This window comes from Vigna angularis, chromosome 4, assembly GCF_016808095.1.
Source record: "Vigna angularis cultivar LongXiaoDou No.4 chromosome 4, ASM1680809v1, whole genome shotgun sequence".
Taxonomy (NCBI): Eukaryota; Viridiplantae; Streptophyta; class Magnoliopsida; order Fabales; family Fabaceae; genus Vigna; species Vigna angularis.
This window is the reverse complement of record NC_068973.1, coordinates 38,018,816-38,123,743: the sequence shown is the minus strand read 5'-3', so window position 1 is coordinate 38,123,743 and position 104,928 is coordinate 38,018,816. Positions and strand designations below refer to the sequence as shown.

The 104,928-nt window shown below is 30.0% G+C and overlaps 12 protein-coding genes and 1 long non-coding RNA gene across 22 annotated transcripts in view; 5 read left to right on the top strand and 8 right to left on the bottom strand.

The window, feature by feature from the left end:
- Positions 1 to 4,025: 4,025 nt before the first annotated feature.
- LOC108330520 (glutaredoxin-C6) lies at positions 4,026 to 4,837 on the bottom strand. The gene has a single exon (XM_017565001.2). The coding sequence runs from the start codon at positions 4,661 to 4,663 to the stop codon at positions 4,274 to 4,276; it is 390 nt and encodes a 129-aa protein (XP_017420490.1). The 5' UTR covers positions 4,664 to 4,837; the 3' UTR covers positions 4,026 to 4,273.
- Positions 4,838 to 15,495: 10,658 nt separating this feature from the next.
- Positions 15,496 to 17,515, top strand: LOC108330791 (heat shock factor protein HSF30). 5 transcript variants are annotated; one of them, XR_001832320.2, is made up of 4 exons: positions 15,497 to 15,920; positions 16,136 to 17,020; positions 17,112 to 17,290; positions 17,382 to 17,515. XR_001832320.2 is itself a non-coding variant. In XM_017565342.2 (2 exons), the coding sequence occupies exons 1-2, from the start codon at positions 15,612 to 15,614 to the stop codon at positions 16,955 to 16,957; spliced, it is 1,131 nt and encodes a 376-aa protein (XP_017420831.1). In that variant the 5' UTR covers positions 15,497 to 15,611; the 3' UTR covers positions 16,958 to 17,515. The 5 variants fall into 5 exon arrangements, 1 of the variants encoding a protein (XP_017420831.1); XR_008248367.1 differs by having other exon boundaries at positions 15,496 to 15,920; positions 17,095 to 17,515; XR_001832319.2 differs by having other exon boundaries at positions 17,115 to 17,515.
- A 6,780-nt stretch (positions 17,516 to 24,295) lies between these two features.
- On the top strand, positions 24,296 to 31,188 carry LOC108332196 (cytochrome P450 711A1). The gene is made up of 5 exons (XM_017567380.2): positions 24,296 to 24,832; positions 27,706 to 27,858; positions 29,452 to 30,244; positions 30,383 to 30,478; positions 30,662 to 31,188. The coding sequence occupies exons 1-5, from the start codon at positions 24,603 to 24,605 to the stop codon at positions 30,998 to 31,000; spliced, it is 1,611 nt and encodes a 536-aa protein (XP_017422869.1). The 5' UTR covers positions 24,296 to 24,602; the 3' UTR covers positions 31,001 to 31,188.
- An 89-nt stretch (positions 31,189 to 31,277) lies between these two features.
- Positions 31,278 to 33,819, bottom strand: LOC108332197 (protein IQ-DOMAIN 6). Its single transcript, XM_017567381.2, has 5 exons — positions 33,438 to 33,819; positions 33,099 to 33,350; positions 32,672 to 32,899; positions 32,485 to 32,598; positions 31,278 to 32,158 (listed from the first exon to the last, which is right to left on the bottom strand). Exons 1-5 carry the CDS (start codon positions 33,501 to 33,503, stop codon positions 31,490 to 31,492), a joined length of 1,329 nt encoding a protein of 442 aa, XP_017422870.1. The 5' UTR covers positions 33,504 to 33,819; the 3' UTR covers positions 31,278 to 31,489.
- Positions 33,820 to 41,739: 7,920 nt separating this feature from the next.
- LOC108330013 (mitochondrial carrier protein CoAc1) lies at positions 41,740 to 45,873 on the bottom strand. Its single transcript, XM_017564451.2, has 7 exons — positions 45,148 to 45,873; positions 44,494 to 44,579; positions 44,205 to 44,412; positions 43,330 to 43,456; positions 42,950 to 43,134; positions 42,596 to 42,724; positions 41,740 to 42,101 (listed from the first exon to the last, which is right to left on the bottom strand). Exons 1-7 carry the CDS (start codon positions 45,325 to 45,327, stop codon positions 41,994 to 41,996), a joined length of 1,023 nt encoding a protein of 340 aa, XP_017419940.1. The 5' UTR covers positions 45,328 to 45,873; the 3' UTR covers positions 41,740 to 41,993.
- Positions 45,874 to 52,822: 6,949 nt separating this feature from the next.
- Positions 52,823 to 55,435, top strand: LOC108330617 (cytokinin riboside 5'-monophosphate phosphoribohydrolase LOG8). 5 transcript variants are annotated; one of them, XM_017565111.2, is made up of 8 exons: positions 52,823 to 52,982; positions 53,106 to 53,235; positions 53,619 to 53,716; positions 53,829 to 53,859; positions 54,129 to 54,228; positions 54,403 to 54,473; positions 54,554 to 54,697; positions 55,190 to 55,435. In XM_017565111.2, the coding sequence occupies exons 2-8, from the start codon at positions 53,122 to 53,124 to the stop codon at positions 55,271 to 55,273; spliced, it is 642 nt and encodes a 213-aa protein (XP_017420600.1). In that variant the 5' UTR covers positions 52,823 to 52,982; positions 53,106 to 53,121; the 3' UTR covers positions 55,274 to 55,435. The 5 variants fall into 5 exon arrangements, with proteins under 5 accessions (XP_017420600.1, XP_052733112.1, XP_017420599.1 ...); XM_052877152.1 differs by having other exon boundaries at positions 52,829 to 52,982; positions 53,110 to 53,235; XM_017565110.2 differs by having other exon boundaries at positions 52,840 to 53,235.
- A 6,550-nt stretch (positions 55,436 to 61,985) lies between these two features.
- On the bottom strand, positions 61,986 to 65,939 carry LOC108330019 (probable magnesium transporter NIPA9). The gene is made up of 9 exons (XM_017564464.2): positions 65,752 to 65,939; positions 65,293 to 65,391; positions 65,026 to 65,155; positions 64,449 to 64,537; positions 64,094 to 64,150; positions 63,912 to 63,970; positions 63,342 to 63,462; positions 63,018 to 63,166; positions 61,986 to 62,716 (listed from the first exon to the last, which is right to left on the bottom strand). The coding sequence occupies exons 1-9, from the start codon at positions 65,860 to 65,862 to the stop codon at positions 62,521 to 62,523; spliced, it is 1,011 nt and encodes a 336-aa protein (XP_017419953.1). The 5' UTR covers positions 65,863 to 65,939; the 3' UTR covers positions 61,986 to 62,520.
- Positions 65,940 to 69,200: 3,261 nt separating this feature from the next.
- Positions 69,201 to 70,070, bottom strand: LOC108331098 (uncharacterized). The gene has a single exon (XM_017565720.2). The coding sequence runs from the start codon at positions 69,991 to 69,993 to the stop codon at positions 69,532 to 69,534; it is 462 nt and encodes a 153-aa protein (XP_017421209.1). The 5' UTR covers positions 69,994 to 70,070; the 3' UTR covers positions 69,201 to 69,531.
- A 4,576-nt stretch (positions 70,071 to 74,646) lies between these two features.
- LOC108331837 (eukaryotic initiation factor 4A-10) lies at positions 74,647 to 77,747 on the bottom strand. 2 transcript variants are annotated; one of them, XM_017566803.2, is made up of 5 exons: positions 77,599 to 77,747; positions 77,112 to 77,188; positions 76,832 to 76,938; positions 76,173 to 76,603; positions 74,647 to 75,619 (listed from the first exon to the last, which is right to left on the bottom strand). In XM_017566803.2, exons 2-5 carry the CDS (start codon positions 77,177 to 77,179, stop codon positions 74,984 to 74,986), a joined length of 1,242 nt encoding a protein of 413 aa, XP_017422292.1. In that variant the 5' UTR covers positions 77,180 to 77,188; positions 77,599 to 77,747; the 3' UTR covers positions 74,647 to 74,983. The 2 variants fall into 2 exon arrangements, with proteins under 2 accessions (XP_017422292.1, XP_017422291.1); XM_017566802.2 differs by having other exon boundaries at positions 77,567 to 77,726.
- A 10,350-nt stretch (positions 77,748 to 88,097) lies between these two features.
- Positions 88,098 to 90,681, top strand: LOC128196176 (uncharacterized). Its single transcript, XR_008248389.1, has 2 exons — positions 88,098 to 88,547; positions 90,426 to 90,681. It is a non-coding gene; the product is annotated as an uncharacterized LOC128196176 (long non-coding RNA).
- Positions 90,682 to 94,276: 3,595 nt separating this feature from the next.
- Positions 94,277 to 95,804, bottom strand: LOC108331241 (leucine-rich repeat extensin-like protein 1). The gene has a single exon (XM_017565886.2). The coding sequence runs from the start codon at positions 95,685 to 95,687 to the stop codon at positions 95,112 to 95,114; it is 576 nt and encodes a 191-aa protein (XP_017421375.1). The 5' UTR covers positions 95,688 to 95,804; the 3' UTR covers positions 94,277 to 95,111.
- Positions 95,805 to 96,298: 494 nt separating this feature from the next.
- Positions 96,299 to 99,952, bottom strand: LOC108331240 (U-box domain-containing protein 35-like). The gene is made up of 7 exons (XM_052876333.1): positions 99,882 to 99,952; positions 99,675 to 99,796; positions 99,263 to 99,469; positions 98,881 to 99,124; positions 98,631 to 98,732; positions 97,948 to 98,376; positions 96,299 to 97,380 (listed from the first exon to the last, which is right to left on the bottom strand). The coding sequence occupies exons 2-7, from the start codon at positions 99,791 to 99,793 to the stop codon at positions 96,649 to 96,651; spliced, it is 1,833 nt and encodes a 610-aa protein (XP_052732293.1). The 5' UTR covers positions 99,794 to 99,796; positions 99,882 to 99,952; the 3' UTR covers positions 96,299 to 96,648.
- Positions 99,953 to 103,710: 3,758 nt separating this feature from the next.
- The window catches only part of LOC108331000 (protein ANTAGONIST OF LIKE HETEROCHROMATIN PROTEIN 1), a 1,786-nt gene continuing 568 nt past the window's right edge, over positions 103,711 to 104,928 (top strand). Inside the window, exon 1 of the mRNA XM_017565603.2 lies at positions 103,711 to 104,928. This exon is cut by the window's right edge and continues 568 nt beyond it. Within this exon, the coding sequence (XP_017421092.2) occupies positions 103,935 to 104,928 (994 nt within the window). The 5' untranslated portion in view covers positions 103,711 to 103,934.

The window sequence follows — 104,928 nt, the reverse complement described above, 5'->3', positions numbered from 1 at the left end:
ATAAATAAAGGTATCAGGTATGACTTCAGACCACGATGCAATATATACATGTATTACTTACCGTTCGGTTACATTACTAACTTGAGCGTCGGAGTGCCTTTAACAGGTGCCCGCCCGGCTTGGAGGAGGGAAAGGACGACCACCTGGAGCGCATGGAAAAAAGTCCGCTCAATCTTCAACCTAGAGCATGGAGTAGCGTCCGTCCGCCCTAAGGTTCGCCACCCCGATCTCCAACTTGAAGCCCTTTGAACAAGGGTACATCCATAGCATTCGTCCGCTCTATCTTTAGCGTTCACCCCATCTTCGATACTACCAGGAATGTTTTAAGGGACCCCCACACCCCCAACCAACCGAATCACTTAACCCTGTTAGAAACCTCTTTTATGACGCTATGATGAAGTGTATGAGCAAAAGAATACGGCATTGAAACTCTTAATCCAGCAAATGGCAAGACTCCAACAAACAACTCCAAGAAGCATCAAAGTTAAAATGACGCAACCAGAGCCTAGAATTATCAAAGTGACAAGAAGTCACTAAAATAATGAAAAATAACATAAAGCTATTAAAGGCGTTTGATATATGTAGCGTGCAAGGATTGCATTCCTTAGTGACGCATTAGGCAAAAAGACGAACAAACCAGCCAAAATCTGCTTTGCAAGCACTGAATATCATCAGAGTTAAGAAAATCCTCAACCTTTTCAGAATTGAGTATATTCCCAGTAGACACAAAATTTCCATGCAATATCTTGTGCTCTTTTGAAAGCTTTTTTTAAACAACTGTTACAACTTTATTTTGGTAACTCATCAAATGAAAATTAACATTAGCTACTAAAGTAAGGAAGAACAGAAAACCATGTTTATTTTAATCTTATTCTGAACTTGGAGAACTGTTTCTCACTTCTGTCTTCCATATATATATATATATATATATATATATATATATATATATATATATATATATATATATATATATATATTACTTTTTCAAAGTCCTAAAACTCATTTAAGGGAATAATATCTCTTCTTGCATCAGATCTCACATCCAAGCTAACACTACTTTCACTAACTTCTACTTTTCATGTGAGTTAAACTAAAGACACAAAATAAGAAACTGGAATGTACATTAGTATCAACAAGAAAGTGATCTTTCATATTATATCGAACTATTTACCTATATAGACAAAATGAAATGAAAAAGTAAGAGGAGAGGTGAGAATTCCATCAAAGAGTCTCTGTACATGAATAAAGTTAAAATAAATAACACCACCACTTTGCTAAAAAAAAGATGTGTTTATATGAGCTGGTATTTCTTCACAGCCATAAAATAATTAAAGAGACTTTTTGATGTTGAACTATGTTTTAAGAAGAGAGTGCAATACCTAAAGCCCAAGCATAATGGAGCATTTGATTATGACTTGTGCTGCCTAAAGCAATTGCGTTTTGCCATTTTGACGTCTACCCAATTGTGTTTGTATATATGCATTATAAGCATACTTGCATTTTAAAACCTTCAATGATATCTTCAATAATATTATTGTGGTTCCTCCAATTCCATACTTCTGTATCAGATGGAATCATTATGCTTACCTGATGTTCTAAGATTCTGCTAAGATCTGCCATTTTTTAAATAAAAAAACCACAGCATGCTTGCCACGTCCGGATTTGCATTATAGAAAGCAAAAAAATTAGAAAGTGAAAGACGCACTCAGACACTCTTGGATTGTTGCTGTAGTTTGTTGTAGTTGTAGTGGTTGATGTTGTTGATGTCATCATCTTCTGTCTTTTCCCAACTCAAAGGAGAAATAATTGGATCACATAATCACATGGTGGAAAGTGGGGTTAGGATTTAGGACAATTACCCTTAATTATCATCCATATACCTCTCTCGGTTTTCCTTAATTGGGAAAGGATCCTACCACCATTTGTTTGTTTTTCTATATTCTGTGATACCAGAAGTATTGATGATTTAATTGGTTTTCATAGTACTGTTTCTCTTAATTATATTAGTAATTACTTTGAATCAAGTAGTTATTATCAGAGATCTTACAATGGATTGTGTATGACTATAATAATATATATATAAATAAATTGATAAAAAAAAATAGTCTGATAATTTCACATCATAAACCAGCTTATGTTTTTTCTAGTTAAGTTGAAAAGAATATGTTAGTTAGGTACTGCTTATTGATCTTGGTTTTCTTTTGTAATCTGAACTTGTCTTGGCATATCTATTACCTATTGATGATTCTTACTAAATTCTGAAGACAGTTTGGAAGGATGTGACAAAACACATACAAGTCTTTTGGTATGATGTTAATAATTTGAATCCATATTTGTTTTTTTGCTGCTTTTCTAGAGGGGTCAATTAATGAACCAATAATTTTTATAATTTATAATATTTTTATCAATAAATATTAGTTGAGAAACTTTTGACAAAGTAAAAAATAAATAAAACTGAGATTCCACTAATTTTTGTTTTTTGAAAAAGAAAAGGACATTTCACACCAATGCAGTAAAAAAAGAGACTCAGTATAATGAGATAATATTTTTCAATAACAAGATTATAAGAGAATAACAAAAGTACATTTTTATATGTATCAAATATCTTTAATCTGTATTTAAAGTTCAATTTATTTTAATACATAAAATTAAATAATTTTTTTTCTTTTGATAAACTTTTTTTGATGCATATATCATTTAAGATTCAAAATATACCAATATCTCTAAGAGTTGTGATTATTTATTTACAAGTTATTGGGTTTCCATAATTTTTTTTTCTTTCCAATAATAATAATGTATATATATATATATATATATATATATATATATATATATAAAGAGAAAAAAACAAAAAAGAAATAAGCTATTTATTCACTTCAAATAACTATATACATCATTAATACTTAATATATAATGTAAATATTTTATTTCATTTTTTTCTCAAAAGCATGAGTTTTACTTAAACTATAAATTAAACACCAAAAATATATATATATTATTAAATAAAAGTTTAAAATGAAAGTTAACTTAAATATTAAATTTTGATTCATTAAAATAATATAGTATAATTAAAAAAATTGTAATGGCACACTGTATAGTCTGCTTCAGCTGGTTTTAGTAATAGTAATACTAATAGGGAAAAGGTAGGCAAGAAACCCTATAAATGCGGGATATTTATAGGGAAGCAAGCACAATCGCGTATGGTTTACAAGACTTCCAACTAATAATATATATATGAGAGTGTGAAAGTATAATACCTTATTCTTTATAAGGTCTTCACTTCTCGTAACAATGTAATATTTTATATTAGTTGCAAAGACTCAACACTTTATGCACAAATTTACACAAATATTAATTTAAGCTCAAATTCATCATTATATATTTTAAATTCATGATACTTTGAAAAACTAAATGATGAAGTATTAGTATATTTGTGTGTAATAAGCGGGTATGCATGGATTTGATAATTTCATTTCATGAATGCAACCTAACCTTCCTTCATGTGTTCCTCATCAAAGGTCTTAACTCGATATGGGACAACCAAGATGAAAAAGGCTATCATATCATGTCTCAGTAGGATAGTATGTGTGTTAGGTCCCACTTACCCAATCAAAAACCAAACCAGGTTGCCATTATTATTTCTGATCCCTAAAAACAAGAGGATAATGAACAAAGATAAAAGCATACTAGGTATATAAAAACAAACTGCCATGATTTTAACCTGGAAACTAATAAATTTACATATAAGGTAAAAGGAAGAAGAGATCGACAAACAGATAAGCTTAGGATTCCCGAAGCAAACTGACAAAGTCACCGCTCCATCTACGGTCCCGATTGTTTCATAATTGTCAATGGGACCAATTTACGGACCCGATCAATTTACTGGATAACGCATTGAAGACAAATTAATGTTATTGTTATTACCACCCGATGCCATGTCCATCAATGTCTTTCTGTACAATTTTTTTTTGCCTTAGAATCCACCACACCGCAAGTCAAAGCAAAAGTTTCATTAAGAACACTCAAACACAAATTGAGATTTCATTTCACAACCCTAAATTATACAATTAGCCATGTTTCTTGATTTTAAAACTAATACTAATAATAATAATACTAGGTACTAACTAGCAATTGCAGAGCATAACATATATAAAGATTAATTAAGGAGAGAAATATAAAGAGAGAGGAATGAGACAATGGAATGTAGTGTAGGAATATGGATAGGTGATATATAGTGGTTGATTGCGTGAGAGGTAGGTTGGGTTGGGTTGTGTCATACCCAGAGAGCGCCGACTTGGACGAGTTTAGGAATGAGGTGGCCGGTGACATGGAGGGCGACAAGGGATTCAAGGCCACCGATGCAGGTGCCGCCTATGAATGCTGCAGGGGCGATGGTGTCTGAGAGGGGAAGAGCGGCGATCTCATTATCATCTAATTCGATGACGGTGGGATGAACACCGATGGTGGCTAAAAGGTTCTTCATGACATGACACATGCAGCAGGAGGATCGGGTGAAGATGATGACCGGATGCTCCGATATGAGGCGTTGGATCCTGGTCTCGGTAGACTCGTCTAGCTCCATGGACAGTGAGGACGAGTTACTCATAGTGGGACTCAGCTCTACCTCGTTTGAACTCACAAATCCTCCTTCTATTCCTTGCATCCCTCACCTCACTGTGACTTTCTACAACAAGAGAAGATGAAAGACAGTGTTTGTTTGTGCTGTTATATCTCTGTGAGAAACTCAAAGCGTAACAAAGAAAAGAGAAGGCAATTGGAACCGAGTTTGAGGGTCTTTTTATTTTATAAAAATCACACACCCCAAATCGTGCTTCCTTACATCACAAACTACTGTTTTTCTCATTTTCTACAATCGCTCCAACCACTTTACTTTTCCCACGCGCTCTCTTTTATTTTTCTTTTATATTCTAATATTTTACTATAAACTGTAAATTTTATTGCTTATCTTATCAATTATATTCCTGATGAGAAATACATAATAAAGGTAATAAATAAAAATTATAAGAAATTGAAATCAGCATAATTCACATAAACTCAAATCACTACAATTACTATATATATATATATATATATATATATATATATATATATATATATATATATAATTGGAAAGTATACTACAACTAGTTTGTAAAGTGGTCGTGTTCGGTTTCATATGTATGTGTTACGCAATTTGATTTGTCAAACAAAGAGATTCGACTTCTTTTTTTTATTAAAATGTACTTATATACTTCTACAAAACCAAGTCACTCATCCTTTTTATTTTTTTAGTAGTTGGAACTATTAATGTTTGACAAGATGCACGGCATAGCAATATTCTTGTTAGACATGTGACATGTGTGTTTTTCTTTTAAGTGTGCATTGGAGACATTTAAGTAAGGACTCTTTTTAAAGAACACCATTAAATTATTACTAGTTACTAGATGATTATGTTTCCGAAGTAAATAAGTGGAGGAGCCACCGAGGCGCGCGTGGTAATGCTTTTATCCTTCTGTTTAGGTACACAGCGTATTTTCGGGAGAATCAAAAGTAAATAATCATTTCAATTTTTTTTCATCATTTTAATTTTAAAATTAGTTTCATCCTATCTGAATTTCTACTTCATCTCTCATTTTATTATTTTATTTTTTATTAAGGGATTAATGTTACTTTGTCATGTTAAACATCAAATTAGATATAAGAAAACAGCAGGGAGACAGAAATTTGGACTGAGAGAAGTAGTGAAAATAATAATATATTAATTAACGAAAAATAGAAGCATGTGAAAAAGAAAAAAACTGTTTTGATCATAGGTTAACTCTTCAACCCATGAAGTTCATTTAACATTTATAATTTCTCCTTTTTCTATGTTACTGTCTCACCATATTATATTACCAATTATATCTACATTATTTTTTATTGATTGTGTGACTATGAGGTTTCTTCTATATTTTTCATTAATTTATTTTATAATTACTTTAAAAGTTATTTTAGACAGAGTTGAGATCTTTTATTCAAAATATTTAAAATTGTTCAGTAATTTTGATAGATGATCTTACGTTATTAAAGTTATGTTGTTCGTTTTCTCTTTCTTTGTCCAAGTCATGAAAACGAGTACCTATCAAAAACATTCTGATATTTAAATTAGTGATTTTCTTTTGTAACAAAGATGAATAATTAGAGTTAAATTATCTGTATTTTATATCAAACATATATTTATAAATATTATAATAAGCTTATCGTCTGACTCATTAATCATCTATAAATGACTTTCAATATTCCTATTAATCTTTAACAATAATTATTATTTTCCTTACTTGTTCTAATTATTGTCTAAATTAATTATCAATTAATAAATGTGTTAGACCGATTGATCATTTTCTTATTAGATGATTGATCACGTGGTCTTTGAGTGATCAAACGACCATTTTAATCATTTAAGAACATTTAAAAGAAAACAGGGACCATACCTTTTGTCTTCTGCATGGCAATAGGTTTGAGTTCCTTGAATAAGCGGTGATGTTTATAACTTAACTCTTGTGAATAGAAAAATCCAATTCTAAGGAGACACTTCACCTTTAAGTGGCTTTAAATTCTATGAAAGAGGTTAATCTTAGGTGAACATCCAGAAATATTCCTTATTATCATGTGTGTAACAAATAAAATGACTGATTCTTTTAAATATTGTGTTGGTATGTGCTCATGAAAGTCATCTAAACGATTGGAACTAAAAAAATATTATTGTCTAACTCTTTTTGTTCTTATTTAATGTAGTATCTAGATTCATACTCTTATATCTAGTTATTAATAAATCATTCACATATTATTTTTAAAGAAAATTTACTAGAAATATTCGTCACGTATAATAGCAAGTCAAATTATAAGACAATAATATCAATTTAAACTCAAAATCTTAAAATAATATACTTTTTAACCTTTTTCACACGTGTTATTTAATTTTATTATGTTTACTAACTGTGAAACGAAAACTCTCACTTTATTCCCAAACAAATAGATTATAAAGCTAATTATTAAATTAGGCTAATTTAAACAAGTATAATCAAATTAAATATAAGTAATTTAAGTTTACTGTGCATATAGATAAATATTGATTACGCTTATATTATTAAATCTAGTATTGATATCAATAAAATTTTCTATTTGTATCAATCATATATATTTTATGTATGTAAAAATTTAAAAAAACATACTTAGCAATAAAAATATTATTATAATATTAATTATAAGGTTTAATTAAGTTTTAAGTTTTTCATAAATTAAGGTTCAAGCCTCTTATAACAAATTTTATATATTAAGTATTCAAAATATTTGTACTTTTTAATATGTGATTTGTTATTTTATCACGTCACATCATTTTGTTTGTTTGTCTTCAAATATTAAAAAAATATAAAATTTTATGATTAATATAAAACTAGTTAATATAATGTTATCTTTTACATGATTTATATTAATCATAATATTATTTTATATTAATTATGAAAGTATTTCCACCAAAATAAAATATAAGAAACTAGTTAATACATATTCTCATCACGACGTTGATGGTAAAATTCTAATTAGTAAAAAGTGTTATATTTTCTCTTTAAGATTATAATTTAATTAAAAATGAAAATTATTTCAAATTAGGATCAAGATTAATTGTCTAAGTATATTGTCCAACTTTCAATTCTTTAAATTATCTTTGGTTGTGTTAAAGAGGTTACCTACAACAAGTACTTCGATCATAAAATTAATAAAGATTTTGTTTTTCAAATATTAATTGTATAATAAATATAATCAGGTACCTCCTTCTCTTATATATTTTTATAAATTTTAATTAATAACAATCTAATTATAGTTTAATTGGTGTAATTATACTTTATTTTATATTACTGAAAATTAATAGCCGTGTGATTGTTGGATACAAACAATGTCTCATATCAGATAAAATAAGAGATGGACATGAGTTTATATACACATAAGATACCTCTATTGATAAGAGACCTTTTGGAGTGGTACCAAAAGCAAATCCGTGAGGGCTTGGCCCAAAGCGGACAATATCTTACCAGTGTGGAGATCTATGTGTATGTATGTGTGTGTCAAACCTCCCTACAAATGGTATTAGAGTTCATGGTTGGTGACCGGGCTATGTCCCTTCATGATCAAGTGAAGTATATCGAAAGTCTTTCTAGAAAAGGGTATCGATCCCTTATGTTATTGGTGTTTGTATATAAACCAGATGATTACAAAGATAACTCTTTTTTAAGGAATAGATTAAAAAAACTATATATATTATAAATAACTATGTAATAATAGATTTTGTAAGTTACTGAGAAGAATAATATTCAAAGAACATCATTGAGTAAATAAGTTGAAATGAGGTTGGAAATTGTGATCGAAATAGTAATGGAAGTAAATTTATGCACGCGTGTTTCACTTGGTCCATTGCCCATGGGATGTGAAGCTCAAATTCAAAGAGCACAAAACCTAATGACAGAAGAAAAAATGAGTCACAGAATGTGGATGGTGATTATATACTCACGCCAGTAAGCGTGATTATTTTGATTCCAAAAAATATAATGACGAGACTGCACATGCAAAATCAAACCACATTCTAAAGCTCATCATGCTGGATTCGTCAAATGCTTTCTATGTACCAAGGTGTTCGTGATTTGATTTTTGATTTTTTTTTAATAGATTTCACCGTAAAAGTATATTGTGATTCCATTCAAATCAATTTGAAAATAATTTGAAATGTTATTCCTTTCTTTTTAATTAGAACCAATACATTTTTATATTTTTCAATTTTGGTTCAGTCTATTATTACATTTTTTCCCGTTATTTTTAAGACAACACTTTATTGATAGAAAGAAAGAGATATTTAAAATGACTTTAAAATCGGAGTTGATGTTTTTTCTTCTTTTAAATGAAAAAAATATAATTAGTAATTAATTTTATTCGTTAAATCTATTTTATTTGAAAATATTTTTATGATTTTTAACATATCTGTAATTAAAAAAAAAATCTATATATCATAAGAGTTTAAAAGGAGTAACATCATGTATTATGTTTTAAATAGACAAACTCTTACATAAGTGAATGGGTTAATTAATGTTGTGCTTTTTCTTTTCCTAATACACAGAGGAGTTTCTTTCCTTTTGCTTTTTTTTTGTTTTTTATTTTCATCTTTTGTTAAGTGAACAATTGTTTATATATATATATATATATATATATATATATATATATATATATATATATATATTTATTTCATATTCTCAAGTATTCTATTAATTAGTAATCAAGTAATAAACTTTCACTTTCAAACTCATTCATTCAATAAACAACACTTTAATTAACTGTTGTTTGATGTATGGTTGACTTTTTTAGTCAGATTTACTTATTTTGAAGCTTTTTGATGTTAACAAGTTTGAAACTCATTATTGGATAAGCTCTACACATTGTTTATGCTATTTTTTTTTGGATAACAAATTATGTGACCTGTATAATCAATTATCGATTATGTAATTTATTCTATATAACTAATTATGCCAGCCACATAATTATGATAAACTCTCTTTGCTTCCATACCCTAAAATGGTGATATTGAAATACAATAATCTTTTAATGTGAGAAATACACTAAAATCATCTTCTTAGCTAATATATGGCCGAATTTATATGTACACATACAACAAACCTTCTATAGGTTAGGGATAAAATCATATATGTATCAAAAAGAGATTTTTATGTCAACTTTGTACTTATTTCATTAAACATACCATGTAAAGTGGTTGGAGTACCACAAATATTCCATTGTAGTTATAAAATATCATTTTGATGATAAAAAAACAAAAATCATCTTCTTTAAGATATATTGGAGTTTAAAATTAAAATACGATTAAAATCAATATAGTTTTTCTCAAAAAATTAAATTATCTTTCATTTATATTTTTTCTTTCAAAATCGATCTCATATACTTGTACACCTATTAACTATTTCTTTTTACTCTTTCTTTTATTAATTCAAATAATAATCTCACTTTCAATTTTAAATATTTTTCTATCTTTTCTTTTCCAATCATATCCAAACAAATGTTTGAATCTCTTTAGATGAGTTGATAGAAAGTAAGAGATGAAAGAATGTAAAAAAATACAATTTTAACTAGTTTGATTTCAAGAAATTTAAAAGAATGGTTAATTTTTATGCAATAAAAATAATGTTCCTATATAATATATTATTTTAATTTAGATGAAAAATGTTTGAATACATCTAATAGTCTCACATATATTAAGAAATAGAACAAAACTTCGACAGAATTCAAAACTCTAAAATCAGCACTATCTTAGATATAATAGTTGATCCTAATGGTATCACTTGACATAGAATTAGAATAAGAAGACTTTTTTTCTCGTATTCAAAGTAAACTTGTTTTCTACTAAAAATACATTCATGGTTAATGATACTTTAGAATTGGAACAAGATGACTTCTTTCTCGTATTTAAAGTAAACTTGATCATTATTTTAATCTATCATATTCTACGTATAAAAAAAGCTCCCATATAATAAGAGTTACAATAGTTTTAGCTAAGTATGTCAAAGTTTTAGGTAAAAACTTTAAAAACAAAAGGTAAAGATTAAAATATAACAATGTTTGAGTTTAAAATAAATTAGGCGTGTAATCAAACTTTTTCAAATATAAAAGTAATTAAACACATTTTGATATTTTGTTTTGTGTGACCATATCTTTTTTTCTAACTCATTATCTTTTATTTTCTAAATGTGAGAACAATACAATTCTTTTTCATTTTTTTTACACTTAAAACGGAAACAAACAAATCAAATAAACAAAATAATGAAACATGTTTTGAAAACTTTTTTTTTTAAATAATAATAATAGTAATAATTTGAAAATTATACAAGTACCATGGAATGAATGCATTGCTATGAACTTTAATAGATTTGACAATTGATAGGTTGAATGGAAGGAATTTTGATTAGTGGTTGATTTTATAAGTTCTAAATATCAACACACATAATGTTAAATACTCTTTCATTTTAATTATGTTGTGACTCCCTATATCTCAATCTCTAAATTTATGGAATAAAGAAATCTTATGGATCTAACTTCATTATTTAGCATATGTTCCATAAAGTGAAAGTCACGTGTGATGGTTGTGAGCATTAACCAAAGTTTGATTCCTTCCTATTATTGCATCCAATGACCCAATTTTACTAACTATATATAATACGCATTATTAATACATCACCACTTAAACTTCACCTACGTATGCTCCTAATAACATATATATAAACCCTAAAGACAATCGTATTAGGTTCAGTTTCTCATTGATTTTGTTTTTCAAATGTTACTTTGCCAACAAATCAAAACTAAACAAAATGAAAGATGGAAGCAACACAGACAGGAAGTGACTTTAGTGGAAATTTTTTAAACAAAATTCGAAAGTGGACGAAAAAAAAAGATACAAGTGTGAATTTTGTTGTTTCCTTCCGCAAGCAAAGAGTCACAAACACTCAAACTTGCTGTGTGTACATGAGAAATCACAGATCTTCAAACAAAATTTTTTTTTTTTGTAATATGTAAATGTTATAATTGTAAGAATTTTTAGAATATATTTAGTTTCTAATAAATTAAAATCAACTTCATTTATGTATAAGTTAAAATTTAATAAATTAGTTTGACCAGAAAACACGTGCACGGATGTATTATTTATTAATAACCATATAACTAACTTTGTAGTCAAACTTGATTAAATCATTATTTATTATTTTGTGAAAATGAACTAACTTTTCATCTTAATCAATTTACGACTGAATAATAGAATGAACCTCTAGATAATTTACTCAAATTAAAACGTTAATTGTTAAAATTATTATAATTTCTAAATTCGATTTGCTTATATTGGTAATTTAGCATAACTGAATGAAATTAGTCATAGTTATAATTGTTGCTTCTTCTTTCGTAAATTATTGGTTTTTAGGATTATTGTCCAATCTCTAATAAAGATAAATATTATGGTTTCATTTATTTTAAAGTCGTATAAAGATTTTTTATTTAACTGTCATTTTAAAGATTTAAATTAATATTAATTACATTATTGTTTTTTGTGCATTTTACTTAATATTTAATTATTTGATATCTGGGTATATATTATGTATAAAGATGGAAAATGTAAAATAAATATTTTATTAATAAATGGTATTGTATTACACTTTCTTAAAACATTATTATATGCATTTGCATTGATCCAATGCTTTGTCATTAAAAGCCTGTCGGCGCCGTTCAATAGATATTTAAGAAACGTGTTTGAGTTATTAATTTTCATAAAATACGAAATTTCGTTTACGTATTTTTTTACAGGTGATTTTTTTTTAAAAATGTCATAAAGAATTGAGGGTGCATGTGGGTGAGGTAATCAAATGCTTAGCTTGGCACATGGGTGACGCAATATGATGAGAGTGTACGGTGTCGTTTGATTGGTTTACCTAAGATGACTTCATTATCTCACTTTGTCCATTTCTCTACTATTGTTATACGATGAATTATTTCTCATAAAACATCAACTGCTTTGGTCCAGAACGCTGCCAATGTCACGTTAATTTTTAAATTTAAATATTAACTTTTAACATTTTATCTGACAAATATAAAAATATAAGTATTTTAAAAGGAAAGTTTTATTTAAAATATTTTGTTTTTTATTTTAATAAAAAAGTGTGAATTAAACATTTTCATAAAAAGTATTAGCAAAATTAGAATTTATTTTTGATTTGCTAAAGATGTATTAAAGTAAAGTATACAACTTAATATTTTTATCTTATCATGTTACTTATTATGTTAAATGAAATTTACTGTCCGTAAATAATAATGTTTACATTTTAAAATATTTTAAATTTGCAGTAATTTTGAACTAAAACCATGGTTTTAAAATCGGTATCAAATAATTTAAGAGAAATATATAAAACTAAATATTAAAGTTGAGGTGTCTATCTTAAGAATTAAAGTTGAAAAAAATTGAATTTGACGCAAACACACAGTTGGATAACACTTATCTGTTATTTATAGATTATATAAATATCTTAGATTAATTTTTTGAAAAATAATAAACTTAATTGACGACTTTTTGTATTGAACTGGACATTGATACCATTATGAGAATGTTATATTGAATAATTTATATTTTATTCATGTTCATACATGCATGCCATATAGAAAATTTTCAATATGTTTATCTTTCCTTACTTAAATATTATTCCACTTCTATAGTTGCACACCTTTCCAACCCTCCGATGTGGTCATGTTTGGAGTTGTTGCTTTTACTACCTATGCGTATGTCTGATTATTTGATTTCTTCCTCCATACAACCTTGGTTTTGACATTTTCTCTGGACTGGTTGTTTTCCTTCGTTCCTACCAAATCTAGGTGTGTTGACATACAGTTTAGAAGATCAAATGCGGATTGAGTCCAATTAATTTTGGAGACTCTGAATATTGCTGATATCCAATAACCTTACAAACCAAACCTATTTCCCCATATACCATGTCTTCTAGCAATGAAGAATTTTCTCTGGAAATTTTTTCACATATCCATTTCTCCAAAGTTGTTTGGAAAATGAGAGTAGTATGTTATTGTTCTGCCACCTATCGGATGATTCTATGTTGGAAGTTTTGACACTATCATTTTGTTTGAAAGTGAAAGGAAAATAATTGAAGAACAAGAGGGATACTCCCTCACCTCTCCACCTTTCTCTGTGCACCTCAATTCCAAAAGTATCATTCTTTAACAAATTCTGAAATTTAGTAAAATTTTCAAAAAGATTTTAAACAAATTTTGAAATTAATTTTTAAACTCTTTTTAACGAATTTTAAAATCTGTTGAATTTTTCAATAAATTTCGAAATTTTTTCTAAAATTTCAACGTATTTCAAATTTTATTAAAGATTTAAAAAATCTTTCAATGAATTCTAAAATTTGTTGAAATTTTTTTTTTAATAAATTTTAAAATTTTTTAAAGAAAAGAAATGACTTTTTGAAATATAAATAATAGTTTTAGAATTTTTTAAAAATGCTGTACGAAGAAATGTAGATAGTGTATGAAGTAACCTTCAAAGAACAAATATTAACATAGATAACGGGTCAAGCCCAGTGATGATATTAAAATCCCTAGCTCGTTCAAGTAAGGCCAGGCCTATTACTGTGCTGGTTTAGTTTGATATGGGCCTAATAGTAATTCTTCAAATGCAACTGTTTCTTCACCCACCCTCTGCTTTCAACTCCCGTATATTTGAGAGATAAAATATTTTTTTTATGATGATAGAAATATTAAAATATTATTATTATTATTATTATTATTATTATTGTTATTATTATAACTATAAAAATTTTGTTTTATTTGATTTTAACTGTACAAAAATTCTTTTTGATATAGTGACCAATGTTAAATCAGTCTAGTTCTCTAAAGACAGTTTATTTTTTCTTTTTTTATGAAAAGCTTAATATTATTATCAATTCATTTTAAACACCAGAAGTTGAATATGAATATTGAAATATGGGTGGTGTCATGAAATTTCTCTCTAAATTTGACTAACACTTTGTTAACTAATGAATTTACAAAAGAGACTGATGGAATGAATTTGAGAGAATTTAAAGATAAAACTTTTTGTTATTTATTTGAGTGGATTTGAAGGTAAGTGAGAGTAAATTTCAGAGTAAATTTTGGAGTAAATTTTTTTAATATATCACATTAATCAAATCTTACATTAATTTTTACAAAATTTACTTCTAAATTCACTCCTACTTACCTTCAAATTCATTCAAATGAGCAACAAAAAAATTTACCTTTAACTCCTTTTAAATCTATTCAATCATTTTTTCCAAATGTATTTAAATGAACAAAAATCTAAATGAGATAAAATAATCACTGTAATTATCCTTTTTCATCAATTTTTTCCTGTGAAAATAGTTTTCCCAAGGTTTTCAATGCGTTGGTTTTTTCCTGTGTAAATTGATAACTTTCTCCTGTACAAATTAATTATATGTTTGATTGAATGATGTGTTACTTGTAAGTTTGGGTTATTCTTGTTTTAGTTAATTATATTTTTCTAAAAAATATTATTTAAAAAATAAACGTAAGACGTAAGCTGTACTTTTATCTAAATTATACTAATAATAAATAAATAAATTTATTTTATCTTTTTTTTTCTCTCCGCCTCTAATCAATATTTTCTTTTCTTCGGTTTTTCCATGCAAAGCAAAACAGTGGTTTGTGATAGTGATTCTCTGCAGTTGTGATTAACACGCGTCGGTTCCATGTTGAAAATATATTTAGGGTGGAAGCAGCCGATAAGTCGAGAAGTTTCCAGAAGTTTTACAAAATATCTTTGGCACAGGAAATTGACAGATGGCAGAAGCTTCTCACACTCTTAAAAAATCTCTTTCAGTGTCCCTCTCTCTCTCTAGAACCTTCCTTCTCTCATCCCTTAAATTCCTTATTTCCTAAGCCCCAAGTAAACCCTTGCTTAATTCACACATAGTAATCTACCAAACTCTTTCTCACATATACTTATAGCAGAGAGATACAGTTTCCAATAAAAGAAAATGAAGGGAGGTACAGTGAAAGAGGAAGAAACATTCGCATTTGCAGCTGCTGCTCCTTCTTCACCTTCATCCTCGACTTCCAACCTCTTCCCGCAACCAAGGGAAGGGTTGCACGATGTGGGTCCACCTCCGTTTCTCACCAAAACCTTCGACGTGGTCGAAGACCCTTCCACCAACGACATCGTCTCCTGGAGCAGAGCACGCAACAGTTTCGTCGTTTGGGACTCTCACAAGTTCTCCACCACCATCTTGCCTCGTTACTTCAAACACAACAATTTCTCCAGCTTCGTCCGACAACTCAACACCTATGTAAGCATTTTTTTTCTTCTCATCTTCTACTCAACTGCTTAACCTAGTTAAGTGCATATATACTTCTAAAGTTTGCAATTTTAATCAACAATTTAGAGTGTTCTGGACGAGTGTGTTTGAGGGTATCTTTGAAGCATTTTTTTTTTCTCTGGCGGTTCTATTAATTGAATGTGAATCCTAACTTGGGAAATGGACGGGGCTGCTGGTGGGTGCAGGGTTTTAGAAAAGTTGATCCTGACAAATGGGAATTTGCGAACGAAGGTTTTCTGGCGGGACAGAGGCACTTGTTGAAGACGATCAAGAGAAGGAGGCACGTAACACAGATGCAGTCACACGAGGGAGGAAGTGGAGCTTGCGTTGAATTGGGGGAGTTTGGATTGGAAGGTGAGATTGAGAGGTTGAGGAGAGACAGGACAGTTTTGATGGCTGAAATTGTGAAGTTGAGGCAACAACAGCACAATTCAAGGGAGCAATTGTTGTCCATGGAGAGCAGATTGCAAGTCAGCGAGAAGAAACATCAGCAGATGATGACTTTTCTAGCTAAGGCACTCGACAATCAGACTTTTATTCAGCAGTTCCTTCACAGGAACGCTCAGAAGAAAGAGTTGCAAGGTGGTAGAAGAAAAAGGAGATTAACTGCTTCCCCAAGCGTGGAGAATTTGCAGCAAGATCCTGTGATTGATGCGGCATTGCCTGTTGAAGAAGAATCCACTAATATTGAGTCGCACATGGAGTCTCTTCTCTCAGCTGTTTGTGATGATGATCCATTAGAATCGAGCTCTGAATTAGAAGACCCGATTTTAGGTTCAGTTCCTACAACTGGTGGTGGTAGTGATTTGGGGGTGGTAAGTGATGCAATCTGGGAGGATTTACTGAACCAAGACTTGGTTGCTGCGAACCATGAGGAGGAAGTTGTGATTGGTGATTTTTCACAAGTTGATGTTCCTGTGGAGGATTTGGTTGCTGATCCTGATGAGTGGAGTGAGGATTTGCAGAACCTTGTGGATCATATGGGTTATCTTGCGTCCAAACCCTAGTTGACTATGACAATTTTTATCATCTAGGAGTTCAGATAAACTATCCCCCCTAGAACCATTGTGGTATAATTTCATGAGGCTTCATTGATTTGTTAATATTTGTGGCTTGATAATTTATGTGATTGTAATTGATGTAGCATATGAATGATTGCAGCAGGGAAGGTGGTTGCTGCAGAAGAGGTCCTGAGATATTGCTCTTTGTCTGCTGTATCCTTTGTAAACAGACATGTGTTTTGTGAATAGCTGAGTATTTCTTGTACCAGTAATGATGATACTGTTTTTACTATGTTGGTGCCCCCTTTGGATAACTACATTGGACGTTTTCTTTTGCAGGTAGGTTAAAACAGATGTCGAAGGGGCCTATTGATTGGGAAAAGATGTAGTCATAATCTAACGGTAATTTGTTGAATTGTCAAATTTTCAGTGTGGAGAGACTGTGAAGTAAGATCATTGACGGATTCCAAAGAAGAATATGATTAACAATTCCTTTACTCATCAGCTATAGCTCACCTTCTCCATCAGTACACGCTGAATAAAGGAAATAACCTTTCTTCCTGTTTCATCTTTTATTTTATTCTATATTTTTATGTTGCTTTTCAAATCATACCAAATACACTAAATCACTCATTTAGTCAGGATAGCAAATAAACTCGTTATTGTTCCTTGCTCATTTAAAACATTATATTAGTTTTTTTGTTATTAGATTTATTAAACAGTAAGAAGTTCGACTTCGATTTTATCAACTAATATAAAAAATACTATTTTCATTTCATAATAATAGAAATTATAATTGAAACAATCGTGATTATAACAATATTTTTTGTATTAAGAATAATGCATTATTAATGTTAAAAATGACTGTTATAAGATAATATCAATAATATTATTATATGATTCTTCTTAGTATTATAACACAAAATTAAATCAGCTTTTGAGTGTAATAGTTTCACAATGTACAACTTTTGCAAAGTTGGCTAAGGCTAACTATTTATATTCATGTAAACTATAAATACATGCATATATTACACACACACACACACATATATATATATATTAGGTACATTAAAATTATGGGACATTATATTTGGATATTTCTTAGTATTTATTTGACATACATGGTTAATCAGTAGTACACAAATGGCTACATAGACGTTAAAACTAAAGCAATAAATTGTTGGTTTCTTATTGAATGATTTTGTAATTTGTGCTAACAGTACACAAACTCAATATTGATATTTTGTAAGAGATTATTTGTAAGGCGAAATTCGGAACTCTTTGGTCTGAAGTCCATGTGCATTGGTTATAGAGTCATATTCAAAGCAAACTAACAGCGTTAGAAAGTGAGGTTTAAGGCATGATAAATTTCATAAAACTAGTTTAATTAGATACGGTTTATATTTATTTGTGTTATAATTTAGTTATATGCATATAAGTGAGATATTTAATAATATATCTAACAAATTTAGCAAAGATAGATTTAGCCAAGATAGATATAATTCAATTCTATAAAATTTGTTCGATAAGGTGAATCACTTAAAAATAACTTGGAGGTCCAAATCGAGTTTGTGGGCTTCTCCTCAACTAAATTATAAACTTAAAAAGAAATTGTATTAATTCCACATGACTAAGAAGATAGTTGAATTAATTACATATAGCTTCAAAAATTGAAAACCTTTCTCCCAAGTGTGGAGGAAGAATGGAATTGAAAGTGATATATAGAAGAAAAAAAAACATGCTTGGGTTTAATTTCAGGATTTATTAGGATTTGACTTATTTGGTAATCTATTAGTAGTTATTATTATAATTGTGATAAAAGAATAGTGTAAATTATAAATCACACTAAGAATGTGATAATATTATAACTCATCATCCTCTTCTACTTTCCTTTTTCTGGTATTTCTTTTATTTGAAGCCAAACCTTTATTTAACATCTGCCATATAATATATCAATTATGAAAAAACTAATGAAAGTGTGTGAATAATTTTAAACACTAAAATACATTAAATATGAAGTTTTTCTTTCTTAGTTAACAAAAGTGAGTGTGAATAAATTTCTCAGTATACAATAAAACATAGATAAATCAAACATTTTATATATATTTCTTCTTCATATCTATTAGAAGATATGAAAATTATTAACTTGTTAACTATGTAACAAGATTATATAGTAAGAATATGTCTTTAAAGTATTACATTGACTATAAATAAGACTAATTTATAGTATATAAATGTATATAAATTTTATTTTATTAACTAGTTTTTATACCTTTGAGAGATATTGTATACTGAATATAATATCAATTTAGAATATATAAGAAACAATATTTCTTACTTTACAAATTATTTTGTAATAATAAATTAGATTTAACCCACTTTCAATAATATATATTTTTTTAAAATAATACTTATCTATTAACTCTCGTGGAGCATGTTAGACTTTTTATTCTTTAATTTGGTGTTTTCCCACCAAATTGCAATCGCATCATGGCGGTGGTGGGTTGGTACCAAAAACTAGTATTGAGTGTATAAAGATGTGGTGAAACAAAAGAGAAGCAAATTTGGCCCCCATCCCACAAAGCTCAAAGCAAGATTATTCATTATTCCACCCTTTCCCCCACCTCAAAAAATTCACCGTATAAGATAATTGAATATAATTTCTATTTCAAAACTTTAAAATAATAAATTTATAGTTTTCAATAAACATAATATCTGACTAGAGTCGGAATAAGTTTTTTTTTATCTTATACTTATTCCAAAGAAAAACAGAGATTAAACATATATATAAATATCTATTTCATTTTAATATTAATTAAAAAAAATCAAATACTACCCATATTTATATTCATGTTCAATAAACATATTTATTTGCCTTTTGAGAAAAAAATGTTGGTTATGATATAAAGAGATGCGCATGTTTTGCAAAATAATTATATTATATTATTGGTTTAATAGTTATATGTTATCAATGTAATTTTCAAGATATCCTTTACATGATAAGTTATTATTTGGTATCAGTATTCATGAATATAATATTTACTATTTTTGCATTCATCATATCTTTGAATATTTGCAGCTATATGAACATGGTATTGACTAGTACTATAAATCTGACAACGATATCCAATTTAAATTAATTATGCGATCTTACACAAGTATGAATATTTCGAACTTATCCTTTATGAGTAGTTTATGCTAGGGATATAGGGTATATTTGAATTTTTAAGTAATAATAAATTAGGAATAAAAAAGTTAAATGTAAACTTATTAATTAGTAGAAGATTTCACATATTTAGCGTATTTTGTAAAATAAATTTTTAAGTTACAATTGTGTGATATTATAATACAAAATTTAAACACATTTCTGATGTATATTGTAATCCAAATTCCAATGTGGTTTCTATCATGTTCATGTTATAAGCAGAAGAAATAAAGTTAAATAGTATTCACTCTATTGATGCACATTTCAAATACCGTCTCTATCATGTTTTCTACCAACAAATATAAAGTTAAATAGCATTTATGGAGCACCAAAGCTATTTATTGATGAAAAACAGCAAAGAAATTTGGTATTTACGTACTATATATTATGCCAGAAATGTTTTTACAACATAATTTCCCATTTATCAGATTTGCTTCATTAATTGAAGTAATTTCAAAAAATTAGAATCTCGTACTTTTTTTCGACGTATAAACTTTTGCTTAAGATTTTCAAAACAAAAATTATATATATAACTACTCACTTTAATAATATACTAATATACTAGTGTTCTGAATCAAAATAAAAATATATATTGATGATTAACGGGACGGATCTCAAAAAATTATTTTAGAAATACCAAGGAAGCTGTGCCACTCATAGTGTTGAAGTGAATATTTTTTCTTCTCAAATACTACTGCTCTCTTCAAAATGATTAGAAAAGGGTTGGTTTTAATGTAAATTAATAAGAAAATTATTGTATAAGAAGGATCAATATTTAATTAATTATCTCCTCTCAAATATTTACATTTAAATTAAAACATAATATATATATATATATATATATATATATATATATATATATATATATATATATATATATATATATAAACATATATTGTTATTCATATATATTCAAACTCAAATCACATTGCATCCCTTATCATACAATGTTTGCATCATGCATTTCAAATTCGAAATCTCATCTGTACACAATCAATCACATAATGAATCCCTCACATATCAAGTTTATCATTCAAAAATCAATATTCTAACATAAAAATAAATACTAAAAAATTCTATTTTCCTATTTATCACATTATAACAATATTTAAATATAATAGGTTCACAAAATATAAAAAAATTATACTCTTATACTATATGTCGTTTGGTTTGAACTGTTTATAACACTTAAACTAAATTATTCTATCCTTACAAATTTCACCAAAAAAAGAAAACATTATCCTATATTTATGTTTTCCTCTTTTAAGCTAAATGAACCTTCCTTTTATGGTATTGACTTCTTCACCTCTCCCTTCCTCTTAATGAAGATAACTTTATCTTATATTCTCTTTTTATCGACCAAATAGATAATGTAAAGAAGTATTGAGTTAGAAATGCAAAGAAAATAACATACTATATGTATAAATGGTGCAAATTTATGAGTTACGGTAGCCATTGTTAACAGAATATATCTTGATTTTCATTGGCATTCTACCAAGAATCTTGAATCCGATACCCACTTCAAAAGTTGAATTTCAGACTCCAAGGAATAGAAGCCCCGTGAAACAACATATTCTCTCAATAATAGATCCTTTTCGTCCAAAATATTTGCAGAATCTCATGAAATTATTGAATAAATTAGAAAAAACAATAGATTAGAACAGAGATAACTAGTAATTATTTATTATGTCCTTATAAATTTTGTTTTTATTAATGAAGATATTTTATGAATATATAAATTCATGTTGATATATTATTTTATCTGAAGTGAAATTTTTGTCTGTATCCTAATAAAATATCTGTTTATATTTTTATAGCGTGTGCGTGAAGGATATTTTTTTTTTGAGAATATTATTTTTTAATAAATAAAATTATATGAAATTATTTTTAAAGTATAAGCTCAAATAAATTATCTTTAAAAATATAAATGTAAATAATAAAATTACGTTCTAAAATATAAACTTAAATAAATTTTACTTAAAAAATTTTATTTGAACAAGAATTATTGTAAGAAAACTACTCAAATCCATGTCGAATAAAATAAGATAAATCGCATATAATAGTACTTAGTTATGTTCCTTAGCAAATGACAGCATTATACACACGTACACGTGCAATCTATTCACACTACAATTGTCTTGTAAAACTTTATATAACTGATTAACTATATCAATTCAGCTATAAAATTGCAAAAGATTTCATAAAATATAGTATACCCTTACTTTTTTTATATGAATTCAATTAAAAAGCTCTTTAAGTACAACAAATTAAGTTCCACAATAATTTAACTAACGAGGAAGTTAATAGTTTTAAACTGTAAGAGAATTCGTAATTAAATGTCAGCACAAATTTTCATATTGACAATTGTATATATAATTTGGAAATTAATTATTGTTATTGTATTTTTTACAGTCATATTATCGGTACATAATATTCACCGATTTTGCTAACTTTTTTACTTTATTTAATGATATGAATTGTATGGTATTTAAAATATAATTAAATTTTTTCATTAGATTGTGATTTAAATTCATTTAATAAAATTATTAAAGGTATAAATTTGTAAGACTTACACTTAATATCATACAATTATGTTCATCGTCCTTGCAATAATATACTACATTGTACTTACTGTGACATTCGGACACTGACGAGGGCGGGGAGTGACGCCGATGCAAGAGGTATGGTGCAGGGGGCACAGAGAAGGAGCGGCTCCTGGCAGCTTCGAGTGGAAGGGGTACATGGACGAATCGAACATACACCGGAATGAGAGGGATCTGGAGACTGTGTAGGTATGAGACTATACAGTTGAAGATAACTTAAAGGAATTGATTTGACTACTCATATCACCAAATGCATTTACACTCTCTTAATTAGGAAAATAATATCTTAGACTAAACTATTTATTAAATATATTTATTATTATACAACTATCTTTCTTAATAAAATGTTATATTTTAATATATAAAATATTAATTTATACGGTTGTAGAAAGAGCAAATGTTAAAAAATAGTAGTCTCAACAAATCATCACCCATACAACGAAATAATAATTCACTTTTACACAGTAAAGAGATTAATTTTGCTTACTTTTATTTTATGAAAGTTCCAAAACTTAACTGTGAAGTGTGTTTTCGCATTAGCCAATATATAACAGCAACATTCTTTTTGTTTTAAGAATGTGTGAATTATAATTCTTGGTAATTCATTTGTCCAATTTCCAAAGTTTAAAAGTATTTGAAATTATTTTATTATTTAAGAATATTCTATAATTAGTTTGGGTGCAGAAATTTCCAAAAAAAAAATCGTGATTTAACAAAACTTTTAATAAAACAAGCAATTATTTTTATAGAGTAATAATATATTGAGATCCATAAAACGAAAAATACCTATTAACAACTTAAAACAAAAACATTTTAATTAAATTTATTTTATTTTTTAATTTAAAATTATAATTTATATTATTAAATTATTAAATTTGGATTGTAAGATGAGTGTATTTTTTTTAGAGAGACTCAAAATATATATTTTTTTATAAATTGGAAAAAGATTATTTGACAAAAAAAGTCATTTGACATTAATGATAGGCATAAAAGATGAATTTGTATATTTGTAAAGAAAGAAAAAAAGAGACTTAAGTGTAGTGAAGAATAATATTAAATGAATGTATAAAATTATTCTGTGTGAAAGTATTGAAAAAAAACAGGTTTGAACATGGTGTTAACACAGTGGCTTAGAGAAAATATAATTTTTGAATATGTTATTATTATTATTTTAAGGATATTAATACTTTTAATAACATTTTTTTTATAATATTTTAATATCATTTATATGTTTATTAGTTTATTGATGTTTATAATTATTATTATTGATTATAAAATAATTTTAAACCAAAATCACGTAATGAGATGTAAATGATATTAAAATGTGATCAAATATCATTATCTTATTATTAATAGGATGGATGACGAGAGATAATGGTAAGTGTTACAGATAAAGTATTGAAAGAGCATAAACATAAAGATAGATGATAATGATCTAAGGATAAAATATATGTTATCGAGCAATCTGGTGACAAAAGACTAGGTCTCACCTGGGTTCGATCATTTTCATGACGGGTACAGGATGCATAGTGGATAAAGGAGTGTGTGTCCAGATTCAGGTGAACTTGCACTTTTACCCCCACACTCTCAACCCATGCACCACCCTTCTAAGTACCTATCTTTTTCCAAAACTATTGTTTTTTCCTTTCCTACCAAAACCAGCCTTTCATTATATTACCAAAACAATCAACAAGGAAACTGATTGGGTACAAGGGTATCTAATTCCCACATCTCATCATTCACATTAGGACAAAACCCCATCTTTATAGTACCTCCATTTCCTTAATATAAACCCTCAATCTTTCAGCCACCTCCAACCAACCAGACTAAATCAAACACAAAGATGGACTTGGCATGGTGGTTTCCACTTCCATGTCTCCTTTCTGCTTCAACAATGTTTACCTTGCTGGCTTTAACAGGAGGCTTGTTCGTATATCTGTATGCACCTTATTGGGGTGTAAGGAAGGTTCCAGCTCCACCTTCTTTGCCTCTTGTAGGACACCTTCCCTTGCTGGCTAAATATGGTCCTGATGTCTTCTCAGTCCTTGCCAAACAATACGGTCCCATTTACAGGTTAGTTTATTTACATGTATATTATGATCAGTGCAACATTTATATGTATTGATGAGGGTCAAAATTTCATATCAGCAAATTTGTTTGTGTTTTTCTCTGGTTGTAATGTCTGAACCGAAACTCCTCTGGGAGGAAGATGGTAAACAGAACGATGATGGCAGATAGATTTTGACCTGAGATGTGTGTGTGCCCCAGAAGTAGATATAAATTTTAAAAAAAGTGATTATTGTATGATCCAATTGTCCTACGTGGTCTGGTTTATTCAGATGGTCGCTTGCTTCCATACACAAAACTGAGAAAGGGCCCAGTGCAAGCGTGGTATGCTTTGGTGGCTTTCTCAACTCCAGCCACCAATAATACCAAATATTAATTCTTTATTATACTTTTTTTTTATTATTATTATTATCATTTACTTTTCAGAAATCATATATTAATACTCATTTTTTTAATCAACACCTATCCTATTCTGACGCATAAAAGCCTTTTTTTTTCTCACTCTTTCTAGATGTTATTTCATATAGTCAGTGTTTTGGATTAAATAAACAGTGTCCAATGGGGAATTAAATCTGGTATTCATTATACGCATCAAGTTTTTATTTTTTATTTCTCGTTTCATATTATAACTTTGTCTTTTTTTTCATTAGTGTCTCCTTTTCCCACTCCAATTCATCACAAAATGAAATGAATGAATTATTATTCGTTTGAAAGATGCTCTTCCACAATTTCTGTGTGACACCATTGATAGTTTTTACTATTATTTTTAATGGAAAACTTTTATGATGTAGGAAAATTTGTTGACGCTATTATGATAATGAACAATATCTATAGAAATTGAAAGATTTGTTTAGATTTTAACTTTTATATAAAAACTATTCTTAGTACTTAAGAACCTCTTTTTACGTTTTCCTTATATTTTCAGTTTATGAAAAAATTATCCAGTAATATTTTTTTTTACTAACTTGGCTTTTAAAAGTTTAAAAAAAAATTCGATCGTGGGATGTAAAAATTAACTGAAACTATTCAATGTTCTCAATTGTTCAAGATCGAGTATCTAGTAGTTATGTAATAATTTATTTAATTTTAGGTAACGAGGCAGAAATATGAGAGAAAAAAAAGTATAAAATAAAATAGAAAATAAAGATATAATCAATAGGAAAATGGAGGTAAATCTTGGATGAAAGATAAAATGAAAGCGATTAAAACTTCTTTGGAAATGTGAGTATGTTTGTATTGTTCTTTTTAAGGTAAAAAAAAAAAGCTATTAATTTGATAGAAAGGAAAAGAGTTTAGGACACTTGTTTTGTGGAATCAATTGAAAAAAGAAAGTATGTCACACATATATAAAACAATTTTAGAGTGATACATGTAATTATAAATCACATGTATTTTAAATTAATTAATTTTTTAATAATTAATAATATTATATTAAAGATCATTTTGACATATTAAATAGTGTCAAAGGTAACTATTAAACTCTAGTCTATTTCATAACAGATTGGATTTCCACATAATTTTTTATGATTTAATAGGTCATGCCACAATTATTAAACACCTATTATGTGTTTATTTAGTCATATATCCTAAAAAATTACTACTGCTATTGGGCTAGAAAAAGTTTTAGTCTTCTTTTTGTATGATTCTTTTGTAGTGACTACCGTTAAGCAAATATCATTTCGGAATAGAATTATTTACTAAGTCAACCTACCATCTTCTAAAAAAAAAAGTTTTTTTTCCTAAATTTATGTGTCCTGTTGTTAATATAAAATGTTATTGATATTTTTTTTTCTCTTTTACAACAACGAATAGAGGTCAAATTTTAATGAGTATATCAGTTGATGTTAACGGGAATAAAATTGTTTATATTAACATTACATTAAAATGAAATTTGCTTGAATTGTTGTCTTGTTTATTTGTATTTTATGTCTTTAAGCACTTTCTCTTTCACATAAATTACTTTCTGCCATGCCAATTTTTTTTATGTTAGTTGAAATTACTCTTCTTTTTTTAATTAAAGTTAACCTCTTTGTATTTTAAAGTCTATAAAATATCAACAAGAATTCATGACTTACAATCAATTAATACAAACTTATTGTGGGTATAAATTTTAAAATAACTATTACAAAAAATTAGATTACATATAAAATTTGTTCACACCATCGCTGGATTCATTTTTATTAGTTATAGTTATAAAATGAGATGGGTTTTGTGTACGCTTATCGAAGAAATATGGTTTAGAAATATAAAATAATTTAAAATAAAAATTATAATAATTAAATTAAAAAAAATGAAACACACCTTTTCTAAAATTACTCTTAAATAATTTAATTCCTTTTATGAAAAAAAAAAAACAAAGCAATGTAAATATTCATATTTAAGGCATTCAACATTAATAGTAGCGAATATCATCAGGTGATTATAAGTTATTTAGTAATTATTGTCATATAACATTCACCATCTTCTTTGACACACTCAAAAGAGCTAAACTATTATCTGGATAATAGGAATGAAAATGACAGTTTTTTTATAAAAGAAATGATTTATTAAGAAAAAGAATTACATGTATTTTTGTATCCAAAATTTTAAGAGAATAAATTTACAAGTTTTCTAATTTATATACTGATCAATATTTTTGTCTTTAGACTTATTTAGATTTAATGATTCAGTAAGAAAAATAAAATGAGAAACAATTACTATATTGTGTAGTATGGTATATTATTGTGAGTAATATTTTCCAAGTTTTATTTATTTTTGTCATTCTTATTAAATAGCACTTAATTCTAATTAAGTTTGAAAGTGATATTTAAAATTGTGTATTGTATGATTTGTGAGTGGGTTACTGTTGTAAATGGTTTTCCTGTTATTAATTGGTGCAGATTCCATATGGGGAGACAACCACTAATAATTATAGCAAATGCAGAGCTGTGCAAAGAAGCTGGAATTAAGAAATTCAAAGATATTTCAAACAGAAGTATTCCATCACCAATATCTGCTTCTCCTCTTCACCAGAAGGGTCTCTTCTTCAGCAGGTATGCAAATTTTCTTCCACTCACATTTTCAACAATACTAATCTTATTCCTGCACTTTGTGTTTATACATATTACTCTCTTTTTTTTCACTTACTTTCTCTTATTTTGATCAAGAAATGCAAATTAATTTTACATGATTTGATTATCATTTGACAAGTTTTATACAAGTAAAATGGTGTATATATATTTTTTTAAAAAGAGAGTAAATATAATGGAAAATAATATCAAATAGGTGAAAGAAAAAAATATCATTGTTCTATTTTTTTTTTCCAATATAATGAACCCTTAGAATTTCTAGGTTTTTTTTACTCGGAATTTCTGTAAAAATAGCTTATATAACATTAGAAAAGTTTATTTATTAAAAAACCATTAAAAAAAATGCACTTTTGTGGATCTACACAAACTCCAACAATTATGTCAAATGCTTTGTGGGCATGTGATATAAAGAAGTCAAAATATTTTTATAACCTTTTTGTAATATTATTAGTGGAAACACATGGGTAGGATATGTGTGTCTATTTCTTTTAAGTGAAAAATTATTAAACTACAAAAGAATTTGTATTAAAAATAATTATAACAAATAATTTTTATTATTGAATAGTTCTTTCATAAATATTGATTTAAATTTCAAAAATTAGTTATTAAAAGAATAAAACTATAAAAGAATCCTTAATTTATAAAATAATTAAATTTAAAAATAATCATTTAAAGAATAAAAATTGAAATGTCATTATTTTAATTCAAAATAACGGTTATTTAAGTAGTAAAATTACAAAAAAAATTATATACTAAAAAATAAATCATCTCTATATATAAATATAGAAGTGTAGATTATTTAAGTTTCTTTTTTTGTATTATGGTGCTTATTTTATCTTATATTAATTTGCCTTTTCTATTTTATCTGTTAAAAACAAATATAATTTGTCACACAAACTAAAATTATATCAATGAAAATCTTAATTTTGTAAGAATTGCGGAACTGAATAAATTGATAAAATGAGACAATGAACAAATAATAACTCACCTGATCCCTTAAATCAATAGTTGAACCCTGCATAAGATTTTTTGACTGAATACCAAATCGTCCTACAAAAGTTGAACCATTTCATGAATTGACAATTAAAATTTGAAGGAACAAATGACTGTAACATGCATTAACAACGGCTGTTAATTTGTTTTGGAGATTGCTTACCAAGAGAAATAATTAAGGACAAGAGTGTTTGATTCCATATAAACAATTTTATTTATTTGACTTTACTTTTGTTATACGATAATAGCTAGATTAAGGTTGTCATGGTTAATTATTTATTTTAATCAGAAGTTTATATGTTGATGTTGTGAAGTGAGATTTAGATTGTGCATGTTACACACAAGTGAGTGACGTGAAATTTGAATGGTTGTGCGTAAAACTGTAGAAGTCATTTGTTTAGAGTATGGTTCTGTAGTAGTGCACTGAGTTGAATATAATTTTCTTTCTCTTGTGTAATGATTAAGGTGAAATGATCATAGGTTAAAAGCTTAGTGCTTCTGAGAAACTGTTGTAATTATAGTGAAGCATCTAAAATCTAAAGTGTGTTGGAACTTGGTGGGCAGGGACTCACAATGGTCTACCATGCGAAACACTATACTATCGATCTACCAACCATCACACTTATCCGGATTAGTGCCACTGATGCAGTCTTTCATAGAATCTGCCACTGAAAACCTTGACTCTGAAAAAGAAGACATTGTTTTTTCCAACTTGTCCCTCAGACTTGCAACTGATGTGATTGGGCAGGCAGCATTTGGTGTGAACTTTGGTCTTTCTAGACCCAATTCAGTTTGTGATTCTATCAAGAGTGTTGACACTGACCCTGCAACTCCTGCTAATGACAATGAAGTATCCGATTTCATCAACCAGCACATATACTCCACTACACAACTCAAGATGGACTTGTCTGGTTCCTTCTCCATTATATTGGGTCTGCTTTTGCCAATACTTCAAGAGCCGTTTAGGCAGATTCTGAAGAGAATTCCAGGAACCATGGACTGGAAGATTGAGCGTACAAACCAAAAACTAAGTGGCCGTCTTGATGACATTGTAGAAAAAAGAATGAAAGATAAGACCCCAAGTTCAAAGGATTTCTTGTCACTCATACTTAATGCCAGAGAAACAAAAGCAGTTTCAGAGAATGTCTTCACACCAGACTACATCAACGCAGTTACTTACGAGCATCTGCTTGCTGGTTCGGCAACCACCTCCTTTACCTTGTCTTCTGTTATCTATTTGGTTGCTGGACATCCTCAAGTTGAGAAAAAATTGCTTCATGAGATAGATGCCTTTGGTCCTGTCGATAAGATTCCGACTTCTCAAGATCTTCGTGACAACTTCCCTTATCTTGATCAGGTTTGTTAAACCAGACAAAATCTCATACAAGTTTGAATTTGATAACTTTTGTTACCATTTTTTTATTGCACTCTTCTGCTAATTCAAATTCAACAAATATTTAATATATTATACCTTTGTGTGCTTTACCTCAAATAGGTGATCAAAGAGGCAATGAGATTTTACACTGTATCTCCATTAGTTGCTAGAGAAACATCAAATGAAGTGGAGATTGGAGGCTATCTTCTCCCAAAGGTTCATAAAATATTCATTTTATTTTTCAAATTTTTTCTTTTCCGAAAAGTGTTTGATGAAAAGTTAGTCTTGTTATGCACACAAATAAACTGTTTGTTTTGGTATACATTCTCTTCACAAATCTCAGTCATAAAATTAACTGTTTTATCTGTGCCGCTGCTGAATCTGGTTTGGTACAAGCAGGGGACTTGGGTGTGGTTAGCACTTGGAGTTGTGGCAAAAGATCCCAAGGACTTTCCAGAGCCAGAAAAGTTCAAACCAGAGAGGTTTGACCCCAACTGTGAAGAAATGAAACGAAGGCATCCTTATGCTTTTATACCATTTGGAATTGGTCCTCGAGCATGCATTGGCAAACAATTTTCCCTACAAGAGATCAAGCTTTCTCTCATTCATTTATATCGGAAATACTTGTTTCGGCATTCACCAAATATGGAAAACCCCTTGGAACTCCAGTATGGGATAGTCCTCAACTTCAAGCATGGGGTCAAGCTCAGAGCCATAAAAAGAACACAAAGTTACTAAGAAAACCGATAAGATCTTTCATATACTCTACACTGCAGAGTTCAGATGATTTTATTATCTTATAAATGTTAAAGTCTGCCAAAATCCAAATATTAGCAAATGTTACCTTACGTAGAATTTCAGCCTATAGCTTGTGTAATAGAATACCTGAAACATGTTATGAAGTTTATCAAAATTCCGTGTTTTTTAATAAATATCAGCTGGGCACACTTCCTACAAGATTCTGGATGGCATTATCTTTTGTGGGAAATATTCTTTAACAAAAATCAGAGGACAGTGAGTAATATCAATACCCATAAATGAACAATTGTACAGATGGAGACCCCTCATAAGTATTATCAAACATAAGCTACTTCTACCTAGCTAACTCAATTTAAATTGCATGGAACAACAAGATGTTGAACTTCTTGGAAAAAATAATGATAAAATACACAAAGATGTTGAGCTTCCACCACATTCTCATACCATGTAAACTGGGCCATTTCCCTTTCACCGTAGCCTCACCGAGCTCTTGTCCAAGTGAAGTGGCCTAGAAAGGTTGATTGAAGGGTCAGAAGCTGTAGTGCTTTTGGAATCTCCATTGGAGAAAACCGCTGCCCTCTTGAGAAATTGAAACTCATCCATGGACTGTTGCCTTTGAGCTCTATTATACACATGATTACTACTTGTCTTTAGCTTTGCCTTTGTGGACTGAGTCAGGTTCATGTAATTAGGCCTAGCAACAGCATTACCATTACTGTCATCAGTCCTGTCACAAGTGTTCCCAGACATTGGTGTTGTAGATGTACAAATGGAAGATGATGCAGAACTCTCATCATATCGAAACTCAGAACTTGGACTTGAGGATGAACGAGTAGCTTGGCCAAAATGGGGAGGCCTAGCAGAAACCCTTGTTGTCATGTTGTTCTTCTTGACTTTGACCAAACATGATTTGGAATTAGAGTTCACAAAGGATTCTTCAAACTTCTTTGCATGTGGGGTTTTATCTAACAAGCCTTCAGCCTGAGATTGCTCCATCAATCTACTCTCCCAAGGCTTGGCTGCCATCCAACGCTCCAACCAAGTCCACCCCCAGTTAGCTTTGTTAATCTCATGGCTCTTCAGAGAGGAAACAGAGCCAGTAGTTCGATAATTATAACTTGAGGTTGATCTGCATTGCTGGAATACATATACACAATTTTAAACAACTTTTTAAGAAAGGACATTAAAAAGCAGCATAGTTTCAACTTTGTTATTGCTTGTTAAGGGAATCAAGTTGAAATACTGGTTATCATGATTTTAAGAAAATATTTATACATATGGCGTCAAAACAACTCAGTAACTTTTAATTTAGATAAATAGATTATGTAAATTTTACCACAAGCTCACTGCAACAATAGAAACATCCAAAAATACATCATAATTATTTCAAAATCAATTATAACCGGAACAAAAATGTTCATTTTTTTTTTCAAACTCACTCGATGAAACTCAGTTGCACTTACCTTTTGAGCAAGAGAGTAAGCAATTGCTCTTTCCCTTTTGAAAGCTCCTTCTTGCCTCATCTGAATCTTTGCTTTAACATCTTCCACAGTTCCTCTGCTGTCACACCATCCTTCCTGCACATTCCGTTAGACACTACACCACATCAACGAAACAGAAACACGAGCTTGCATGAGTGAGTTATGATACCTCAGCTTGCTTCAAAAGTTCAAGCTTACTGCGCCTTTCATTAAGCATGTTCTGCACAGCTTGCCCCTCTATGGACATTCTCACACGACGAGCTCTTACACGGGCCTGAACCCGAACCAAGGCCTGCATACACCTAAGTGTCACCGCAGCTTGTTTCCTCACCTGTCTCCCCCGAACAAGAGCTTGAATCCTCACCACTCCTTTCAATGCCCTCAAAGCCCTTCTTGCCTACAATCATAACCACGCAACTATCAACAACAAATAATCTCTCCCATTCCATTAAAGATCCACATATTCCAATGTCATGGTCAAAACAGTTTATATAAACATAGCAGGTTTTGAACTTGAGTTAGACAGAAATCTACTAATTAGTCAATGCAGTATCTTATTGAAAAGTGGTAAAGATGATTAGAATGAAGATCCATACCAAGAAGGCACGGAAGGCAGTTTGGATTCTTATGGCGGCCCATTCTTGCTTGACGAGTCTGAAATCCTTAGGTGGTGCTCGAACCACAGTGGCTACTGCGGCCGTGTAAGCATCTGCTGCTACAACAGGTGGAGAATCAGACCCTTCAGAAGCTGCTTTGTGGTGGTTTCCTTTGATAGCCTTCCAAGAACCCACATCCCCAGAAGAACTCCTCCATAGCCTCCACTTCTTGCTCTTACCACCCTCTTTCACCTACACATAAGCCAAACCAGTCATGAAAAAAGAGTAGAGTTTAGATGGACTCATGCACTTTGAAGTGTATGGAAGTAACTGACTAACATGTTCGTCCTTGTCTGGTTTCTTGAGTCCGATTAAAGCCTTCACCCATTTTCCTGATGCACCCATGATGAAGCAGGTGTTGAGTTTAGCTTTGCTTCTTTGAAGGAAGCTGGTAAGCTGGTGTCTGTCAAATGAGCTCAAACAAAAGCCAAAGTTTTGTTTTGTTTTGTTAAACGTAACTGAGTTACAGCGTAGAATGTCGGAGAGAGAGAGAGAGGGTCGTGAAGGGATGTAACGTTGGGAGATTTGAAATTCAAAACGTGGAACGGACAAAGTGGGGGTTGACAATGTTGGTCCCGCATGATGAAGGAATCGTTTGATGTTGCATTGGAACAGGGCGCCACGTCACGTTGAGGTTCAGGGTTTGAGGTGGGTGGGGCCCACTGACTTTGTTGGGAGACATTTGTTGTGACCTATATATATATATATATATATATATATATATATATATATATATATATATATATATATATATATATATATATATATATATATATATATATATATATATATATTAATTTTATATTTTTAATTATTATTTTTAATTTTAGTAATGATTTTTAAAAAATTAAATAATTTCTTATAATAAAATATTATTTACACAGCATTATTTATAATATTTTTATTTTAATAAATAAAAATTATTTTATTTATAATTATATATCTTTTATTTTTCAACTTTATCATTTTTAATTATTACTTTTAAAATTTAAATAATTTATAAATATTTAAAAATACACTTACAGGCGCGATTGTTAATAAAGGCATAAAAAGGTACGAAGCCTTTGGTGTGTAGTGTAGTACCTGAAAAGGGTTACGAAGTGAGAAGTAAGTAAAGTGTTACCAAAAGCCTTTTAGCATATTTCTCTTATTACTTTTTCTTTATTTTCTTATTTTCTTATTTTGAATTTTTTAATATAAAATATAAAAATTACACTGAATAAAACTTTCTAAAGACACCAAATAGAACAGTATTTTAAATTGGTAAATAAAAATAATAATTATAAAAAAATAAAAGTTAAACTTGATTAATACTAATGAATTAATCTAGATAAAAATATTAAAGTTTTTAATGAGAATTTAATGATTAAAGTGAATAGATAAATAAATAAAAGGGTGGGACATCCCGCGAAATGTTAGACGAGAGGGATCTTTCTTGCAAAGAAACAAAGAGTTAGTGCAAAAGAGATCTGACACTTTGTTATGTCAAGGGCCCTTCATCTCCGTCTTCTTTTCTCGTAACTTTTTTCCTGTTAAGTGCAGCAGAAAACAACCTTACAGAGGAGATTAATTACCTTACGTTCCTGTCACGTTTATTAAACTCATCACTATGATATTAGAAGTGTACTAAGTTTAATTTCATTCACAAAAAAGGTGACGTTATATATATATCTATATATTTTTTAAATTGTTTTCAGTTTTTAGTTTAGGTGAGACTCTTAACACATTTTCTGTAAGATAGTATATATATCTTAAACATAAAATTATATATTAACAGATAGTTCTATAACAATTGGAACAATTGATTCAAGCATAGTCAAAATTTTATTAAGATAAATTTTAACTTATTAAAGAGATAAACTTTTAAACTTCACTTGACTAAAATAAAAATAAGGTTAAGTTTAAATTTATTCTAACGAAATTTATTATTTATTAAATTTATTATTTAACCTTGATATCAATTCATCAATAAATCATCTATTAGTGTCTTTTATATATATATATATATATATATATATATATATATATATATATATATATATTATATTATAGTGAAGAAGATAAGTTGAGAAAAAATAAAATTAATTTAAATATATATAAAAGTGCAAACTTTAAATTTAGATATTGTAATTTTTTTTTACTTATTTATTTTATGTTCCAATTATTTTCTAAGAATCTCATTTAATTTTGAGATAATCATATTGTTTTGCTTATAAATGTAGACACTTCATTGAACATTTCATTAATAAAAATTTAAAAAAAATTATTAATAATGTTTGAGAAAGAAGAGGATAATCAGAAAAATAAATATCAATAAAATCTGAGTTGAATCTTACATTAGAAAAGATTTCAATAGAAAAACTATAATCTACTTAAATAAGTTGGTCATAAACAGTAACTATCACCTTTGATACTATAAATGACTATTTAGAGAATAAATTTAATATAAGGACAAATAAGACCTATAAAACGTAAATTCAATTTAATAAAACTTTGATATAGGTGTGAACTTAAAACCTAAAGATAAAGAGATTTTTGAGTCATGTAGCAATTTTCTTATTACTTGGATTTTCATATATTAATATCGTTTTAAAGGGAGTTTGGATTTTTATGTTTTGTCTTTGTTGTTTAGTGATGAGGACCACTCGACTGGATTGTGCAGACGTTGGACAAATAAAGTAGTAGCAGTTGAAAATCAGAGAAAATGTAAAACCAGGCTTCTACTTTTTTTTTATGGCATTAGCAGGGATTTGGAAATCCGATAAGCAGTAATTTCCATCCTCTGTTTTTTGGAGAACAGTGAAGCATCGATTCACAGGAATCCAAAGACAAAACCAGAAACAACTCAAATAAACTATAATAAAATGCTGCCTTCACTCTCTTTCATTGCCTGCTTAAAGTTGAAAGCCAAATTTCAACCTTTGGGGGTGACTTCCAACACTGCATAATTTACTCCACAAATTAATTACTTTTTCTTCTTTTTACAAATTTTTAGGTTCAATTTGGTGGGAATCTTAAATTTTAAACTTCAACTTTTTTATAATTGAATAATATTATCTCTCATTGGTGTTCATCTGTTAGTAGGCTGTATTTTGATGATAAGGTTTTGTGGAGTTAACTTTAAATTAATCTGATTTTATAAAATTGATTTTAAGTGAATATGAATATGTAGTAACGTTATTTTTTTAAATAATAGTAATTATTTTTTAAAAAAAGTGGTTTTAACATATCTGAAAACTTCTGATTTTTAAATTGTTTTCGAAGATGTAATTGTAAAACAAATATTTGAATATAAGTTTATGCAACATATATTTTTATTAAGTTAAATGTAACTCAAATCTGAAATTTACGAGTGTTTTTAATGCATTGTGAAATATAACGAGTAATGAAAACACCATTGAACTTGTTTTACATGTAAAATGTAAATTTAAATATATTTATAACTTATAAAAATAGTTTGGTGCCGCAAGTTGCTCTTATAATTTGAAATAATATGTTTTGGTTTTTAATTTGAGTGAATTCATTTTAATATTTGGTTTAAATCAACTTGTTTCAATAACTATCTTCGTTTGACTCATTTTGATTTTTTATCTATTTTAAGTTTTAGCTTGAGTTAGTTTGTATCAACTTCTGATTTAATGATTTTCTTTACACTCACATGTCAAATGTGTATTCAAGTATATTTACAACTTATAACATAGTTTGGCTTGAGTCAGTCTCGTCTTGCAATTTGGGTTTCGGTTTTTAATTCGAGTAGAATTCATTTTGACATTTGGTCTAGACTACTCGTCTTGACCATCAACCTGCTTTAATTTATTTTGACCTTTAACTTGACCTTACCCCTTTTGAGTTTTGGCTTGAATTAATTCATTTTGACTTTTCGTTTAATGATTTCATCTCAACTTTTGGTCTAACCGACTTGGAGACCTTTGCCTTAGTCCCACTAAAAAAAAACTCTTGTCGAGTCAACTCGATTCAACCTTTGATTTAGATTGACTTAACTCAAATTTTAGTTCAAGTGAACTCAGTTCAACCTTTAAGGCAAAACAAATAAGTTTGACCTTTGACTCATGTAACATCCCAAAATTATACAGTCATAAACTATATAATAGAATAATCACATATATTAATAAATTAAATCAGTTTTACAGCAGATCAATAACGTACGCTCTTGGCCGAACGACCTTAAAAATATGCACAATAATAGGAGCGTTCGTTATAAAAAAACACGAACGAACGGTTTACAAAAATAAATACCGAACGTTCAAATACTAAACATAAAGCAAAAGGGCGCTCGTTCTAAAACAGCCCACTAACCTAACTAAACTAACATATAACCGAACGTTCTACTGTTCGGCCTTCACTTCGATCTCCACTAAGTTTTCTTCAGCCAGGATTCCTTCCTCAAGCGTTTCTTCCAGTGAAGCATCACCCTCTGCTCACATCCACACGGATGATCATTGCAAGGACAAGACGAACGTACAGATACAAGACAACACAATGAAAACGAAAGGGTAAGCTTATTGAATTTAATTCAAGTAAAACATACATTTCATAACATATCCAACAAATCAAATAAGTCACAACATATACTTAAATCAATTCATTCACTCAAACCAACTCCTGATACTAGACAGACCGTCCGGACTGTATGAATTCTGTGTAGCTAAGACGTTCGTGCACCCAGGTGGGATAGCTGGAATTCTCATCAGCTGCCACCTGAGGTTAGTCCGTTCTGTCCAAGTTACAGTTATGGACTAAGACCTCCTGCCATTCCCACACATGACATACTCCTCTCTACTTGAGAACGAGTACTCATGGAATATCAGGATGAACCGCCATCTAAGCTTGCCACATTCATACTTTAACATTCTCATAATCATCCAAGAGTCGTTCCTCCTTGGAACGCTCGTTCAATTTCCATACTCATAATTTCATTTCTTATACTGTTCACACATTATAATATATCATCTTAATATCGTTTTCATATTCCGTTCTAGTTCCATAAAAAGGACGAGCGTTCAGCCCTCTTAACAATGAGGACGAACGTTAAGACTGAGACCGCGAAACACTCGTTTCAAAACAGAGTAAAACCAGCACATTTTATTGACGAACATCATTACCAATTGAATCAGTTGAATGAACTGACTCTAGGAAGATCCGATAAATACTCTGAATAAGTTAAGTACCAAGGCTCGAGGCCGATTCCAGATGGATAGAATTGCCACTAGACAAGTGAACGACCATACAGAGAACAATGCAATTATAGAAACCGACTGCCAGTCAATGACCGAGCGCGGTAATATATATTTATTGACGTTTTTGGACGAACGCTATGAAAGTTTTGGACGAACACTATTTAATCTCGGACGAACGCTATTTCTACTCGTTTGGTAATTACGGAAAGAATGAGCGTTCGGTATAAGACCGAGCGCTACTTAACACGTACGCTTTTGGGACGAGACCATTCGCTGTTTTGAGTTCATAAATAAGAAAAGTAGTAAGGGTGCTATACGATGGTGAAATTAGATTTCAAAATGACTAAGAGTCCAAAGGTACATTTATAAGCTTCTCACTTCTCACACAACACTCAGGATATCTACGTTCGGCCGATCGCACAAACGTAGCTCTAATACAAGAGGGCGTTCGTCCTCAAATAGAATTCTTTCCAAATGAAAGAATTCCTTTTCAATTGAATTTGGCAACAACACCGAACGGTCAAAGACCGTTCGATGACGAACGTTCAATATCATAAGAAAATTCATAATCACATTTTCATTTACATTATACATTTCTCAGCATATACTTTCAAATACTCATCTTATCATATATCTCATATTTCAGTTTAATCATACCATAGTACATTTCATCATTTTCATACATCAACTCATGATCATATTCATATACCAAAAGTCAAATATCAAACATCATACTTCATGCAATTCACCGAACGTGCATACAATACAGTGCAGACATAGGAATTAAATTTAATAAGCTTCCCTTACCCGGATCAGTAGTGATCGTTCTAAGAGAGAGTGATATTGACTCGTCCAAAAGTGGCTTTCTATTCTCAACTTTTCTCTTAAGCTCTTCAACTAAAACTAACCAAAAGAAAACGTAGGGACTTAGTTGACACCCTTGCATGCAGCTGAATCTGGGTTCGCAGGTAATCCAGAAACGAGCATCTAGGTTGGGAAACTTACCGGTTACAGAGTCGGAAGTTGTTCGGTCCAAGATGGAGCTCTCGACGCAGGGAATGTTCCTACGGTTCTGAAACGTGATCGGAGAAAAGGGTGGTGAATTACAGTAGAGAGAAGGTGAAATGGTTCTAGAGAGAAGGAGGAGAAAATGGAAGTTTGATTTATGAGGAAGAAGAAGGTGCACGCAGAGAATGGGAAGGAGTGTTTCAGAAAAATCAATTCCCTTCCCAAAGTCAAACGGACGTTCTCTCATACACTGACACCTGGCTTCCACTATTGATTTCAGAACATTTCAATTTGACACATGGCAGACGTGCTCCAGAAAATGTAAGTGCGTTTTAATTGCACTGAACGTGTGGCGTGGGTGAATTTATGGAAGCTGACAGGTGACTCAGCAGTGTATTAATTGAGACGTGACAATTGAAAATATTATTTTTAAAAGTTAATTAAAGTTTTATAATCGCATCAAACTTACTTTAATTTTAACTTTAACCCACTTATAGGCCATAAATCAAATTGACATCTCTATCTATAAGTTTTCAACAATAATTTATTAAATAATTAGGGATAAAAGTTATTCCTTCTACTACGTTATAATAATTATTTAAGGAAAAAGAGTTTAACTTTTATTTTTAATATGATTTTACGTTGATTATTTATCATATTTCTTCTCGTATTATTAATTTAATGTATGTTTAGTTGTTGTTGCATTTTTTTCTCTTTATGGTCTTAAAACCTTTTTCATATTAGTTAAATGAAGGGTAGAATAGAGAAAAAAATAGTATTTTAAAATTAAAATATGAAAGTAAATCGAAGAAACTACAAGTAAAAAGAAACAAAGGAAATTAAAATCTTCTTAAAAAGTATTTATAAAGCTTTTCCTTATGACATAACCAGCATTCTAAAAAAGATAGTATTAAATATTGAAAACTATACACTCTTAACCTGCATTAAGATGATTTCAACTAATTCTCTCCCAATAAAAAATTCTTTATTTTTATTGCCATTAAATTTATCCATACTTTGCACATTATTCGCCATTGGCGGTATTTTTCAAATTAATTATCTCTTCTTCTCCTAAGTTATTTCCCACTTTATTATTGAGATAAAATTTAAATTTATCAGATAATAAATACTTAATAAACTAACTATAAAATTTATTCTAACTCTTGATTCAAACTGATATTTAGGATGATTTGTTTCTAAAAGGGATTTAAAGACATAACAGAATTTTAAAAAAATAGTGTTGTGCAGTGGTCAACATTCGTCGGATCCATAGTCAAACAAAAGTTTATAAAAACATTATTATATGATGAAAGAAAAACGAAAAGTAAGAGACAGATGGTCAAAGAACGAGGTGAGTCGCTTTTCTTGTTTTCCATTTTGAAACTGTTGTTTCCAAACCTTTCATTGAAACAAAACAAATAATAAAAGCAAGCTTACCTATTTAAAATATTGTATATTCCAAAACTATCGAAACACGTTCATCTTCATTTTATTCATTTTAAAAAAAGTAGTATCGTTGGATAAGGCAAAATAAATTTTAACCCAAAAAAGTACGCGTCTAAATATTTTGGATGATTTATAATTAGTTATATCAATTAATTTTATTCGACTTTAAATCAAATGAACCATTTATCATAAACACAATTCACGTTAAATGGAAAAAAAAAACTCAAAAGTAGAAAAATGGCTCAATCACGAGGACACATCTATAAGTAAAGAAAACGTTTTAATTAATAGTAGACATATTTTGAATTTTCCACACCTACGTTTTTTCAACATTGTCTCTTTAATTAAATAATTTTTTAATTTAGAAAATGTTATCTTCTCTGTAATTTTTCTCTCTCTCCCAAACAGAACATTATTGTTCAAAATATAGCACGTTGTCAGACTAGCTCCTGTGACCTTATCTCCCCCCAAACATAATATTACATTATCCCAAATATTCAGACTGTAAATAAGTGGTACCTCGTGATATGTTAAAGCCATAAGTATGTTGTAACATGTCTACTTAAATATATTCCTAACATTGCAGTTGCAGTGAGGAGGTACAACACACACATATATTTCTACCGTGATAAGATATTGTCTGCTTTGGACCAAAGCCTCACAGATTTACTTTTAGTACCACTCTAAAAGGTCTTTTATCAATGGAGATATATTATATGTATATAAACTCATGTTTATCTCTTATTTTATCCGATGTGAGACTTTGTTTGTACCCAACACTAATATCATACTCGGTGAAAATCCGTCAAATGATGATGATGATTCTTGTGATTAACAAGATTGTTAAAATAAAAACTCAAGTGATCCCTGGTTACTGATATGGATTTGACGAACAAGAGTTTGTTTTCATTCACAACATCTCTTAGAAATTTCAAGGGGAAATAACTACCTTTGTATTGCATCCATAGTTCGTATGAGTCTATACAAATTTTAAGGACAAAGGAAAAAATGAGTAGCATAATATGGAACTCTCCAGATATGACAAACAAAATTGGACATTAGTTAATTTAAACGGTATATCTGTGAATATGCAGTAATACTCAGTTAGAGATATTCCTGTAAAATTAGTTCAATAAGAAGGTAACATCGTAACTTGTTGCCGTTAAGGGTGAGCATTGAGCAATCATGCTGCCGAAACTGATCGAGACTTTTGCTGTTGAGGTGGTGGTATGCCAAGCCAAGACTTCATCATGTCGTATGTGGTGAAACTAATTGCAGCTGAAGGAACAATCTGTGAACAGAGCAAGTAATGTTTTACATATAGAAGCAAAAAGAAAGCACAGATGACATGCCAATGTTAAAGCTGATATTAACAATTTTAAGGAATCGGCCACAGTTATGGCTCGTGACTATTTTTAAGGGTGTTTTTAATATAGACATGTTTTTCACTGTTTATGAAATGAATGCATGTGTAGTTACTGAAGCAGGATAAAGAGCCTTCATAACTACCACGATTCACCAACTATTATTTTCAGTCCTTAGGTTGTTGGTCAACAGAAAAATTGGTGTACAACAGGATTAGTCACATGGTTTACTGTCCAATGTAATACAGTGGCATCAAATTCCATATCTAGTTTATTCAACTCCAAGAAAACCAATGCTAACAAAGATAAATCCCAGACAACAGAACGAATGCAAAAACAAATAGCATTTCTTTTACAGACAAGGCAAATAATATAAAAGATTAAACATGCATAAACTTGGCTATGATAAGGTGAGCATTACCCTTATATAGTTAATGCTTACGCCATGAAAGAGCTGCCTCCATCCTTGATTACGAACAATCGTCCTAAGTCCATCAATGGTATTTTTATATCTGACATTCTCATGAGTAGCGTTCTGCAGGCTGCCAACCTGTACAAACAAATAGAAGATTATGAGTAAAAGCTTAAACAAGGGAAATGTGCCAATACTATATGGTTGTAAAACTTGAATACGACCTAAAGAGGCTCAAACATCAAATTTTATACACAGCAAAAAGATTGCAGAGCTAATTAGCTAGACACCCATCTCATCATCACCAGAAAAGGGGAAAATGTTTATAAACCTGAGCTAGACAAAAAGTCATGCTTCAAATACCTGCATCTGTCTCTTGACAACATCTAAAGGGTATGTTAAAGTCTGCCCAAACAATCCAGCTAGAGCTCCACAAGAAAGACGCATCACAATGGACTTTTGATGTTCTTCTGGAAGGTAAGTCTTCAGTTTTTCATACATGTAGAACTTTAAACCAGCATATGGAAGAATTCCAGTAAGGGTTGGTCCTAAGGAAGAGAAAAAGGTGAGGTTTCTCATCAATGTAATGGAAAAAATTTAGGCAGTAAAATACAAGAATAATAGCTAATATATGTTGTCAGAAAACATTATCTCCACAATATGTATTCCAACAGTATTCTCCACCACAATAACCAATTACGGCTGTCTTGGTAGATCCTGTAAGCTGCAACATACATACATACCTGCACCCCTATAAAGTCCACGGGCTCCGCCTTCCTTATAGACACTTGTAAGCACACCTTTAATGCCATTATGTGTAGGTTGAGCTCCTCTCATACCATCTTTGATACCTCCTCTTGTGTCCACCACCTATAAAAATTTAAACCACAGAAATACTAAACATTATTAGATTGTACACTAGAAGCAATTATTTCCTCATAAACTATCCCCTAGTCACTAAAGCTAATCTTTATCAATTTTAATTGACTAGGGTCATTATGTCTATTTCAACATTAAGGCATTAGCCTTCATACTTTCCTAGGAATTACCATAACTCATTAGGGATGGCACCGTTTAAGTCTCTTTTAACCAATTATAATTTTAAAAAAACATATGAAGAAAAAGACTACAGAGTCATTTATACTTGTACATACAACTATATTAAATAAGGGACAATTTTATCATTTTCAACATACAAGGACCTTGCAGGCGGGAGAGAATGGTCTTGTCCCTGATCACAAATATGCTTTGAGGGGGAATCTCCAAACTTGCAGCCCAAATGAAGCAATCCCCACGAAAATCCCCAAATGATAGGAAAATTTGCCGTCCCGTGGACTATTGAAATTGGAATCAAGATACCACGATTCATCAAATCACCCTGAAGTATTCTATGAACACCACAAAAGTTTTTATGTCTCTCTATGAAACCGGTGGATGTAATTCTAATATAATATATTCTTCATCTATCTTTTTCCCTGGCGGTACAACCTTCCTTAAACTTTAATTCAAGTTTTCACTAAATATGAAAAAAGAGAAATAATGGAATGGATAATAATGGTCTCTCAATAATTCCATCAAGTCTATTTCAAAGCTTCAAATGTTCGAATCAGATAACTACCTGGTACGCAAGTTTGGTACGAGCAAGATCCAACGGGTAGGTACATAAAACTGAAGTTCCCCCTGCAGCAGAGCCTGCTAAAAGATCAATACAAGGACCCGAACCTAACATTGGATAATTATTCAAGATCCAACTTTTGTAGCGCTCATATGTCATAAAATGCAAGGCTGCATATGGAACAATGCGAATAACACCAGCCCCATTTCCCCTGAAATCACCACAAAAACAAGATTAACGATATATAATTTAAGCTGGAGAAAGCACCATGTTATGTAATCTTGAGTCTTACTTATATAATCCTTGAAAACCTTCCCTCTTGACTAATTTATTCAAAGATTGATACACCCCAAGAGAATGAAATCCAGGTGTCCTTGTCTGTAGATAAAATGAATAAAGGTTAAAAAGGAACATACACCCATTAAGAACTTTCTCACGAAGTAAAGATGGCAAAAGCAAAGTAACAACATCGTAAATGATGTACATCTAGCAAGTGACAACAAACATATAGCTTAAAACCAAAGTAAAACAAAAATCCTTGAAGCAAGGGGCAGTAACCTATGAAAGTTAGTTGATGAGAGTAGAAATCAATGACTTCAAGACTCCAGCAAGAGGCACAAATCAAAGAGGATAATTTAGTTGAACCCGAGGCAACCCAAAACATAATATTATCCTCTCTTTACACATTTAAAAATCTTTCCTCCTTCCCTTATCTTCCTATTCTAGATCCAATATACCTCAGTTCCTTAGCACAAACTTACATTACATATTACTGTTGACTAGTATCATCATTATACCATAAGATATTTACCTCCAATACATCACAAAAGAAGGATATTTAAATCCATTATCATCAAACTTACAACGCGATCTGATCGTACAAGCTTAGAATCGTGTTTTCAGTTAAATAAGTGAAGAAAAAGAGAGAAGAGAAAGAGTGGTGAACCTGCCAAAGTATCTTGACTCGTTCGAGAGGTGCAACAGCGGTTTTAGAAAGCGCACCAGCAAAGCCTCCGGCAATTAGCTCCTTGACATACACAGGAACGCCATCAAAACTAGACTGTTTCCTCTGAATGGATGCGTTGTCCACGAAACCAGCAATGGTAGACCCTTGTGAAGAATCCATCGATTCCAAAAATAAAAAGAAAATAATAAGAATTGAATTGTTATGAATCAGATTAAGGCTATCCACTCTGGAGCTCAGAAAACTCCTTATTCCATCTGCGTTTGGCGAAAGACAAGTGGGTGTGTTGCAATGGCAAGGAATTGGGTGTGTTTAGAATCACAAGCCAATCCCTTTCGGCAAAAATAAGAGACATCAACAGCAGACAAGAACGAGCAAAGGGACCCTTTTCGATTGCAACAATGAAGAGGAATTTACACCGAAAGACAAGGGGTTGTCTGCCCCAAAGAACATAATCCCGTGAATCTGAATGGCGTGAAAATAAAAGGGTGAACAGAAAACCCTTGCTTTGGTGAAAAGGAGAAAAGGAAAACGGGTCTGTGATATGAGAGCTGGGGTGGATGAAGGAACAAACACCCGTTTTCCTTAGAACTGAATTGAATTTTGGGTTTTCTTGTTTTGATTTGACTTTTGATTAAATGACCCCTTTTTCTATGTTCCTATTTTCCCTTTCTCGCAACTGCCAGTTTGCAATCACATAGGATCTTTGATGATGTTTCACGTGGAATGCCGCCGTCACCATTCATCACATCATTTCTGATTTGTCCACGTGAATTTATACAGGAAAATATCTATACTGTCACATTCCTTTTATTTTTTAAAATTAAAAAAACTGAACACCAAAACAATTATCCGTTGCCAATTATATTACTATGAAAATTTCCTCAATTATGTGTTATCTTATGAGATTACACCAGATTAATTCTTTTTTTCATTGAAACATTGTTGAATGTTGTTATTTCTTTAATTAAAAAATATGATTATATAATTAAGATTATCTCAATTTGATTTATATCATTCAATGATCAATTTATTAAATTTCGTGACATTCTTTTATATTTTTGGTAATTAATTAATTAAAGGTGATAAAAAATAAATTAAATAAATCTAGCTAGATAATCCATTATGGTTTAAATACTTTAATTGACAATACAAATTGAATATTTTTATTTAAATTAATTAATTAATTTGTTGATGACGTTAATATATATATATATATATAAATTAAAAAGGAGAAAAATAGTTAATACTAGTTATTATTTTGAAAATAAATAAATTTATTGTCATCAGTGAAATTAACTACTCTATTTAATTTTTACGAATAAAGTAATTAAGTTGTAATATAAATAAGAATAGTAAAAATAATATCTTTCTCCTTAAATTTAAGAGAATAAAAGGGAAATTTAATTAACCGTAATTTAATTAACCGTAATTTTCATGTATTTCATATTCGAAAGTGAGAAAAGAAAAAAATTCCAAAAGTAAAACTTTATTAAGCTTAAGTTCAGTTTGATTGAAAATGTTTCATTTCAATTTGAGCACCCACCAGCTGTTTGTAATTAATCCACAAATTTCTAAATGGAAGAAAATATAATGATTTGTTAGGCAGTGTTGAAAATTTCTTACAACCTACACGATCACGACGACGTTCTACATGCAACATGGTTGATTTCAGAAGTTAGTCCATAATTTTATTACCAAGAACACAAGCACCAGACATACAATAGCTAGAGAAAAATATCGGTATGCATTCATGTGCTAACTATCTGAACAAGAGAGAGGGGAGACGGCAAAACTATGGAAAAAAAAAATCAAGCCTTACTAATAATTGCTTCATCTTGGGTTAGGTTTTCAGGTAGAGGTGATGACGATGCGTCATCAAGGAGAGAGGGTTCCGTAAGAATGGCCGTCGCGGTATACCTTTTGGTATGGTATGCTGAGATTCTCTTTCCCCTTCCTTCGAATATTACAGGGTCATCCTCGGCATCAGGGACACATTTTTCTCCTAGAATAATGGTTTTCATCCAAACAGAGTCCTCTGCTTTCAACTTGGGCCCTTTTATTTTGTCTTCCTTGTGATCCCAGTTCCTTGCAACCGACGAACTCCGTGGCATTTTGATGCTTAAACTCAATGGTGCCCTTCGTTCAGAAGTCACTCTTTTCATCCTGTCTGAGATAAAGGGGTCCTTTGGGACTTGTTGCAATGCTGGTGGAAGAGGCAATCCCTTCTCCTTCTCCTTCTCGTTTTCGTTTTCGTTCTCGTTTTCGTTCTCGTTTTCGTTATTGTTGTTGTTATCCTTCTCTTCTGTATTCGATGTTGGGGAAGTGTCCGATTCTTTGGATAGTTCTGTAGGATCAAGTGTTGTTGTTGGTGGTGGTGGTGAAGGTGACGCTTTTCTTCCAAATCCGCTGCATAAGGCTGTGATAATGGCCATGCTAGCAGCCAAGCCTGCGGCAAAGAACGACAAATATATAATAGGATGGTGAATGAATGACAGAGTTTCAACTGGGAGTCTCCTTCCCATCACAAAGACGTAGAACGATTATTGCCTCCTGCGTTTTTTTTTTCCCTTTTTGTGTATCCCTCCCTTTCTTGTTTTGTGCTTACAGAAGAACAATTTGAACTATGTTACGAGGACTTTTTTCTGCATGCACAAGTCCTGAGAGAAGATACAATTTGAGATGTCAAATATCAAGTTTTTGGGTTTCTTGGGGAAGGAGAAAAAATAGAGATAAGAAGGCCCAACCGTAGATGTTTTTTTTGTCTAGTTTTTACTCTCTCCATTTTTGGAAAATATGACAGCATTCTTGTTGCCCTTCTAAACCTAAAAATATCACTATGTTGCTCTGGATCCTCGTCCTCTCCTCTCTCTCTCTCTCTCGGAAGGGAAAAGGTTAACAAATTTAAAATTAGAAGATATAGGTTTCATAATGTAAGGTTTTATATAAATTAATTAACCTTTATTAGTTAATTGTTAATTATATTGCTTTTTCAGAACAAAATATTAACTTTGAGTTTTAACTACAAACTGACAAAGAAATTATTTAATATTATTGAGTGCTCATGTATAGCAATGGAAACAAGTTTTTTAGTTAAGAAGGCTCAATTAAAGAACGTATCTTAAATTAAGAAGTTGTTAAAAAATTATATTTTGACGCACTTTATCAAATAAACACCGGCTTGACAATTTTAATGGTATAATAATAATCAACAATTTAATTTAAGAAACAGAAAAATATAATTACAATATTATATTATAACATATTCATGAACAAATAGTTATTTTCTTATTATAGGTTACCAATATTATCAATAGTTTTCCTTAACTATCACATTCGTAATCTGTATGCAGTCCACTGATATATTATAAGTGTTCTAAATGTTAATTTTGACATTTATTTGTATTGAAATTGTACAATTTGTCAAAAAATATAAATATTTATTATTTTTACAGTAAAATAGGAAAAAGAGAAGAAAAAAGGTAAATGGAAGGCAAAAAGAAAATAAAAACGTAAAAAGAAACATTAGGTGTACATCACACACATATTTTATTACAAATTACAAAAACAATAAAGTAGTATTAATTTGAGCTATATAAGGACACTCTTAATCTACTTCGAGTTACGAAGCTTTCAATGTTAATTTTAGCTTAAGTGTTGCAACATTACTAAGAAAGGAGGAAGAATTTTCAATATATTAATGCCAGAAGTACCTCGTCCTAAACTATAGAAGATTCAATAATTGTAATTTAAAATCCTATGGAAAGATAAAAAAAAGTAATTCACAAATCTTAATAAAATTACTTAATATAGGTGGATTGGAAAGATAAATTTTGATTTATCAATTGTTTATAACATGATTCTTGATGTCATAATATTTATTAAAATTAATATTCTATAACGTAGTTTTTAGTAATAAATAATTGCTATAAAGAATCATTAAAATTATATTTTAATTTGCAACACTAACAAAAACAATATTTAATGATGATTTATTAGGACAATTGTAATATGTTTACCCTAACAACGGAGACAATGACAAACTTTCTCAACTATGAATAACTTCTTGTTGTCATAAAAGCATGGGAGTACGTGTGTGAAAATAAGAGAATCCATGGTAACATTTTCGAGAGTGAGGATGATGAAAATTTTATTAAGTTATATAAACTTTTGAGGTAGTTATTGATAAGTTTTTTTTTTTTTAATTTCGTTATTAGATGTTAAAACCAAACTAGTTGACAAAAAAATGAAATTATAAATAAGAAAGATTGAGGTGAGGAGTGTGATGGTCAAAAAGATAAATAGCTATTAATTATGAAGTATGAAAGAATTATTCCCATAGTCTTCTTGTTAAGTTCATATCACTTTCTAGGTTAATTTTGTCTAACAAAACATAGTAAGTAAACTTTCTATATCATTTACTTAATTTACATCTAAAAAGCGAAAATATCATGTACTTATTCTACAACATAAAGTCCAAAAGAATGTCACAAAAATTCTATTTGTGCATATATTCAAAGTACTATAAATAAACTTCTAAAACATGTCTTTAAATTTCATGCTTAGTGCATTATTTTTTAGTTCTATTTATTTTATTATTACTTGTATACAATCACCCTAAAAATAAACACATCATTTTATTAGAATTTTATAATTGATATAAGTTTATCAATAAATTTCTATGATCATCTTATCGACACTTATCCTTTTGAAAACTACAATTAGACTTAGTGTACTTGTCATGTAAAAAATATGTTTACACAAAACACTTTATTAATAAATATACTATATAAAATAATATTCACATTCTTAAAAAGTAAAAAACAATGCATATTATATATTTAATATTTTATAACTCTAATTTTATAATTTTAAAATCATCATTTATATTATAATTTTCATCATCAATTTTGACTATACTACATACAACTCATCATCAATAAATCTTCAACCTTGTTTGCAATTTCTTTATAATTTTTTTACTAACTCTTTATTATTTTACATTTCTTATATCCTTTTAAACATCATCGTTTCTGATAATATTTAATGAACTTTTTATTTAAATAAGAACTCCAACTCATCAACTTATTTTGCAACAAGTGGATGAATGTTTGACTTTGTGGGAACCCTATAGAATCTGCATTATTTTTCACTGAACTCTAACTACATTCATAAAATCTTACTTTCGAATAGCATGAATTGTTGATCTTTGGTATACCTCACTGTAAAGGATAATATTCTCACCAAATTTCTTTCTCTCATTATAACATGTCAAAGCTTCATGTGCTTTTACTTTTGCATAACCATCTCTGGTTTAGTATGCACCTTTATATTCTACCACGCACACCTGCAAAGCATGAAACTTGGATTCAATTCCTTAACAGGTTTTTCATATTGTAAAGTGGAAATGCCACAATGTTTTGAAGGTTTTAGATATTAAAAAAAATCACATTATTCACAAAGTTCTCTCATAATTGAACAAGATCTTTGAAAACTCTTGACCTTTCTATAACTTTTATAAAAGTTCTAATAGTTAAAAAACATTTAATAATAGTGTTGCAGTTTGTAACATTGTTAACTAATAAAATTATAAAATAACATATAACAATTAAACAAGAGAATAAGGTAAAATAAAAATCGTGTCACCAACAAAAAAATTAAACAATACATATTTATTTAAATGATATATATACATTTTTTAAATTTTTAATAAATCAATATTTTAATAAAAATATATATCTAAATTTATCACAAACTTAAAACTCAATTAAACATTATATTTCTATTCATAAAAAAAGTATGGGTGGATAAAAAGTATGGTTAGAAAATGAGTAATTCTTCCTATACCTGATCTATCTCATCCGCACCTCCTTATTCTTTGATATTTCCAAACTGTGTTCCTGTAATCTTTTAAATGTTTTTTTATTTGACTCATTTAACAATTAGAAAAAGCACCAACCCCTTCCTCTTCTGTATCTCTTTCCCAAACCCTGCACCCCTTTCTTTTTCTTTCCCCTCTGTCACTATTTATTGCATTTCATATTTCCATCCCTACACCTCATTTCTTTCTCCTCTTTTCTTGGAGTGCCCTCTCTTCTCGGAGTGCTCCTGTGGTGAGCTCTTACCTTGCCGCACTCGAAAGTATGGTTAAGAAACTGTTGGAGTTGGAGATGCAGTTCATGATAGTCGCACTTGGAAGTGCGTTCACCACACTTAAAACTGTGGTTGATGTTTACCACTGGAATTGGGGTTTAGGAGTTTTTTCTTGCTTCTAGACGTGGCCGTCATGGGTTCCTCCGCTTACATCCACAACAGCGACAGCTCCAATTGCCAGAAGATCTTACCGGTGCCGCTTCTAGTCGACGACATTTTGTGGTGCTGGTCTCCGCCTTGGAAATCATGGAGTCTTCGTCATGTTCGCGCTCATGGTGGGCCTCACTATCAACGGTGCTGCAACAACGACTTCCTCATTTTTTTTAGTCTGGTTGTTGTAAGCCACTCGCCTGGGTTCATAACGAAGAATAATATGTTTTGGGAAGTGTCAAAAAGGGTCTAGCAATTCATTTTTGGATGTTTCCTCTTCTTCACCCTTTTGTAGTGCTACTGCTCCATCACATATTCTCATGTCACACCCACACGCTCCTCCACTCTCATCACCAACCAATTCAATAAACCTATTTATTGTTTTCAATGGTAGGGTCACACACACATTTTCAATTCCTTAACCAATTCTTCTAAATGCCTTAAGCCATCCAAATCACGTAACTAGCAAAATTCAGCATTCTTCTTGTTAGTAACAAAAATAAAACCAAGTCTTATTTGTGGTCCATAAATAACCTAAAAGTCATCTCTTTGGAGTTTGGAATAGCTAACATACGAGAAGATTAAATTTATTCGATACCTCACCAACGATAGTAAATGTTTTCTCACAAAAGAATCATAGATGTTTGTACACTTTTTTTTGCCCTTTCTGATATATATATTTTTTATCTTTACTAATTTGATTTGACCCTTGTGTTTTGGAAAATCTTACTTGGATGTTCTAAACTTCCAATGTCTCATCTTACCCTTTTCTTTGTCACAAACCTGTCCAGGTAAAACATAACCACATCCCAACAAAAATTCACCTTTTTACAGTAAAGCAAGAAAATTCAATTTTTGTAGAGAAACAGAATTCTCAAAAATTTATTTCACTGTGAGGAACGATTAATTAAAGACAACTTGTCACTGTTAAAACTTTTTAACTTACTAAAAGAATTCTTGAACAAACAGTATAGTTGACCACTATAGAAATGTTTGCACCTCATCAAGGATCATTTCACCCCCTTTTTCCCTATCATTTCAGTGAAAATTCGACTGCTTTTTTTAATATCATTATCCATGGAATCTTATTTGACAATAATATATTATTACGTGTGTGGAAGATGATTGCACGTAGGAGAGACGTTAATCTTAATTCTTTCAGACGAGTCAATTTTAGCTCCTTTTAGGAGAAGATACTTGCACCAATGAAACTAAAAGGATGGTGATGTAGGAGTATTAGTACATGATTGGAATTAAGTATGTGGGTTAATTAATGGAACCCTAAAATTGGGTATTATCCCAGTGTCAATTAATAGTAATACTGTGTATTAAAGTTTACAAAGCCGACAAAAAGACGTAGGATTGGAAAAGAAATAAGAGCATGTTGTGGGGTGGGCGTCTTTTCTCACCAAAAATGAGTCCCCGTCTCATCGATTTCTCTTACAGGCTCTATTTGTCTATTTAGGATCACCCCTTCAAAGAAAGTTTCTGGCTTTTCTTCATTACTCATAAAGGTATTAAAGTAGTAAAGCACAACACATAATCTTGATCCGCGTTAAGGCTTGCCCTTTTTCTTTTATTTTCTTTTCTTTGTTCTTCCAATGAATGGTTTTGCTTTGAATTGAAAACCTGCAAAGAAAGCATCGATTTTGAATGGAGGAAGGGTACCCCAGAAGCAAGTTCAAGACCGTGTGTGTCTTCTGTGGCAGCAACTCTGGCAACCGGCAAATCTTCAGCGACGCTGCGATTCAATTGGGCAATGAACTGGTTCGTGGTTTTCTTTTGCATCATTCTTCACTATCTTGCATATTATTTTCTTTGTCTATAAACATTTGTCGATAAAAAAGGATTTTATCTGGTCTCAGAGCACCTCCTCTGTGTTGCTTTGTTCATTTTTTATGTATTCTGTTCTGCATAACTGGTGCTGTACGTAAAGAAGCTCTTGTTTTCTATGATGATACTTGGTGATGAATTTGTTATGTCTGTGAAAGAACGCTCTTTATTTTTTTGTGGGCTGAGTCTTTCTTTTTTCTGGTAGGTTTAACAATTTTGTATGAATGCATTCTGTGGCCTGCACACGCAGAGTGAAGAATTCTTCATCATCATTTTCTTTATGTTTTTTCATTTTTATCTTACGGTGTGAATTACAGGTAAAGAGGAACTTAGACTTGGTGTATGGTGGTGGCAGTGTTGGGCTGATGGGCTTAATATCTCAGAGAGTCTATGATGGAGGCTGCCATGTCCTGGGGTATGTGCATAAAGAAAAAAGAAAATTACTTTTTAGTGTCACTGATAATTGATCACATTGTCTCATCATTTGTTTGTTTCTTCTTCACATTTTACCTTCACTCCACGTACAGGATCATTCCAAAAGCTCTCATGCCTCTCGAGGTATTTGTCCTTCCACATCAGCAACTTCTTTAACAATTTTTAATCATTTTGTTCATTTTTCTGTGCAGTTACTTTAATCAGTTGGTTTATTTATTTCTGGGAATTAGTGTTATGGTTCTTTCATTACCACCAATGCATTAGAATATAACTTAAATGGCAACAGGACTGATGTTTAGTGTTTTATTTATAATGATCCCTTGGCCATGGAAAAGTTTATAGATGGTTTTGAAGGAGAAAATATGATCAATGAATTATTGCAATTTTGACAGATATCTGGTGAAACAGTAGGTGAAGTAAGAATTGTTTCAGATATGCATGAGCGTAAAGCTGCAATGGCTCAAGAAGCTGATGCATTTGTTGCTCTCCCTGGTAGTTACTTCAACAGCTCTCAAATAATTTTGAAAAATAATTGTTGATTACGTGTCTTACACATGTGAATGCCACTAAAAGTGTTCTTAATTGTACGGAATTTGTTTGTACTCTTGGTGTTTTGGATTGTTGTATTGATTATGTAGTATGGACTCTCACTGTCCTTATAATTAGGAGGATACGGAACCATGGAAGAGCTGTTGGAGATGATAACTTGGGCCCAACTTGGAATTCATAAAAAACCGGTAACATAGTATTTTTACTGTGTAGTTCAAAATCCTTAATGTAACAATCAAATGCTAAGTCTCAAAATCATTATCCACAGGTTGGTCTACTGAATGTTGACGGTTACTATAACTGTTTGCTTGCATTATTTGACAATGGTGTTAAAGAAGGCTTCATTAAGCCTGGTGCACGGAATATTGTTGTCTCTGCTACTTCTGCTAAAGAACTTATGATGAAGATGGAGGTGTAATTTCAACTAGCAATTTCCTCTTTACCCTCGTAAAAGGAACAGATTAAAATTATGTGAACATAAGTTTGTGTTTTCAAATATGAGAATTAATCTATCATTAGTAAAAAAGTTGTAATATTGTGCTGTCTGCTGCTATCTGAGGTTTAAAATAAAACATGGACATAAACATAAGAATCTTTTGATGACTTATTATTACTTGGACTAGTGAGATAGATTGGAGGTCGTATTCTTTTCTTATGTTCTCCCCCCTTAGGTACTTTGTTTGTGTGACAGTTGTCAAGTAGGACTTTGGTGCCTTAAGGACTTTGTTGGGTGATTGTTATCATTTAGGACTTTTCTGCTTATGTGGCAATTGTTTTAAACTCTGAAAATGATCATAAAGTAAATGATTTCAAAGGGTCCTTGTTTCTTCTTTTGTCTTGTTTTCTTAGGTGCAATGAAAGAAGTGTTACAGTTGAATTGTAGCTGACTTTTTCGTTTTTGCAGCATTACAGTCCTTCGCACGAACATGTTGCCCCTCATGAGAGCTGGCAGATGAAGCAATTAGGTGATTATCCAGATGCTGAATGAGACTGTTATTGATGGAAGGTTTTTCTGAAGAAATTGATTTGTGATGTGATTCTTCATCATATGAGATGTGTACAAGTGCCTGCATAGATGGGGGCCATATGTTGTTTGTTACTGTGTACCACGTACGTTTTTTTATGACTGAGTGCTAGAGGCTTTATTATTCCTTTGGTTTTACTTTACGAGGAAAGTTTCTAAGTCAGTTTTCACTTAAAAACTTTTAATTTTTAAAAAAGTGTTTTAATTAGATTTTTTTTTAAAAATTATTAACGAATTTAATGTCAAATCATGTATTATTATTATTAATTTTCTATGATTTTTTTTAATTTATTAAAAAAATTAATAATTTTTTTGCAAATATTATTAATTCTTTTAATAATACATCAATAATAATATTATTAATAAGATTAAATCATGTCACTCATTTTTATATTTGTAAAATAAATTTAAACGTTTCACTTTTTTATTTATTTTAATTTAGTTTCTATTTTGAAATTTTGATTTAATCAGGTTTTTTTATTAGTATGGTAAAAGGTGCCATATTAATTTGTGATTTTTTTTAAAGTATTCTTTTTTAATTTAAAAATATACTGTGTCAAAATGTTATGTATAATTATTATATCATGTATAATTAATTGAGTCTCAATTTAATTTTGTATTTTTATTGCTTCAAATCAATCTTATACTTTTTAAAATTAAATAATTTTGTTCCGCTTCAATTTAAAATAAAATTTAATTTTTATATAAATTTAATATATGTATTTTTATTCAAATTGATATTTTTATTAAATGTTTTGGATAAGATTAATTTTATTTATATTTATATTTTACATTAAAATTTATTTAAAATTTTTAATAGAAAGTAATGTTAATAGAAAAATATTCAAAATTATTTTTAATTAACAAATATACTTGTTTATTAATTGCATTTTATAAAATAAATTAAATTTATTAACTTTTTTAAACTTTTAAATAATTATATATTTTTAAAATGGGTAAAATTAAATAATTTTTATATAAATATTTGAGTTGGTTTAAAAATAATAGTTTTACAAAATCGAATATAAAATTTTAAAATAAATTTACAACAATTTAAATCAAATATTTAAAATTTGAAAACAATTTTAAATGAAGTTAAATATAAATATAAATAAACTTAGTATTATTAAGAATATTTAATAAAAAATTAATTTTAATAAATTATATGTATATGATTTATATAAAAATTAAATCTCACTTTAATTTAGAAGAAAGTAAAATGGTATCATTTAGAAAAAATAAACAAACAAAATTAAGAGAAAATAAAAGTATAAAAACTAAAGTAAAATTAAGACCATTATACATGACACTTTTTACATGGCATAATATCAACTTGATTTTTTTAAATAAATAAATAAAATATAATTAAAAATATAAAAAATTTGACAATTTTTTATTTGTATTAGTACAGTATCATCGAAAAGAAAAGGATCATGTTTAATAAAAAAATTTAAAATAAAAACCAAATTGAAATATAAAAAAAAAATTGATTTAAGATTTTTTCACAAAAACAACAAATAATATGATTTAACATAATAATAATGATAATAAAATAATAAAAATAAGGGTTAAATATGTTTTTCGTCCCTTAAGTATCACACGATTTTAGGTTTAGTCCCTACTCCAAACTTTGATCGCTTTTAGTCCTCATAGTTTTAAAACTATTACTATTAGTCCTTAAAATTGGACGGCGTTAACTTTTAGTAGATGTGGCAAACGGCGAGACCACGTCTTATGCCAGCTTGTCTCTTCACTCTCTGCCACATTGCTTTTCTTTTTATCTAACCAATAAGAATTTGACACGTGTCAGCCCCCTTCCACCCAAAATTAGGGTTTGCCAAATTGGGGAAACTTGCCCCTGCACCTCCACCACGATTTTGCTCTTCTATCTTACGCCGTCATGAGCCAAGAACGTGAGAAGGGAATGGTTGCTCTCTTGCAGGTGGCGAATGGAGTTTTTGCTGTGTTTTTGGATTTGCAGGTCTGTTGCAGGTGATGGCGCCTCTGGATGACGGTGGTGACGCGAGGGAGGATGTCGCGGCTTGCAAGGATTTTGCGCGTTGAAGGTGGCGTTGATGGAGGATGGTGTTGCTACAGGGGAGCTTGCGAGATGAAGGCGCGATGGCGGAGAGGCTTAGGCGATTTAGGGTTCGTCGCAGCACTTGCGATTTGGGATTTCGCTTGGCTGTGGTTCTCGATTGGTCGGAGCGAACTCGGTGTGCGTCTTCCGGCACGGTTCGATTTGCGATTGGAGTTGCTCGCGTTTTTTGGTTTTGTCTGAGTTTCAGGTGATTCTGGGAATGCCATGGATGCTCGTGTTTTCTGGAATGCCATGGAGCAGATGTTGACAGCGCGGAACAGTGGACGTTGGCGGCCGTCTGCTTCGCCGAAATGGGGATGATAACCCATGCTTTTGGGTCGCGCCGAATCAAAGGAAGGGGAAAAGGTCCGGCACGACGACTAGTCCGATGGAGGCTAGGCTCTGCCGGAGAAGACGAACGAAGTTCTCAAGCACAAGCAACGTGGCAGAGAGTGAAGAGATAAGCTGACATAAGACGTGACATCGCCGTTTGCCACATCTACTAAAAGTTAACGTCGTCCAATTTTAAGGACTAATAGTAAGAGTTTTAAAACTATAAAGACTAAAAACCATTAAAGTTTCGAGTAGGGACTAAACCCAAAATCCTGTGATACTTAAAGGACAAAAAACATATTTAACCCTAAAAATAATAATAATATAGTATACTATAGTTACAATTCTCAAAGATTCCCAAAATCATGATATTTTAACAATTTTTTTAACAATAAATTATGTATCAATATTTTATTGATCAATTACTTTTTTGCCCCAAATATATACATTTTTTGTTTGATGAAGAGGGGGTCCCCAGTTTGACCATCAGTTGTTGGAGAGGTTTCACGTGTCAGTTGTGAAGACTGTTGTCAATCTCAAACTGTTACAAAGTGCTATCGACCCAAATACCTGCTTATTACTGCATCTTATTTTATCCCTCCGGTCAATAGTGAATATCCGGTTCCACAAATGAAATCACATTAAAGGGTGTAAAGGAAAGAAGGATTTTTCTTTCATGCTCCAACCCAGGCATTCAAGATTCTTCCTTTGAATTCAATGATGAATGCCAAAGCAAGTGGTGTCATCATTATCATCAAGAGGAAGATCAACCGAGGAAAGTTCATCTGAGTAATACCTCTCTCTGCAACCCTTTCAGAGTGGGCCTGAGGCAAACAGTTAGCAACTTTTCAAGAAGACAGCAAACAAATTATGAAGAGGAAAGAACAATAAAAGGGAAGAGGGACCCCTCAAGCGAAGTAATATATAGCACTCTCCACTGGGCTTTATCTTCTCATTTAACCATATTACTTGGTCCACTCAGACTGTGCAGTGAAAATACAAGCTCATACTTGTACTCATAATCCCTTTGGCATCATCACAATCGTGACCTGACCAATCTCATGGGGACTTAGCCGACACAAAAGGACACTGCAACACCCTATTACTTATGACTCATCAAAGGAACAGCCAAACAACCATACACTGCTGCTCCTGCTCAATACTTCCCTCTCAATTCAACTCTTGTGCAATAACCTTTCAAACATGGCCACATCTGTCCCACTCGGCACCACTTGTATTAGCACATTCACCATACCAGACTCAATTTCTATGGTTAATGCCAGTAAAAATACTATATTTTTTATACGGTTGAGAACAACTGAAAGGTATTACTACGGTTTCTAATGCATGGATAAACTAACATGGATTATTCGACTATTTGTTTACAGTGATCTTTTTCAGACTTTGGAAGATTTTGTTTGGAGAAAGATACTTTTGGTTTCTGTTAAAAGAACTTATACGTCTTTGGCCCGTTTCCACTTTATGTCACACTCTGCATATTTTACCACTGAGGGTGGTTGTACTTTGAGTATCGGATTAAAAACCATAATTTTCCTTATCTTTTTTCTTACTCCATTATTGTAGTCTGTTCTCTCAAATTGAATTTCTTTCGCTTCCTAAAAGATATTTTTATATCATTTTACAACTTTTATAAGGGTAAAACATCTGAATAAAAGTTATTTTATATATTTTTTAAATAAAAAGAGAAAATAGTGAGTGTGATGTAAAAAAAATTATAATAAAATTACACTTTTCTTTTCACTTAACCAACATGTGAAATAATGTCTATCTCACAATATCTTATGATAGTGTTTAGATTGGGAAGAAGATATGGAAAAGAGTAATTGAATGAATTTGAGAAAATGGAGATAAAATTGTGGTGATGTTTGAATTAAGAGATTTAAAGAGATGGATAAAGGAAAAATTTATAAAAAATTGTGTATAATATGATTGGTATAATAGATTAAAAATAATATTTTAATAAATCAAATTAGATAATTACTATTTTATCCTTAGTAATAAATATAATATAAAATTAAATATAAATAGTAAAAATTATGTTGAAATAAAACTAAAATTGTCATTCAAAATTACAAAAATATTATTATTATAATTATATTTATTATTATTATTATATGTAAAATCTCAGAAAATGATATTTTAGAAGTGATAGTAGGTTAAAAATAGTGAGAATCAATTATTTTAACATTAAATGGTTTATTTATAAATAGTTTTGTTATTAATGAGTTTGCGTTCTTTTAAAACTTATCATTTCTAGAAATCATTTTTCTAGAGTTATCTACCTTCTCTCTAAGAGTTCTAACTTCTGAGTCATCTATTTGACGATCAGAAGGTGTCTAATCGATTACGGCAACGAAGTCTACGTTTCTATCCGATCAGTTCTTTGTTTAGAGCAAATAAGTTTCTTTCCCTTTTACCTTTTTATTTTTGGTCTTTGATCATGCAAATAAATTTGTTTTGCATGTATCAAATGTGCTTCTTTCTTGATTTTTGGCCAATTTGAGGTTCTACGATTTGGTTCTGATCATCAATTGGTGAGTTGTAGACTTTTCTAAAGTTTTCTGCGGTGGAAGCAATAGTCGGACGTTCTTAGAGTTGTAGTAGTTCTTTTTAAGGAAAGGGAAACTAGTATTTTATCTTAGTTAAATTATTATGTATGAATTACTATTTAATGGTGTGTATAACTAATGTATGTTGATGGTGATTTGGACTAAGTTATAAGTCATTTTCTATAGTAAAATGGAGGTTTGATAGGTGAATTTTAAAATTTATGGTCTAAGATGAGAATTGGTGATCAGAACATATTATTTTGGTCATTTATAACTTGTTTGGGATGAGAATTAGTTTATGAGTGTTAGAACGGAGTGATAGTCATTTTGGAGTATTTGTAAAGTTGTTTAAGTGTATTCTAAGGTTTGAACTAGTGAGATTTTAAATTTTGAAAGGATGTTGATGAAAATGAGAAATCTAATATTGGTGAATCTGATGTGAAAAATGAGAAGAAGGTTAGGAAAGATAAAAATTTATTAAAGACATATCCTTTTAATACTATTTAAGTTGACATGAAAACATAATTTCTCTCGAGAGTCTCTAATATATTTTATAATTTTCTCACTAATAATGCTTATGGATCCTTAATTAAAACCTCCATATAAACTATACTGAAATTTCTAATCTCGACAATTAGTTGAATTTCCTAAATTGGATTTTAAAATTCAATACATGTAAAAAGAAAGACTAGAAAAGAAGAAAACGTGTGAAGATTTAAAAATGCATGATTCATTAAATATAGAAAACACAGTAAATACATTTTAATAAATAATAATTACTATTTATCTAAATTTTTACTGAAGAACAAAACTTTTAACTGAGTTGCAAGGAAAAGTCCCCTTCTGACAGGTTAGCATATTAGTGTAAAGGTGTTTCTGACATTAGGTTACCAAAGTAGTCTAAAGTTGTTTCTGCCATTAAGTTCACGAATAGAACAAATCTTAAACAATTTTAACTTTGTTACTTTAAAAAGTTCCCATTTTAAATTTATTTTTATCATATTAAAATATAAATTTGTATATATAGGACCCTTATTTATTATTTAAGAAATAAAATAAAAATTAGTCTTCGTATTTAAAAAACTGTATGTTTATATGTTAACATTTATATAATTGCATAGAAGTCCTTTATCTACTAATTTTTAATGAGTAGACAAAATGTCAGAAAGGAAACTGAATAAGAGACATCTCCCAGTTCCACTTCAAGGTTTGGATTCTTCTATTTAAAGAAGCTAAAGAATGGCTTGAAGAGAAATGATTGATAGGTATTGAATGGCTTGTAAATATGAAGACAAATGATTCATCTTTCCATAGCTTTGCATATGCATCTTTCTACAAAATAGTCAACCACATCTGGTTTTAACAAAAATTATTTTACAACCCTCATAATAACAAGGTTCCAAGAACATGGTCTTCCATTAGTTATGAACAAATACTATTAGAGAACAACATGAAACATCACTGAAAATTTACCTTATATTACTAGAAAAAAAAATCATGTAATATTCTGCCCAAAATATCTTACCACAGAACAACAGGTAAATAACTTCATACTTCCGTTTTACAATCTTTACTTAAATGATGACCGGAACACCTGCGTGGATTATCTCGGCTTAAAACTCCTAATACCACTGACTTTCATTTTGATTTATCTATAGAATGTGCAATCAAGAACAAAAAAAGAAGTGCGAAGTGAAAAGGCAAGAATATATTTACTCTAAAAGTGCCTCACAATCTTAACATTAAATCAAAAGGAAATGTATGGTCTCTAGCTGTGAGTGAGGATAAAAAAAAATTATGTTTCCCTTCAACAGAGGGTTTGTGGTCTTCTCATAGAAACGACCCTTTTTCCCAAAAATGAAAAATTCCTGTGGATAACAGTATCCATTCTCAAAGAACATTTGTTGCTACTACATTAGCATATGAAATTAAGAATGAAGTATTCTGTAGTGCAGCCTGCAAGCTGTTTTCATGCTATACTAGCATTCTGCATGTTACTATACCATCCTCATTTACAACATTCAGAAATATCAGAAGTCCATGACTAGCTTATACAAGTAGCATCAGAAAGTTAATGAATTATGTGAGCCAGAAGGAATGATTCCTAAAAATTCATGCCCTCTGATAAAAGCAGCCACTGTACACAAACAACCTATCCTTACAAAAGGGATCTTCAAGGGGTGATGGTGAATCCTGAGAATGAATCAAGTTTTTTCTTTGGAAGATTATTACAGTAAATGATTTACTGTCGCTGCTTGAATGACAGCAGTTGGGCTAGGTTCCCTAATACGGGAAGTTGCAGATCTTCTATGGCCGTAGTTTTTATCAACGTTGCTTCTTTTAAAGTGGTGTGAAGACAATCGAAAGAATTTTACTAGCTTTTCTGAACCAACAAGTAAAATCACCCCAACAATAATAAGTAGCCTGCACAAAACATTTACAATTAAAGTATTCCTGACATAAGACCTTGAAAGCGTCCATCTTATATTAGAACACTAACATTATATACATTAACTTAATAGATAAAGGCATTCAACTGAATCAGAAAAAGATTTGCATCAAATATCAGAAGCGGAACAAGAGATGCTCATCAATGCAATGCCACTATTAACAGAGGGAGTGAAGTATACAACTAGAGAGCTAGGAGTTCATTTTTGCATGGAGAACTTTCAAAGGCAGGGAATGTAAATACACAAAGAAATAATAGTATATCGTCATATATTACCATCCTAGAAGGAGTAACATGCGAGCTTTTGGTGCCGAAGGAAGTCGCTCACCCAAAGCAAGCATCCCAGCTAGTACACCAGTCAAAATTGATGCCACAGCTGCGCATGTAGAAACTATAATAGCCCGCCCGTGTTTTAGACCACGTGTCTGCATTTGGAGCAAAAAAACAAAAGAAGTTAGTATCTTTGAAATTGGCAGGGCAGATCTTGGACAAATATCTAGCATGTTTGACTGAAACTGCCATCCCACTTGTCACTTTGGCTTAAGGGATGTAATAGTTCACAATACAAAAGTAAATAGTATGAAAAGGTCTTCAATGTACCTGGTAGTAAAAGCCTGTACCACTTGAACAGACACTTACGATTATGCATATAGGAACCAACAGCTTGGGGAAGCCTTGCTCCAGGAACAGGAACCCCATCTTTGATATTACAGATGCCATCCTGCATTTTCATATTAATCGAATTAAGAGTAAGGACTTAGAATTATAATCAACTTTGATTATCTGTGTGTATGTGTTTTATGTGTAATGTTATATCTTATCATCTGCTGGTTTTCTTCGTACACAAAAAGTAGTGATGCTTAATAACAACTGACAAATCTAATTGAACTAAGGATTGGACTCCACAAATAAAAAGATTGTAAGCAATGAAAAATTGTATATTGTTAAATGCTCATAGTTATAAACAGCAGATCATGTTCGTTTTTAAATGCCTTGTTATTACTAACTGCGTTATTAACCCCAGATCATTCTTGATTAAAAAGAAAAAGAAAGATAAACACTTAATTGCCGTCATCTTCATCACAACATTAAGGAGATGAGGTAAATGAAGGAAAATAAATGAGTTCATCTAAGAGCACGATATATAAATGTCGTGGGAAGTAACAGTACCCAAACAAAATTCCAGATTCCAAGCCATAAATAATTTCCTCAACAACATCATATTCAACCTGCATCACTTAAAACGTCAGGCCACGGAAAAAGGATAAAGGACAAAATATCCCATTAGATTGCCACGAGAAGCATAACATGTAAGAATGAAGGACAACCATCATGATTAAAACATTAATTACCATCTCGTGTTCTCTTCGATTACGCCTACATATTCGAAGCCATCCATTAAGCATTATCTGTACAAGTGGTTCTAATAATTAGAAACAATAGCTGTTTTAAACTAAAAAATAGTAATGTTTCTTTGGTGCACAAATGACCCTACACTCTTTAAAGAAACGTTATGCCATTAATAAAACTAATACTACTGATAAAACAGTTTATCAAAATCGTACGGCTTGTAATCATGCACTCAGGTTTGTGAAAAAAAAATATATACTGCTGGATGATTAGTTCCATGAGACCACAGAATGCCTTCCTATTGGCTTTAAAGAAAGTTGGTAAATAATGGACCAGAGCATAAGACAGGGTACCTACAAACAAGATGAAAACAACAAATGCCAGCCACGGTATGTGAAATATAGATAGAGCAGCAGCCCCTTGCTCCTCACCTCCAGCACCAACTCCTAAATATAAAAGAGCATATTAACAAATTGAATACCTAAACCTAACTCTAGTATCAACAGAATGACACACATGATGCCAGCAACCGACTGCAAAGTTGATTTTATGAGCAGCCAGATAATAAATGAGTTATATTCCACAAAATCTCAATCCATTGCTCAGCTACACAAGACAAGTGCATACTGCACAAAATATAAAAATAAAATGGTCGCATCATCAGTCCATCACATTTATAGTTTTAATATTTTGTCTCAAATTCGGACTACATATAAAAACCTCAAAAAATTGTTTCTCCCGTCATAATAAACAAAATGAATTGTCAATAAATGCACAAGATTTTAATTTTTTTTTCTGTCAGTGAGAAACAAATGGAAACAGAATATAGATTTTTTATCATTACTTCAACAACCATGTTCCTTGGAGTGTGTCAAAGGAAATAAAGCAGTTAAAGTAAGTGCTCTTTACTTTAGCAATCTAAAACTTACATTACCTATTGTACCGAAACCTGCGAAGGTAATGCCCACCCAATCAACAACATTCATGACTTCCTTGAGATAAAAATGAGAAAAGACCGAAAGAATTGCCAGTCCACAGCCAGAAACTGGTTGGATGACAGAGACCTAAATCAGAAGAACAACCAAATTACACAAATACAAAATTTGGGTAAGGGACTAGAAGACTCTGCTGTTGATAACGTAATATCAATTAGCTTTCTTCTGAATTATGCTTCCATCACAGGCATGACTGAACCACTTACAGGAGCCAGAGCTAATGCCCTTAACATCAACAGTGCCCCAAATATATCCATCAGAAAACCTATGAGCCAGGTTTTATTCAAAGCATATGCCCTTATGACCTGCAAACACAACAAAATTGTCAACAAGTACCAAATGTCATACCTATGTCAATCCTTAATCAAACAGTGACTTCCTGATCACACATTATTCAATGAAAAATGGGATCTTTACTAAAATATCCTGCACCCAGAATCCCACGTTCATACACACCCACGTGCATGTACCCAATTTCATCATTCCAACAAATAAACCTCGCAAATTGTAAGTTTCAGGCTTCAGGTACATCCACATCAAAGAAAAACAAATGCGTATGCTTGAAATGGAATAGTTATGTTCAAAGGTGAGATTTTGAAGGGGAAGCAAATCATGGGCATATGAAAATGGGAAAAAAAATTGGAATAGAGAAAAGAGAAAGATGCCTTAAACTTGAAAGAGAGAGGAGGAAGAATGACGGTGCCCTTCTTCTGAAGGATTTTGCCGATGTTGTTGCCGGCGGTGGCAACCACCGTCAAAAGAATTGATTCCCACATCTTCTCCTAACCTTCTTCCTCACTCTGCTCTGCGTGCTCCTCCTTTTCTGTTTTGTGCCTAGGATTTGTTAATTGTCATAAACTAGCTATTAATTGTTTATTCATCGCCATTATTTAAAAGGTTTTAAAGCAGTTATTAAAAATTTAAATACTCTCTATCAACTTGAATACAGCGAAAATAAAATCCATATTTTTGGTCTAAAGTGTTAGAATGTTTTAACTAACTTTATTATATTAATAGGCATAATCCTATTTCTATTTATCTAATTGAAATATAATCATTTAAGAAAAGTATATGAAATTAGTAAAATTAAATGATAATAAGTCATTTTCTCAGACAGATAATTTTATTTCTTAATATTAAATTCGGAAAAGGTATATGTAAGGAAAGTTGAAAAAAGAAACTATTATCTGATCATAGTGTGTACTTATTTTTAATTATTATAATGAGTTATTGAATTTTATAAATAATTAATTTAAAATTCATATTAAAATAATTATTTGGTTTATGTAAAATTTAATATACATATATTATATTAAACTCTAAAAATTAAAAGTATAAATATATCCATTTTGGTAATATATTTAATACAATATCTTCAAAATTCTAGTACGTATGACAAGGAAAAAATACAGGTTTAACAAAAAAAAATTATTATAAAGGATAGATTTGTATTTAATTAATGTGAAGGGGTATTAAAATAATAGTATTGAGGTTTGTTGGATTGGGTATAAGTAAGAGCTGAGTTGTCAACGGTTCATATTACAGATATAATAACATATCATTTGAAAATATTTAATTAATTACGAAATTTTCAAACACACACAAGTTTGGTAAAAAAAATCAAATATATACCTTTCGGTCTTTTAAAATAATATCTTCTACCATAGTAGCTGTACATATATTATTATATATTTTGTTACTAAATATAATAATACATGATAATAAAACATTATAGGCGAAAGTAATACTAATTTAATTAAGTAAGAAAAATAATTGTATAATTTTTATCGGGGACATCACTTTTAATGAATTTATACAATTATTTTCCCACATTCATCATATCAACATCTAAAATGAATCATTAAAGGGGGATTAATCAACCTATTCATTTGTAAAAAAGTTCATATTAGTCCAATTTCATTATTATATTTGTAAATCAAACAAGTTTGCCATGAATTGGGTCAAATTCTAATTCAAGTTTTTAGCTTTTAAGAGATTTTAAGTCTTTCAAAAATTATATTTATCTCCTAAAATTTCAATAATAACATTACTTTTTTTCAATTTTAAAATAAATATTTATGTTCTTATGTTTTAATAAAATAACATTTACACTCTTTATAATTTTAAATAAATATTTAGTTTTTCATGTTTTTAATAAATGACATTTACAATGTGTTTTCAATAAATTTTCATTCATCTCCCTTATTTTACATAAAAAATATATTTTATTATTTATAAAAGCTCTTACATATTTTACATTTTCTATTTAATTTTTAGTCTTCATAATTATTATTTAAATTTTAGTCAACGCGATATTTCTAAAGAATACAAAAAAATATTACTTTATTAAAATATAAAAAGTGATATAAGAAATGTGAATATTTATTAAAGTATTAAAGAATGTATGAAAATAATTTTATTTTATATTAAAACCAAAACAAAATAGATGTTATATAGCTTTATAAACGTAATTTTCTCTATTTTATTTTATATAAAGTGTTTGTGATATGGTAAATATGTTTAGACTATGTTTTCTTGATACATTTGGTTTACGTGAAACAATAATAAACTAATACCACTTCCTTCTTATTCACAGCATATTTTATGTTATCTTAGTAATTAAGACAAATTTATGTTTTTTTTACATGCAAGACGAAACATCAATCTCCACAAGAAATCTTACTTTTTGACAATATTGAAAACAAATATTTTTAATTTGTTACATACCTATATTTTTATTAATTTTTATTGTATCGTTATCTTCATTTTCATCTTCATTCTATATTCATAAAATAAGCTCAATATAGACCTTTATCTACATGCTTAAAAGAATATTTATTGAATTTTGGGATTAATCGTCCATGCCTAGCGAAGATGATTCTATTACACATCACTTGTATTATCGAGTTATCTAGTTTAGCTACATTTCCTTTCATTCATGCAACAAGACACGCACATAAATAAAAAATAAAAAAAATATTCAATTTAACTATAAATGGATAGTAGTTGACCAACTCGATCTAAAAGAAATGAATTGATCATTGCTTAATTTGGTTCAAGCTATATAAAATTCAATTTATTGTGGGCAAGTGTATTAAGAAAAAACGGGCTAGGTGTAGGTTTAAGAAATTTGAGAAAATCGATCTTGAGTTAACATATAAATTCATTTATTTTTCGAAATGTTTACTATTGTTATTATAAACTTTATTTTAAAATATATTTTACCAAAAAAATAATTCAATGAAACTCAGAATTTATTTAAGGATTATGATATTTAATAATTTTTTAACAATAAATTATATATTATTATTTTATTGGTTTATATATTTAAAATAGACTAATCATAATTTATTTATTTATTTATTAGGTAAACTATTGTAAAAAGGTTATAAAAAAAAAAGTTGATGAAAAAACATTTTACTTTTGTTTAGACAGTACTAGCCGTGTTTCTGAATATTTTATACTAAAAATATGGAAGAAACAGAAGAAAAGTGATCAATAACAGTTCTAACTTTTTATGCAACAATATCAGCTTCGTGTGCTTGGATAATCAAAATCACTTCCACTTAGCTTCCTTTCTCCCAACCAACACACCAAACAATCAACAATGGCTAATGTATAGAATTCAAGGTCACGTTATTCGACCACATTCTAAGTTGTGTTCTTCACAGAAACAATTCTGCATCAGACTTGTTTAAGGTAAAACACACTAATAAACTATCTCAATAGAAAAAAAAAAATCATGTCATTATGCAAATTATTGAAGAATTCAGAAGTTACTGTCCCTGTATTGACAGAATCATTCATCTTCACCATACTGCAAACCTCATTTCAAACTACTCTCTGTCTTGTGACTTGAGAAGTTGAAGTGGAGGTCACATCACACTAAGCTATTCCTCCAAATTATTTTCTACCACTATGGCCATACATACCCCATGCAAGAGCAATGACAGCACAAAGGAAAGCAACTATTCAACACCATAAAACACAAAAACCTTTTAACACCTTCAAACGAAAGACCTTAAACGTTTGTTGGAAACATATATACGAGAAAATCCCATTACCCTCGAAGATATTTGCTGCAAAACTAATTCTGATTAAAAGTAGAAGATGGTTTATTGTATCCAAATAATGACGATAGCATAGATAGATTGAGAAAATACTCATAACAGAAGTCTCACTAGATACGAAACATCATTACTACAGATGATTCAGTCCATCGTGAAGCTAAAAAATCATGAACAACAGAACAAATATAAATCGATGTCAACTCTCAGAGAAGATCTTGCAGGACCCAATAAAAAGTAACAGATTATTTGACATATAGACAAAAGCTTTGAGGACTTAAAGTAAAGAGATGATAAGCCATGAATGATTAATCTACAGATTGTTCTGACAAACATAGGTGATAGATGTAAAAGGGAGGAATTTAAACAGAAGGGCTACTACCAGCCATAAACGACTTGAGAGTATTTGTTCTTGAGCCACCTGAAGCTCTTTCTGAAGGAGCCTTTGATCTTGCCTTCGACAGAATACATTTTGTAGCTGGCAACCCTCTTCTTCCGCTGAAGCTCGGGATCAGATAAGGTCCAAGACTTGGAGAAAGAAGAAGCTGCGGAAATGCTTTTCCCTTTTTTCAACTTTAAGTCCCTCGGAGGAATCTGAGTTTGAGCATAGGAAGCACTGTAACATCTGTTAGGGGCTCCATAGTAGCTCTCAATCTGCATCATTTGGCCATTTGCATAAGACCTTGATCTTTGAAAGTCCTCCATGGGAAATCGGGCAGGAGGAGCAAGAACAAGAATGGAAAAGCCAAAGGGGTGGTTCTCTCTCTTCAATTCTGAACCTTTTCTTGTTTTATTAGAATATTGAGGGACAGTGGTGGCGTGGGGTCCAACAACGACCATAAGAGGTTGAGTCTACGGTGGCTCGGTTTTACTTTCAACTTTCTTGTAGCTTTCTCCATTTTCTTTTTCTCTGTTCTCTTCTATTAAATTAAATTCCATCCACTGTTAATGACTTCTACGCACAATCCATTTTTCATTGTTAGGTGCCGTGTTTTCTGGGGATTCCTATTTCTCAGTGCCTTATTATTATATTCATATTTTTTAAACAACTAAAAGATAATAAACAAGACTTTCATTAAAAATTATACTTTTTAAGGGTCTCATATAATCTGGTGCTTGAGTTTTATTTATAGTTAAATATTTATATTTATTTTATATGTAGATTGTGTTATATTTTTTTATGCCTTAAATTAGTTTAAACACATTTATTATGTTAATTTACTTCAACTAATTTATATTTGAAAATTACGACTTTTAAAAAAGAGAATTATTTTTAATATTTTAATCCAATCCGATCTAAACTTACAATGAATTTAGTTGAATTGAGTTTAAAAAGTAAAAAAATACAACCACTCAATCCAATCTAATTTTTTTTTAATGAATTAAAAATTAATTTAGCTAAATCCTAATTCGTTCAACCAATATATAATTTTTAAAACATTCAGATATTTATGTAAATTTTTGCTATATTTATTTGTATGTCTTTCTTTTTTTTCTTCTTCCGTGACTTTTAGGATTTTCCATTGTCTAAGATTTACGCTTCTACAACTGTTGAGGATTTTTCTTTTGACCCGGACAAAGGATTCCCGTCGGACAATTCATCTGCCACCAATTTTGATCCTTTTTTAATGACCCACGACAGCAACACAAATAAGCCTATTCTTTTTTCATAGCCGCATTTAAAGTATATTTTTCTAACTTCCTACAACATAAGTGTTCAATATTAATAATAACATAACATTTGTAAGTCAAAAACAAGTGTTGAATGTTTTTTCATATATTTTCTTAACGTTTAATGTACGTTTTATTCAATATTTTTTAATTATTTTAATATATATATATATATATATATATGTAACAGAACTTATAAATATATTCATTCAGATACTTAGGTCTATAATAACTCTAAATAGGTTCTTATAAGAAAGTATTTTTTGTATACTTTTTATTTTTTTGCAATTTACAAAATTGATTTTCTTATTGTAATTAAATATTAGAAGAGATTAGATATACAGACTCTTCTGTCACAAGTTAATGACCCTCAATATTTATTACTCATTTATTATTATTTTTAAATCACGAATGGCAACAGTGGATGACACTCCATCTTCTTTCTATACAGACATTTGTTTCATAAATATTTGACGTTTTCATTTTTGGTTGTGCATGTATGAATGGGGTTAGGTATTCTGATGTTCAATATTCTTACTTTTCTAAAGTGAATAAATGTGTCTATTTAGCATTAATTTAAAAATAATCAAAATTATCTTTCAAATATTATTATTTTACGAATTTTATTATCTACGACTTTATTTATTGTAATGTTTTTTTTTCAATTGTTTACTTATTTGATCAGTTTGTTGAATTTATGTACAGTGCTTGTTGTTTTTAAAAATGATGTCATTTAATTACTTTTTTTTTCAAAATGATATTTTTTTTAGTAATATAATGATAAGATGTGTAAAATAAAAGCACCATGACAATTAGCCTTTGGAAAAAACCTTAAATATAAAATATGTGAAATTAAAAAAATAAATAAATAAACTGAACAATTATTTTTGAATGATAAATGAGGCAATGTAGGTTTTGTTCACTTAAATGGATTTGGGGAGAGTGATTGAGATGATTTGAAGGTAAATTTTTTTGTTGTTTACTTGAGTAGATTTGGAGATAAGTGAGAGTAAATTTGGAAGTAAAGTTTGTAAGAATTAGTGTAAGATTGGATTGATGTGACATATTAAAAGAATTTACTTTCAAATTCACTATCACTTACCTCCAAATCTACTCGAATAAATAACAACAAAATTTACATTTAAATCCAGTTAATCACTCTCTTCCAAATTCATTCAATCACTCTCTTCCAAATTTATTCAAATTCCTTAGTTTTAAATTTACGAAATACTCTAATTTGAGTTAACAGTGGGTGTTCACTCTATATATTTACTCTCTTCACAATAAATAAATTCAAACAATTAATTTTAATCAAGTCTATTATATTATAAGAAAAAGAAATACTAACAAATTTATCTCATTGTCTATTCATTAATAAATGTTTCAAAAAATAATTTTTAAGACAGTTGACATTTTTAATTTTTTATTTATATTTAAAGTATACTTTTTTTATAATTATTTTTCATTTTTAAATCTTTTTATGATTTATAATTACTTGGTAAGAATAACGTTAAATTTAGAAACATGTATTTTCATTTTTTTATTATTTATAATTATTTCATCATTAATAAAATTAAATTTAGAAACATATCCTTTATTTTTATTTCTTAAAATAACATTATTTTAAAAATAGTATATATATATAATTATATATATTAATAATACAAATTTTTTACACTATCATATAAAAAAATTTCCATCTAAACAGTTATTTTATTATTTTATCCATTTTATTTGGTTTTAAACTGATTTACTGTAAAAATAGCAATTTATTTCAACTCTATCATTTAATATCTAATAGATTATTATTTCAGGTCTTAAATAGAACTATTAATTTATTAAATTTAAAATTTTCATATAATTATTAATTAGGTATAAAGTTTACATTATATTATTAATCAATTTAAGTCATGAAATACATTTCAAGAAGTCTTGCAATACAATTATATGAGTTTGCAAACTATATTCATATACTAATTAAATAATTATAGCAACAAATATTAGATGAATAAATCTATATACTAATTAGACAAGTCTAATAATATATAATAGGCAAATTTTGTTAAATACAAACAAAGTCTCAGAAAAAATAAGAGATAAACATGAGTTTATACACACATAAAATACCTTTCTTTGGTAAGAATTTTTTAAGTGGTACTAAAAACAAATTTATGAGTGCTTAGTACAAAAATGAATAATATCTTACCAGTATAAAGATTTATGTGTATGTTAAATCTCCTTACAAATGGTATCCGAACTTGGAGACGAGTAAATCCCTTCATGATAAAGATGAAACTTAGGTAAATGATTAATGACAGACAACCAGATAAATAATATAGTCTAACAATATACGATAAACGAATCAATTCATACACATATTAGATAAATCAATTAATACACAACTCTAACCATTTTAAAATTAGGTGAATCTTGAAATATATATTACACAAATTATTAATTAAACGAATCTGATAATTCATATTATATTAATTTATTCATATATTAATTTATATTCTTATCGAGTCAACTCTACATATTTATGATATCTACATATTTATGATATTTTTTATATTCGTATAGAATCTGATTTATTTTGTACATGTTTTATTTTTTATATTTTTACAATATATATTATTTATATTTTTATAAATATATTGACTTTTTAAAATCTATAAATTATTTTTAAGATTAAATATATTCAAAACTTAATTACAAACTTTAAAATATTTTTTTTTCAATATCTAATTCTTTTTTGATAAATACATAAATCAACATCAAACACGAGTTAAAACTAATTTAAGTATGAAAAAAATATACACACAAAATAAATCACAATCTTGACTTTATCAATTCGAATAAACTAAACGTGTGAAAAATAGGTCCATTTCTTTTAAAAATTCTTTTTCGTGGACGTTGGCATCTTCTGCCCATTGATTTGAAAAGTCAAATATCCATCTCTTGGCACTCTTTAAGTTTAATTGTTTTTTATTTGACTTTAATTAAAAATTACTTATTATAAAAATGATATATATGTAATTTTATAGTTATAATAATAATAATTTTATTATTTTATTATCATAAATACATGAAAAAAAAACACGTATGTTTTCAATAATTCTAGTAATAAAATTTGTTCCTATAATACTGCTCCTTGTTTTTTCTAACGAAAATATTTTTTTGCATTTATTATTAAAAAATATATTAATACTATAAAGAATCTGAGTACACGAGGCAGTTAATCTCTTTAAACACTATTTATTTCATACTTAAAAGTATTTTGACCAAGAAAATGTTTTATTTATTTATTTATAATATGATTTTAAGCAATTGGCCTATTATATCAGTTTTCAATTTTTAATTTTATGTATGTATCATTGCATATTATAAACTAACAAGTCACTGCGCATAGTATGAGCAGTTTAGCAAATAGTTGACCAATGTAGTTGATAGCAATTGCTTCCATTTGCAAATATCATCAATTCACAAATACGTGACGAGCAATCTATTCTAAACTCAGAAGGGCGCCCTCATTAGAAATTAAACATGCCAGATTATCTCTAATCAAAAGTTATAATATATATATATATATATATATATATATATATATATATATATATATATATATATATATATATTTGTATAAAGATATCAATGATTGTAAGTCAATTTTGCAGACAAATAGAGAAGCCTGTGCACCTTGGTCCTAGATATGATTTTTTATTGGGCTGCAACTCAAAACAGCTTCCATTCCCATGTGTAGATCAAGGAGAAGCATCAAATGAGTGACAGCTAAATGAGAGTGGAGTCAAATGAAAAGGGTGATAATAGAATAAGTCCAGTATATTTCCAGCGTAACATAAAAAAGGTTTCAAATATACACAACCATCTCGCGGATATATTAAAAACAAAACACACAGAAAGCAGCAATCTACAATCTGTAGTAAAACAGACACACAAACAAGCAAGCAACAAAATTGCAGCAACGCATTCTGCTAAACCCAAAATTAGAGAAGAATGCCCATCATTTCAAAATCACCGGTTTGGAGTCAAGTTCAAGTCATGCCAGAGAAAGGCCCTGCCTGGACCATGAAAAATGAAATAGTGACAGAGGCCTCCATGATAAAAATCATACCACTCAACAAATGAAGGGGAGACCAAATCAAATGAGATCAGCTACATTGGCCGGCAGCTCCTCAACCATCACATTATAGAACTTTTGGATGTCAAGCAGCATCCTTTCATCATCACTGGTCACAAAATTGATAGCAACACCCTTTCTCCCAAACCGACCACTACGACCAATTCGATGGAGATAGTTCTCTGGCTGTGTTGGCAGATCATAATTTATAACAAGTGAGACTTGCTGGACATCGATACCACGGGCCAAAAGATCTGTGGTGATAAGAACACGGGAGGACCCAGAGCGGAATTCCCTCATGATGATATCCCTTGTGTTTTGGTCCATATCTCCGTGGGTGGCTGAAACTGTGTGATCACGATTCCGCATTTTGTCTGTCAGCCAATCTACCTTGCGTCTAGTGTTCACAAAGATAACACTCTGGGTGATTGCCAAAGTTTCATAAAGATCACACAGTGTCTCTAGCTTCCATTCCTCCTTGTCTATATTGACAAAAAACTGCTTGATCCCCTCCAGAGTAAGCTCATCACGTTTAACAAGAATCCTCACAGGTTTGTTCATAAACTTCCTAGTGATTTCCAGCGCTTCTGGAGGCATTGTGGCAGAGAATACCCCAACCTGAATCTTAGGAGGCAGTAGCTGAAAGATATCATAGATCTGAAAAGTTGAAAAAAAGACAAATTCAGAAGGATACACTTTATGAATCAACCAAAAGGCAGATAAAGTTGCAGCTATTTTCTATTTCCCATGCACATGCTACCGATGAAGACAGCAAACCATAACATACAGTTTTCAAAATGGCAGGTATTTATATCTTCCTGTCCTTAATAACATTAAACAAGTAAGCACTTAGTGAAAAAAATATCTTTTTCAAATAATAGCTCCACATGATTTTTTTTTTTCAAATTTTCATAGAGATGAAAAAAAGATATATAAAAGAAAAGGAAGCCAAGAGACTGAAAACATGATTTTTCATTTCCCCTATTCTTTCAGGTGCAAAATCTAGTCAATTGTAAGTTATGCCTTTAACAGGCTAATATATTGTTTGACTGACATACCACAACTAACAACTTTAAAGGTAGCAATTATAATCATCATCTATACATTTGGTTAAAATTCAAATAAAATACCAAGGCAGAATTTTGTTCCATAGCAATAAATCCACAGAATGAAGCAAATTAAAGAAAGCAACATCGGTAAATGAGATAACCTGATCCTTAAAACCTCGAGAGAGCATCTCATCTGCCTCATCCAATACAAACATCTTGATGTAATCAGGGCGCAAAGATTGTCTGCGCAGCATGTCAAATACACGACCAGGCGTACCAACAACTACATGAACCCCACTTGAAAGGATGCGTTGATCTTCACGAACACTGGTCCCACCAACACAAGCATGAACCTTTACACCTAGATAGTCCCCTAGGGCTCGCATGACCTTCTCAATTTGTTGTGCAAGTTCACGAGTAGGTGCAAGAACTAGTGCCTGGCACTCAACTAAGCTGTAATCAAGCTGCTGCAAAACTCCAGAGCAAAAGGTAGCAGTTTTTCCAGTTCCAGATTGTGCTTGCTGGATTACATCAAGCCCCTTGCAGAAAGGAACAATCCCCCTTTGCTGAATGGCAGAGGGTTTCTCAAAACCTTATCAGAAGTAATACAGCACCCATATAAATGCTCAGTTATCAATAACATAAAACAATGATAATAATCAAAACAGAAAGTGCAGCAAGCATTCAAGATTCTTAAAAAAATTACATTTTGACAATAAATTAATATCATTTTAAATATAAACAATCAAAGTGTAATCAAAACTCTTAAGCAATAATCAAGATTTAAAATTATATTACATTAAAAAGTTTATGTACATACCGTATGCATAAATACCCCTCAAAAGGTTCTCCTGCAATCCCATGGCATCAAAACTTTCACAAACTTCGTCATAAGAAGTAAAAAACTCTTGCCCATCAGGTCCAAGTCTGGCCATCAACACATGAAACCCAAAATGAGTATATAATTATAAGCATGAATGCATCACAGGTGGGCATTGCCAGTGAAACAATAAGATGGAATCACAAATACACGGAAGAAAAAAACATGTTAAAGCAATAACATATCTACTAAGCAAGCATCTAAAGAAAGGAAAACCTACAACTCATTCATCTTAGCATCATATTGACGACCATCGAATACTGATCCTTCAGGTGCCTGCCCAGCCATGATTTCAAACTGCAAATAAAAATAGACATAAACTCATTTCACAAATCACATATCAAAGTTTAGACACTGATATCCCACAAATTTTAATTTTTTTTCAACTTCAAATACAGAAAAAAACAATTAAATAATCTGATACAGTGGACTGAACAAACAACACCTACAAGAAAGTAGAGACCAATGATCCTTTTGTTTCACCCACACACAAAACAAAAGCTAAACAACCAAATTAGTTATATTACTCTCAGTTACTTATGGAAGATGTGAGTTCTGAAGTATTTTTTCCAAAAAAATTTCACACCAGAGAATAATCCGATCGGAGCAAAAGAGTGACAATAATATACACCATAAAAAATAAATCTGAATAACAGCTAAGTAAAAAGATCAAACCTTTGAGCACGATAAAAAGAAGTTGGAATTACCAAACAATGAAGAAGATTGAGTCTGTGAGAGAGAATTGTGGAATTAGGGTTTTCTAATATCAAAGGGGTATGGCGGTGGCTTGGAGACAAAGATGTATCAAGGATGACGCTGGGGAGAGTGTCAAATTGGATTTGCTTTCTTATTTCAATGGACTTCTATGACTTTGTTTTAGATTTTTTTTATCGATTTTACCCCTGATGTTTTCTATTAATTACAGCTTGATGCACAATGTTACAGCGTCCCCCATATACCCCGGAATAAAACATTCCTCTGCACTAATAGGAAAAAATTGAAAAAGGTCAAAGGTTGTATTGTGTGTCCATCTACTATCAGTAGAATGTTTAAATACATAGAAATTGAAACAAATGCATAAAAAAAGAAGATAAACATACCAAATAAGATTAACAAGAATAATATGAACTATCAAATAAATTCTTAGTTTAGAAGTAAACCAAACTATTTAAATTTGCATCTTTATTTTAAAAAAATATATTTAGATATTTATGATATACATTCATTTTGAAAGATTGGGAATACAAAATTATGTCAAATTTTGTTAAAATTTAAAAAATATACTAAGATGTGAGATTAAAATTTGAGAAAGATATATTTTGTATCCAGAGTGAAAATTGATATTTTGGGTAGTTATTTACTGGATCAAACAAAGCTTAAATAGATTAAATCAATTTAATTTGTAAATTGTATTGTTATGATTTTTGTGTTAAGTTGAAAAACAAAAGTTATTCATATGGATAATTTATTTCTATTTTGTAACTGATTTTATAATATATATATATATATATATATATATATATATATATATATATATATTCTGTTATTATCTGTTTTTATTAATATAAATTATTTTAAACTTATAATTATCTTTTAATTTAATTAATTATTTAGAATAAAATTATAAAAATATTTATTTTTAGTTACTTCTGATGAACATATTTTTAAAATCTAATAATGATTTTTATTTAACAATTTTGATAAAAAATAATTTTTATTCTTTTTTATTATAATAAAATGGTGATGGATGTATTTTTAATAATAAAATAATATTAAAAAGGCAGAATTATATATTGATTATAATAAAAATGTTAAAATATTATTATAATTTGTGATGTACAATTATGATTTGAAACTTTTTTTTCTCTCCCTTTCTTTTGCGTACATAATTGAAGTGCCAGATTTCAAAATTGCACATTATTGAATACACAGCTATAGTAGCTATCCGGTTAGACATACAAATAATTATTTTTAACTAAGTAATAATATATTTTTTAATGTGTTTCCATAATATATTCTTCTCTTTCATAATTATATTGAATTGGATTTTAATAATGAATGAAAAAAATATTAAAGATTAATGTAAGAAGTAAAATTTTCAAAAACATTGTTAAATTATTATAGGCTCTTGAAATCAAATAAATCATTTTAACTTTGGATAATGTCCAATTATGAGGTTCTAAAGCAGGGCCATATTTCACTATGTGAAATTTTGTTGACTGTGTTGGACTATGATTTGTAAAGTAAAAATAATAATGGCATTCAAATGAAATTCAATGTTATTATTGAATTTTTTTTATCTTTATAATAATTAAGGTTCTTATTAAATATATTAAGATATGTGAATGATAGAGTATAAATAATTAAAATAAACCAAAGAATTTAGGTTTCAATGGAAATATTTTGTTTTAGTAAACATCTTTATCTATATCTATATATAAATTTATATATATTCCTCTTTTTAGTTTTACTCCTTAATTTTTTTAAAAATTAAGTTAATTATTTTATCAATCTTTTAAGTTATGGTTTATATAAATCTAACCATTTATTTATTTGAATTTTTTTAAAATTTAACTATTTTTAAATTAAAAATATTATCTACAAAATGACAAAGGCACAAAGGTTAATTCTTTTTCCATTTTGTAATTGTCTTTGGTATTCAAAAAATGGTTGTGTTTTGCTGAACTATTATTATCTTGTTTCAATTCTCAGCTTTAGTGTTGAAATTAAATTCTTTGTCCTTTTTCTTCAATTCAAATTTTATTCAAAAAATATTATAAATTTAATTAGTTGAATCATTTTAAAGTTTTTGTTAGAAACATATAATTCAAAAATATTAATTTTAATATAAAAATTATTGCTTTGCTACAAACCCAACAAAAATTGTTCGACATTTGATGAACTATTATTATCTTTTTTAAATTCTTAGTTTTTAGGGTTGAAATTAAACTCTTCGTCCTTTTTTTTTTCAATTTAATATTTTAAAGTTTTTTTAAACATATAATACAAAATACTAATTTTAATATAAAAATTAAATTTTTAGTTTATAAATTTTTAAAACCTAATTTCTATTTGGTAAACTTTTAAATTTTAATATATTTTTCATTTAACTTTTTAGTTTTAAATTTTTCTTTTTGATAAAATAAAGATTTAGCTGAGCTCATGGGCCTTACATATTGGGCCTACCTGAACAAAAGGAAATTGGACCCTCCTACAAAATTAGAAAAATCTCTTTCATGTTTGTTCTCACGCATCACTTTTTATGTTTTGGTCTTTCCAGAGGGTCTCATGTTTTCATGATTAGCTATTTTCCTAGTTATTTCATTTTATTATAGTGAATGTTGTTGAAAGTATTATCTCTGTAAAAAATTATATAATAACCTAGTTAAGGGTGATAAATAACCTATCAAAACTAATAAAGATTGAAAACTTGTAACTGTTTATTTTTAAAAAATGCATTTTTTTATGTATAATTTGATTTTCTATTGTTAAAAACCAAATTGTAAGCATATTAAACTTGTATATTATTTCTCATCAAATAATATATATTTTTTAAATAAAAGTTAAGATTATTTTGATTTATTATGTACAATTTAAAAGTATTTGTTTTTTTTAAGAGATTTGATATTTTTATTGTTTTATTACTCCAACAAAGAAATTATTTTCATGAAAAAAATAATCAAGTATTGATTTAAGCAAGTTGAAAGAAAGAATAAAAGAATTATATTGAACCCATTATATCTGTAAAAAAGCATCTAGAAATAAACAAAGATAACTATCTTTCTAATGGAGATAAAATTAAAATAAATTAGTTACCTACAAATTATTCAATTATCAACTTAAGTAATATAATATTTATTTTGTACCATACTCACATGTTATATATATATATATATATATATATATATATATATATATATATATATATATATATATATATAATAGTTCAACTCAAATTATTACACATAACTATATGCCCTTTTAATTTTATTTTTATTATTAAAAAGTAAAAGTATTGATTTTTAAAGAATAATTATTGCACTGTTTTTTTTATCTTAATTAACACTGAGAATAATAGTAATAACAACAATAATTAAGAATGATTATATTTCTAATCATCTATGCTTAGTTATTTAAGGTTATGTAAGAAGTATTTAACATACATTATTGTAATAAAATGTTTTAGATATATAATTCATAGTATACTCACACAATTATGTATAAATAATATAAGCACACATGTTATTTGATCTTGTTTCCTGGCTTAATTTCTAGTTTATTACAAGAATTACACTGACCTTATAGCAAGACAATTAAATAAAGTAGAAATAATGTTATTTGTTGAAGGGGAAGGATGACCACTATATATGTACTGCTGCATTTGTTATTATGATTTATATGTTTCATATATATGGGGTAAGGATGACCATATAACTATTTGTTTATAAAGTTTGGGCTGAATGCTAACGAACTAGGTTTCTTTTCATTGTTATTGTGAAAACTTTATGTACCTTAATAAAATATTTTATTTTCAATTCAACTATATGTACACTTTTACTGCATTTTATGTATAAATCCACACATAATATTTTATCAAAAAAAATTTAGAGTATAAGAAATAAACAGACAATTAATTCTGTCAATACTACTTAACATTTTTCAATATAAAGACTTTGATCTAACTGCAGAATTCTGAAAGAATTTACTAAATTAATATAATCTAAGTTTGTTGTTTTTGTATCCTTAGCATATCCTAGGTTAAGGGTCCATTTCTTTACAATGATATTACTTTGCTTATTATAAGAATAATTAATGTTTAAGCTCTGAAAATCATTTTTAGTGCAAATAAATGAATCTATATATTAATTCAGATAAGGGTTGAATCTTATTTTAGTGTGAAAAATAGTAAAAGTTGAATCTAATAACAGCCATGGACTCTGTATTTGATATGATGATTATATTTGAACTTTGAATTTTTAAATTGAGGTGCATGAAGAAAACTAAAAACTGACTGATAACTGATAAAGGTTTTGAGCTATGAGACATAGCCATATAGCCATGGGATACAGTGACACGTGCTCACGCTTCACATTTGTTTTCAACGAACTATATCGTGCAATGAATGTGTTTTAATTATTTTAAACTTATATATGTATTTAAATAAATAATTTGTGACAGATTTTCAAGGATACTATAGCATCATTCTTTTTACAAGGACAAGAACAATATTCATTATTCACACCAAAATTGAGTTACCCAGGACTCATTGTTTTGCCTTTTCTTCTTGTTGAAACTAAAATTTTAAATTTATTTGGTAACTGCAGAAACAAGGAAATATATTTTGCCAATTTTAAAGAAATGATTTCATTCTGCACTTTTATTTTTTCTCCATTCAGGTTTTTAGACTGACAAAGTGTTGTGGTTGGAGTAAATGAGCAGTGTGCGGGGTCAGAAATATGACAAAGGTAGACCAAAAAGACCACTGCATGCCCGTTACTGTGCAACGATGCACAGTGTTTTTGTACAGACCTGAATTTTTCTTATTTCAAGACATACAATTTGATTTCTGCAACGTTATTTGATACTTCAATTAAGGAACAGAGAAAATAAATGGTGCAAGAGAGAGCTCTTACCAAAACAAATTAATTACTCCTCAGACACTAGATTAGCCCTTTTGTCTTTATTTAATGAAAAATAAAACTATATATTAATTAATATAAATATTTTTGAAACTTTACATATGAACTAACATATGTTAATTAACAAATAATCTCAGCAATGTTTATATTGATGTCTTATTTAATATCTAAAATATTATAATACTCTGGTATTATGTAAATCTTCAAAGTGTAATGTTAGTAATACACTTTTAGATACAGTCTATAGAGATCAAACTATAATTTACAGCAGAAAAAGTTAATTTTATCTTATTATAGTTAAGAAGTGCGTTGAAAACTGTGTTAAAGAATAATATATTAAGAATAAGACATTGCTTTGCAGAATCTATTGCTGATACAAATTAAATTGCATATGTATTGTTCCAGGTAGAAACTCTTTATAAATATGTATGTATGATGCTGTAAACTTTATTTCAGACACAGTGTACCTTATTCCAGTGGTAGAAGCTAGACTTGCAAAGAGGGCATTCTCTTACTATTGAGAAATGAGCAAAAGGAATAAAGTTGAATTTCTTTTGTAAAGACTAAAAATAAGGAAAAGAAAGAAAGTAAAGAAGGCATAAAATAGTTAAAGATAAAAAATATGCATGGATGGAGCAGGTTCAGAAGCAGCAACAAGGTTCTGCAACAGTACAGAGGTAGGGATATAGTTACATATACACCGCCAAATTCAGCCAATATTGGCGTGCACAGTTCACAGCAATAAAGATATTATGAATATGTGATATGAAGCACATGACTCCAAATTCTGGTCACATGCATGCATGCTTGCCACCATGTTAGAGAAATAAAAAATTGAAAAGGAATTGACCCCATTAATTTCTGATAAGGCATGCAGTAACCTTCATTGACTGGTTTTGTTGGCCAGTTCCCAACACACTGGAGTGTCGAATTCCAAAGGATGTGTGCACAGTGAAAATTGTATTGTTAGGATTATTAGGGTTTATCACTTAGATCAGTCAATATCGTCACCCCAACCCCACTTCATATCTTAAAGGAATCAAATCAATAGTCCACTTGACGCAGCCTACCCCAACCACACGATGTGGGATTTCAATTGGTTATTATTTCAATGACGCCGACACACAGACTAATCAAAACAAACCAAGTAAAGAGATAAATAAAATAAAAACAATTATGATATCTCTAAAATTCTTATTCAATATCTTTTTGAATATATTCAAATTCCAGTTTCACACTTATGACCTAATTAATATGTTATTGAAAATATCAAAATATATAACTGATAGCCATGTAAACTGATAGAGACAATTACATTCTTTTGAATATATAATTTTATTTATTTATTGAAGATCTCACAATCAATTATAAATAGAATAAATTTATATAAGTGTAAATTCTATTTTATAAATTAATTTTGTAAAATTATTACTATTGGCTTGTTGTTTAATTTATATATCATATTTTTATTTGTTTCAAATTATCTCTAATTTGAAAATAAAAATTAATTTAGAATCCATAATAATAAATAGTTAAAATTTTATAATTAATATTATAAATTAATTTACACTTTATTCTCGAATTAAATATAATTTTTTATTAACAATGGAGACTATAGATATCAGTGATTTTTAATAATTTTAATTTAGTAAGTAATTAATTATTTTTATATTTAAATTTGATTGGTATGATTATCTTAAAGTGATAACATGATTTTTCGAAAACACTTATATAATGTGATCTCTTAAATCAATTGTAATTTGATTATACATATCACACAAAACATAATATACATAAATGACCTAAAAAACTTTATGGTTGAATAAATTGATATTATTGTAGAAGAAGTTTACCCATAGAAAGAATTGATTTTATTTAAATTTACAATTTGGATCAAGTAATGCAAACTAATAAAGTTGAGGCTCTTAACAAAATGATGTTAGAGATCTTATTCCTTTCTTTGAAGGTAAGAAACCATTGAATACAAATGGATTTACATGATAAGACTTAAAGTTGATTATTTCTTTCAAAGATGAAGCTTGACTTGTGGCACATAGATTTACTTAAATAAAAGGTATAAACTATTTGACATTTTTCACCAATTATAAATTTATATATATATATATATATATATATATATATATATATATATATATATATATATATATATATATATATATATTAACATAGGCATTTGATCATGCCTTATTTTTTTTTAAATAATAACCATTCATTTATTGTATTACATGTTTACCTGAATGATTCAATTATTGTTGAAAATAACCTATAGAAAATCGAGAATACAAGCATTTTCTTAGTTAATAATTGAGAATTTGTGATGTTGAAACTTTAAAATACTTCTGTTTCTATTTTTCTCTAGCTCTTGCAGCAATCAACATGTTCAAGGCATATATACTTATCAATCATACATTTCATAAGTAAACATTTTGAAATTGATTATAGGAAGTTCCAATCTGAGCTTTCTCATAAGATTTAAAACCATATTCACATGCATTCTGAAACTGCCGAACATGGATCATTATAATCATTCTCTGTTTGTTTGGTTTTTCATTGTCCCATGTTGAAACACCTGGAATTAACCACGAACCATTTCACTAACCAAAAAGATTAAAACTTTACACTCATGCTCCTTCCTTATTGGGAAACCTAGCCATTTCTTTCCCATACCTCATCACTTCATAGTTCATATCATCATGGGAGTATAATATATAGTTATTTTTTAATGTATAGTTGTCACAAAACATAGTATTATATAAAGAGCCTTTTGGTTGGCGTGATCAATCTATATATGCAATCAATAATTACATTGATTCTTTGGGGATTTTCCCACTCTGCACTTAAATTTTGCATTCGTTACTGGAGACCTAGTTTATAATTTGAGTTATATTATATTATCTTGAAGGACTGAAATATAACAAAGACACATCTCCAAGAATATGGCTAGATGTTTTAGCAAGAAGAGCGCAAGAAATTTACACAAGAAAAGTGATTGGTTTTGGTCCCTGGAATCGCGAGGTTCAATCCATATTTAGCAGGGACAAAGCAGCTGAACCAATGAAAGTGCTTAATATAGAATTATACAAATTTAATATTAAATGCATATATAATGTTTGGAATTGTCAAAGGCATAACATGCCTAAAACTAAAATCACGCACTTGCTGCAATTGCTTGGAACATAGACGCTAATGACATCAATAATGTTTGAACTAAAATAAGGCGTAAAGCATATATACTTTAAACTGCTTTAGCGGCGCATTAGATCTTTGTGTGACCTTTTGTGTGTATGAGGCTGTCTTGAGCAATAAGTGGCCAATATATTACTTCTTTAACGCAATTCCTTCCTTTTTTTCCTCTTTTATTAAAGGAAGGGTACCTGCCATTATAGTTCCATGTGTTGCCCTTCAATTCGATCACTACCCTATTATGTGTAGAAATAAGGGCACCATGCATATTCCTTAAAAGATGGACAACAATAATACCACATTTAAATAGTTTATGATGCTGATATTTCAGAGCAAGAACCATTATACCTCAATCATCGACTTTCTCATTTACGAGAATCATACACATTATTATTGTTATCTGAAAAGCGAATATTTTTTAAAATATGCTTACTTAGTTTAAACAAATTCTAGTACTGTTAATTGATAGAAAAGTTTTGAACAGCTAATACCAAATTGCTGCAAATCAAACACTTAACTAACATTTGTATATAGCCGCCACTAATCGTGTTTATTGTTACTCAAAATTCTTTATCAGGAACTCCAACACCACCAACTTCTGCAACAAAGATCCTAGTTGAATAGTTAATTGTTTTGCTACTGTTTCTGTTGTGTCTTACATTAACCGAGCAAAGTTTAAGTACTAAGTTAAGCAAGGTACAAAGCAATCTTGAAGACCCCGAATTTCAGTTAAGATCAAATCCACAGTATATATGAGAGACTTATAAATTTTCGGAATAAGAAAAATATTCCATTCTGTATCAATGAATGTGGATCACAACAGTTATAAAATTAATATATATATATATATATATATATATATATATATATATATATATATATATATATATATATATATATATATATATATATATAAGACTAAACTTTAGTGTAATTTCTTAGGTACTTTTTCATACTATAGAATTTTATCTAGATGATTTGTATAGTAAAATTTTCATTAAAGTGTTAACGCGAATGATGAAAGTGAAACTTCATTTTGTTCGAGTACCACAAATATTATAATGAAATTCGATTCGAGTTTTGTCCATGTATATAGAGTACTTTGATGTTAGTCAACACCTACAGATACTAACCTTCTCTCTTTTAACCTAACTAATCTTCTATCCTTTCACCAGAAAAAGAATAAGTTTATTTTAATAATTTATAGCAATTATCGTTTACTAAATGCAAAATTATAAAAAGAATTATGGATTTTGATAAAAAGGATAATAATAGGAGAGATAATATAAAGAAATTTAAAAATGAACTTTTCTAAAGAAAAGGTGTTAATAACTAATATATAAAAGTAAGTGTTAATAACTTAGAGAAGATGTAAGAAATTTAAGAATAAAATCAATTATTACTTGTGAACCGCAAAAAGACATAGCTCTAGCTTTATAACTTAATAATTGCTATATAGTTAAAAAAAAATTGTTGATATAATAATTTGAGCTTAATTTTTTTGTACTACTAGTATATAAGTTTTATACTATCAATTAATCATATATCATATCATATATACTCTGTAAGTAATAAAATAATAATTAGTAATTGGATGATAATATAGACTTCTTCAAAATATTAGCGAAGTAAATTAAATTTATATAATTTTAACAATATATATGATTAAAAATAAGTAGTTCTTTTTTTATTTAAATTACAGTAATGTGGCAACGAGACACCACTCCACTTTTTACCCTTCTAATGTTATGAAGAGAGAAGAATGTATAAATAACAGCCGATTTTAATGTTTAAAGTACAAATAACAGAACTTTTATTCATAATTTTACCCATAAACACCATAGTAATTTTCTTTGTATTTCTGTCGTTTATTAATTACATTACTATCATATTACTTATCTTTATGTATCTTTCATGGTGTACACTGGCTTTTGATGTTTACAAAACTTTTACTATTTATTTTTTGTAAGCACTCACAAAAAAAGATTTATCTTTAACGGAAAACACAAGAAGTTTTCTTCTAGATGCAGAATTGAAGATAGGGCATCAATTAAGGGATGTTGAATTGCGAGGATTGGAGAGTTAATAGATTTAGAATTACAAGATGCGTTGGTAACAACAATGAATAAATGGGTTTTGTAGTTGAGCTAGTTACATTGCATATGGGTGGAGAGATCATAAAGATAAAGTCTCAACACTTGTTTTTTATGCTCTCTCTCTCTTTTTCTCTTCTGTAAAAAATGTTTAAAATATTGAAGAATGGTCAGTGGGAGATAAACTCACATTTATTCCTCACATATACATGATGCAAGCAAATTCTCTTTAAGCTTCTATATAAACCCCTATCTTCCTCAACCTCTTCACACAACATCTCAAACCTTGTTATCTCTTCCTTTTACACATATTAAATGTCGCAACCTTTTTGTTAAATCCATAGGAATTCTTTGTCTCCTTATAACCCTTCTTATTACCCTTTTCAGAAACTGGAGGAGCCACTCAAATTTTCATAGATTCTGCACAAGTCAAAGGGTAAGGGAGGTGACAGAAGAGAGTGAGCACACATGGTGTTTCTTGCAAGATAAAGATTCATGCTTGAAGCCATGCGTGCTTACTCTCTATCTGTCACCCCACCACCTTCTCTAACCTTTTCATTTTCTATTTATATATATATATATATTACTTGTTTGCGTCTTTGTTTATTTATTTTTTCTAGCTTTCCCTTTTTTGCTTGGACTAACCCTAAGTTGCAGCTATTAGGACCTCACTATCAGCCAAATAATATCAACACAACATCGATCTGATACATGTTTCAGGTATATGTGTTTCTCAGATTGTTCTTAATTAGTTCTTGCTTCTTAGCATGCTGACCTGCAGCACCTAGCTACTTCATCAAAACCTTATTTAACACCTGTCTACGAGGCAGGCATGTGCTTTGATACAGAATCTATTTTAACAATTATAATTATCTAACTCTAATTGCTTCATCAATGTTGTTGTTCTCGGTCAATATACTGTTATGATGAATAAGAGACCGAGTAATGATGATTAATTAATTAAAAGCATCTGGAAAACCTAGCTCGTCTTTTGATTCAATTCAGACAGTCAAGAAACGTGGTTTTTCTTTGATGACATTGCTTTGGGTGTATATATTCATTATCCATCTTTAAAAGAGATAACCGAAGATATATCTCAAGTTGGTATTCATGGAAAATATCTTTATATATCTTTTATCCTTAATTAGGGTTTTTTTAGATTTTCAAGGTTAAGAAAACTGATTTTCTGTAATTTCTTTCTCCTTCAGAATAGATTGCACTCTGATCACGAGTTTTAATTGATTTTTTGTAACTCAGGCAATCTGAGTAGGAACTTTTGGATCTTGAAAAGATGCTGGAATTGAGAAAATATCATGAACTTGGAAACAAGATAGATTTTGGGAGGAATTTCTTTCTGATATATCTACTGATTTTTCTATCGCATTAGCTTTAACATGATTCACCAAAGTAGAAGGAAAAAGTAATTTAATGTAAGAGAAGGGGTATTTTTTGTACTGCCATAAACGAAATTTTCCTTTTAATAAAAAACAAAACAGCCATGCTGGTTTTATGGGGATGAAAATCCCTTTTTTTTGCCTTGTGAAAGGAAACAGAAAGATAAAACTATATATTGTTTTGTCCTCTTTCTATGCACTCTAGGGTTTTCTTGTGACAATCTTGTTGGTAAACTATGGATACTTATTGAACGGTGCGACAAACAATGATGTATTCCCTTTGTAAAGGGAAGAAAGAGTCTGGTCCGTGCATTGCTTGATTTTCAAAGAAATGAGTTATGGCATGAATGTGTAAATGCTTTGGTCCATATTTGTTGCAGTTGTTCAAATTAAATTGGCTTCAATTTGAGATAAAACATTTTCAGTTGACTACACTCAAAGGTTCAAGTTCTTGAATTCCATGGAAATCCTCAGTTAAATTTTAGAATTATTCTCATCTATTGTCCATAATATTAGTGATCATTGATTGAAAGTGAAAGGATAGAACAAGCTCATGTTTTATCAATATTTAATGCTTAAGATGATGTTTACATTTACAAATTTTAACTCATGTGGCATTATTTCATCTCATCTGCTTCAACTTTCAATTTCATCAAGAATTTGATTAAACAATTACTAAGCATTATTTAACTTGCAGAAAAAAATAAAATAAGAATTATAAACATGTGCTATAAATTTTTATAGTATGAAATATGAATGGTCCCAATCCATACCCCACCGTTCCACCTTCACCAAAAGAAAAAGAATCATTTGATTAGATAGTATAAGGAATCATCAAAATTTCACATACATATTTTTAAATTCAGTTTGATGTTCTCTTGGGAAGCCATTGCACCAAAATTGTGATATTCTTATCATATGTAAATATACTTTTATAATCTATATTATCTGTATATATGATGGAGGTTACTTAGTATATATATATATATATATATATATATATATATATATATATATATATATATATATATATATATATATATAGAGAGAGAGAGAGAGAGAGAGAGAGAGAGAGAGAGAGAGAGAGAGAGAGAGAGAGAGAAAGAAAGAAAATATATAAAAGGTGATAATTTGATTAGAGAATTAATTACAGTAATGAGAAGTTTTATCCATCTCTGAAAAGAATTTGATGGTTCACATGCAGGGTACTGTAAAGATAAATACTAAATGCAGTATAAGGTGTAGCTGTGGCAGATATAGAATGCTGAGAAGATATGGAGTTATAGACCATGTTCATATTTCTTGAGGGTTTCTTTATAGGTTTTCTATGAGAATAAAAAATTCAAGGGATGGATTCAGGAGAGTCTGTCATAGAGTGGTCCTTCTTGTTTCAGAGGCTTTAGATGTATGAAGCAGGTGGGTTACTGCTTTAATTAATGGATTAATTTATTAAAATTTCACCATTAATCTTAATTAACATAACATCCCACCTGCACTCCATCAACTCATGACATGCTAAAAGCAAAAACAAATGGGAGAGGCCAGACAGATACCAAATATTCCTATCACTAATTTCAAATATATTAGTTTTATTACATTTTTATATTCATTCTTTCTTTTATCTTTCTTTATTAATATCTCATATTTTTTCTCTATTCATTTTCCTTCAACCTTTGTAAAAAAAAAATTATTTGTAAAGGATAATTTTTAGTCCAACTTTAAATATCATGTATATTGTTATGGTGTTCTTAGACAATCAAAGGTTCAACATATTTGAGGTGTGGTCACAAATTATTATATTCCCTTATTTGAATGTTACAACAGAGTACCAAAATTAGAAAACATAATTTAGTTTACGTTAAATTTATCTTATATTCAATGCTATCTATATAAAAAGTATTCCTAGTTATGTAATTCCACAAAATAATTATAGTTTTTTTTTTCAGCAATTGCAATACTTACAATTTAACTATGTACATAATACAGAAAATGAACTAGATCTTCTAAAGATAACAGGTTATGGATCACCAAAGTCTTAGCTGATAGAAACAATTTTAAAAGATAAAAACATTAGAGATAGTATATATAGTGTGGATGCAATTTTCTTTTACTTATTTGTATCACATTGCATGTTTTTATCAACTACTTATGTGTGTTTATTTTTGCTTTCCAACTCGGAAGTTGTGTGAAATATTAGATTGTTAGTATATGTAGAGCATAAAATGCCTTTGCTATTTTTGGTAATAATATTTATTATTATTATTATTGAAAAAGTCTGATTAACTTTAAAATAAAAATTATCATTGAATATTATTTTTATGGATTTAATTATAATTTCCTGAACTAATTATAAGTTGCTTTATATTTCTTATAGTAATAATTTTTAAAATTATACTTTAATTTTTTTTTATAGATTGTTAAATGTAAAAATCTATGCACAAAATTAACATTGAGTTTAAAGATCGCATAGTTAAATTTTCAATATTTTTTTTAATGAGTACATATAGTCGGTGATCATAGATCTTTGCAGAAACTAAATTTTCCATTTTTTTTTCCAATTTTAATGGTTTACAGAATTGAAAAATGATATGTTATAAAAGTATATAAAGTATTCAATACTGTTATTTACTAAATAAGACAGTTCGTATATAATTTTTAATATATATATATATATATATATATATATATATATATATATATATATATATATATATATAAATTCTTTTAACACTAGAGTTTTTATGTACTAACAAGAAATCCAATCCTATAATTTTTTTGCATTCCATATATTAGGAATTTTTTAAATGTAAAAAATGATGAAAATGGTTTGATTTTATTCGGGTGTGTAGAGATCATTCTCATATTATTATTAAGTGTCTTGCACAAATCTCAAATATATGAAACGCACAAAAATTACACCAATTTTTTTTAATGTATAATGTTTCACTATACCTTGATAAAAAAAAAATAAAAAATAAACGTGTGTTTTTCTATACAATTTTAAAAATAAATTGTGGTTGTTGAATATAAAATTATGTAAAGGTAAATTTAGAAAAGATAACGATAACAAATTATAACACATAAGAAAAATACAAATTAATGACCAAAAATAACGATTGAATGAATATATAGTAATGTTTACTTGTATCACGACTGAAAAGATTTTATGGTTGTTTTAATCACCAAAATGATATTGTATTAGGCACAAAAATTTGTGAATTATCTATTTAATAATTAGTGACTCAAAAGTAACTAAAAATAATGTTTTAACTACCGAATTAAATATTATACCAGTACTGAAAATTTGTTACCCTAAAATATATTTACTGTAGTAATTAGTTACCAATGTTTTTTATCATTAAATATAATGTTTTAGTCACATAATTAACAACAAAAAATGTTTGTTCTCTAAATCCACAAACTTTTCTTTTCATAAACTTGTATGAGATTTTTTTTAGAATAATTAAAAGAAAAACTAAAATTGTAAATAGTTTGAGAGAGAGGCAATACATATATGTATAAACACACTTTTTTAAAATGCACATTATATCATTGATAAAAAATTATTAGAAACAAATAATTCACAAATAAGAAGTGCCATTCATCAAATTTATAATTTTTAATAAACTTCAATTAAAAAGTGTTAGAAAATATAAGGATTTTCTCACAAATAAATATGCAAAAGGGTAACACACCAATAATTCACGGATAAAGTTATTATGGGTGTAGAAATATATTATTTCTAACATATAATGAACTTTTTCAAACACTAAAGAATGTGAGGCAATGTACATCTTTTATATCTTTGATTCGCTTGCCTAAACCACCAAATATGTTGTATGTAAAATAAAAAACTTTCTCAACTTCTTTTGAAAGATATTTGAAGAACATAGTTTTCACTAAAGGAAAATTACAAAGTAAATTTTTAATTCTGTTCCTGAACTTTCAAAATACACTGTTGTAGTTATATTAAAAAAACTAATACATTTTAAATTATTAAAATTAATGTTTATTAATATATTTTGAAGACTTTGGAGAGGATAACATAGAAAAAAAAACTTCACGAATGGTCCAAATTCAATGTGAAGTGAGTGTTTTGTGTTTTTTTTTATTTGAAGTAGCTTTTATCATGATGTGTTTTTTAACTTAAAATTTAGTAATTGCGATTGTTTTACATGAATTATAGTTTATTTTTATCAAAATCTTAAATGTGATATTTACGGACAAATGATAAAATATTAATAATTACTCGATTGTCTAAATTATTAGAATTGAATTTTTTATTATTTATAGAAAAAAAAATTAACTTGCAAAGTTAGTAAAAAAATTATGAATTATGAGTATAAAATATTGAATAAATATTTTTTTTAAAAGTACCAATCATATTTATATGATTCACATAAATAGTAAATCTATATTATTATTAAATTATAAAATTAATTATGATATATGAATATTGTTTCATGTAAGTTTGAATCATTCCAAAATAAATATTACTATAATAAATTTGATTGAATCATGTTTTTTTAGTATATCTATTGGGTAAAGATTTTATGATAGAATCAAGGTGACCTTAAAAACGTATATTCGAACACAATGAAAGGGGTGAAATAGTTTAGAAGGAAGCTGCTAGCATTTGGGAGCATTTGGGATTCTTTTTGAATTGTGAAGAGTTTGAATACAAAAATAGAAGAAAGCAGAAGGGAAAGGCATTAGCCCCCAGGTATCGGTGTCCCCACACTAAGAAGATTGATGCCACTTGTTTTCTTTTCCTTGGACTTATCCATTTTCTAACCCTTCTTTTCTTTTTCTTCTCTTTTTTATTTTGTTTTCTTCTCAAGTTTTAGTAGCTCTACAACGGAGTGGTCCTTTTAATCTAACTTTAGGACTTCCTAGGGGTTTTCTTTATTCATAACACGACACATAATAAGATAGCATACAAACTTATAATAAAACATTATATTTTAAGATACGAATAAGATAAACATTATTTTTTTATTTAGCATTTAGCTTTGTAATTTGTCTTTTTAACTTGTAATTCATTATTGACAGTTGCGAACAAATTGTGAGGTGCAGAAAGTAAAAGCTCATTATATGTGGTGGAATTTGGCCCAACCAGTTCCAATCCACCCGCCCCGCCCAACCAGAAACATTTGGGGAAAGCCAAGCCCATTCCTTACAGTTATTTTGTATTTTTGAACTCAAACCCTACGGAATCTTACCATGGTCAGGCTTAACGAGGAGGATAATCATATTATATAACCACTGTACAATTATATATATTTTATTTATGTTTATTATTATCATTATCTAAATATAATATTTTATTATTAGAAAAATGTGGTCAAAAAAGTTGTTTAAAAATGTGATTGTAGAATTGACATTTTCCTATATGTTGGCCCTCAACTTTAACTTCAATCAAAATGTAAGATGTATATGGAAAAGGGAAATTATACTTTAACTTACTATTAAACACAAAAAAAATCTACTTAACAACTTCATCATAATAGTATAATAATATATAGTAATACTTTAAATTAAAAAATAGAAAAATGTGATTAAAATATTAAAACAGTTGATTTTTCGGTAATTATTTTCTTTTATGGATGGGTTAAGATATCAAAACGTAATGTATATTGTAGTGAGAATCGCTTACTTTCATTTAGAACAGGGTTTAAACTTCTCCGGCAGACACAGGAAACACGGGACAAACGAGAAAAAGGGTGGCAGGAACAGACCAAAATCATTTGTAACACAGATTATTTATTTGCCACAAAATTACAAATACGATTTAAAAGAAAACAAAAACAATGCATTTGAGACTTTCATCAGTACATGTAGGAGAGACCAAACAACACATTAATTTCACGTTATAGAACAAAACATCTGGTTACCAACAACAGAATACTAGGAAGAACAACAAGAGAAAAAAGGGTGCATGAACGGAAGGAGAAGAAGCAGCGGAAGCGTAGAAATAGTAATAGGGATAGGAAAAGTCATGCGGCGCTGAGACCACCGTAGGTAGGGGCTGTCCCAAACCTGAAGGTGGTGGGGGTGGTGGAGGAGCCCCTGAAGAATGTGACTGCGGTGGAGGTGGTGCTAGTTTGGGCTTGGAAGGAGGTGGTGGTGGTGAGAAATAGGAATTATAAGGTAGTGATGGTGACGGAGAGTGCGGAGGTGAAGGTGATGGTGTTAGGAGTGATGGAGGAGGGGGTGAACATATCACAGGACATGTGGAGCAGTCGCTGATGCAGAAAAGGGCACTTGAGGGATCTTCTACTTTCTCCTCCCATGTCACCCTGGTAAACAAAGCCAGCACAATGAAGGAAACCTTTATCCATGAAAACAGCTTTTTTGTAATGAACCCTGAATCGCTGATGTGACTCATTTGGACTGAAGCCGGGGAAGCTCCGAGAAACTGAGAAGGTATGGTGATAGAGTAGGTAGTGGTGGTGGTGGTGCTCATTTTTTTGTGATTTGCAAGGTTTGAAGAATCGGGTGACTTGCAGAACTAACAAAGGTGGCTGCTTCCTGTAATGAGAATGATTCTTTGGGGGAACTTGATGTCAGAATCTTTGTTGATGCTTCCTCTCTATGTCATCTAAATACTTGTTCAGTTTAAATACTACAAATATCAATTATATCATTATTTATTACTATTATTATTATTATGAATCACTCTTCTTTAAATAATTACATGATAATTACTTCATAAAAGATGATAGTTTATCGAGGGATTACTATGTTAATTGACAATAATACAAATTCGGACAATGTAATTCTGCACCTTTTCATTTTCCTGGTAAGGGCCAAAGCAATGCTTCTTTAGCAATAATCTCTCCCTTTTTCTTATACCAATTTCCAAACATAGTCCATCTCACTTTATGTCGATCTTATTATATATACTTTGCTTTGCAAATGGAAATTCGGAGCCTCCTTTTTACTTGAAAAGTTCTTGCAAATTCTTATAAAAGCGTGGCATTATGACAACGCATGAACGAACTTCCTGCATATAATTCTTTGTTAAAAGAAATTGAAAAAGAATTTACACGGCAGACCCACTTCATTTTCCAACTCACAGAATTTATATATAATTTGACCGTTTTCTGTTACAGTCAACTTTAACAGCAGCAATGTTCCTTTCTTGGGGTAGCATTACATTCCCCAACACCATCCCTAGTTGGTGGAAAACATATCGATATAATTACAACACTGTTAAGAAATACAAAAAAATTACAACTGGAAAATATTGATGGCTTGTGTTTTGCTCCCTTCAGTTGCAATACATCAATAATTTGAGTTGCATGGATTAAATTTTGGTTGTTTTTGTACATGACATATAAGTCAATGCACGAACCTAGACCCTATAGGACGTCTCTGAATCTGAGTATTGACTTCGCGGAGGTGTGGGGGAACGTGAGATACAGCTATAGATTATCATCACTGCTTGAAGAAAATTGATCATTCTGAGGAGGCAATTCAAGTCTGCTTAACCTGTTAAGCTCAGGCAAAATCTCCGTTGCAAGAATTGGTCTGTCCTTCTTGCTGAGTTGGGCACACTGCAATGCTAATTTGGCATATGACAGAGCCTCTTCCACCGGCCAATCTGTGATCACAGGGTCCAGCACTTCTTCAAACCTGCCCTTTTCAACTGCCTTCCTAACTAGGTGAGCAAGACCCATGGGAGGCTTGCCTGTGATTATCTGAAGTAGCATTATCCCCAGAGAATATATATCTGACTTTGTTGTTAGAATCCCCGATTGTTGATACTCGGGATCAATGTAACAAAAGGTTCCAGCAGCCGAAGTCATGTAAGATTGTGTCACAGAATTAGCTACTGAAGGAGGGACTAAACGTGCAAGACCAACATCACTGATTTTACTCACGTAATTCCTGTCCACGAGAATGTTAGATGGTTTGAGGTCTCGGTGCACGATGGGTTCTGGCTTGTTTTGGTGGAGGAAAAGGAGTGCAGTTGCTATCTCAGCAGATATTTCGAACCGTTTATTCCATGGAATTGGTTTGCTGTTGTTTTTCCGGAACAGTCTGTCTTCTAAGCTACCGTTATCCAGGTACTCATACACTAAGCATCCATGCTCCGGACATGCACCAAGGAGGAGGACCATATGCGGATGTCTAATGCAGCTTAGTACCTCAATCTGTGAATGGAATTAAGAAGGAAAAAAAGTATATATTGTTATAGTTGCATAAACATGATCTTGCATTGCATTACTAGTGTCTTGATAACTGAGTCATGGAAGGCAATGAAAAGTCTGTGCGTCCATCCTGAAATACACTATTAAATGCTTCTATTTAATTGAAAATAAGTATAAACTAACTTTCATACTACTTTATCAGGGGAATCCAATATCCTTAGTGGGGCCAAAGATGAGATATCGAGGGATTGACCACTTCTGATATGTTTCTTTAGAAGAATCTTAATCTAATCACATACTTCTGAGAGAAAGGATGCTATCAATCATGTCCGATAACTTCTATTTTCTATTAAAACTTTCCTTTCTTACTCTACTGTTGAAACTTCACAGAGTTTAAGGACAACACTTGCCAAAATTGAATAGAGAATTGGTATTAGAATTATGCAAAAGGTTCTTACTAGCCATATTATTGTGCATGGTAGATTCAACAGCATTATTATGCCAGGAACTTTTGCAAAAACATTTAAGAGTCATAGTTTTAAATATAGGAGTGAAAAATAATGTAATTACCTCTTGGTTGAACTGCTTCATGCCCTGAGCGGCATCAGGCCTTAAAATTTTGATTGCAACGGGGGTGTGATCAAGGTGGCCTTTATACACAGGTCCGTATCCTCCTTCACCAATTTTGTTTGACGGGGAGAACTTTTCTGTGGCCATTTCAATCTCCTCTATGGTGTATCTTCTATACCGGGTATCATTTTGAGCCAACGTAGATAATGCTCGTTCTTTCTCTTCTGCCTCTGCCCTGGCCTTCTCCTCTGCATCCTTTCTTCTCTGTGCTTCCTGTTCAGCCCTCCTCCTAGCCTCCTCAGCTGCTTCCATTGCAGCTTTGGCTATAGCCTTTTCCTTTTCTGCAATTGCAAGAGCGGCCTCTTGAGACATCCTAACTACCTCAACCTTGCGATCCTCTTCCAGTTTCCATTGACGAATCTGTTCCGCCTGTTAGTTAACCAATCATACATTCAAGAGTCATTTCATAATTTTTCATTTGATATATAACCATAAAGAGTTAAAACCAGAACAACCTCCTCCACTGGCTTTCTCGGACTATATATGAAGCACCATGGTTAAGGATGAAACTTATTCTTATTAGTGAATGTGTTTGTCAGAAAGTAGAAAATCCCTCACGTAGCATTTTTTAAAAACTTTAAAGGGTGTACTTCCTCCCATCACATTTTCCTGTATATACAAACCTGGTTTTTGGCTGAGATTGCTTGCTTGCAAGCTGAGCTGTACATGTCCATAGTTTGCTTCAGTTCAAGCCTCAATCTTTTCATCTCGGCTTCTAGTTCTTTCTGTGATGAAGTAAATTAAATATTGGAATGTTAGGTTCATCTAACCATCTTTGTTCGGACAAAGATTGGTTCTTGTTCCACAGCAAAGCCAGTTAAATTCACAATCCGACTTTTTCAGATGCAATAACATTTTCTTTTACACACTTACTGCGGATTGAGGAGAATATGTCACGGGGATGGATTCTGATATACCAGAGTCAATTCTATTGAAATCCACCCCAAGCCATGAAATTTCTTTTTCATCCATTGACCAATTTCGTGGACGAGGGGGTATTTCAATGTGGTCTATTGATATAACATTTCCCGTACTCTTTGGTCTTTCTCTAGCCTGTATTATTCTCATTGGTTCTGCTGCTACTTCGTAAGTGCCCCTACTTCTAGGTAGTTGTCCCCTATTTGCATGTAACCAAACCAAAAATTATTAATTAAAAACATCTAATTGCACCAACTTTAAACGAAGATGATCTCAACAAAACACATATGTAACATAGATATCAAGTTGCTAGCTAAGTAACTTCCATTCTTGGCACCTTAATGGTCCTTCTCCTGGACTGGGCGGACTTGGCGGCACAGGAACTGGTTTCGGTGTAGTTAAACTTTTTGACAATGACCGTACCGCTGATCGAGCAGACATAATCTTCAATTTCGAAATTATGTAAACAGAGCAGAAATCCGGAGCTGATTTGATCATGGCTGTTGGTATATCCTGATACTGATAGGCTTTAAGTTTTTTGAGACTGCACGCCACAACATTGTCAAACAAAGTAATTCGTTACACAATATATATATATATATATATATATATATATATATATATATATATATATATATATATATATATATATATATATATATATATATATATATATATATATATATATATATATAGATATATGAAAAGGGGATAAACATATATAGGAACAAGTAGAAAATTAACGAAACCTTGACAAAGTGTTTTTGGCAGATGCACCGACCACGATACTATGTATGAGATTCCTGTTAGCAAACTCTAGAAGTCCTCTCACAACATCCGCATCATCAATTACGGCTTCTTTCATCATGACCTGAACGCACCAATCAGTACTACAGTGAGTGCAAGTTTCAAGTGCGATATATATAACCGAAAATCTCATTGACAATAATGCATACAGCTTTGCGAGTACAGATTCCGCGTAAGGAATTGAAAATATTGACTACATCGTCTTCGTCGGGTGGAAACACATTGGTGACATCTGCATGCATGCATGCACACGCAACATCAATAAAAAAGGGAAATCACAAGCTATCTTTGAACAATCAATTCCAATCATTATCATAAATGTTATATGACCACAAATATGTATATATGATATGATATGCGTGAATAAGAGGGTAGCTACGATGAGAAAAGTTTTTGTGCTTGACATGGACGGCAATGATGACGGGGTTGTCAAGATGATTAACGGCCCAACGGAAAGCGTGGGCACTGTTCTTGTCCTTGTCGACGGCTACCATTGTGACGTTCTGCGGCAGGGCGGCACCTGGGTATTGAAGAGACATGATTGCACGTTAAGGAAGGTGCCGCCGCCGGTTTGGTGTTTGGTCCACCAAACGCAGAAAGCCTTGATGGAACAAGGATAATGAAAGAGCTCCTCTGAACAGGAAACCCTTCCCAATTCCTCCTCCACCGTTCGTTCTTTTCTTTAATTTTGGCATTGCTTTGACCAACCCTTCACCAATTCCAAATGGAAATCAACCCAATTCATTTTTTTTTATTTATCTATCAAAGATTCATAGATATATGTTATAAATTCAGCTAAAAAAATAAACTCATAAATACTTTTTTTTTACTATAATTAATTCTAATAATTTAATTTAAAAAACAAAAGCTAATTTTTCACCAGTAGCACGTTTTTGTGGAGGATTTGTTTAAGAAAAGTTGCTGGTCCGTCAGACAGGTAAAGTGGGACAAACTTGATCCAAATACAATTGATTGCTGACAAGGATATATTTTTTTTAATAATAATATAGATTGAGACACATTTATTATATATTTATATATATATATATATATATATATATATATATATAATTATGTGTTTCAAAGTATTATTTTTGTTTTATTTTTCTTTTTGGTTTAGGAAACTAGCCTTATAAAGTAATACCATATATTTTTAATTTTATATATTTTGTGACAAAGATGCTTTTCGTTGTAATGATTAGTTAGTTTTATAATTACAACAAAACTCATCAATTTCCTGGAAAACGTTTAGTTGGCTAAGAAATAGAAGAAAACCTGAGTGTGCAAGAATATGTTTTTCTTGTTACACAAGCAATCATTTATCTTTTATTTTGTGTTTTCTTTTACAATAATATATTTGAAATATTTTCTTTATATTATAAATAAATACCTTTTCGAGATGAAAATGAAAAAAGAAATTGAAATGTAAACATTAACTATTCATCTTCAATTTTTGTCTATATATAAATTTAATTTAAACTTTGTTTTTTTTTCTTTGAAATATTTATAGAGATGTGAAACACAATAGGTCGGTAAAGTAAGCGTAATTGAAAATTAAAAATTAAAAATTGGTTAATATATATATATATGTACCATATGGATCGGACGGTCCAGAGAGTAGCGTTGAATCGTTACCAGACGGTTCAGAGCAACGCTGAACCCACTAATTGCCGACATTTCTTCAATCTTTTTTACTGCACTCTCGGTCTCTTACTCACCGTACTCATACCATTGCCAGACGGTTATACAAGGTCGGCCGGTAGGTTCCTTGGGTCATTAAGATCATGATTAAGGTAAATAGAGATTAGAGTAATTGGACTAGAATTGGATCGTGATTAACTTTTCATTAATCACAAACCCATGACGAAAATTATAAATACAGGTTAGAGGTAAGTGGTAGATAGGTTGCATTTACTGCACATTTATTACTGCTCTATTGAATTGTCGAACGGTTCATATACTGATTTTGGCATCAGAGGATGTTCCCTCCCAGACGAAAGAGTAAGACAACGGAGCTTGGAACGAGACCGGACGGAAAGAAGACAAATTGTGAAAGAGATTGGTGAGTCAGCCCATAACCAAAACAATATCCTTGAATAATCTTTAACTAGGTTGAAAAAATTGCCAAAAAAATGCATGTGAATGGTTTGGGTCTTTTCTTTCTTCCTTTTTCACCTTATTTTCTTTCTTCCTTTTTCACCTGATTTTCTGAAATCAAGGGTTGAGCATTCATGATTTGGAGCTTTCCATGGTATGAATTGGAGAGAGAAATAGTGAAAAGTAGTGTTAATTGTTGAATTAGCATGTCAAAATGGGACCCAAAGGAACGTCTGAATGTGCATGCATGCTCCAAACTATTCAACTCTTTCATGCAATGCCTTAACAGACGCAACACCAGAAGCCTCCAAGAACAAACAGATATTAATTTGCAAAAATAATTAGACGTTAACTTAGTTATTTAATAAATAAATGAAATTAAGACTTTGATTAAATTTAAAATAACTTATATTAACATTTCTTACATTTTGTTAAATTTCACATAATGATGTCACTATTAGCACATTAATATTTTCACAGTTTAGCACAAGATATCTGTCAACTACATTTTTACAATATTTACAAAAATAATTTGATAAAAAAAGGGTGAGTATTAATAAAAAAAGGTAGTTTTGAAACAAAATGTATAAAATTTTGACGATTTGTCAACTAATTAATATGTGTTTTTTTTAAGGTTATAAAGAAATAGAAATAGAGAGGGAATGGATAAAAGAAAAAGGAGACAAAACTAGGCGAGAAGAGTGAAAATACAAAGTTATTTAGTTTAATAGAAATAAAAAAAAATGAAATGCAAATAAAATTATAAGGTAAATACATTTATGGAAAATAATCATATTACCTTCTAGTATAATTTATTAGATAAATAATATTTGCCTCATTCTTTTAAACTAATAAGTTATAACAATCAATAATTGATCATATAAATATACAAATTTCATCATAAACAAAAGATGTATAATTGATTATATAGCAATTCAGAGTATATAATTAATTAATACAAAATATTTCAATTTATTTCTACTTAAGTATGAAATAAAATGACCAGACAAGGTAAATGTAGTATAGAAAAATAGGGCACGTTTTTCTTTCTTTTCGCATTTTTTTTATCAATTATTTTGTACATATCCGTGGATTTTATTTTATTTTTTGTATTGTTCCGAGTAACCACAATTTAAAAAAAATAAAAAACTAAAAAACTAAAAATTATCAATTCTCTTTTCTTTTAATTTTTTTTTTCAAACATTTCATGACCACCAAGCATAATTAAACTAAAATTAAGTTTGATTAATAAGAATCCAGGAATATTACGTCAAAATATTTAAAAAAATACTCTTAAATATTTAGACACTAGCCTTAAACATTAACAATTTTAGATGATAATATATATAAGACCAAAAATATATTAAAAAGGTTATATAGTTTTTTCCTCTTTTCGAAATTACCTTAAGCACCCTTTACCTAACCCCCACCAAATCCAAATAACAAGTGCCAATCCAATATAAAAAAACTGCCCCACTCCTAAATCGTGTTCACACTATTCTCCTCCCAGCTTGTCGCTCCCCTAGATTAATTAATTCACCGTTACACACATAATCCATCAATTTTCTATCGCTACCTTAAACAAAATTCAAAGTAAAATTTATATATTTTTTCTAATGTGACTGATTTGTGATTGACAGCAGATAGTGTTAAATTAAAACTGAAAACAAAGTAAAGAGACCCAGGTTATTAAATTCATGTATTCAAGTGAGTATGAACACATAATCCACCGTAACGTACGTGGAACACATCCATCTAAATGTTATTTTCTTGCATCCTTCGCACACACGATTAAGGTTGTTTTTCTTTAATTAATCAAGATATAATTGAGAAGATTGAATCGGGTTCAATCACCACCACCTATAGTACGTAATATTAAATTGGGATGTCAGTGACATATGAAAGTTTTCAAATACCCGTTCACACGGAGGTTTATCCCACGTTAAAAACGCATGGTCGGAAAGAGGAAGAGTGGCAAAAAAAAGCAGCTTCAGTGTATCGTACGTGTGTAGATGAAGAGAAAGCCGCAACACTGTTCATTACTATCTGCACAAAAACTGCAGCAACTCTGAGAGACCCGTGAACGTGAATTCGTTGGGCGAGAAATGAAGGAACCCACGACAAAACGCCGTAAGAAGAACGATGAGGGGGCAACCCGTAAGACGAAGAAGAAGAGAGAACCGAAGGGTGTTCTCAGAACAATCGTGTTCATGGATGGAAAAGAGAAAGACGAAGAAGAAAAAGAAGAACGCGAAAAAATGAAGGGCATGATCGATGGTTACTACAGCGAGGTGGAAGAGTCCAATCCGAGAAAGAGAAACAAGGTCGGCGGTGACTCGGTGAGTCACCGGCGAGTTTGGGTGAAGGAGCGTTCGGGGGCGTGGTGGGAGGAGTGTAACAAAGCCGAATTTCCGGAAGAAGAGTTCCGGAAAGCGTTCAGAATGGGAAGGGTGACTTTCGAAGCGATTTGCGAGGAGCTGAACTCTGTGATTGCGAAGGAGGACACGACGCTGCGAAACGCCATTCCGGTGAAGCAAAGGGTGGCGGTTTGTTTGTGGCGGTTGGCCACCGGCGACCCTCTGAGCGTGGTTTCGAAAAGGTTCGGTTTGGGGATATCCACTTGCCACAAACTGGTTCTTGAGGTTTGCACTGCCATAAAGAGAGTGCTTATGCCAAAGTATTTGCAATGGCCTAATGCTGTTGTCTTGAGGGACATCAAGGGTGAGTTTGAGAACGTTTCTGGGATCCCCAACGTTGTGGGATCCATGTTCACTTCTCATGTTCCCATCATAGCTCCTAAGATGAGTGTCTCTGCTTACTTCAACAAGAGGCACACTGAGAGGAACCACAAGACTTCATATTCAGTGACTGTTCAGGGTGTTGTCGACCATAGAGGGGTTTTCACCGATGTATGCATTGGGTGGCCTGGTTCGATGGGTAATGAGCAGGTGTTGGAAAAGTCGGCACTTTTTCAGAGGGCTAATAATGGTGGACTTAATCTCAGTGGGGTTTGGATTGTTGGGGGTTCCGGGTACCCTTTGTTGGATTGGGTTCTGGTGCCTTATACGCAGCAGAATCTCACTTGGACGCAGCATGCTT

Coding starts and splice junctions, on each gene's coding strand:
- LOC108330791 (XM_017565342.2), top strand. CDS start 15,612: ATGAAGGGAGGTACAGTGAAAGAGGAAGAAACATTCGCATTTGCAGCT. Junction 15,921..16,135: donor TCCGACAACTCAACACCTAT/GTAAGCATTTTT, acceptor TGGTGGGTGCAG/GGTTTTAGAAAAGTTGATCC.
- LOC108330617 (XM_017565111.2), top strand. CDS start 53,122: ATGGAGGAAGGGTACCCCAGAAGCAAGTTCAAGACCGTGTGTGTCTTC. Junction 54,229..54,402: donor TGCATTTGTTGCTCTCCCTG/GTAGTTACTTCA, acceptor CCTTATAATTAG/GAGGATACGGAACCATGGAA. Junction 54,474..54,553: donor TTGGAATTCATAAAAAACCG/GTAACATAGTAT, acceptor CATTATCCACAG/GTTGGTCTACTGAATGTTGA.
- LOC108331837 (XM_017566803.2), bottom strand. CDS start 77,179: ATGGCTGGGCAGGCACCTGAAGGATCAGTATTCGATGGTCGTCAATAT. Junction 76,604..76,831: donor GAGGGGTATTTATGCATACG/GTATGTACATAA, acceptor ACTTCTGATAAG/GTTTTGAGAAACCCTCTGCC. Junction 75,620..76,172: donor CTCGAGGTTTTAAGGATCAG/GTTATCTCATTT, acceptor TCAACTTTTCAG/ATCTATGATATCTTTCAGCT.
- LOC108330013 (XM_017564451.2), bottom strand. CDS start 45,327: ATGGATTCTTCACAAGGGTCTACCATTGCTGGTTTCGTGGACAACGCA. Junction 44,413..44,493: donor GGTTTTCAAGGATTATATAA/GTAAGACTCAAG, acceptor TGGTGATTTCAG/GGGAAATGGGGCTGGTGTTA. Junction 42,102..42,595: donor TAAGCATTAACTATATAAGG/GTAATGCTCACC, acceptor CTCTGTTCACAG/ATTGTTCCTTCAGCTGCAAT.
- LOC108330019 (XM_017564464.2), bottom strand. CDS start 65,862: ATGTGGGAATCAATTCTTTTGACGGTGGTTGCCACCGCCGGCAACAAC. Junction 63,971..64,093: donor ATCGAAGAGAACACGAGATG/GTAATTAATGTT, acceptor TAAGTGATGCAG/GTTGAATATGATGTTGTTGA. Junction 63,167..63,341: donor GTACAGGCTTTTACTACCAG/GTACATTGAAGA, acceptor CTCCAAATGCAG/ACACGTGGTCTAAAACACGG.
- LOC108330520 (XM_017565001.2), bottom strand. CDS start 4,663: ATGCAAGGAATAGAAGGAGGATTTGTGAGTTCAAACGAGGTAGAGCTG.
- LOC108331241 (XM_017565886.2), bottom strand. CDS start 95,687: ATGAGCACCACCACCACCACTACCTACTCTATCACCATACCTTCTCAG.
- LOC108332197 (XM_017567381.2), bottom strand. CDS start 33,503: ATGGGTGCATCAGGAAAATGGGTGAAGGCTTTAATCGGACTCAAGAAA. Junction 33,351..33,437: donor AACCAGACAAGGACGAACAT/GTTAGTCAGTTA, acceptor GCTTATGTGTAG/GTGAAAGAGGGTGGTAAGAG. Junction 32,599..32,671: donor AACTTTTGAAGCAAGCTGAG/GTATCATAACTC, acceptor CGGAATGTGCAG/GAAGGATGGTGTGACAGCAG.
- LOC108331240 (XM_052876333.1), bottom strand. CDS start 99,793: ATGATGAAAGAAGCCGTAATTGATGATGCGGATGTTGTGAGAGGACTT. Junction 99,470..99,674: donor GCCAAAAACACTTTGTCAAG/GTTTCGTTAATT, acceptor TGTGGCGTGCAG/TCTCAAAAAACTTAAAGCCT. Junction 99,125..99,262: donor CCAGGAGAAGGACCATTAAG/GTGCCAAGAATG, acceptor ACATGCAAATAG/GGGACAACTACCTAGAAGTA.
- LOC108332196 (XM_017567380.2), top strand. CDS start 24,603: ATGGACTTGGCATGGTGGTTTCCACTTCCATGTCTCCTTTCTGCTTCA. Junction 24,833..27,705: donor CAATACGGTCCCATTTACAG/GTTAGTTTATTT, acceptor TAATTGGTGCAG/ATTCCATATGGGGAGACAAC. Junction 27,859..29,451: donor AAGGGTCTCTTCTTCAGCAG/GTATGCAAATTT, acceptor CTTGGTGGGCAG/GGACTCACAATGGTCTACCA.
- LOC108331098 (XM_017565720.2), bottom strand. CDS start 69,993: ATGGTCGTTGTTGGACCCCACGCCACCACTGTCCCTCAATATTCTAAT.